General features: G+C 38.1%; 1 long non-coding RNA gene across 5 annotated transcripts; it reads right to left on the bottom strand.

The window, feature by feature from the left end:
* Nucleotides 1-7,997: 7,997 nt before the first annotated feature.
* On the bottom strand, nt 7,998-56,510 carry LOC102147441 (uncharacterized). Of its 5 annotated transcripts, XR_011427412.1 has the most exons (5): nt 56,436-56,510; nt 55,541-55,595; nt 52,311-52,412; nt 48,101-48,184; nt 27,899-28,933 (listed from the first exon to the last, which is right to left on the bottom strand). It is a non-coding gene; the product is annotated as an uncharacterized lncRNA (long non-coding RNA). The 5 variants fall into 5 exon arrangements; XR_288606.4 differs by lacking the exons at nt 27,899-28,933; nt 56,436-56,510 and adding an exon at nt 7,998-8,287 and having other exon boundaries at nt 55,541-55,778; XR_288607.4 differs by lacking the exon at nt 56,436-56,510 and having other exon boundaries at nt 55,541-55,681.
* Between the last annotated feature and the right edge of the window lie 61,577 nt (nt 56,511-118,087).

Raw genomic sequence — 118,087 nt, 5'->3', positions numbered from 1 at the left:
ATAAATGGTAAGATTTCATCATCTTTTTACGGCTGAGTAGTATTCCATTGTGTATATACACCACATATTCTTTACCCATTCATCTGTTGATGGGTACTTAGGTTGCTTCCAAGACTTGGCTATTCTGAATAGTGCTGCAATGAACATAGGGGTGCATACATCTTTTCAAATTAGTGTTTTCATATTCTTTGGATACATACTCAGAAGTGGAATAGCTGGATCATATAGTAGTTCTATTTTTAGTTTTTGGGGGTATCTCCATATTGTTTTCCATAGTGGCTGCACCAGTTTGCATTCCCACCAGGAATGTGTGAGTGTTGAACATCTTTTGACGATGTTAAATTTAGCTCTATCTCATTGTGTTTAATGGCTTCACGCCTACTCTGTTAAATGGGTCTATGACAGTTTTTGCCCCTACCGATAGAAATTTGCGTTCTTAGCTATCAGAGCAAAGCAGAAGTGAATATTCTTGTCATCATACTTTGGCATTTATTTCTGGAGGATAACTATCTAGAAGTGAAAATGCTGTGTCAAGGATATGATCATTTGAGATTTAATAAATATTTCCAAAATATTCTTGAATTAACATTTCACTGAATATGACCAAAGCATTAGAAACCTCCTTTCACTGTTCCTTAGGAATTTTTATTTTATTTACTTTAGTTGAATAAATTGATGCAAGGCTATATAATATTAAGGCTTCCCATCCAAGGACATGATATCTCTCACCATTTTTTCAAGTTGTATTTTATGTTCTTTTAGCAAGTTTTATGTATAGAAATAGAGCACATACATTTGCATAATCCTATACAATTTACATTCAGAGAATACTGTCATTAACTGCTAGACTCTCATGTTTTGATTTATATTTTGTGTTCCAAGCTTTATTTGCATAATATTTTGCTTATCAGATGAGCTCTTTTTGTATATTAATACATTAATATTAATGAAGACCTCTGTGAAAGTCTTTCACGTTTACCTTTGTGATCTAAGCACAAAATATAATGTTTGGCACATATTAGGTCCTCAATAAATTTGTATTGAATAGATTAATGAAAATTATTTACCCTGATTTATGAATAAAGAAAACAAGGAGAAACTAAATGTCTTATGGAGAGGTTGAAGCCAGGTTTCTGGCTGCCCCCACCCACACTGTGCTTATTTACGCAAACTCTATCCCAAAGGAATTATACAGTGGGCTTTATTTTGGGCTGTGGACAGAGAGGCATCTAGCCCATCGAAGGGCCATGTCTCTGCATGCACCTTTCTCTTTCCTCCCCAATCCTCTCTCCCTCTGTCTGTGTACAAGTACTACTAAAAAGTTGAAAATGTGAAGTCGTGCAAAGATTTGTTTAAAAAGCTAAACATTTCAGTGAAAGGTTTTCCTGAAATAAGAAACTAAGTACAGTTTGCACGAACCACCAAGGATCTGATAACATTATTCATGCTTGTAATTTGAAAGTGAAGCAGGAAGAAAATCAGACTCACTCTGTCACTGCACACATCACCCCCATGGGAGCGAGGGAGGCGCTCAGAGAACTGGAGATTCGTGACTCTCCCTGCCTGACAGTTCAGTCTAGAGTGAGCTGCATTCATGATTTTCCAATAACAGCCTCTCACGAAGCCAAGATAAATTTCAATTCAAAAACAATGCTTTTATTGTAGTCAAAATGGTTTGTTTTCCGTAAGACACAGTTTATTAAACTGATGAAATTTGTCACTGAAAACGGCTTTTTATGCAGATATGACTTGATTAGCAGGATCTTGCTATTGGGAACTGACAGAATTATAATGTGGAGCCCATAACTGATTCTAACGGAAGAAGGAAAGTATTGAACTAAGTCCTCTGGCAGGAAAACAGCAGCTTTTAATCGAAGAAACCAAATACAAGATGCCCCTAGAGGCATCTCTACCCTCTAACTGTTTCTTTCCTGCCCTGTGGGTTTTAGAATGGAAGAGTTTGGAAAAATAAACTAGGATCAATTAGCTTAGACGTAATCGATGACGATCAACGGGCTTCCTAGGATTGAGTTACCGGCTGCTGCAGGAGGTGCACGCTGGGACGCTTGCACGTTCTGCTGCAGCGCAGCTTCTCACCTGGGAGTGGCTCCTCCTCCCAAACCCCATCCCAGTATATTTGGCGATCTCTGGAGAAATTTTAGGTTGTCATAACTGGTGTGTGTGTTGGGGAGCAGTTGCTACCAGCATCTACTGGGTTGTTAAACATCTTACAACGCACCGGACAGCCCCTACAATAGATAATTACCCAGCCTCAAATGTCAGCAGTACTGCTATTGTGAAACCCCGTGCTAGAAGAATCGACAAAATACCAGCTACGTCTTTGTATTATGACTTACGATTCAGAGTGAGATGATTAAAGAAAAGACAAAAATGATTTGAGATAAATATTAACTTGCACGTACAAGTTATGCCTTTAAATTGCTTTAAATAACATTTGCAGTGAGCGGTAGATTGATGTTGATTAATGTTGTTAAAGTAAATAATTAAATATATTTTTATGAATGTAGGGTAACAAGTCAGCATTATTAATTTGCAGAGTTTTGAGCAAACTTTAGCATCTGTCTCTCACAAATTATGTATCTCTTTAATTATCATTTCAGATGTTTTTACTTTTTCTACTTATCTTGAGCACCATTCCCCACTGTTTTCCTTTTAGACGTATATCTATATTAACAAAATGTTGTACAATATTCATCTCTTTTTCTTTTTTTCTCTTTGGTACTTCACCTCTGCTATGCAGTGAAATGACATTTTTGGAAATAAGAATTATGTAGTGTCATTTGCTGCCATGAAAAGCATATGCATTTAAACAGATCCTTGAGGGAAAAAACAATTTAAAGAGTAGTATTACTTCATGGGCTTAGGGAATTTTAATGACAGAATAGCACATTTGTATTAATTCCTTATGTGATGTTAATTGTGTTCCTATTAAAATATCGTTTTGGTAATCTTTAAATTTGTTATTCAGAAAAACATGTTTTTGACTTTGATTTGGCACCATAGTACCAAAACTAGCTGAATTTCAAGTAACTATAAGTGAAATATCAAAGTAGTTTTTATTCATTTATCTAGAAAATAAAGTTACATGTTTTAACTATAATGATTCAAATGGGTTCGGTCTTCTGTTAATACTGTATCTGCACAGACCTCATATTTTTGTATTTACTTCAAATTTAGAGTACTTTTAATTTCAATCAGGCTTAGAAAACATACCACATTTAGGACATCCACATAATTTGGTTTCTTAATTTAATCTTTTTAGTACAACTTTCCATGGCATGGAACATGAGAAGAAAGTGCCGTGATTCTCAAAAGTTCTATGGGAAAGAAAGCTCTGCTTTTAATGAAGGAGTAAAATGGATTAAGGATTAGGTAGTAAATGAATTCATGTGGCAGCTGAGTCTCTGAGTCTATGCTTATCCTAAAGCTGGGAGAGTGAACTTGGACGTCCAACTGCCGAGCCTCCTCAGACCCTGGGACCTGGAAGCTTTGGCACGAACTCTAAGGGGTATCTCCTAGGTGATGTTTTGGAAAGAAAGATAATCACAGAAAAAGTCCGAGGTGGTAAAAATACCATTAAATATGCAAAGATTAAGGAGCACAACTGGTAAAATAAAATTAGGACTCCACTTTCTCTCACTTCACTTTGTTTTCCTAACAATTCCTTTGATTTTTTTTCTCTTTTACTCACCTTCTCCACTTTAGGTTGTAAGATCTTTACGTGGATCTTTCCAAAAAGTCCCCTCTTTTAGTCACGTTCAGATATCTCCATTTAGAAGTTGGACATGCAGATGAAAGATTTGTGGATTAATTTTAATTTGTTTAAAGGAGGAGCTTGCGTGTGTCCAGGCACTGTTAAAGTATCTGCATACTCATTTGATCAAACATTAATAATTAATCTTTGAGTTCATGTCTGATATATGCCAGGCCTGATGCTAAATGCTGTGTGCACCATGGAAAATATGACAGAGATGATTTGTGCACTCCTAGAGTTATGGTCTCTTGAGAGACTTCTATTAAATATCTACAGAGGTACATATATCAATTACAAAAGAGACTCTTCCATCAGAAATGAAATAATTCAGGGAATGTTGTTTTGATGAAGTGTCTTTCAGCTGAGAGCTAAAGATGAGCAGGAGTTGACTGGGCCAAGAATGTGGAGGTGAGCCGGTCAGGCAAAGACAAAGGCTCAGAGAAAGAAAGAAGAGCTGGGCTGAGGATCTAAACGGCCAGGAGCTGCGGGGGAGTGAGCAGGGAGGGAGACTCCCTGGTGTTGAGGCTGGAGGAAGCCGGACTCAGACCATGAAGAAGCTTGAAGGGCAGGGTAAGGATTTTACACCATGTCCTGAGTTCAACAGGAGCCCACTGGCTTGTTAAGAGTTTGAGTAGAATGATAAGAACCACATTTGAGAAAACTCAGTTTGGCCTCTGTGTGAAAAATAGGTTAGAATGACAGGAGTAGAAGAAAAGAGTAGGTTAGGGGTTTGTTGCAATCATCCAAGTGAGAGTCCAAACTGACATATCCTTACAGGGGCAGGCCTCCCATCCCCGTCCTAACACATAGTAAGTGTTTGATAAAATATGTGGAAATAGTGGATTAATGAACTAACAAAGAAAGAAGTTGTTCTGGCCTGAAATTCTATTGAGCCATTTTCATGAATTCATTATGAATGTTAAAGTTTCATAACCACGTGTCTTTAATGTAGATTAGCAACTTAGCTCATCCGCATATCCACCTGCAGCAGCCCTATGGATGACCAAAGAAATTTACCACCATAAATCTTAAACAGCAAGAGTTCATAAAAATGTTCTTTGTGAAAAAGTTTTCACTATGTAGCAACTTTCTTTTCTTTCCAGCTCTCTTTATTTTATATTCTTCAATTTAGACCTAAGTTTTATCTTGAATTAAAAGAAAAAAAAGAATAAACATAATCACCTAATATCCTAGAGAAGTGATTCTTTAACCTTCTTGTTTTATTCCCCATGATCATTTGACCAAATATGCTGAATCCCATAGAAACTAAAAGCTGGATTTTGTAAACACACAAATTATACAGTTGCAAACGTTTGACTATTTTATTCATCGCTTATGATAAATTTAAAAAGTATAGAAATTAATGTTTCAGTGAAGGAACAATTTTATTGTTCTATCTTTAAAGCACTAATTAAAATAATGCCTGCAGTGTTTTAAAATAGTGATAACAGTGTAGGAGAATAGTGGTGTTTACCGCTCTAGTGATGGTAAAAGCACACGTGCTTTTCCTAAAATTATTTTCGTCTCTATACACAGCGTAGATGATGTGGGAAAGGGAAGGAGCATGGAGGGCAGTCCTGGATAGGCAGAGCCATCGGGAAGCGCCGTATCAGAAGCGCTGACTTGTGGGAATGAAAAGGACGCCATGTGCAGGGCTGTACAGAAAGATGGCCGATGGTAAACCCTGGCAGGCGGGATCAGCTACAAACAGTGCTTATGACTTTCAGGTAGGTGCCTTGGGGATTGAGAGACAACATTTTTAATTTTTTCAAAATTTTATTGAAATATTGAGGAAAGAGGTCTCCCTAAACTATGAGTCTTTCTCCTACTGGCCATCTAAATTCCATTGGTTGAAAACCAGAGTCCTATCCGGCAATCATGCTCCTTGGTATTTACCCAAAAAAGTTGAAAACTTATGTCCACACAAAATCTACATAGAGGTGTTTATAGTAGCTCTATTCATATTGCCAAAACTTGGAAGCAATTAAGATGTCCTTCCGTAGGTGAATGGATGAATAACCTGTGGTCAATGCAGACAATGGAATATGCTCAGTGCCAAACAGAGATGTGCTATCAAGATATGAAAAGGTATGAATTAAACTTAAATGCATATTACTAAGTGAGGGCTACATTCTGTGTGATTCCAACTATACAACATTCTGGAAAAAGGAAAACTACAGATACAGTAAAAAGATCAGTGATTGTCAGTGATTGGGGGTAGGGAGGGATGAAGAGCAGAGCACAGAGGCTCTTCAAGGCAGTGAAACTACTCTGCATGATACTATAATGGCGAGTTCATATCACTGAATGTTTGTCCAAACCCATAGAATGTACAACACAAGAGTGAACTTCAGGTAAACTTTTGACTTTAGATGATAACGATTTGTCAAGGTAGGTTCATCAATTTTAACACATGTACCACTCTGATGAGAGACGTTCATAACGGAGGAGGCTTGCACGTGTGGAGCAGAAGGTATATGGGAAATCTCTGTACCTTCTGCTCAAGTTTGCTATGGACCTAAAAACTGTTCTAGAAAATAAAGGCTATTAAAAACTAACCAGAATCTGACCATACCCTATGCTTGTGGTCCTTCTTTCCTTTAATACTCTTTTTTCTGCAATGCAGAGGCTAAATGTCTTCAAGCAAGAACTAGATGCAATTTCCCTTGTAGGTAGGCTACATACACCCATAAATTATTAGGTTCAGTTTTGAAGTATTTGTTCCTTTGAGGTATCATTAGCTGTTCCTTCTGTTATGTTTATATTTGAGAACAAATGGAGTATGGTTAATTATAATGTTTTGAGCAATAATAAATGGTTGTTGAAACCAGTTCCTCTTCTGTTTGTTATTCTAACACAAAGTACTGCATTTTCTGGCAAAAGGATGGTAAGCCATTAATAAAACAAAAGTAGGTAGTCTAAGAATACGTTCAAGTGGTCTGGTGAGCAACTGGAACCAGTGTTGATCCTGAAACAGTCTCTGAATTTTAAAATCCTAGTTCTTGAGGAAAATTAAATATCTGACATGAGTCATTTTGCTTCTTATTGTTTAAAATACAGATTATCAAGATCAGTATTTTTGGGGGATGGGATATAGAATTTTTAGTTAGCAAGTTTTCATTCCATTTTGTCTCCTCTGAGCCTCATGATACAGAAGTACACAAATTTGCTCATATCTAGGTAAGAATTATTTTGAGCATGGAGTACACATAGGAAGTAAATATCATTCCCTTGAAAATTAGAGCAAGGTGGGCATGCAATCCTAGAAATGGGAGAAATTAAAACAAATCAATAAAATTTATGTTAGCAATGAAAAGGACATCAGTATTAGTGTAATTAATTAATCATAACAGCTTAATTAATATGAACTAAATAGACCAAAAAATGATCCTTCAAATATTGATTTTGACTCATTCTAGTCAAATCTCTGACAGCATTAGGACAAGAATATCTGGTCTACTGCTAACGGATGTGAGACTCTGGGAAGGTTATCAAGTCTTGGATTGTGAGTGACTTCATCTGTAAATTAGAGATGACGTTGAAGTTTTTGCTGTGAAAATTCATATTCTAGGTGCTTTTTATTAGTGAATTGCAGACAGGTATATACGTAAGTGAGAGCAAACGTCAGGAGAAGTATTGCATGGAGAGATGATGCAGCAGGGTGCTGTCAGACTTACCATCTTATGAAGAGTATAAAGGAGAATGGAAAAAAATGCATTAAACTTGAAAATCACAATGGCAGAATTATAGTCAGCATTTCCTGGTTTCCCAAAATAGGTCAATCAAGATCCTTCTAGAGGGAAAGAATTGACTCAATAACTTAAGATTCTACCATTACCAACTGATGGGTGCCAACCTGTTTCTTCCAACCTGCCATTACACTTCTAGTTGTTCCTGGCTCAAAGTCGAGGGTCAGCATACATTGATTGAATAAATAACCAAATATACCTTCTTCCCTACAGCTTATTGGCACTTGGATTTTCTTTGAAGGTGCCAAATAGATAATTTTTTTAAACGTTGTGAAATATGATAAAATATACTACGGTTTTTTTTTAACAGATTAAGCAGCATAGAGGCATGTGATGTCTGCTTCCGGGAATTGACAGAGAAAGAGCGCATGACATCGCAGTGATAGGATAGCTGGTGCCGCGGAGGGTAGGGGTAGAGGAGCAGGCACAAAAATGTGAAAGCTATTAGTGTCCACAATAAAATTTTCTCCCAGTTAGCTTTGAAAATGAATTTATTTAAAAAAATGAAAAGGCACAGAGATAAATAACTGCCACGTATGTTTGTCCATCCAGATCATGATGATTACTCATCAGGGTGCTGACTAATCAAAACAGATGCTGACTACTCTCCCATACTAGTGTGTACCCGCCAAAGAACAACCCTCTATCTGGGATGATCCTTGATAGAATTCTGGTCAATAGAGAGATTTTTCATACAAAACTCATTTCCGTCTTCTACTGGTCGTGGATGAAAAGGTCATCTTCTTCCCCAGAGCTCTTTATCCTGCCAGATGAATAAGAAATAGATGTCATGAATAATCAAGAATGAAAGCAGTCAGGAATATCTGTATATTATTAGTCACTCATTCATTATGTATGAACTAAAAATACATTTTCAAAATAATACAAATGAAAATAACTGAGCCCAAGAATGGGGAATTAGAGTATGAGATTGAAGTGTCATTTATCAAATGTTTGATGGCAAAATCAATCTAATGGAACGATTTATTTTGGTAGCCCATCATGACATCCTGAAAAGATGTATTTTTTGTTCTTTTAAAGTAAAATTTATAAATTTTCCAAGTGTAGCCTGCTACCCTGCTTTTGGTGGGACAAATGTGAAGATGTCGTTCCCTCTGTTCCCTGAAGCATGTTTACTACATGAATTGATATGTGCATTAAGACCTTTGGTAGGTTGAAGTCACCACTAATCTTTCCATAGGACTGCTCATTCAGACAGCTGTCACCAAACCCAAGGAGCCTGCCAGGCAAGTGCTCTCACAGCAGCCTAAGTCCTCTGTGCGCTTCTGCTCAGATCCCACAGAGCATTGATGCTAACTCTTATTGAGAGGGATAGGGAAGAAAGCAATTAAATGAGAAAAACAAGACGTAACCACACATTGGGCTTTGTTCTCTTAAATTCTATGACCATTTATTATAGTTTGTTTCTCCAAATTTAGTTTGCTTAATTGGGAATGACCTGCTTGCCAACATTATTCGCTATTCTCCAAAGGCTTGCATTTAAATTTGCTCTCAAATACATGATGCCTGGGGTTGGAAGCCTAAGTGAAGAACAGACGCTTTTGTCTTGACTTGGTATTGGACTTACTGCTTTATGCAGGCGATCTGATGCCCACAGTTAAGCCTTAGCCAACTTTCACTTTAGCACATGTTAATCCTCCCCTTGAACTCAAACGTAGAGCTGAAAGCTCAGCCAATGAAATTACCACTTTGGCAGTCCTGTATGTGTGAGTGTTTTTGTGTTTGAGAATGTTTGTCTTAGGCTGGTTTTTACAGGCATTATAAATCATCACCGTGGTTGTAAATTAACAAAAATAATTTAGTAGTTAGAGGACAGAATTTGTACACTATGTACCACGTTTATGCGGAATTTTTAAAAAACCCACAAGGTTCATTTAGTTGACCATTTTGGGTGCCAACTGAGACTATGTCCCCCTCTGCCTTATGTGGTTTCATTTGTAATGCTGGTTTCCAACCAAAATCAATCTTTCCTTTTTCTTTTTTCCTACAGGCACTTTCTTGTACCTCTGGCATTTATAACCTGATTTGTAATATCGTTATTTGATCATGTGTCATTCTCAGCCCTACAGAGTAAACCACCTGGCTGTGGCGCCAGTGCCATAGGTCACACAGGGAGGACTCAATGCCGAATTTTGAGTTGAATAATTTTTAGAAGACATTCCATTGAAAAATAGATTGCTCACAATTTAAAAATTTGCATACCAACAAGGAGCCCACTTAAAATCCGTAGTCGATAACAAAAATATTCCTATTTTTCATTCATGAATGTTCATAAATATTCTTTCTATACACCAGACCCTCTGTGAGATTCTAAAGAAGAGAGAAAGATATAAGATGCATTAGATTGTCTGAATGCTAATACAGAAAACAAATAACAAACTCTAGAAACACTAAGAGATGCTGAGAGTATTGTACTGAGATAAATTCAGGTAGGGAAAATTAATATTTCCTTGGTGATGTGAAGTGTCAAGGCAGGCTTCCCAGAGAGGATGAGATGTGAATGGAGTCCTGAGGTAAATCCGGAAGGAGGAGAAAGAGTTTGCCAAATAAACAAAAGAATAAGGCAACTTCAGGGGGCAGCCCCATGGCCGAGTGGTTAAGTTTGTGCGTTCCTCTTCGGCAGCCCAGGGTTTTGCCGGTTTGGATCCTGGGTGCAGACATGGCACCGCTCATCAGGCCACACTGGGGTGGCGTTCCACATGCCACAACTGGAGGGACCCACAACTAAAGGAAAGAAGTGTACAACTATATACTGGGGGGATTTGGGGAGGAAAAAAAGCAGAAAAAAAAAAAAGAAGATTGGCAACAGTTGTTAGCTCAGGTGCCAATCTTTAAAAAAAGATAAGGCAACTTCAGAGTTAGAAATTGATGTATTCAAAAGCCCAGGAGATTGAGTAAATAATACAGTTTATGAGATTGGATAAGTGATGCCTATGGACAGTGGTGGGATTCTCTAGATGAAGAGGAGCCAAACATAAGGCTGGGCCACTTGTATTTTATTCTGCAGGTTGTGATGATTTTTAGGCAGAGAAGTGACACGGCTTAGCTTGCTCATCTAGTATGGGCAAAGACTGGAGAAGCAAATGATAAAGTCGCAGAGACCAGAGAGGGGGCAGTTGATGAGACGTTGTGAGAAGACAGTGGCAATGGGATTGGGAAATGTGGAGCCATGAGACAGTTCAGTGTTAGAACTGACAGGCCAGAAAGTGTTTGAATCTACAGGGTTAGGATGGAATCAAAGACAATTTCCACTTTGAACATCTGGGCAGGATTATCCCCTTACGGGAGGGATCCGGAGATTACTCTCTCACTCTCTGTTTCAGGAGGTGGGGCTGGGTTGGTGGATACTAGCGAGTTTGGCACATGAGTTTACTGTGCCTGTGAGGCATTGTAATGGAAACCTATGAGTTATTCTAGCCAAGCAAATCTTACGTCTTCACTCATCTCCTGTTCTTAAGACATGTCTCTTCTCACTTCACATGGTTTTGAAGAAGATATCATTTGTACAAAGGACACTTCCTTGTGGCCACAGTGGACTGGTTAGGGGTAATATCTTTCTAGGATGAGCCACTAAGAGTCCTTGCTTCAGAGTATTAAATTGGAACAGAGAAACCAAAGTAGTTCTCTCTCTGGATGTCGGAAACTGAGGATGTATAAACTCGGCAACCATTAGTTGTCACATTCCAGCGTGTGGGCTAAAGAGTACAAAAAGTTACTTGCCAGTGTGAGAGAAGGCATCAACAGATACTCAGAGATCCCATAACAGTTATATTAGACACCCATAGGTACAGGTGAGAGATGGAGAAAGAGTATTTCCTGAGTTCCTCTCAGGCCTTTGGTCTCTTGTGGCGGCCATAGATTCTATCCTTTGGCTCCCTGGAATTTTTCAGTAATCAAGCCAGTAAGTTTCCCTTTCTTCCTTTATTTTAGCTGCAGTTAGCCAGAGCCCGTTTCTGTTGTTGTTGCTGTTTGTTTTTAAGCTAAAGTGGTCTGATACTGTGTCTGAATAGAGATGTTCAATATGCAAAGAGAAATATTCAGAAAATAATGCTAATATTTGCATATAGATTTAGATATCATCAACACAAATTTGGGAGCTGACACCCTAGGAATGGATGAAAATGTCCAGAAAGAGCAAGTAGAGAGAAAAGAGAATAGGTCTGAAGGCAAAGCCTATGCAACTGCCAAACTTAATGGTAAACACAGAGAGGGAGAGATTTTGTGGATAGGAAGAGGAAAAAGGCGACATAGGTGGACAAAAGTTAAAGGAATTTCAAACGTGAGGGTGGATAACTCTGCTAAATATTGCAAACAGCTCAAACCGGATGAGGGTTAATAAGAAGCTATTGAATTAGGCAAACAAATGATTATTGTTCACTTTTGTTAGATGTAAACCGTCTCAACAGAATGAGAAGGATGTTGCCTAAAAGCAGAAATAAATAATGAATGAGGGAAGACCGCTGTGGCAAGATGTGTGAAGGTACAGAAAAGAAAGAGGCAGTAGTTAGAAGAGGCAACTGCATTCAATTCGACAAATGTTTAGTTCCTAGTATGTGCTAGGTAGTAAACTAAGCTAAATGCTAAGATAGATATAGTTTCTGCCTGCAGCAATTTATAGTCTACCAGGGGAAACTCATCATCTAAAGTGGTGAGAGAGACGGGGCTAGAGAAGAGTGCTTTTAACTCCTCAACAGTTACGTGGTCATGTTGTGCTTGATGTCTAAAAGACACGTTAATTTTGTATGCCTGTGCAATTGCCTGCATGCACACATGTATGAGCACACATGTACACACATACAAAACACATAGAATTTAAGTTTGTTTAAAAGCAAACAACATCAGAACTACTTGTTTGGATGTGTAAGCCAACCACCAGGACCAGTCCTAATCCACTATATATATATAACATACAACAATCTGTCTGGGAACACAGTTCACCTATCTATTGTTCAGAGTGAGTTCTTTCTCTTGCATGACAATTGAACCATAGAAGGAAAGAGCAGGTTTAAATATCTTCCTCTTAGACAAAACGTGGCAATCGTGTTTGTAGAAAGAGAAAGCAACACTCAGTTCAATCACACCAGTGTTAGTTTTTGTTTGTTTTGCTTTGTTTATTTTTTAAACATCAATGAGAACTATCTATACATACTTTTCCTTCACTTAAGGGTAATTATTTCCAAATAATGTTACTAAATTTTCCACAAACGGAAGATTTTAGTATTTTTAAGGACGCACCCCTAAGTATCTAATTTTTCCAACAAAAGGATGCCAAGAACAAAATTCTTAAGACGGGAGGCTCCTGTTTATGAGTTACCCATATTCTATTCACAGATATTGAAAAACAGCTCTTCCCTGTCTAAACCATTTTATTACCTGGCCAGGGCTCCTGACCTTAGAAACTTCAAACGCTCCTTCCTAAGAGTGTACCAGATCTGCCAAAGGCTTGTGTGTTAGTTAATCATCCTTGACGCATTCTTACCTATATGTTTTCTAAGATTATAGTTCATCATATACATTTATTCTTCGTTCTACCACTTTGAGTAGAGAAAGGAAGTCCAGTTGATGAAAACTGGAGCACGCAAAACATAACAATACTGGAATAACAATACCGCTTTGAATTAACTTGGTCTACTCATCAAGTCCCTATATTTTAGAAAGGAAAACTGGAACCAGAAGAGTAGTGTATCTGGAAAATTTCATCTGGTCTTCAAATAATTATTACATAGAAAGTATATTTTCTTCTTTTTGCATGGACTGGACTGTGATCAGATCGATCCACTTGCCTTACCGCAGGGCTTCCAAGTCTGTTTACCTGGTTGTTTTCATTAGGATTTATAAGCAGAATTGCCAAAAATATCTCAAACTTAACTCTTGATTACGCCTACCTCAAATCTCTTCCTTTTCTGTAACTTTTTCCCAATTTGGTTACTTCCCTCCCAATCTGTTCAGTTATTCCAGCCACATATCTAGATGTAATCCTTAATTCATTTCCTCGTCTTAAACCTAGTCAGGAAATATGTCACATTCCTGTAATTCCTATCTCCAAAATATACTCCAAACACATCTCCTTTGCTCCAGCTCTGCAGCAGCTGCCCCGACTCAGGCCACCCTTTCCACTCCCAGCCCCTCCAAACCCGTCTCTGGCCTGCACTCCTGCCTTAGTTCTCTAAATTGCTGTGCATATTTTGCCAAAGTCCACAAACAATTCTTCACCCTGCAATGGCTTATAAAATGTGAATCAGAGCGCATGACTCTCCTGCTTAAAACCTTCTAGAGTTCTTAGAATAAAATCCAGCTTCCCATCATGGCCTGTGTGGCTCTGCGTATAAGAGGTCTCTGACACACCCTTACCACTTTTCTTCTTTCTCTACACTCCAGCCACACTTGCCTGTTTTCGGTGTCTCAAAACCTTCAGACCGGTTTCTATCTCAGGGTGTTTTCACTTGCAGTTCACTCTGCTCAGAATATTGTCACTCAAGATTATTGCAAAATTTGATCATGGCCAGGAAAAAGAATTTAGGTCAACTTAAAGAAAATACCTTTGAGTATATGTTATACAAGCCCAAAACTCAAACATTGAAAACGTGTTAACAATATGCAGATTGATTCGTCTTGAGTTATTAAAGGGAAATTAGGATTTAAGGGACGATATATTGTTTCAGTTGCTACAGCTGCATAATAAACAATCCTGAATTTAGTGGCATAAAACAAAAACTTTATTATGCTCGTGGTTTCTGTGGGTCAGGAATTTTAAAAACGTTCAGTGGGAATGACTTGCCTTTGCTCCACATCTGAGTTCTCAGCTAGGAAAGCTCAAAGGCTGGGATGGGCTTCAGAGGGGTAGATTGGAATCATCTGAAGACTCATTTACTCACGTAATTGGTGTGTGGATGCTGGCTGTCAGCTGAAACCTCAGCTGGACCTCTCAGTGTGGCTGCGTAATATGGTAACTGCGTTCCAAGAGTCAGCATCCCAAAAGAAATGGGCAAAACGTGTATGGCCTTTAAAAAAATCTAGCCTCAGAAGTCACATAGCATCGCTTCCACTGTATTCACAAGCCTGCTCAGATTCAAGGGAAATAAACACGGACCTTACCTATTAATGGGTAGACTGGCAAAGCCACGTGGTAAGAAGAGCATATGTTATGGAAGATACTGTTGCCATCATCTTCCACATATGTCTTACCTTTAATTATGTGTCATGGACAGCAACACAGCAATTGGCTGCGAAACAGCTACAGATATCAATGTCAAAGATGGAATATTGGGTATAATGGATCACTGGTCTCACCCAAAATACAAATATATATGTTGCTAAATATTTTTTATCAGCTAGTTTTAAAGTCACATCACTTAAAAAATTCTTCATTTCAATGGAATAGGGTAACAATACATCAAAGATAATTCTCAACAATGTAATTTAAGGTATAATTTATTTTATTACTTACCAGATAATGCTGTGACACTTACAGTACACAAATAAAAGACTGCAAACCCCCATATAAAAGATCAAAGAAGATATGGGGAATCAAAAGGAAATTCTTTTAGAGCTTTTCAGGCTTGGCAATGCCTCACTTCTCCAGGTTATATTGTACTTGGATTTTTAAAATCACTATAAGACAAAAAATTTTAAGAAATCAAGCCGTAAAGACCAGCCAAAGCATTTTTCATCCACACCATATTCCCTATGAAATAGAATGTACAAATGTGTACAGGTATTTCTCCCATTGCTTTCAAACATCTGCCTAAATATAGCGAACTTCAAGTATGCATTCCTTCAAACTGGCCTAACTAGCCTTGGTTGACGATTAGAAGCTGAAAATAGAGGTGAATATTTTACAGGTTAGGAATTATATCCTTAAAGAGACGTATATATTACATTTTATTTATTAAATCAATTATTGGTAAAATGCTAATTGAAAAATAAAGTATTATATTGATATTGAACATTCTTTTGGGAAAAATGGAAGATTATATTTGTTGGCAAACTTGGATAGAATGAATGCAAACGTATATACACACTACAGGCACAAACACTACCAAAAGGCACAACTGAAGAATTATTTTATTAACAGAATTTGAGTTTGCAAAGTGTGGAACTCTACCACTGTAGATAATTTTTTGAAGTGAGAAATTCAGGTTTGTACATGTATGTGCATCTTTTGAACATATTTTCTTTGACAGTTAGTTGGGTACTTACGATTCAATCTTGAAAATGTTAATAATTCAGCTTTTACAAATCAAAATTTAAAAACTCAATGTGAAATATGTAATCCAGAATTCATGACTTTGCAATAGTTTTCTCTGTAAAGGATTCTCTTTATTTTATTGGCTGCTTAGCAAAAGCCTATTCATCCCTCAAGATCTAGCTCAAATGTTTTCTGTCCTATGATTCCGTAACACTAAGCTCTGTTAAAACACTCATCAGATTGTACTGTATTTACTGTATAACCTGAGTTTCCTCATGCCTCACTAGCCCTAAGTACAAATGCGGCCATATGAGCGATAATGACCAAAACTGCTTTAGGTTTTTTCCCAAACTGCTCAAGTAGTAACTCAGTACCCTGGGAACTGCCTGTCCAACATTCCTAGTAGTACCCGAGATTGCTTCACATGAACTTACAAGCTGGTTCTACAAGTGATGTTCACCGTCTCTCACCAGGCTGACACCAGGCACTGCTGTGTCCACTACAAATGTCCGTCTCCTGTGGAGCACCATGGTCTCTGCTGCTGCTCTGATGCAGCTACTCTAGACGATACCCAGATGTACCAGACTGAGGCTTCATGGCGCCAAAGACATGGATGTGCTGTGCAGAAGGGGAAAGAATTCGCATCTCTCCCATCCTGTTTTATGCTTTGTCACTGGAGATAAACAGCTCTGCTTGTGTTCCCATATCTCAACGGTTTTTCATGAAAATAACTCTGCTAGTCCCTCCCCACGTTGGGATCAGATTCCATTCCATGGGAGTTATCTTCATTTTCTGGTCTTCCCAGACCCAGCAGACTACAATCTCCAATCTCTTCCTTTCTGTCAAACAATAAGGCAAACATCTGCCTTCATACAGTTGCTCTTTACTGTCACCTTCCAACCCATTCAGCTCACCAACTAGGTCATAGCCTTGGTACAGATGATTGAATCTCACCGGGACTGAAGGTACAGTGCCTGCAACACTTCTTTACATATTGTCAACCTCAGAAGATGGTAAGCCCTTGAGGGCATGAATCAGAACTAAACAATAAATTTAAACCAATTCATAGACCAAGCCGTTAATTTCAAAGATAAGCGAATTATACGATCTTGCGAACTGTGAAGATTTAACTCTGCTTGCACACTACCAGGTTAACCTGCTACAGTCTTATGGAAACTGGCAGAGATCACAAGACTGCTGGGTCAGAGAGAAAACAATTCTTTACTCACAATACAGAAAGAAGCATGGGCTTCTCCTTCACATCAAACTCCTTGTTCCACAGGGGCAACGTGTTGTGTCACAGCCAAGAAGCCCCAAGCTTAGAGAATCCTACTATTTTATAATGGGTTGCAGAGCAATCTGCCCAACTTTCACCCGGAGGAAAACATTATCTTTATGATACTGGAAAGTAAACAAACTTGCCCTCTGCCCCAGGAGAAGGCTCTACCTCCCACTTCCAAGGCTGTTTGCTACACACAGGTCCTTGGAAAGATAATCTTTTCAGGCTCAACAAAAGCCATCAGTGCTCCACGCACAAGACATGCAGATACTCAGGAGACCCACGAGAATTGTCTCCCAACAGTATTATGAATTAAAGTGACCTTCTCATGTTCCCAGAGTTAGTAAATATCAAGGCCATAACTCAGGTCATTTGGCAAATGATCCAGCAATTTCTTCAAGTGAAACAGCAACAGAAAAGGAATAGTATGATATTGCCTCAGTTTCATCAATTAACATAGCTAAGGACAAGTAAGGTCTTTCCAAACTTTTTTATAAGTTCTAATATCACCATGATTATCCACATTCTGTAATGAGTATTATAATATTAATTGTATAAATTCCAACCCCTTTTCAAACTTCTACAAGAGTTGATGTATTGACAAAATTTAAAACAAACAAACAAAAATCCAAGCAGTTAACAGCAAAATTAAGTATTGCCTTACTCTCACTTGTGTAGCGAGAACATACACAAGATCCGCCTTTAAGTCAGCAAATCAGCATCTACTAGAATTTACAGACTTTAATCAGGGATTTTCACATCTGAACAATGATATTTTCAAGCCCTGGGGCCTGAGAGCATCAGCTCTATTTTTCTGCAGCCATATTTTAGAAAAAAATTGTCAGAACAAAACACAAACTCATTAATCGAGGAGGTCATATTTTATGAAATAATGTCTGGAAAAAAAATGAACCAAAGTTAAACAGCTAATATTACTGTGAACAACGCACTGTTTTGAGGGGTGTTATCCAGACCTTGATTGGGTGTAGTCTCAGGATTTTATTGTATGATGAAAAATCATTGACATGGTCACTAAGAGTTCTTCACTGTTAACTCATTACGTCCCAATGTAAGGAGCTGTCTTACAATGGCTCAGCCTACAGTTCTGTCCTCTCCCTTAAATTACATTCTTCCAGATACTTTCTGGGGTCATTCTATGTATGAAATCCAAACAATGAATAAGAAAATAAGTACAAGTTAATGGGTGTCTGCAGGTGTATTCAAAAGAAGTTTGGACTGAGAATAAAGAATTTTGAGATCAATTCCCAAGTCCCAAAACATGATCATAAAAAGATAAATAAAAGCACAAAAAGAAGAATTTATCCACTTTTCCTATAGAAATTGTACCTAATTTTAACCAAAGAGTTGACAAACGTAAAAGGTTAAGAGTTGTTGAGAACACTAAATGACACCAGAGGATGCAATCAACAAAATCTGGAGTGTAGGATGCTCTACAGAATGTGGATAACTTGCTTTTATCAACAAATAATTTCCAGGGAAAGAGAGAGAGAGAGAAAAGAGATTAAAAGAGGGATTAGAAGAGAAATATGACATTAACTCATTGCATTGTATGATCCTTATTTTGATCTCAAAAAATTAAACTAAAAATCAAAAATTTTATGAGTCAATTGTTAAGTTGGATAGAGTTAACAAATTATTGTCCTTTTTAAGGTATAATTATGGAATTGTGGTTGGGTCTAAAAGAATTCTTATTTTTTAGAGACACAGACTAAAGTGTTTACAGATAAAATAGTGTGTTATCTGGGATTTGCTTCAAAATAATACACTTACCATCAACTGCCCAGTTAATTACAAATGTCTTGGACTCCCTTCTGCATGTTGTATCCATTGATTCTGGGAGACAGTGAAGGAGGGAACCTAAGTCATTTTATACCCGTGGAAAATTACCCATGGCTTCCCTCCAGGCATTGTACTTTCTCCAGCATTCACTGATAATTAGCTTAGAAAGCTTTACAATACAGGTGGAACAAAACTCAGTATTAATAGAAACACAGGAAACTCTATATCAAGTGTCTGTGAACGAAGATGTTTCCGTATTGTATAGAAAATTATCAGCAATGCATGGATATTAAAATAAACCAAATAGGGCAATTTTGCTACTGAAATGCAGTATTATGAAATTTACTGAGTGGCCAAGGGTTCCCACTACCCTAGATTTTTGTTGACTTAAATGAATATCTTCAAGAGCATAACTAAAACATCACTTCCTTTTCTGATGATTGTGTCCGGCTCATGCTAACATAACCCACCTATATCCTATGAAACAGAGCAACCAAGAGTCTACGAGGGAGAAGTAACACATCTCCACCTCTGTAGAATCCCGCAGAGTCAGAGCAAAATGCAGAGGCGATGCAAATTTTACTCTTGGCGACACTAGTTTGGCGTCGTTTGAGTTGCTATTTCTAACATTTGGTGGTCTTCCTCCACCTAATTGTTGATCCTTAAGGAACGTAGTGAGTTAGAGGAACACAAGGGAATTAGTACCATGGGAAAAAAATAGTCAGCATGAAAGAAGTATTAAAATGTGTTGAATTTTTAAACCAAAAAAGCAGGTGATCACTCTTCTAAAACCAACTTAAAATTACTCTTTTTTCATAGCAATTATAAAGAAGGTCATTGGGAGATCCACGTTAGGCTTAAATAGAGGGTAGAATAACCATTTTTTTCCCTTTGAGTTAGAAAAGAGTTATTCTCCGGGATAGTATGAGCTCCTCCACGACAGAAGACAGAGCGTCCGCAGGCTGTGCTCGTGTTTCTCTGCGCTCCGTGTGTCAGGGCTTCTCTTCAGACCAGTGCTGAACTGCAGCACGGCAATGCTTGTCATTACTGGCTTCCATCACCCTGGAGACATCAGAGAGGACTGTTCACCTCGAGTGGAGGATTTCTTCCCATCAATGAGCCCGGAGAAAACGCTCACTCACTTCGATTGCTTTAGTCGGTGATGTGAACATGGAAAACCCTCTATCTGGAGTGAATGATACAGAGATAAAAGATTCATACTTTCCATGAGTTCTCCGTGTCCCCAGTATTGGATTTAAATTAATTTGGGGTCTGATTATAAGAGCAGCAAATAAGGGCTCTGGTGTTGAGGGTACACAAAAACCACTTACTGAAAATCGTACGTCGGGGGACACATAACACACTGTCCAAACTGGGCCGCTTCAGAGAACAAAACGGGGCTATTCGTAATCACGCTGTGACTGTCCCAGCAACGCTGGTAGATGGTCACCTTTATATATGCAATCATGTAAGTGCAGCTACCAAACGTTGAAAAGAATATATTGTGCTCGATTTTACCCATCTTAGGTATATCTTTTGGAAAATAAGATGTAAATAAAATGGACTCAAAGTCAATATCTTATCCCACTTGATTTGACTGAAGTGTATTTTTTATGCTGAGTGTTATAATTTAAGGAACAACAAAATTAGATTTTTTGATGTATCTTATCTAGTAAAATCTCATTAATAGAAGTGATTATCAGAGGGAGTAACAGATTGGTCAGATGGGCTAAAAAATGAGGTTAACTGCCAAAAATAATTTTACTCTTTAGATTGATTTCTTTCTTCTGTAATTGCTTTTGCATCCATTGCCAGCATGGTACAATTTAACACTAGTTATCAAATCCAGCTTGCTCATTTTGCAGACGGAGAAGTCGCCTGGCCTTCTCAGGATTGTAGGATGCAGCCTGGGTTGGATGCCGGGGATGTTGCCTGTCTCACAGCACTCTATCATCAGATGCCAGAGACTTCTGCTCGCCGTGCTCTAACCGTACCTGCAGAGTGGGGCTTTCTGTGCCCAGGCTGTGCCCCACGACACGCAGAGCTCAGCACCTTTTCACTCCCCTTTAAGGAAAGAGAAGATCTATATCTTATTGAGGACTCCTAGGGGAGACAATGAGAGTTTAACAACGGACACCTCCAGCACACAGTAGGACTCCTCCATTACACAGGTCTTGTAGTAGATGCTTTTGGAACTCACTAACTTCAGGTTTTCCTCTCATTCTGGATGTATGGAAATCCTGACTTCCCAGCCTCCTTGCATTCGTTCAGATTGTGTGACTAGTTCCTGCCAAGCAGCTGTGACAGAAGTGATGTGTTCACTGCAGCTTTGAGACCCTCTACGCTTTCTTCCCCAACTACAGCAGTCATGAGAAGGTCTTCGGTTTTGAGGGCAGAAGCAAAAGACGGAATTGGGCTGGATTGCTCAGTAGCCGCTTAAAAGGCAGTGGACCTGGACAGCTGCTCAGATCCATGGGGTGATTTGTGGAAAAAGAAAGCTTCGTGTGTTAAGGCACCTAAGGCACCGAGCTGTGAGGCTTGTGTGCTGTGTCAGCCTCTCTTAGTTCATCCTGCCGGGGCCTGGCTCTGCTGCTGTCCTCCCTCAGAAGCCCGTGCTCTGGGGTTCTGTTTTCTCTGTTCTTTCCTCACTAAGGCCAATAGCCTCAGAGGCTCAAGATTCTTCCTTCCAGGCATCTCCCCTCGCAAATCACATTTCTTTTTCCTTTATTGGCCAGGGCAATTCATCTCCAACCCAGCTAATATCTGCACACACAAAACCATCTCCATGCTTGTCTAAACAAAAGGGACCTCCACTCTCCTCCTTTGAGTGGAATCGTAAAGCAATACAGCATTCTGTAATTGTTCTGTTGGTAATTTTGTGATTATCGTTTACTGAATCAGATTGCAAGTCTCTTGGGAATGAGAGGTTCTTAAGTGGGGGTCCGCAGATGAGCTTCAAGCTCTACGAATCTCTTGAAATGACAGCCTTTTTTCTTTTTTTAAGGAAGATTAGCCCTAAGCTAACATCTGCTGCCAATCCTCTTCTTTTTGCTGAGGAAGGCTGGCCCTGAGCTAACATCTGTGCCCATCTTCCTCCATGTTTTTTATATGTGAGATACCTGCCACAGCATGGCTTGACAAGTGGTGCCATGTCCACACCCGGGATCCAAACTGGTGAACCCTGGGCCACCAAAGCAGAACATGCGCACTTAACCACTGCGCCACTGGGCCAGCCCCAGAAATGATAGCCATTTTTTCATGTCTACACATATGTGCACTTTTCATTAGATTTTCGAAGGCATCCTTGAGTTAAAAAAAAAAAAATTAAGAACCACTGGTATAGGAGCAGTGAAAAGAAGAGAGAACTTTTTGAAAAGAAGGAAGAACTTGCAATGGTACTGATTCCAGCCCTTGCTAGTTGTGATAAAGGTTCTTATCACGGTCCCAGATTGAGCATGGCCAGAAGAACTGGTTACTCACCCTAATTCACAAGAGTCTGAGGCATATTAACCAGAACACAATTAATTAATTTAATTAGAACTATATGTATTAGTTACCTAAGATAATTGCAGGACAAGGCATTGTCCTACTTGCTTATTCTCTCCATTTTAGCAAATTACAAAAGACAGATTACTATCTCATTTTTTGCAGACTAAGGAATCAGTCTTCACAAGAGATACTGCTGTCGGGTGGACTACAGTTCAGGTAGCCTGGAAGATATCCTCTCCCTTGGACCATGTGGACTGGGAGAGCCAGCAGGTCCCTCCCTGACCTTCCTTTCTTCTCTTCCCTTCTTCTTAGCTCTTAGCCTTCTCTTTCTTCTCTACTTGCCAGGCTGGTCAACACTTATTCTGGGGACTTAGTGTAGAGTGTACAGTCAGGCCTTAAAAGGCCTGAATGCCATTTTATTATTTTAAGATAATCTCTGCTCATATCTCATAAGTTGATTTACAATTTATGATTTAATGCTCAGGCATTTATAAGGCTACATGTTGTGGGTGAAGTGAGAGAAACGGGACACAGAAGAAGTCACGCTTGAGAAGGCAGCCAAATACCTTGGCACCAAGGAAATCTGCTTGGTTTCTTTTGTGCAACATATCCAACTTGGCTTCCTCCCAATTTTATTTGGAATTCATCTTCTTTGGTATTGACTTTTGACAGCATATGACCTTGGACATACATGAGTAGCTGAATCTATTGCTACTTCTAAATAATAATCACCTAACTTTGGTAAATGCACTGAAAAGCTCATATCTTTTTATTGAGATCGTATAAATACCATGGATATCTTTAATATGAGCCAATATGAAGATGCTTTTAATTATTGTCATAATTCAAGAGATTCTGCTTTTCATTGAACCTTGAGCAAGAACACTACTTCTAAGCCTCATGCTCCTCATCTGTAAAATGGGGCTAATAATAACAATAATCTCCCAACTTGAGGATGACTTTAGCTGGTTGGCTTTAGAACGTCTTCCATCCTCTCGTTGCAAATCTTTGGGAAAGAGGAGATTGGAGCAACTGTTAGAGTAGACTAGACAGATTTGAGCAATTGGTTTACTTCTCAATTTTTATTACTGAAATTCTTAATCAGCTGAATAAAGCATTTGTACTTGGCATAATGCTAATCTTCATTTATCAGTGTTTATACCTATTAATTCAGTGTATATTACTGAAAAGTAAAAACTTCTCCCTTAATTTATATTTAAATGTCTAGATTTTTAATTCTTTATGACTTGATTATTTGCTATGATAATGGGAGAAAGTGAAGATTATTGAGACCTCATCTACATAGTTTTAAGAGCCAATTTACCAAATATTGCTTTACCGAGTAGATATTTTTTGAAAGAGCTATAAGTTAAAAACTATCTCTGGATTAAAAGAAACCCTGAATAAAGTACTTTGTAGAGTCAGGGCCTGTTTGTAAATTTATCGTTCAACTCTGTGTTGGGCAGCGAGGTCTTCTGTGATCCACAACCTCCTGCCCCCAAAACTGAGTTAAGCAGGCAGTAGGCACAGTTCAGAATTAGTTTCAGGAGCCAGACTGCTGACTTCAAGCTGGACTCCGTGACCTCTTTGCTTTGGGAACTTGGGCAAGTAATTGACCCCGTCTGTGCACCCGTTTCTTCATTTAGAAAATAAGAATAATAACGCCTGCCTCAAAGAGTTGTTACGGTAATCCAGTGAGTTAACAGACATCGAGTCCCGGAGTGCGGTGACTGGCGCCTCACACGGTTAGCTGCTGCCATTATTATTACTATTCCTAGTATTATTATGCTCTATACGCTTATGTGGTATGAGACTATGACTGAGAAAATTTTAGTCCTGTCATTTTATTGGCTTGCCATTTCAGTCATGCCAATTTTAGCTCTGCTGTTTAATTCTCTGTGATGAGGGAAAGTCATGATTTCTCCAGGTTTCAGTCTCAATTTATCAGATGAGGGGAAATCACCTGCTGTAATAACATCTTCACTGGCCTGTTAGGAGGCTCTAGCTAATTGCTCTGCAAATGTGAGGCGTTAGCCGGTGAGGGCTGCGAGACACAGAACCGCCCAGACGTGGGGTGTCTATTTCTGCCTTTTTGACTTCTTTTTGCCTCAGTGAATTAGTCTTCCTAGTGACGATGAGTCATTAAAATTGAAGTTGATCGTCATAGTTAGCATTCCTTGGGTTTTTACTTTGTCTCTGTGTCAAACTTCCTTTTTGCATTTGATAATTTTATAGCTGCCCACTTGCCTAATCTCTCTATTTTTCCCAGTGTGGCAATTAATGTGTGTGTCAACTTGACTGGATCACAGGAGGCCCAGATACCTGGTTGAACATTGTTTCTGGGTGTGTCTGTGAGGGTGTTTGAGGAAGAGTGCAGCATTTGAGTTGGTAGACTGAGGAAAGCAGGTCGACCTCCCCAGTGTCGGAGACTCGAGCAGAACAAAAAGGTAGAAGGGAGGATAGGCTCTCTCTCTGTCTCTGCGTCTCTGTCTCTTCGTGCCTGTCTCTCCTTCTGCCTGATGGCTGAGCCGGGACATCAATCTTCTGCCCTTGGCACTCCTGGTTCTCAGGCCTTCAGACTCGGACTGGAGTCTACACCATCGGCTCTCCTGCTTTCCAACCTTCGAAATATCCCACCAGCTTCCCTGCGTCTCCAGCTTGCAGAAGGCAGACTATGGGACTTCCTACCCTCCAAAATCGTGTGAGCCAATACCTTTTAATATTGCTTCTGTTTCTCTGGAGCACCCTGACTAATATACCAGTTTTTCTCCCTGCAAATTATAGCATAAATTGTAATTCCCAGATATCACATTTGTCATTTTTATAATTTCTCTCCTTAATCTCTAGGACATTGCTTCTCATATTTTAATGTGCATATGAACCATCTGGGAACTCTGTTAAAGTGAAGATTCTCAGTCAGTGGCTCTGCATTTGTAACAAGTTTCCTTTTTTTTAATGAGGCTAATAGGAAATTTAAGATTTTGTGACTCAAATTACATTTCTGTTGGACAACACTTGGGTAGAACTTCCACTACAGGTAGCTGCTCATAGCCCGTCTCCACAATTTAGCTCAATGGTAAGACTCACAGCTCCTTTTTCATCAGGAAACAGGACATGTCTCAAGCTTGGGGAATGTGGCTGGTCATGGGTGGGCCCTGCGGGCAACCAGCTGGCTAACGGCGGCTAACAATGTCTGCCTTCCTAAGGCCTGAACATTCGTCCTTGTGACAGGGCTTATCTTAAGTTTTTTTGAATTCTTTATTACTAAACAAATGACTATGAGTTAGTGTGTCTGATTTTAACATGAAAAATCCTTGATTTAGGCCACAGGATGAAACTGTGCATTCTTTCCGGACGTTAATTTCCTACCTAAAAAAATGAGGGAGGGGCACTTTAAGATTCCTTCAAGATTTAAAATGGTATATTCATTTGCTGTTCAGTGCAGGAAGGTTAAAAATCTAGAATAGGTGATGTTTTAAGTTCCATGGAGGCAGGGCGGGGGGAAAACCATCGAGCCCCCAAATATAGGAAAAAGCAGAACAAGGCAAACATTCTCGACTGGTTAAACTCAGGAGCTGTAAATCTTTGGTAACCAGACGTTTAGCTTTCTTTGTCTGCACTAATGAGAGCATGTTCAGAGAGCCTTATAGTACCCCGTGTCCCCTTTTTATTGCTAAAGTTATAAAACCACACCAAAAGATAACACGAGGATTTGTTTTAGGCCTTAAGTGAGTCAGCAAAACCAATCAAATGGGTCATAAATCAAGGGCTCTGAGTTAGTTGCACTTTTCTCGCGAATTCTGAGCCACACCCAGAGGAGAATAGCAGAATTGAGGCTTGTTTTTCCTATTCCAAGTTCAAAGGCAGTCCTGTTTACTTTAAAAATTCCCATCTCAGAATTAGAAATGTTTGCTTTTCAAGAGAGAAATCATGTAGACACAAGATTTTTAAAAATTGTCTAATATAAAATAATTAAGATATAAGTAACAATTCCAGAGTACAATGAGTGAGAATAATTCTTACGCAATTTTTGGAGAATAGCTTTGCTCAATGTAATTACTGACCTAAAAGCTTTATGTTGCTCTGACCAGATATGTCAACACACTTTTCATCTCTTTGGGGTTTAGGAAAATATTAACCTCTTCCGATAAATTTTTCTCTTGGTTTTGAAAATTATTTGTCATAATACAACCTAACGTCTTTGGAGTAATTTGTTCAGTTATAGCCATGTCCTCTGGCAGAAGAGTTGCTAATAAAACCTCGGAAAAATAAATGTCCTGGAAGCCCATCTTCCTTGAATCCCCATTAATTTCGGCCTTTATTTCTATGCTCATTCACACATATGTTTGTAATTGTTAAGCCCTTACCTTAATAGGCACAGGTCATTTTAATATCAGCTCATTAAACAGAGAATGAGAAAAGCAAAGGCAATTAAGTTTTTGGATAACTTTTAAAACCTTGAACTTATTTTAAATATCAACCTGACATTTTATACTTTAGGGTTTGGCCTCGAACGCAGTGTAGACCAGATGGCGAAAGGGTCCAATAGACGATGACGAATTCTTAGTGAGTCTTAGCGGAGCACCCAACTGTGACAGGATAGTTACTTAACCCGTTTATCGAATATTCAAGTTCTCTTCTGTGGTCATTTAATAAAGACCTTTGTTAGTTTCAAAAAATTTTATATGATAATTTATCTGTTAAATTTGTTGAAAGAAAGAAATTTGTCTCAAATGTTAAAACACGTATTTAATAATATCAAATTATTACATAGTTTGGAAATAGGCTTAACCTGTCTGTAGAAGGAGCTTAATTTCAGTAGACTAATTATTCACGTTCATAGCATCATTCTCTCTCCTTTATTTTAGATAAACCACTCTGGCATGCATTTCTTTGCCTACTTAAAAGTATAGGACCAGTCCACTTCTACAGTATTTTTCTTTTTGTTTGTTTTCCTCATAAGAAGGAGCAAACTTTCCTCTTAGGGAGGATCCACTGCCAAATGGAAAAGATCTAGTCTAAGAATAAATGTAAACCTTTTAGGAAGAATAATCATGACACCAAAGTTATTACAGTAACAGTTTATTCAGAAAAGTGCATTTGTGTTTGAAGATGGTTACAAATGGCAATGGAAATACTGAGAGAAAAGGACAACACATGTTTTGAGGAAGAATTGCCATTTCCTTTGCTAAGGACTTGGCCGTGCTATAGGCATTATTTCTTTAAAAGGTTAAGTTAAATTTCTTTATGTGTGGTGGTATGCCCTCTCCTGGGCCAGAGTAATATACAAAAGATCCATTTGACTTGCAAAAAGAAACTCAGCTCCAAAAGAATAAAGTGTCTTTTAAGTTAACCCAGTAATAAAATCTTAATATGTATTCATGAATGTGATAACTTCCCACAGGTTGTAGTCCTTTTTCAAATATTTGAGGAGTTCTTAGGTGTGGTGGTTCCATTAATTTCCTTCTTACCTCCTTTACCCCTCTCTATTGCAAAATAAACACAGCTTGCCACTTGACATTTTCCTTGACCTCTCTTTTTAAAATATTTTAGAATTAACTCATAGGCAATGAACAGAATTCTCCTCTTTGCACATATTTTTCCACTAGAATTTTCTTTATTAGGCACATAATATGAATTTGTTAAAGAAGAAAAATAGAGAATATAAATAAACAAACTATTAAATATTACTTGTAATCCCATTACAATGATATAATCGCTATTAATATTTGTGAGACTCATTCTCCAGACATTTTTGATGCATATATATATATATATATATATATATATATATATATATAGTCATATACTAACCTAAAAGAGTATTTATCTGAATACAGTAGGGTATAGAATACATACTTTTGGAAGCTTTTTTTAACTGAATACATGAAGAAAATATTTGTGTTTAGCATTTTAAAAGCTTTTTATTGCTGTTTAATCATTGTAATGCTCTGTGTCACTTTTGCTCAGTTAGACAGTAACCTCTTTCGGGACAATGGCTGTGCTGAATTAATTTGGAATTTCTATTGTTAAAATATATGTACAAAAACATATACTCAATAGTTTGGAACAATATATTTTGACAACGAGTTGTGTCTTTGCAAAGTATGTCCTAAAGGAGAAAAGGAAAACAACTAAACTCGATCCTCTCAATGTGTGATTAAGTGTGAACTCAGCAAAATGAATCTAAGCCATGGATAATATCAAGATTTCAGCTATAACCATGATTAGAGTAAGGGACGTTGGCGTACAAAGTCATTGTATAGATATGGAAAAATAAGTATTTGAGATTAAATAGGTAGATTCAAGGAAATTTTATGATTGTTACTTCTTTCTAGTTCTGTGATTCCTGTCTCTCTCTGCACAGCGTTGGAGTGTATAGAAATCTTCCGGGATGATTTCTCAACTCATGAGCCCTCTCTTTGGTATGAGTTAAGAGAGATCCATTACTGGTATGAAAGTTAGGTCCAAAATGTATTACTCAAAAATACTGAAAGTGTATTTCTTCCGAGTAACAGTAATGAGTAGTTTGGGAAAGCAGCTCTACTCCACCTAGTTGCTTCGAAATCCAGGCTGCAGAATTCTGCCAACTTAAAAATATGGCTTCCAAGGTCATCCTATTCCAGTCAGCCCTAAAAGGGGGGCAACAAGAATGAATTTTATTAGGGCCTGTTCCTGGAATTGGCACACATCATCCTCAGTCACATTCTATGATGGAAACAGTCACTTTGCTCTACGTAACTGTACGACTGACTGAGACACGTAGTCCAGCGGAGTTCCCAGAGGAGAATGCAGGTTTGGGTGCACTCCTGGCAATCTGTGCTGTAGCTCTTTTCTGAGAATTGCCCTGCCTTTCCAGGGAGGAGATGCCCCTTTGTATTATGTTAGCAACATACAGCCCTCCTCCCCACCCCTTCTCATTTATCAGTGTTGAATACTTGACTTGTCACAAGCTGAGCCAATCAGATTCAGACACATTCCAGGGAATTAGAAAGCAGAATTCAGGGATAATTTCCACATGTAGCTGAAACTATAGCCATTAAACCCATGAGGTTCCAGGAAAGAGAGGGGTAGGGTGTGGGATGGGAATGAAGAAAAAGAATGCAAAAAGGACATGAGACAGAGACTGGATTTCTGCTGACTTCCAGTTACTGATCTTAGTCCCTTCCAAAAGTCTGACTAGTTAATCTGTTTCATGAGATGAACTGGTATCCTGTTCATTAATTCTCATATTTCAATTAAGTTGACTCAAGTTTATTTCTGTTACTTTAAACTAGATTTTTAACTAACAGAGAGTATGTTGGTGAAAAAGCTTCTACTGAATGGGAAAGAGTTAGACAAGACCATTATCAATCCTGCTCTCATGTGTGTTAAGTGTCTGCCTTTCAGAAAGTGATACCTGCCGGAGCTTCCCCCATCTGCAAAATGCGAACGATAAGACACAACTTGTAGCGTCCTCACGGGTTTTTAACAAAGAAAGCACAGAGTGCAGTGCCAGACGTGCAGTGTATGCTCAGTAACTGACAGTTCTGATGATGATAATGAGGATGACGATGACGTTTACAGATAACAAACGGCACTTATTTTCTGCGATATTTCTTTCAGTGGAACCAGTGGTCCACAGCTGTCCATGAGGTTGTATTTTCTCAGATTTCCAGGTAAGACCGAAACCAAGTGAAATGCGATACGTCTAATTAAGGAAGCTGAACCTTTGTGCTAACTTCTGTAAGCTGTCTATAGCTAAAGGTCACGTAAAGACAAGAAAAAATTTTAGAAAAACTCATCTTAAATCAAATAGTGCCAATTATGTGAGGGGAAAAGTATTTTATCATTTTCCCAGATTTTTTTTGGCTAACAATGTTTTAAATCCACTTGCCAGAATATAATTATATCCATAAATCCACATTGCTACAATCTGCCTTAAAAAAAAAAAAAAACCAAACTAAAAATCAGAAAACTAAAAGATTTGAAAATATGCCTGTCACTCCTCGGAAAGGTAAAAATGTCAGATACAATTTCAACTGTCTTAATCTAACTCCACCTAATCAACTCACTGAATTAACCATCACTCTCCATGGCAGATGCAATTGAAGTGTACTTAATTTAATTCCACTTAACCAAGTCACTGAATTAACCATCATTCTTCATTCCCACTATAGTGCACATTGATAGATGCCTACCTAATCTTGCATGATCATAGCTAGAGGGTACTTTCTAACACATGCATAAAATAAATGCTTTTAAATGAAGAATAATAAATGATTGGAATGATGGTGAAAATTCTAGAAGAGTGTTTTAAACACACACACACACACAGACACACACACACTTTAAAATAGACCAAAAATGGCAATGTCAATGGTGCTGTAATGAGTGTGGTATCTGCAATAAGATGACTGAATTTTAATCAGCAAAGTGAGGTTCAAACAAAGCCCTTGGTGATGAGTCAAAATGTTGTTCAATGACTGTACATTAATGTATTAAAAGATATATCTTTTAAAATGATAACCCCCTTTAACTTTTTTAATTAGCTAATTGCCTATTCCAATCATGTTGAATGAGAGGGGAATTACTGTCCTGTTACTTGATGCTTTTTGTACCAGATTCTTTTTCAGTTCATAGAATATTTACTGATAACACCTAGACTCTTGAGGAAATTGTGGTCATTCTTTCCTTCCAACTTAGACAAGCCATGCCATTGGAAGGACTACCAATTGCTCCAAGAATGCTATAGTGTGTCTAAATACCAGAAAAATAGAGTGCAGTTGCAAGAGAGACTCTAAAATTACACATGGTAGTTGGCAAAAGCAGATGCATAGGAGATATGGGAAGTAGCCATAGATATCTTGAACCTGTGTACTTATAGTTTCTAGGGAGGTAGCAAAGGTAACAATGAATTTGATAAAAAAGTAAATAATGATAAAAGTGCCAATTCATAATACCCCAAGTTAGAAGACTTTCCCAGTGTTGATATACAAAACCCAGAGGCAAAATTCTTATTTTATTAAAATAGTTCTTTATGACAAAAAAAGCAAAGTCAAAAAGACCAAAAGCAGAAAAATAATGTTGCCAACTCATCACAATGACCTAAAATGAAAATCAATTTGAAAATGACACCAATCCAACAGAAAATGAACAAAGAGTACAAATATAGATGTGAACATAAAATTTACAGAAAAAGAGTTATGAATGGTCCTTATACATACATGAAATTTACAGAGAAAGAGTTATGAATGGTCCTTATACATACATGAAATTGACAGAGAAAGAGTTACGAGTGGTCCTTGTACATACATGAAGTCTTCACCTTCACTTAGAGTATGAGAATTGCAAATTAAACCAAAACTGCTATGCTGTGGTTTATCTCTGTAAGACTGGCAGAGATCAAAAGTTTGACAGCAGATACTCTTGTGAGGGTGAAGAGGAACAGGCAGTGTCATGCATTGCTGGGGGGAAGGTAATGTAGCACAACCTCTAAGGAGAACAATTTGGCGGTATCTGTCACAGTGCCAAAGTCTGGAACCCTTTGTCTCTGTGACTCCAAAACGTTTTACTAATACATTCCTCTTCTGTCGTATGACTGGTATAGCATTGTTTATAGACGATGGAAACAAAAGCTATATGGCTACATAGATGATGTTATGTACATAGAATTGAATATCATGGGGCCATATATAAAGCAACTTTCGTTTCCCTCAATATGGTACACCAGGGAGCCAGGAAAATCCTTTCATTGTAAAGCAACTAAACATAATGCATTAATATTAAAAAATTTCAGATACTTGGCTAAGTTTGCCAGAAAGTAAGGAAACTCCGTAGAAGCCAAAATGAAGCTAAAGCACATATCAGAGGTTAGCAGGTACGGAAATGAGTGGTTGCCTAAAGAACTCGCTGTTCCTCAATGACATGGAACCTCACTGTTAAGAACTACGTAAGACAGGAGCAAAGGCCAGACTTGTGCATTGTGGGGAGTTGAATCAGAGACTCCCTCATAAAAATGGGACCCCGAGGGGCTTGCCCGGTGGTGCAGCTGTTAAGTTCGCACGTTCCAATTCTCGGCTGCCCGGGGTTCGCCGGTTCGGATCTTGGGTGCAGACATGGCACTGCTTGGCACGCCATGCTGTGGTAGGCGTCCCACATATAAAGTAGAGGAAGATGGGCACAATGTTAGCTCAGGCCAGTCTTCCTCAGCAAAATGAGGAGGACTGGCAGTAGTTAGCTCAGGGCTAATCTTCCTCAAAAAAAAAAAAAAAGGACCCCAAAAGGTCACAGCCTTAATAAAAAGGTTACTGGGTTGGGTGAGCTGTGGGGGAGATTGTGCAAACCTAGACAATATGTCTATATTGTCCATGGTTGTGAATCACAGAATAAAGCATCCTCTTAGAAAATGGAATCACAAGTTAGCTCTCACTCAGGTGGGTGACCCAAATTCAAACTAGCCATGAGATCTGAAATACCTCAAGCAAAGTATTTATTTTAATGTAGCTGTGAGTTGATATTGTACCTTGGCGATGGGAAGAGAAAAACACAGGAGGAGTCTCCTCTTGAGGGTAACTTATGAGCAAGTTAGATATATCCCAGGAATAAAAAGTTGGTTAAAATCACTCCATTAATGCATTAAAGAAGAAAAACAATGCGATCATCTAACCAATTACCTCAATGCAGAAAAACATTCAATGACATTTAAAATCAATTCTTGTTAAAAATTTATAGGAAACTAAAAATAAAAGAAGATTTTAAAAATCTGATTTGAGGTACCTAATCAAATCCATAGCAACCTCAAATTTGATGGTAAAACCTTAAAAGCATTCCCTCTGACATCAGGAAAAAGGAAAGAATGCCCACTCTATCACTTATATTCAACATACACCTTAGTGCCCAAGCCAGTAAAATAAGATAAACGAAAGGACACATTATTTAGAAAGGAAGAAAAAAACCTAACATTTTTTTTAGACAATGTACTGCCAACAAAGAAAATCTATATAATCGTCTAATGTCATTTGAATTACTGAGAGAAGTTAAAGAGGTTACATTAGAAGGTATCAGAATGCAAATGTCAATTGCCTTTCTGAACACCAAGTGTTCAATTTTAAAAAGAATAGAACTTAAAATAGTAAAAAAAAAAAAAAAAACAACCCACAAAAAACAAACTCACAGAATCCAGAAATAAATAAAACAAAAATATGAGAAATTTTATGGAGAAAATCATCAATTTTTTACTAAAAACTGTTGAAGGAAATTAAACCTAAATAAATAAATAGATAGATCATGTTTGTGTATGGGTTACTTAATCTTGTAAAAGTATCAATTAAATTATGGAAGTGAAGAAGGCCAAAGATAGCCATAACACACTGTGAGAAGAATAAAGTGGGAGGCTTTTCTTTAATAGATGTCAGCATAATTTTTATTAAGCAATAAAAACTAAGACATGCAAGGAATAGATAAACCACTGGAGGAGAAAAGAAAGCCCCCAAACGGACTTACACAATTACGGACGCTTGATATATGGCAGAAGCACATGGCAAATCACTGGGGATGGGATGAACTTTTTAATAAATAGCACTCACACAATTAGGGATCCAAATAGAAAAGAATGAAATTTGATCCCTACCTCAAACCATAAACAAAAATCAATTCCAGATGGAATGTGAAAGGCAATTTTAAATGCCAGTATAGGACAGTTAATTTAAAACCTCAAGGTAAGCAAGGATTTTCAAAAATGAAATACAAAACAAGAACTAAATATAAGCAAAAAGACTGACAAATTCTTCTACATTGAAATAAAAAACTTCTATATATAAAAAGAGGTCACAATGAAAATGAAAAGGTAAGCTACTGAGTGGGAGAAGATATTTATGACACATAAATGCAAAGAATTCGTATCTACACTATTCACACAATTCCTAAATTCCTTAGTAAAAAGATATCTCAATAAAAAAGGCATCTCACAAAAGAGGAAATACAAATAATGAATAAAAATGTGAAGTACTGATAAAAAGAGACATAAAAATGGAAACTACAATGATGTGTCATTACATGCCCACCAGATTGGTTGGAAAAAAGAAAGAAAGACAAGAAGTGGTAGAGATTTGGAGCAATGGGAACTGTGATAGACTGCAGGTGGAGGTATAATTTTAATGCAACCATTTTGGAAAACAATTGGCCATTATCTAAATGAAATGAATGATGCATACGGTATGATTCCATTTTTATAACATTTATAAGAGACACAACTAAGCTCTACTGATTAGAAATACATATTTGAGTGAGAAAACAACAAGCAGTAGAAAGAAAATTATTAAAAGTCAGGACAATGGTTACCTCTTGGAGGATAAATGATGAAAGACTGGGAGTGGACATGAGGGAGCTTCTGGAATGCTGAGAATGTTTTGAATTTTACCTGAATTGTAGTTACACAAGAGTCTGCTTTATAATTATTCTTTAAATTGTGCCTACATGTTTTATACTCTCTTCTGTGGCTATATTGCGTGAACACATATTTCCAGGAAGAGGAAAAAAACAATGGCCAACAAACCTCTGAAAGATTCCCAGCCTAATTTGAAATAATAGGAAAGAAAATTAAATGAGATGCAGTTTCACACTCACAGATTTGCAGAAACTAAAAAGTATTGCGAGAATGTAGAAAAGTGGTGGTGGCAGCGTAAATCGACATATGCATTTTGGAAAACAATTCGGTATCATCCAGTAAAGTTGGTGGTGCTCATATCCCATGACTCAACAATTCCACTATTAGATACATTTTGTAGAGAGACTACCTCATGTGCAGGAGACATATATCAGAGAGTTAATGGCACTGTTATTTATAGCAGGAAAAAACTGGAAACAATTCATGTCTTACAATAGGAGCGTGGATAATCCTATGTGATGATGAAACTCAGGGAACTATTATTAGGTACATTAGCATAGATGAATCACACACTTGACGTAAAAAGTCTGTTATAGAGAAATACATGTAGTATGATTTCTCTTTTCATTATTGCTCAAACACATATAACAGGAAAATAAGTAATCATATAAATACATCTGTGATAAAAACATTCAAGAAAGGTAATAGAATGTTAAATATAAAACTTAATTTAAAAATAATTCTGGATGATGAAAAAGAGGAAATTTGATTAGAGAGTGATGCACATGGGTTTTAAGTTTATTGGTAATGTTCTATGTCATCCGTAAGGTAGTATATAAGTGGTCATTTTATTATTATTCTGTGTACCTTTCATAAACTATACGGATGCGTATGCTATATGTGTACACACATGTATGCGCCACTTATGTACATGTGACACAATCCCCAGTTTAAAAGAGTTAATAGGAAAGGAAAAAATAGAGAGTGGGGTAACCACTTATATATTTAAATGGAATAACCTTCAAGATAAATTAAGTGGATATATGTATAGGATGGTATGACTAGTGTGAACAAAAGGGTAAAATGAGAATAAATAAACATTTTGCTTATTTGTGTATGGAATATCTGTAGGAAGTTAGACAAGAGACCGATAGCTGGGTCCCCACCCAGAAGAACTAGGTATTTGAATGACACTTACGTGGGAGGGAGAATTTTCATTGAACGCCCTTCTGTAACTTTAGACTCTTGTACCAAGCAAATACGTTAGAATTATTACAGCAGCTACAATTAAAAATTTTTTTAAAAATTTTCTGGTTAAAATTGGTCCTATGATATATTTAAACGGGTGGGACAGAAGGAGAATCTGACTATATTCTACTAACAAAGCACTGAGGCAGTCTCTCCCTGGCCTTCCTGCCTGGAGGGCAGGGCACAAGGGATGGGTATATTCTTTTCTTGCCACCAAGGACGAGGCACAGGGGAAGGCATGCGGTGGTTATTATTTTTACAAATTGCAAATGATAAGCACGAAATAGTAGAGTGGGACAGAATGCAGTTAACGTCAAGCCAGAGAATTACACCAAATGTCAAATTCTCACAGACATTCTCATTAACAACACTTATGCCAGTCACATACATTGGTTTCCACAGAGACCAACCAAGATTTCCAACAGTTACTGGCTTTATAATCTGACTTTCTAACAAAAACCAGCTTATTATATCCACGCAAAGCCCACAGTTGAGCAACACACAATAGCAGCAAAGAATGAATGTTGTGAGCCAAAATCAATCCAATTATTTGTGATGTGACTTAACCACTTTTTAGAGGGTAAAAACTGGAGGGTCATATTTTATAGCCCCACCCATGATCTGGAATGTTCCTTCAATTAACAATTATGCTAAATTTACTAAATATATCATTTAGTTGTCTAAAATTGACAAAGCCTTTGTTTCTATAAAATGATTATTTTGTAATTTAACGTTTAGCTAGTAATTAAAAAAATGCCTTTAGGTGGGGTGAGCCAATTTATTCTTACTTTGCTTGTTCTTCAACTTTCTTTGCTGTCATGGTGGTTGTTGCTTTAAACTTTCTGAGATAGTGTCTAAAATGAGGTGCTCAAGTAACTAATCTTGATATATTATACAAGTTAACAAACATTTGTGTGTCTACCACGTAAAACACTCTAGCAAGAGGTAAAAAAAAATAGTAAATAGATGGTGCTTTCCAGTAGATCTGTCTGTTGACTGGGAGAGCCCAGCTGTGATGTGACGCTTTCGTGAAAGGTGGGCAAAGAAGTAGATAAGTTATCATATGTGGTGATCTGTGTGAGGCGTCTTGGGCTTACAGAGAAATCTAACATTATTTGGAGCGATCTGAATTCCACAAGGCTTAAGGCCAGAAGGAAGACTTTACCTGAATCTTGGAAGATGAGAATGATTTCTATAAGAAGGAGGAGAGCAGCGAAGGGACTTCCAAAAAGGGGGAAGAACATGAAATAAGGTTGTAGGTATGAGATAAATGACATACTCAGAAAACCACGAGTCATGCCTTGGATTAAGTAGCCAGTTGCAAGATCTCAGAGAGATAAAATGAGATCAGAATCGAGGGCCATGAAGATTACACTAAGTCATGTACATTGTTGTGGTGGTGTTAATCTGTTCATGGGGAACCATTAAATGTTTTTGAAAATAGTTACTTAAATTTGAAACATAATTTCTGTAATAGAAGAAATATTTGGGTAGATTGGCAAACACATCTTTAAAAAAAATTCTGGTAAAATATACATAACATAAAATTTAACGTCTTAACCATTTTTAAGTGCACACTTCAGTGGCGTTAGTACTTCCACATTATTGTGCTACCATCACCACCAGCCATCCACAGAACTCTTTGCATCTTGCAAAATGGAGCTCTGTACCCACTAAACAAAAACTCCCCATTCTCCCCTCCCCAGATCTTTTTTTTCTCTAAATATAAATAAAATAACAGGTATATAAGAAACAAAATTTTCGCGTGAGTAGTGAGAAATATACAGGCTTTAACGAGTGGGTATCCTGCACCACAGTCACATGTTTCTTTCTTGTCATCTCTCTCTATACATAGATAGATAAATAGATAGATAATATGTAGGCTCACACAGATACACAACATATATATGTACCGCACACACACACACATATATTTTTTTCTGTAGATCTAAGAAAGTGAAGAGGCTTAGGAAAGAATATGACTGAAATGACCAAGTAGAGAATAGATTTCATTAGGAAGATGCCCTAGGGCTTAGCCATCAAGGACTTTGACCAGTAATACTGACCACTGAACATAAAATATAATGGTCTTGGACACAAAAGTATCATGTAGGTAGAACACAAAAGGGTTATATTGGATAACACAGTAAGAGAGAATAGAACCACTTTTATGGCTCACCTGGCTGGTGTGTTGACGCTGCCAGAATTTAGGGGCAAAGGACTTAGTATTCAGTTATGGTCCCACACACAACCTCCTGGCCAGGAGCTCTCTCACTGTGCCATTGCCTGAGAGAGGCCCCAGATGGTCAAGGAACTCATGAATGTATCCAGCTACTTTGTTTTAACAAGCTTCTGTGGCAACAGGAGCAGTCCAGGAAATTTCAAATGAGCCAGTCGTCTTTACTGAGCACACATAACATTTTCAGCCAGCTTCTGGGTTTTACAGATTACAATTAAGTTTTTACAGTGATGTATAGTAAGGAAGGACCAAGTTTTACATCTTACAGGAACGTGTGGTTATTTCTAACCACAATATTATGATATTTGCATATCTTATGGTATTGCCATGGGAAAACACAAATTTGTTTTCATGAGTTTACTGCAAAATCAGCTGTCATATATGCCTTAATTTAAAGATAATTAGCTTTTTTATAATTAGAAACATGAGGAAAAACATTGTAAAATACCCCAAAGTAAACAAAGCCAGTTGGCGAAGTAAATTACTTTTGATTTACATGAAATTTTATATGCTTAGAGATTTTTGTTTGAAAGACTGAACTTTTTGAATCCTAAAACAACTTTAATTCATTTTATTTCTTGTTTGCCTAATATTGACTTTCTTGCTCTTTATTGCTATCACCACCTCCCCAATACTTTAAAAAATTGCATTTTCATCTCTCTTATGGTCATTAGGCTTTCCAAAAGAAGAATTCAGTTCTACTTTGTGGAAGATGTGTTAGTGATCTGTAAGTTATATTGCAATAAGTTCCCTATGTGACAAGTGTAATAATGAAAATCATTCTCATTTGGATTAGAAAGTTGTGGTTCTTACCGGCCATTGTGTGTTCCTGAACCTGAGGATGACGTTCCAGTGTGATCTCGTAATCCCTAAACTGGGACTTGAATTACAAAGTCTTGCATCAACCAGTTAAGAGAATAAATTTAGCGGAGTAAGGGCTGGGCAGGGTGTGGGAAACGCTATCTGCCCAAAAATTGGGGATTGTTGCTTCTGATATCACGGGAGCCAGAGGAAAAGAACTCTGAGCTCCCTTTGCTTGTCTATCGAATTGAGATGTCCAAGTCCAGTCTTTTGCAATAATTTTATATTTTAGTTACATTTCGGTTATTTTATTTATCAAAAGCAGGGGCAACTTTATGCTGGCAGCCCCAACATTTTCAATTAGAATCCGGCACCGCTCCTCATTAAAGAGCGTCCGTAGCTGATCACTGCCTCTTTCTACACTTGTTGTTGTTGTTTGACAGTATTGGTGGGAGATTAAGGTCCCTTTCAAAAATGATGAACAAGACAGGCACTTTTCCCAGATAATTCCACATATGTGCATACATTCACAATCATGAACAATTTCAAGTAGTCCATACACCTCCAAAACTCTATCCATGTACCCCTAATTTAGAGCCTGCAGCTTGAGGCACCAAATCCTTACTTTCAAGCTCGTCCTCTAGGACTGGAGCATCTCCTATCTATCTTAATCTCTTCTCCCACTATTCATAAAATTAACTGTTTGCTCAAGTCACTATGATTTCCTTACAGTCTCCAAAACAAGTCATAGTGACATCTCCCTAAACTCTACTGCCACCATCCTCACCTGGATCCTGGATAACCTTTGTATGTTTTTCTCCATATATCCTTGGTTCTAGAAAATCAAAGTTTAAGCTGTCTTTCTAAGAAACAAAAATTCATGGTACCAGCCCACAGTGGATTCTCCCTTTTTTGCAATTTTAATTTGTGATGCATTGCATGTTGACGAAGATACTACAGTACCTCTTAAAGTAATAATGTTTTCTTGGGTGTGTGGTGGATACCCTCAAGAAGATTGTGAACTCCAATAGCATAGGGTTATACTTCACACTTAGATTCTTTCAGTTAGAAACTCTCCAATGAAGCAAGATGCTGTTGGGGATGCTGTTGAGTTTACTGTGAAGCGTCCTCTTAAGGAGGACCAGCTGGGGCATAGTCTAGCCATGTGTCACTCTAGCAATTGACTTGTTTTACCTTATGGTTATTTGAACCTCATAGCTAATTTCCCTCTCCTCTTTGTTTGCTAGAAAGCTTAGAGCGAAATTTGTGGAATTTTGGCATCAGTGTAGGGCTTCATGACATGTTTTCATCCTGTTTTATCATCTTTCATTTTTCTTTTATGCAAATTTCCTCACTGTGTTTATCTTCTGATAATATTGAAACCATCTACATGTCCTTCTTGGAAAAAGTTAGAAAAGCACACGATAAATAAAATATATTATTTGCCTCCTCCACTGTGTTATGGCAATGCTTGAAGAGGAAGAATGATTATGAAAGACCAGGTGAGGAAGGAAGGAAAGAAGGAAGACAGGCATAATTTGGAATATTACTTTCACTAATTTCAAAAGGAGTAATTTTTCTGGGTGGGTTAGACTAGTTCGGGTTAAAATAGCAATTCCCCATCTCAGGCACTCTCCTTTCCCATTCCTGTATTATTGGTCTCTATAGGACTTATACCTGGCATATCTCATTTGTTCCATTTTCGTTGTCTGTATCCTCCTACTGGAACGTCAGCTCCATGAAGAATTTGTTTGTTCCTTACATATCCCCACAACTTGTCACAGGGCCTGGCCCCAATTAGATACTCCATAAATATTGAATGAGTGAATAACAAAGAAATCACAACAATAGCATATGGATACAGGGTAGAAATAGTCTCGCTAAACTGGAAATATATCTTTTAGTTCTGTGTATTCCAATACCAGTTTGTGGATTTGGTTCAGTTATAATAATTTCCAACTTTATTTCCCTCCTTTATTTCCTTCATGATGATTTTGGGTTAAATGAACTACAGATGTAATGCCAAGTCCTTTTCTCAAATTCTATTAACAAAGATTTTTAAAAACTGTTTATTAACCAATTAGAATTCATGGGAAGAAGGGTTATTTCTGAAAATTTCTCCTATTCTCTCTTGTAACCGTTCTGAAAGGGCCTTTATTTCTGGATCAAGAATATGTTTCTTTTCACTTTTTAAAGATTATAAAATCTTCTCTAGACAGACCTGCAAACTTAAACAGATAAGACAGACCTTAATGGCTTTATTCTGTGACAATTTTGAATGAGTAACTGTTCTCGAATTGAAAGGTATTAGTGCTGGCTCTAAGTGTAACGAAAGTCCCTCAGGTTAGAGGTCAAGTGAAGTAGACATGGATCAAATATGTGATGATTTTATGAATGAGGACAGCTGTGTGCTAAAAACAGATGCAAACAACTCATATTTGCCATTCCTTTTCACTACTGGCAGACTTTCACCATTTACCTACATGACCTTGCCATTTCTTTAGTTTATGTTCCCTGCAGCTTCATATAATAGCAGTTTGATTCAGTTCTCTTTTGTACCTGTACTTCAAAAATTTCGTCTTTTTGAGCTCATTTTCATAGCAGGAAGTAAACGAACTCTTTTCAGGACAATCAAAGACATATGAGGTAGGTCATATTTACCCTCTAAAGATCCTGCATTTTGCCCATTTATGTCAATATTCTTCCTATTTTACTATGTGCTAGGCTCTAGGGGGGCTCCAAAGGGGAACAAGCCCTTAAGGAGCTCAGTCCAGTGGGAAAAACAGACACACACGTATCAACACTTTACAGCTGAAGCTCTGAGGTGGCGTGAGTCCACTGTGGAGCACGGAGGAAAGAGTGACAGATGTCCGCATGTGCTGACATTAGGGAACCTGGCAGGAAAAGGAGAGCTTGCAATGTCACAAAGGAGCTTTGGAGCATGAGAGGTGACCCTGTGCTGGGGAAAAAATGTGGCTAGAAATGCATCGTAGCAGAAGGTCGAGGGCCTGGTGGCCATGTTCAGTTCTGTGTAATTTTCCTTCTGGGTCCAGAGAGTGCTCAGTGCTCCTCTAGTAAAGAAATGTCAAGAAATCGGTCCCACCCACAGTCTGCTGGTCAGCAACGCTGGAGACCACGTGCTTATTTGAGAATGCTTAAGGTAGTGAAACGGTCTTAGGTATCAGAGGAAAAAGAATGATGTATTTTAAACATTTTTCATATAAAAATTCATAAAAGGAAGCAACTGACATACAAAATTCATTTAGTCACTCAACAAATTCATTGTACACAAGAGAATACAATGAAGATTGAGCTTCCCTCCTACTCAGACTCCAATCCTTCTCCTCAGAGATTGCTATTAGCAAATTTTTATGGTTTCTTTCCCCAAATTTAAAATATATAAAATCATATGCAGCTTCCAGGATCGGACCATGAAGAACTCCATAGCCCAGAAAACAAGCAACGCTGGCTAAGCTATAAAAAAGAGAAAGCCCCTGAAAAAGTCTCTAAGTTCATACAGCAAACGAAGAAACATTTACTCCAGAAAATGTACTAAAATTAGACGAAAACAGAGAATCTGTGGCATTTGAGGCACAATCCTTTCCTTCCTTCTTGCCCATCTCAACTCAGCATGAGTACATTTCCCCCTGGCATGTCCTGCCCAAGGACATGGAGTTTGCTCACCTCAGCTCCCAATCAAAGGTTACTGAGATTGAGGCCGCTGGCCTTTCCCATCCCCTCCAACTCTAGAGGGGAGAGGCTAAAGTCATGGTGAGTGTGGCCAAGAGCTGAGGGGCTCCCTCTTTCGTCCCAGTCCTTACCAGTAGGAAGAAGCTATTCCCCAGGTAGAGCTGGCTGAGGATACTGGGAACCCAACCGCCCTCACCCAAGTGCCCTCATGGTGCAGAGGCTCCAAGCTGGGAGAGGCAAGCCAGGAAGACCAGAGGCTGCCTCCCGGCCCAAAGCACAGCATAGTGGCTCAACTTTAGCCCATGGGGAGAAGTGCATAAGAAAAGAGAGCGCAGAGCTCTCCCCAAAGGACCAGACTTTATTTGAATAAAATGTTCAATTTCAATTACATCTGAAAATCAATTAATGTAATATCTCTTATCAATAGAACAAAATATCTCACATGACCATCCCAATAGATGCAGAAAAAGTATTAACAAAATTCAACACTGATTCATGATAAAAACAGTCAACAAACTAGGAACGGAAGGGAATTTCCTCAATCTGATAAAGGGCATCTATGAAAACCCACAGCTAACATCATATTTAATGATAAAAAATTGAATGCTTTCCCCTTAAGATCAGGCACAAGACAAGATTCTTTGCTCTCTTAAGATTGTACTAGAGATAGTGTACACGCAGTAAAATTTTGCTGGATATTGCTGACATAGCATCCAAAAATGAACTGTTTAATTGTAATTGAGGTTGAACACTTCTCATATGTTGTTATTTTCAATAGTATTTTTGCATGCTGCCTGTTTATGTCTCGACCTGTTTTTATTTGCTCTTGGTTTTTGTATTGATTTATGAAAACTTTTTATATATTAAGAACCCTGTCTATATATTTTATGTATAAATGTTTTGCAAACTTTTTTCAGTTTGTCATTTGATACTTACTACTGATATTTTTTACCGTCTTAAATATTAAGTTAATTGCATTTGTTTTATGTTTTACATCTTTGTTAGAAAGGGTTTCCTGCTTTCAAGATTTAAAAAATAAATCCCTGGCTTGGTTGTTATAATATTTAAATTTTGGTCCATCCAGAATTATGATATAAAGATGACTATAGGAATCCAGCTTGTTCTCTCTAATAGTTGACCAATTGCTCCCTCACCATTAAAAAGAAAATCCGTCTTCTTCTTATCATATTGCAATGCCATTTTATCATTTATTAAATTACTATCTGGGTTTTTAAAAAATGTGTATTTGGGTTATTTATCATATTCCATTTCCATTGTTCCACGTAGGGAGAGGCAGTCCAACATGAGTCCTGACCATGCCTGAATAATCTTGCAGAGTGTGCAAGGCTCACATACTTCCTGATACCGAGCAGTCTCCGCATCTAGTTACACAGGTCAACACTACCCTAGAACTGTTCGCTTCCCGGGACAGGAGCTGGGGGAGACGGGCTTGTTCATTACTTGCTACAATGTTTACTGTTTGCTCAAAAAATGCTAGGCCCTTTGCCCTGGATTCCTCCCCTTAAATAAAACCCTCTGCACATGCAGGTGTCATCTGGGCTCATGGCGCAATCCCAGCGGAATTTGTGGGCAAAGGTAAGCACTGCAGATATGCTGATGGTCATGCTGCTTGTTGTATTGTGCATAAAGAAGTCTTTCCTCTGACGAGGGAGCTTCACATCTCCTGTCAGCATCCTTGAAACAGTCACAGGCTAGCTGATTAGCTTGTACATACAGTAAAATCTCAAACTCTTCAAAGTTTTTGGCAATCTGAATGTTTATTCATGTTAAACTGTTTTAATTATTATAATTTTAAATATACATTTTAATAAATGGTAGGATTATGCCCTCCAATATTTTCTCTTCATTAAGTTTCCTGATCGTTTGATGTCCTTGTTTAACCTGAAAATAAAACCTGGCAGTAATTTTGTTGGGTTCACTTTGAATAAAAATAAATTGATTTAAGGAGAATGAACATCTCCAAAATATTTCTAAGAACTAGATATGTGTTACTATTTATTCATGTATTTTGGTATGATGCTCAATGGCAGTTTTTTAAACTTAGGCCCTGCATACTTTGCTAGTTATATTATTTTGTAGTTTATAGTTTGTTTTATTCTTAAAGATTGAATTTTTAGATGACTTTTTTATATTGGTCAAGGTGGCTAGATTATGTTGTGAAAACAAAAATGCCAAAATTTCAGTAGCTTAAAACAGTTTTTTTTCTTACATACACTAGCTACGCTTCTAACACGGGTTGTTGGGAGGGGAGCTCTGGGTCGAGCACGGATCTCCAGCTGAGATATCTGTTATCACTCAGCACCTAACTGCTGAGTCAATGCCAAATACTTGAGGATTTTGATTCAGGAGCATCCACTTTCAGTAGCAGTTTTTGTGTTAGATAACTCCAGCTCTCATAGCAGTGAAACACTCAAAAGTCAATGACTTAACACATAAAAATTTTATTTCTTGCACACATAATAATTCAGTTTATGTTTTTCAGTTAGCCAGAATGACAAAGGCTCATTCTATTACGTGGCCCCATCATCTTCAACACAGGGTTCCTAGGTGTCTCTGAAGGTTGTCTTTATTCTATTTGTAGGAGGAGGAGAGACACCTCTAACTGCAAGAGAGAATGTGAAAATAGTCCAACTGTGGGTCCGGGAAGAAACTAAAATGTACGAAAAGCTGATCGAGAGCACAAAATTTGCTAAGCTTGTCATTTGCAATATCTTGGAGACTGAGCGTGTGTCAACTGAGGCCGTAGCTACAGGAAAAGTAGTTGGAAGAGCCTCAGTGGCCTCTAGCCTGCTGTGGCAAGAAAGATACGAGCTTAAGCAATAACTGCCAGGTTTTTCAACAGAACTTGGAAGAATTGGAACAGATTCGAGAAATCAATGGCCTTATAGGATTAGAAAATGAAAGTGATTCTGAGCCTCCAACAGTAAGAGGTGATTGAAAAAGGCTCCAAGCGTGTATTAGTCTGCCCAGGCTGTCATTACCAATACCAAGCCTAGGGAGCTTCAACAACAGGGATTTATCTTCTCACAGTTCTGGAGGCTGGAAGTTCAAGATTAAGATGCTGTCAGGATTGATTTCTGGTGAGACCTCTCTTCCTGGCTTCTCCCTGTGTCTTCAAGTAGGCTTTCCACCGTGTGTGTGCTGAGAGAGAGCTCTCTGGCGTCTCCTCCTCTTCTTACAAGGACACCAGACCTTCCAGATTATGAACTCACTCTGAAAACCTCATTGAAGCTTAATTAGCTCCCCAGGGGCTGCATCTCCAAATACAGTCACATTGGGAGTTACGGCTTCAACATATGGACTTTTAGGGACACAGAAGGGCGAACAGAGTCAAGTTTTGCTGGCCTGTAAGCCATTTTGTCTCTTTGATATGATTTTTCAAATCTGTTTTAGACTTTGCTGTATAGTTGTCTTTTCTACCTAATTCCCAAGTTCTGAGAGAAACCTCACTTTTGATCCACATACTGGCTAGATTCAGTTGTCTGGAAATTACTTCTCTTCTGCCCATATTCAATTCCCCCTGAAGCAAAGAGTGCAAATTTCACAGGTCATCTTCTGTAAAATTGGTTCAAGTTGCTACCTGGCGCTGGTGGAGTTATTCTTGGTTTGCTGACTCATCATCTTTCTCATTATCCAAGATTAAGGTGTGCATCCTGAATGATGGTGACTTCATCAAGGCAAGTGTGATCTTTTGGTCCTTATTAAGGTGGTCAGTCTCTTTTTCCCAAGCTGTACTTATTTATTTTACTATATATACTTAAAATAGTTTAAGATTAGTTTAAAATTCCAGAACCAGGCAGACTTTATCTCAGGCTACTACAATAATTCTCAGATATATTATCAACACTATTGTAATAAAACCTTACAATACAGTCTTTATAATATAATGGAATATGGGAAGTTTTCAGAATATTATTGATTAGTAATGCCCTGATTTTCCAAAAGAGTATTCTGGAAGCTGACCTGAGATGATTTTAATACATAAGTCCAGCAAAATTCCAGATAGGATTTTAGAAATAATTGTCTTCTATCATCTCAAAACACTCATCAAAACAAAATTTATCTGATGCAGGAATAAACAAATTAAGTGCTAAAATGGGGTATAACAAGAGCAGAATCGCCAGGAAAGCAATGCAATGACTAGAGAGTTACCTCATCAATCAGGAATAGCAAAGAATAAAATAAAATAATCAGGAGGAAGAAATTGATAGATATTGCCTATTAAGATATTAAGGAAGTGGTCCATGAATTGTCCATCTTAATTCCAAAAGGATATGAAAGAAGTTGAGATTCAGGGCATCTGCTGATGGGGTATTGAGTGAGAACTACTATTATTATAACTGTAAGCCTATTAAATGCATTAAATGCAACGCTGGAATCGTCTCAGAAACTTAGGTTATATCAAAAAGTTCTTAACAGGTCAAATAGATCATATTCAAGAGAGAAAGAAAGAAAAAGCCCTGGGTTTGTATATATAAGAAAACTTTATAATGGCAAAAGAAGGAGGCATGGATTTACAACTCTAGAAAAGGAGGGGGGGAGGAGCAGGAGCAGGTCATCTTGGGGGAAACTGTCCGACTTCAAGATCTCTGTGAACCAATACTGTCTCTCAGATACTCAGAGCTGCCACGCTGGCATCAACATCGCCCCCAAAAGCCATTGGAAGTGAAGACAGTATTCACAGAATTATAGAATTTGAGTCTAGAGTTGTAATTATCCCACACTCTTTGGGCAAGAACTCAGCTGGAAGGATTATGTGAGATTCTGAGTGCCATGTTTTCAAAGGACACCGAGCTGCTCTATGTGTAGAAGGGCTGAGCAAACCCGGTGGTGAAAAATTTGGGACTATTTTACAGGATAAATAGTGAATAGACCCAATAATATTTCATCTTGGAATGAGATAGCTTTGAGTTAAATATGATGGTTGATTTATTGAATTAAAAATATTTGAAGGGTTAATATGTGGACATTGGATTAGAATTCTGTACCTATACATTATGCTCATCTAGGAATCCACCTGCTTTCTGGAGACTCCTCCAAGACTAATATTTTATAATTCTAAAAGTTAAAGATTTCAATTAATCTGTGCAAAATCGTTCAGAATAACAAGGACTAAGCTTCGGAAATATGGTAGCTTTGAACCAATGTAAAAACTTCCTTAATAGAATCACAATGTAGACAGGTTAGGAGTACAAACTCTTGAGATAGACCATCAGGTTCAAATCTCATCTCCACCACTTACTGTGTGACAAATGGCAAATTACCCTTTCTGTGCCTTAGTCTGCCCACCCATAATAGTAGCACCTAAATCATAAGTCTATATTGAAGAGTTAAAATATGACTTAAAATGCTACCAGGCATATCGTAAATTCTACATAAATGTTAGCCATTATTATTCTTAAAGTTGTTGGGCAACAGAACAGGCTGTCTTACGAGCAATCACGCTGGTGGGGCCATGTTGGTCAATCTTGCTCAATGATTCCTTGATTTCTTTGTCTCTTCGTCATAGAGATGAACCTAGTTGGAAAGATATGAATAGGAAATAGTCATGCCTAAGAGAGTTCGGTGTCTTCCTGCCTCTATCCTACAAGAGGAGCAAGGGAGAGTGGTGAAGGTGCTGGTTTTCCCACAGGAGAACCATTGATTTTTGTAAATAAATATAAAGTTAAAATAAAGTATAAGTACTGCCATCCAGAAAACTTTACAGAGTAAACAGTTGAATGTAAGCCACTGGATTAGTGTCATTTCTATTGTGCAGGGGAGTGAGAGTGAGGCAAGATGACTTCTAGTCCTAGACGCAGATGCAGCATCTGGATTAGCACACAGGCAATGGATCTTCCATCGCTGATTTCGAATGCCATCAACTCGCAGCACACCAGTGGAACGAAATCACCTCCTCATACAAAGTAAATCACTAGAGCTAAAGTTATTGGACTATCACAAGATGAATTAAAATTTATCTGCTTTCTGAATGAAGCATTTGAAATGCAAAAGCAAGGCTGATGTTTCCGTCTCCCTCTCAGAGGTCTGGCCTGGGCCTCTCCTACAGCAATTATCACCATCTCCCAGTTGATCTCTTGGCTCTGAAAGCACGTGATGTCGTATCATTTTCACATAGCCAAATGTTTTATCAAAGCACCTTGCCCAAGAAGTGAACTCAAACATTTTTGAATACATGCATGAAGTTACTTGTAAAAGCTGAAAGTATTGGATAGTGTTAGATGAACAAGAGTTTTCGTTAATACCTGTTTGTGCCCTCATTGAAGCTTGATATTGGGACATTTATAAAAAAGTTAAACAATTAAGCTCAGACTCTGAGCTTATTGAAAACATGAATGATTTCTAATTCACATCTGCATTCCAAGTTTCTCCTATGGTTCCAGGCACATATATAACAGTAGGTGCACAAAAATGTTATCAAATTCAGGCCCAATCTGATCAATTATTGAAGATTATCTGATACAACTACTACTAATAACAACAACAATCAGGAAAATAGCTTTTGATATTTCTTAAGATCTTTTTATAATTCACCAGGGCAAATACTTAAAATGCATTATTTTATTTAATCCTCACGGCAAATCTATGACATATGTATTGTTAAACACTGTATGAATCTAACATAAGGACACATCACTGGATTTAGGGCCCGTCCAGATAATCCACTCAAGATCCTTAAGTTATTTATATCCACAAAGACCCTTTTTCCAAATTAAGTCATATTCACAGGTTCTGGGGGTTAGGATATGGACACATCTTTTTGGGGGCCATCATTCAACTCACTACACTGTTATAACAAAAGACCATACGCCTAGTGGCTTAAACAATACAAATGTATGGCCTTACAGCTCTAGATGTCAGAAGTCTGCTACTAGGCTCACCAGGTTAAAATCAAGATGTTGGCAGGACTATGGTCCTTTCTGGAGACTCTAGGATTGAGTCTGGTTCCTTGCCATTTTCAGCTTCTAGAATGCACCCACATTACTTGGCTCATGGTCTCCTTCCTTTATCTAAAACAAACCACACTGCATGTGATGCTTCTGTCATCACATCTGTCTCTGACCACAGGTAGGGAAGGTTTTCTACTTAACTTGACCACGTCTGCAAAATCCCTTTTGCCATGTACAGTAACATATCCAGAGGTTCCAGAGATTAGGACATGGACATCATGAGGGGGCTATTATTCTGCCTACTGCACAATGTCTAACACCTGGTGTTACTTCAGAACCATGTTTGAAGACAGATTTAAAGATCGGTGATGCTACTACCCTCACAGGAGCTGAAGATAGTGTCCTTATCAATGGAAGCCCGCAGACACATCCCAGACAACCAGAAACGTGTCTTATCAGGGCTACAGTCCCTGTTCTGCTAGTCTTCTTCGGCTCACTGCTATTTCCAACATAAGCTCCAGATCGTCCCTGATGAAACCTAAACCATCTGAAGAGATGTGATCGTTATGAAACTCCTATTCAGACCAGGCCATGGTGGCTCCTCAAGGTGCCACGATGGTGGACAGCTCTCGCATAGGATCATCGTCACCCACAATAAATTTGCTCTGCTCCACCAGTGCTATAGTTCTTTAAATACGTTAACGTGAATATTTACCTAAGGGGCAAGATGGTCACTGGGATGGCTGCATTGAGACAGACTCCTGCTGTCCCTTGACTCATGGACCCTAAACTGCCAATCCCCCTTCAACTGTGGTCTGTTGTCAGGGAAAAACAAGTCTTGCTTTTGTCTACAGAAGTGACATTCCCTGGCCAGGGCCTTTGGTGAAGGTCATCCTGGTCTAACTGAACAGGTTTTATTTTATTTTTTTTAAAGATTTTATTTTTTTCCTTTTCTCCCCAAAGCCCCCCGGTACATAGTTGTGTATTCTTCGTTGTGGGTCCTTCTAGTTGTGGCATGTGGGACGCTGCCTCAGCGTGGTCTGATGAGCAGTGCCATGTCCGCGCCCAGGATTCGAACCAACAAAACACTGGGCCGCCTGCAGCGGAGCGCGCGAACTTAACCACTCGGCCACGGGGCCAGCCCCTAACTGAACAGGTTTTAAACACTGGACTTATCAGAGATTGTATGAAGCCAATTTTCTTTCCAAAATTTATTTTAATAATTTTGCCACAATTAGTTTCTGTTGGATGAAATTTAGAAAGCTGACTGATACAGAAACTTTCTCAGTCTGTTCAATATGCTAGATTTCATTCTAGAGAAAGGCTTAGTCTTTCAATGTGATGTTAATTCTCTCAGACACTTCCGTTTTGCCTCTATATGTTGAAATATTTTAATTATAATATTGCTGCTTTCCATCAAATTGCAATGACCTAATATGTCATTTCTCTTTGATGTCTAGTTAGTATCTGGCCTAAAGAACCAAAAAAAAAAAAAAGCAGAAAAATTCAGTCTAAAGAATGACAAAAATAAAATAGATTGTCTACAGCAGGTCATAAGAGAGACACCACAGTCTATTACAATGACCTTCTGCAATTTCATTAACATCTCTGGGTATCAGTTTCTAAATTTTTTATTGTGACAAACAAGGGATATGAAACCCAATATTATATGTAGAAATGTTATTATGCCTCTCATTTAGTAGGTACTTGATAAATGATTGTTGACACAACATACATCTTGATAAAATTATTATTTTATATGATTATTTATGATTTTCAATAACAATTTTGAAAAAGATTGAAATCTTGTAGAAGAACTAACATCTGGTTCAGAATGATTACTGTATGTAGTTGGGATGTTATGAAGGACAGCATAAATCCACAGCATTCTAAGATCCAAGTCTTACAATAGATCCCTACTGGTTAAATATGTAAAAATGACTCTTTTACTCTTTAAAAAATTTTCTGCTTTGGAAAAAAAGAACTATGAGCTAATGGGCTGCCTAGTGAAACAAAAGAGCTCAGTGCTTAATTTATTACCTGACTGTTTCTCTTGATCCCTAAAGATCACCTCCTGCATTGACCTGGAATGCACTGACCATGAGCCAAGCCCATGATGTGGGTCTTAAGCATTTATAATTATTAATTCCAGATTTGGGCTTTGAGACTTGTATCACTCAAGGTCCAAACAGGAAAATAGAAAACTCTCTAAGAATTTAAAACAGAGGGGATTTGGTTGCACAAGTGAAGAGATGGCTGAGAAGTCAAATAGAGTATATAAAGGCAACCCAGAGGCTAGCAATAGCAGGAAGCTACCATCAACCTAGGCTGCAGAGTCAAAGGGAGAATGTGCTGTGAAATTCTAGGGGCTGAAGTCACTAGAGGAAGCTAGAAACACATTAGCCCTGTCTGGTGTGAACTAGAGCCATAAGGAAACAGATCTATGGCTGGAGACACCACCCAAGGTGAGAAAGAGAAAGTCATCACCCAAGGCAGAGACAGAGGGAAAGAGAAAGAGAAAGACAGAGAAAAAGAGAAAGAGACAAAAAGAAAGAGAAAGAGAGAGAGAAAGAGAAAGAGAGAAACAGAGAGAAAGAGAAAGAGAGATACCAGACAAAGACAGAAAGAAAGAGAAAGAGAGAGGAAGAGAGAGAGAAAGAGAAAGAGCGAGGGGGAGGAAGAGAAAGAGAAAGAGAGAGAGGGAGGAAGAGAAAGGGAAAGACAGAGAGAAAGAGAAAGAGACACCAAATTACCTTGGCATCTTTCTCCCATCCTTCAGTCTCCTGCAAGTGCCTTATATTGGCTGAACACAACCAAAAGTCAGCTGGGTAAATGCAGTCTGCAGGGATTAGCTGCTGTGAAAAAGAGCAGAAACGGACCGAAAATATGGATCTGAATGCTAATAGGTCCAGAACTGGCTCTCTGCCTAGAGGAGTATTATTTGCTCCCAGAATGGATCCAGTTCTTACAAAACATTCAATAGAGTGGGAACCAAAGTAAAGGCATCGTGGGTCTTCCTAAAGTTCATTCCTCAAGTTCAGTAAGGTCTAACTTTATCAACTCCATCAAGAAATCCAGTGATCTTACTTTATTCTCCACTGTCGCCTTTCCAAATCTTTCTCTTGAATTATTGCAGTAGCTACCTCAGTAGGCTCACCATCTTTTATACTGTGGAAAGTCTGATGGCGCTCATCAGACGAGAATTCTTTTCCAATTACAAAGTGGATTACATGGCTCTTCACTCATCACTTCCCTCCTCAGTGCCTTCCTTTGCTCCTGGAATAAAGATCCCCATCTATGACTTGACTGTGAGGCCCTCTGTGGCTGGCCTTCCAGGTGCATTTTCTCATACTTTGTTTCAACCGTTCTGGCATTTTTATAGCTAAAAAACATGTACCATTTTACCTTTCATTAGAGGCTCATCACATGGGATAGTCCCTCTACTTGGAATGCCATTTACCCAATTAACTTTAACTCTTTTTTTCGGTCAGCACTCTCTGACCGTGGTTATGTGTCTTTAAAACACTGTGCACCTTTCCTCATAATTAGTTACTACATATTGTAATTACATGCTTGAAATGGGGGTGTTTCATGATGGCTAGTCTACCTGAGAGAGTCCTAGGTTCTTTCTCTTTCCCAAAACCAACGTCCTTCTCTGCTCCCTTCTTGTGTGAGCCTTTGTCAAAGTCCCCCTCATGGAAATCACGTTGGGGGCTTCCCGCTCCCTCCTGCCAGGATTCTGCCTGGCACACACTCTTCTGGTTTCACAGGGCAGTAAAGCAGTTTCTTTCTGTTTTGACATGGGCACAAAGTCCCAGAGTGTGAATCAAGGGAAGAGATGGAAGGGAACAGATATATCCATGCATGTAGCACGTGCAGTCAGTTGACTTTGGACAAAAGTGCCTAAGCAATTCAATGGAGGACAGTCTCTTCAAATAAAAGTGCTGAAAAGTTAAACAGCCAGAGATGAAAAAAAAAAGCACAAATCAAAGTATACCTTTATTTCATACTATGTGCAAAAAATTCACTTGAAATAGATCATACATCTAAATGTAAAAGCTAAAGCTACAAAACTTCTAGAGGAAAATATAGGAAAAATCTTTGTCATCTCGGGTTTGACAAAGATTTCTTAAACATGACACAAAATACATGAATGGAAATACATGAAAGGAAAGTTAACAAATTAGACTTTATCAAAATTATACTCCTTAGCTCTTCAAAATATACTCTTGAGAAAACGATTATGCACACCATAAACTGAGAGAAAATATTTGCAAAACTATTATCTGAAAAGCACTCATATCTAGAATCCGTACCTCTTAGCACTCCACAATAAGTCGACGTGCAGCAGCACTGAAAAGTGGGCTAAAAACTTGACACACTTCTCCCAGGAAACACACAGATAGCAAAAAATCACATAAAAATAGGTTCGGCATAATTAATCATTAGGGAAACGCTAATGAATTTCATAATAACAGTCCACCATCCTCACAATAAAATGGCTAAAATTTGAAAGTCTGACCACTCTCCATCTTGGAGAACATGTGAAGCCCCTTAAACTCTCATCCACGGCCGGTGGGAACGCAAAATGGTGCCGCCACTCTGGAGATAGTTTCACAACTTCAAAAGTCTTAAACATACATTTACCCGATCACTCAAACATTGTTCCAGGTATTCACCCAAGACAACAAAAGCTTTGCACTCAACGATCACAATGGCTTCATTTGTAATACCCAAATCTAGGAAGAAGTCAAATGTCCATCAAAATACGAATGAGTAAAAAAATTGCGGTTTATCATACAACAGAATACTATTCAGCAATAAAAAGGACAACTATTAATACAGACAGCAGTGTGTCTAAATCACAAAATAAACATACTGAATGGAAGAAGAAAGACCAAAAAGACAATATACTATTAGATTTTACATATATCAAATTCTATGAAATGCAAACTCATCTATAGTGGCAGAAAACAGATCAGTGACAAAACCCAGAATGGGGTGAAGGAGGGTTAAGAAAGGGAGGAAGGGATTACCAAAGAGTGCAAGGAAATTTTAGGAGGTGACAGATACGTTCTTTAACTGGATTGAGATGATGGTTTCATCTGCGCATATATTTACCAAAATCCATCAAATTTTAACCTGAAATATGTACAGTTCATTGAAAATCAATTATATCTCAATAAAGCTGAAAAAGAAAGAAAGGAAAAGAAAAAGAAGAAAGAAAGAAAGAAAAAGAGAGAAACAAAGAAAGAAAGAAAGAAAAAGAGAGAAACAAAGAAAGAAAGAAAGAAAAAGAGAGAAACAAAGAAAGAAAGAAAGAGAGAAAAAAAAAGAAAGAAAGAAAGAAAAAGAGAGAAAGAAACAAAGAAAGAAAGAAAAAGAAAGAGGGAAAGAAAGAGTCTTCCTGCCCAGTGCTGTACACTTAAAAAAAAATGAACTTAGTTTGGAGATCATTTTATTCCAATACATAGAAACAAGCTTCTTCCCCCTTAAACCATTGTTTTGTAATCCACTGGACGGATATATCATAATTTATTTAAATTTCCCACTGATATATATTGGACGTGTTTCCAATCTTTTAGTGTAAATAACACTCAGGTGATGAACAGACTAGTATATAAATTATTTAACATGTGTTCAACAATATCATAGGAGAAATCCACAGAAGTGGGTTTATGAGATCAAAGGTTTTATATATATTATATATTGTATATTACACATATATATTTTGCTGTTATTTGCCAAATTGACCTCCATAAGATTTGAACCAATTTACTCTCGCACAGCTTTATTTCTCCATTATTCACATTATACATCAATTTCCCTCTTTCGTATCTGAAGCCCTCCCCACACTTCTGAAAATACCTCCCAGTCATCAGTGTCTTCTTAATTCCGTGATTAAAATAGCTCTCAAATTCCACTGGCCTTGCTTTAGTTAAGACTTTTATTAAGACACTGAGACTCTTGAATAGACACTTACTTGGTCACTCCGACATCTCTGTTTCCTGTTTATCCGTCTTGCACACAATCACCACCTGTCTCGAATCATAGAACAGTCACATCACTGTTCTGGCGAACTCCGTCCAAGCTTCGCCACTAACCGCAGAACCCGGATATAAACACGTCCAGCTTTCCCGGATCTGCAGTCAGCTAGCCTTGAACATTTCTTCCTCCAAGAAGATTCTCACCACCTGCACGTTTTGCTTTTAACCTGCACTGAAATGGTGTCTGCCAAACACGCTGCTCTGTCACACTGCTCTGTCCTTGAGCCGCATTTGTGTGACCGGGGATGCCTCTCCCTCCCCTTCTCTGACTAGGGAATTTCTACTCTTCCATTAAGACACAATTAACTGTGGCATCAGTGATATGTGACTAGTCTTCTTGATGTTGCCCTTCACACCCTTCCTTCAAATAATCACAAAAAAAAAAAAGAGAGAAAAAGAGGAAGTCATCAATTCTGAAAAAGGAAGCATCTTGGAGGCAATCCTATTCACTGAAAGATTCATGACGCTGAGTTGAGCAATCACAATTCGTGATCAATAAAGTCTTTGCTCAGTGCATTAGCAAAACCACCTCACCCTTCCTAGACAAGGCGATCAGAAAACCACTGGGTCAAAGATAGTGAGGGAAGGCAGGCAGTGGCAACAGGAAGCTTCCTAGCTGACATGCCTGCTGGCGGTTGTGGTTTTGCACTTAATAAGTTTTATTTAAAGCGTCGGAAAACTGAGGATTAAGAGAAAATTTATGTCAGTTTACTTGCAACCTGTGTATACTTATTAAACTCTGGAAATTGGGGCTTTTGTCAAAATGCGATTCTGAGAGGTTGTTTTTATCACCATTTAAGTCAGAGTATTTAGAACTAAGAGGAAACCTACACTGTTTTGGACAAGTACTGGGCCTTCATAGATCTCTGTTCTTTGATCGGTAAGCAGAAAAAGATTAACAATATTCTTATTAAGGAAAAAAAACTACAGAGCAAAGAAAACAAAAATCATAGTTGACAGAAGAAAAAGGTACCCCTCAGACTTATTTACTATAGATATCAGAATGTATTTTTAAAAAGTTACTTTATATTAGTCTTATTAGGCTTCAAATGTTTTAAAAGAAAAAAAAAGACTATTTCAAGATAAAAAACCGCATTGAACTTTTTCAAGGAAACTAAAACTTTGCAGTAGAATTAAAATCCATGTTGTTGGCAGTGGAGAAATCTAAGTGCCGCAACAAATTATGGTAATTAGGAAAGTTATGGCTAGACAAATCCTAGCAAACATTTGAAGTGCAGAGATAGAAAGAAAAAAAGAATAAGGACAAAGCATTGAGAGAGAAGGACTGAGACATGCCCAAATTTTGTATCTAGTTACATGTTCATTCATGTGCAATGAAACAATTTTGATTATCAGGTAACCCATAACTGAAAAATAAAATTAATAAAAAATATAATTCTAATTTCATTATTACTTACATTATTCTAAGTATCTTGGCTGACTCAATAAAAACAAAGGATTTTTTTCCCCTGAAGAAGGAGTTATCATTATTAGAAAGGAGTAGAATTATTTTTGAATACATTTTATCTATATAACCATTAAGTTAATTGCATTAAAAAAATTCTTAGAATTAAAAATATTCTGTGAAGTTGGTAACTCAAAAAATATTTAAAAATTTATTTTCCTATATATGTCTACCTAATTTATGCCTCACATTTTCTATATCACAACAAAAAATAAAAACTAAGAATTATTCTACAAAAATGGTTTCTAACTATATGAAATGAAAGAGCCCTAACAAATTAATAGGGGAACCATTAGCACTCTACCAATAAAAGGAGTAGAGAACAGACGAACAAAATATTCACAGGAGAAAAACTACTGGCCAATTAAAGAATAAGAGAAAATGTTCTACCTATCTAGTTGTTACAGTTGTTGCTCTCTTGTGTAATATCCTCTTGTGTATATACACTAGTATAACCATCTCTTAAGATTATTTGACAACATATCAAGGTCCTGAAAAATTCATACCCTATGACCTATTAATTCTAGCTTTAAGACAATTTGCTATGGAAATAACCCAGAATTGACACATGCTCCAGCAGCTGAGAAGGCAGGAGGAGAATGAAATTAGAATATTTATTTCTAAAACCTCTCCTTGCAGCAGCGCCACCAGTTGGCTGTTTCCATCCACTTAAGGCCGCCGTTTTTACTGGGCTAACTTCTCCAGATTCTGGTTACAGCGCTCCCTAGGCTTGCTGACTGCCTCCTGAGGCCCACTCAGTCCTAAGGCTCCCTGCTTTGCTTGCCGGTTTCCCTTAACCCTGCCTCTACCTTTGTAAATAGCCTCTTCATTAAGCTTTCCTCAATAATACCGCTTGAATATGATGTCTCTTTCCTGGTACACCCATAAAATGTCATATATCCCATATCATTGAAAAATCAGAAGACCTTGCAACAAAGGATACTTATTTTCACAGCGCAGCTGCTGAGTGGCTCCTAATTAGTGGGGCTCCGAATCCTCCTACGGTTTTACTTCTCTTTTTGCTATATTATTACTACCGAGCCCACTGCAGGCAAAACAGGGAGGGGCTCTCATCTATTTCACCAACCTGTGTGCAGGAGGAGGCATACTCAATACGGCTTTTCGATACATTGTCTGTAAGTTAAGAGCAGCTGTGCAGGCCTGAGGTAGAACTGCAGGGTGGAACTCTGGTTACACTGATTCCCTGGTGTTTGTGTAGCTGAGCTGAAGAGCAGAAAGGAACTCATTGTGTCTTTCACTCATGTTCTAAGTAACCATTTCCTCTGCTTCTGACTGTCAGCCTCGTTGAGTATTCATAGGTTTTGTTCATAATCTTCATAATTTATGTTTTAATTTTAAGTTAACTAGTAGTGATATATAGTTTTTGTCCTCAAATCCTCAGCAAAAGGAATTTCCTAAGTATTAGCTAACTCTGGGCATATTTTATCAAGATTCATTTGCCCAGTACACCTAACCTATAACTCAGTAATTCAACTCCTAGTTATCTGCTGAAGATAAATGAGTGCATCTGTCTGCTAGAAAACAAGTACAAACATGTTCATAGTCGCTTTGTTCTAATAGCCAAACACTATAATCAACTTAAGCGATCATCAAGAGCAGAATAGTAGGTAAATTGCAGTAAATTCTTATAATGGACAACTACACAGTGACTAGAAAGAGAACATACTATTGATTTCCACAATAGCACAGACGAACCAAGTTATGTTGCATAAAGAAAACCAGACACAAAAGAGCACCTGCTGAATGATTCCATGTGTAAGAGTTCAAGAGCAGGAAAAACTAACGTGGTGATAAACGTCAGAATAATTGTTGTCTCTGATGGTGGTATTGAAAGCGGAGGACGTGCAGTGTTGGAAATGTTCATTGATTGATCTGGGTGGTAGTTACACAGGTGGGCAGATACGTAAAAATTCATTTAGCTGTATACTCATGATTTTTTCATTTAATTCACCTTAGTTTATGATTTTTACCTCAAGTTTAAAAGGTTTTTTTTTATAAGGAGAGTTTTAGTTGTACAGCATATCAGGTAAGTAACACCTTTATGAACTTTTTTCCTTAAACAAGGCTTATTTTTATGAACATTGTTCCATATAGTATTACTTACAGATCTATTTCTTCATTAAATCTTTATAAAACCCATGAAAAGTTCAAAGAAACTACATAAGTTTCCCAAAGAACTAAATAAATGGCTTCAATAGTAAATGGTGGGGCCAGGCTTTGAATGCCTCATATTATTATTATCTTAGATTGAATTCCTGGAAACATACTTTAAGATAAAGATTAGTTTGTCGGGGGTTTATTGGGAAGTGCTCTTGGAAACAACATCCATAGGGGTGTGCGAGGAGCAAGACTGGGGAGAGAGAGGTTCAATTTTGATGCCGTTGCAACAGAGGCCTCAGCTAATTCCATCGGGGACTCTGGAGATGGGATGGCCATTTCCACTTAAGAAGGGACTAGGCATTGACAGGCCATTGGATGTGGTCTGAACCAGGGAAATAATCTTGAGTAGGACAATTCCTTCTGGCTGAAGGCAATTCTGTGGGCCGTTAGTAGCCAACACCCTTAGAAGTTGGAAGAATAAGTGCCTGAGCCCTGAAGGGAGCACTGAGGTGGGAGACTGGCACATCCTCTGCAGATACGGACAGAGCTCTGCTCATTACTGGGGACACGGAAATCTAATCCAAAAGAATGTTGTAACGACCAATACGAGGGTGATGAGAACGCAAATTACAGATTTCCTGCCCAATGGTATTTTTTATATATTGCTTCCAGGCTATCATTGACTTTTTTCTTATGTCACAAATATTAAGTATTAAAGACAATTATTAAAATGTCTAAGGTCTCTTCTTGCTCAAAATTAAGATAATAATGAGAAATTTTTAACAGTGGTTAATGGTTCCACATTCTATCTTTAAAAGTGGGTATTTATAATTATCGACCAACCATAATTTGTGTGTTAATTTGATTCGTGGAATAACTCGTACTCTATTGTAAATCATGGCTTTGTAAGAATTTCTGTAAGTGATATTATTCATATATAATAGATACCTGTCATTTAGTAAAACACCAGGACTTAAAAGATACTCAGATTTTATCTAATTTGTGACTAGAATGATTAGCTTCAATGAAAATTCAGATATAAATGTATTTGTATATAATAAAAATATAAAGTAATATACATTGAAACAGAAGATTTGACAAAGAACTTAAAGTGTTTTAGAGAAATTTAACAATCTCCAAAAGGACGATGGTATAGATTTTTTTTTAATTAGAGAAAGTATATCTCAGTTGTGGGAATCAGAGACTTTTTTCCTTTTCTGGTAATATGTTAGTATTTTCCAAAATAAGAGGTATTTCTTTGAGACCCAGAAATATCATTTCAAAACAAAATTTAAAAAGGTGTGGTAGTGATGGCTGGAATGAAGGATCATGTGAGGACTTCCAGAGATGACAATTATGAAAATTGAATAAAATATTATAAAACAACCATTTAAAGAAGCTTGAAAGAATCCAAAAGCAGAAAGAGGCCACATGAGAGTCCACACTTGAAAATCTGCAATTGGAAGGTGCAAGAATTATGGGAATGTAGGATTCTGGCCTGAGGACGCTCCCCAGTATCCAGGGCAACAGCAGCAGAATCTGGCAGGAGAAAACCTCATCCTTATCAGTTCCAGACACTGGAGGTAAAAATTCAGGGCTGAAAAAACAGCCATGAATTTAAAGGGATAATTTTGGCAGCAAGAGAACTGCGGGGGTAATGATATCCAAAATCTGAGATTAACTCTGCCAAAACAATATCTGAAAGTTGAACTATATGTTCACAGGGAATACTCCAGAGCACCTAACGAGAAAAGAGAGAGGATATGACTGCACTGGGGCCAAATCTGTGAGTTTGTAACTGTTTTTTAGCTGAGTGCATTCCCCCAAGAGTGCACAGATTGAGTGCGTAGCAGAACACTGAAGCCTTTTAGGCTTGGGCAGAGCGTGATATCAACGGCTGCATGCCATGAAGAAGACAAATTTCACCGTTCGAACTCAGGTTAGTTACCTGCCCACTAGAATGTTAAACCAAAATCATCATAAGAACATAACACAATCCAGTTGCTACAATATTCAATTTTCAACCAAAAATTTCTAGACATGTTAAGAAACAGGAAAGTGTGACTCATTCTCAGCATAAAAGAATGTCGTAAGAATATGATTTTCACAAGACCCAGATGTTGGATTTAAAAAGATATAGCAGCTAATATACATGTTTTCAAAGAACTAAAATATTTTCAAAGAATTAAAGGAAGATATGGTTCCCTATGAATGAACCATGGGAAATTTCAACAATTTGAAAACTATAAAAAAGAAAAATGCTGAGCTGAAATGTGAAGTTAACTGTAGAGTTGGGCTTCTTTGCATCTGCCTTGCATATTCATAGTTCATTCTTAGTTCAGGGCCAAGCCAGAAATTGGGGCAGAGTTTAGGCACAGAATTTAAGCTTCTCCCTCAGTGAATTCCTCCTCTCTGAAAATTTTCTCCCTCACATTCATGTTGACCTATTCACATAGAAGTCAATCATCTCGTTCTTTTCTTTTTGCTGAGGAAGATTAGCCCTGAGCTAACATCCATGCCAATCTTCCTCTACTTTTTGTTATGTGAGCCACCAGCACAGCATGGCCTCTAATAGAGCAGTGTGGGTCCACACCTGGGAACCAAACCCCAGCTGCCAAAGCAGAGCGCACTGAACATAACCACTAGGCCACTGGGGCTGGCCCAATCATCTTATTCTTTATGCAAGCAAGAATGAAAATTCCTATTAAAGTTCTAGTTAATCCTAAGGCATAGACTAGACCCTGCTCTCAAGTTGTGTTTTTTGTTTTTTTGTTTGCTTTTTGGTGGGCATGTCTGTAGCCTATAGTTGTTATCTGCAAGAGGATTGATATAACAGGAGCTACTTGGCCATCATGGAATCAGAACTCTTTGCTCCATTTTTGACATATGTTTATTCATTCAATTATTCAAAAAATATTTTTAAATATTTGTTAGCACTGTGTGTCAAGCTTGTTCAAAGCTCTGGAGATAAGAGGGTGAGCCAGAGAAAGAACTTCCCTTATATTAATGAAAGAGACAAAAAATACAGAAGAACACAAACTAACGCATTACTCATACATGAAAATAAGTTCTATAGAGAAAGTAAAAGGGGGTGGAGGCATTTTCACTAGGTAAGAACGGAAGTCCTGTATGAGAAGATGAAATTTGAACTGAAGCATGAACAAAGAGAAGAGGAAGCACGTGATCAAGTGCAGAATTATTTCTTACAGAGAAAGAACAAGGACTGATGCCTTCGGGGGCCTTGAGAAAGGCGGCCAGTTTAAGTGAATGGTTTAAGTTTAGAATTGCCAGACTCAGTAAATAAAAATACAGTATGCCCAGTTAAATTTGAAGATGCTATCATAAGACATATTCAGTTTATTTTAACTGCAACAGAAAGCGCTGGAAGATTTTAAGCAAGACAGACATAATCTGCTTTTTTAAAAATTAAATTTAAAAAACACGTAGAATAACATGGAATGATAGAATTCAGAGAAAGGTTAAATTGGATAAGCTAGAAGCTGGATCCCTCATGGCAGTAATTGGTTTTTAATTCGTTTGTGAGAGAAGTGGAAAGGCAGGGATGTACCTGGCAGGTCTGGACAATAGGAAGTCAGCCTGGTCGAGTCAAGGGTTTAGAGCAAACAGAATATAGAGGTGGGTTTAAAGTCACCTTAGAAGGCCTGGAATGACAATGAAGAGCTACTTGATTTTGGTAGGCACTGGGGAGATGAGGCAACAGTGGTGTAGCAGATGAGCTCTGGACCAGGTCTGTGGAAGCGGCCATAAACGCATCGAGACATCAGTTCTCACAACACGGCAGGCTGGAAATTCGGAAATAAGATGGAGAGTGGGATAAAGGTAATTTTGATCTGTTGCATTTCCGGTGCTGATAGAAGATTGAAGTGAATTGACTTGTGAGGAGCTGGGATGAAGGTCTGGAGCTCAGAAGACGTCTGGTTGAATACGGAGATTTAGTTATTAAACCTACAAAAGTGGGTTTTATCGCCAAGAGATTGTAGAGGCAAAGAACATCAAGCTGACCGCTACCCCGCATCTATAATACAGAATAAGGGGTAGCAAAACCAACACATGAGGAAAGGTGGAAAACACACAATTTCAGTCGAGGGTCTTTAAAAGAAGGCACTGAACGCACATTTGTCGCTCACTCTAGGTGTCTTGCATTTGGCTGTGCTGACTTGGTATTTGTTGAATAGTTCATAGAAGCTGTTGATTAGACCCTCCTGTGTTGTAAATTATTCACAGAATAAAAATTACCACAATTTTTAACTTGATGTAGTTAGAAATTTTATTAAAAATTTAAAAAGAGAGTTTTCAAATTATCGACAATTTTTATTTAAAACCCAATCAAAATCAGGTCATATTTTATAGCATTTGTTTTACCTACGAAGAACTTTCAAAGGTTCTCATATTAAAGTATAAACCTCTCACTTAGATCTTATATTTTATAGGTCATAAGACACAGAAGGGAAGTACGGAACAGCAGTAGAATGATGTTTTGTAAATTAATAAGGTTCACAATATTAACATAACAGCCTCAGCTGAATTTGCCCATTTAAGAATAATGCCTGGAAATCAAGACCTAAAGTGTAACAATTAGGGAATTGTGACTTGCTGAAAGACAATTACTTTCATCAATAATGTTCTTGTGTCACTTTGATTTCTAGAACGCATGTGAAACAATCCTAGCCTCGCTTTAAGGTCATGCTCTCTCTCTCAGACTTGGTCTTACAGGTTGTATCAGTAGTTCTCAGCGGGGATGATTCCCCCATCGGACATTTGGCTCTGTCTGGAAATATTTTTGTTTGTCACATTTGCGGGCGCAGGGGAGACAGTGCTAGTGGCATCTAGTAATAGAGGCCAGGGATAGTGCTAAACATCCTACGGCACTCGGGACAATACTCATCGTAAAGACCATGGTTTCTGTGTTTCCAAAAAGCTAAAAAAAAACGTTTAAAAACATCCCTCGCCACATCCCTCTTGTGAGGTGCAGTTGTTCCTATTTGTGGCCTTTTATTCGTGTGCTTTACTTCCCTTCTTCCACCAAGCAACAGGCATTCAACCAGCTTAGGAGTAGCAAGCGTCCAACTCAGGCTGAGAATTTGTTACTATCGTTTTCTATCTTTGCATCAGTTTTAAATATACAATACCTGTAATTTCCTTCATCAGCATCAACACATTTTCCCTTGTTCACTCTTCTATAAAAAGGCAATAATTTTCAAACTCCTTTTGCTAGCAACCCCCCTATTTTTTTTACAAATAAAATCTTACCTGAAGTTCCATATGTAAAGAAAAGACTTAGTGCCAAGTCATCTTACTCCCTACTTCCATCATTCTCTTCCTTTGCCCCACCTTCCTAAATAAGCAACACTGCAAAACCTCTGGAGCTAGAAGAAACAATGTTGGGAAGACATTGCAATAATGTATTAAAATAATTGCATAAGCATGGTCCTACTCTACTGACAAAGACCTCAATGCAGCTAAAACTGAATTTTTAGCAGGCATGTATCAGTTTCAAATGTTCCTTCGTGAGCAGATGTACAGAAATCCAAGTCTGGCATACAAGAGTCCCTTTGGGGGTATCAATTTATAACATATAACAGCATGGGTTGATCATAGCTTGATTGACTGTATTAATGGAAATATCCACTCTTTGCCTCAACTAACCTTTGTTGAACTTACCTTTTGCTATTGTCCAATGAATTCTCCTGAATTTGCTCGTTGCCTTTGCCAACCCACCCTGCTTCTGAAAAGGATGCAGCCAGACTCCTCCTCCCCAGTGAGACTCCTGTTAATAATGTCCCTTGTCACTCATACCCTGCATGACACTTAGGAAGAATAGACATTGAGATCACTTGATTAAAGGTAAGGTCCTAAGTCTCATGGTGATACACAGAAAATCATTTTTGAAAAAAATATTTGGCTTTTATTTTTGCTTATCAAAAGCCTCTTTCAAAGTAAAAATTTTAAAACAAAGGTTAAGTAATAATTTAACCAAAAGAATGCATAAAAATTTAAAAAATTACCAAGGAAAGGAGAGTTAAATTCAACTTTCATTTTCGTATCAAAAATTATTTTCAGATAAGGGATTTCCAAGGAGCACATCCATCCCAGAACTTTGTTTTCCTCGTTGTGCTGCCTGCCTTTCTCTGCACATGTTGAAAAGTCTTGCTTCTTGCGCGAAAGGGTAGAGAATAGTCAAGATTGAAACATCTAGCACCAAGACATGTGTTTCTTTTAAAATTCACTTGCTAAATATGTCATGAACGTTTATTAGGGACATCACACACGGTAGGCAAAATGGGGCAGATAAACTGGAAGACTCCTCCATCCAACCGGTGAAGGGCAGTGCTTCACTGGACCAGGGGCTGCTCTGGGCATCAGGGGCACAGAGCCAGCCAATCGGACAGCATCCTGCCCTCGTGGATTCTAGCGCAGGGTCTGAGATGATTCCTGTCAACAAGGGGATTTCAAGAGAGCTCAGGGGAAATAGGTATGCAAAGACAACCAGAAATAAGAAGCTGTGCCCCTCCCAGATGCCCCCTACCTGTATGAGGAGCTACGATGACTTAGCCAATTGTAATCACCCGTTTATTTTTCATTTAATTCATCAAAACAGTAATTTTCAGACTTAAAAAAAATTAGCAGAAACTTGTATATTTATGCACACAAGTTCTTCATAGAAAACGAATAAAAGTAAAACCGATTAAACTGGAAAGACAAGGCCTTTTGTCACCACCATCCTGGTCAACTAAAATGATCCCTCAGTCCCCTCAAGGACTCTGTGAGGCATAGATTAAAAACTACGACTGACAGTGGTGTGGGCAGAGGATATGGCTTACTGTAGGCAGCAACTCAAAAGCTTGTTGAATGAGTAAGTTACAGCGATGAGAAAAAGAGCTTATTAAGTGTTGGAGTAGTCCAGAAGATTTCCTAAGACATGAGGCTCAGGCTGTCATTTAGGATACAAGTAGGCTTTAGTTCGATGCAAAGAAGCAAAGCAGGTTTGTCTTGAGAAACAGAATCAGTTGAGAAACGGGAGAGAAGGACAAAGGGGATGGCGGCAGAAGCACTGTGCTTGGGCAGGGGAGGAGGACACGTGATGGAAAATACTATGTTGATACCCTCTCGGTAATGGGCCATGACGAACAGGTACTAGAAAGGAGGACAGGGAATTGCCCAGAGATTAAACAACTCCCCTAAGGCTGGTCTCCACATCTGTGCTTTCCCAGCATAACTATGTGAATGCATTTTGTAAGCTATAAAGCACTGTGCATACTTTTCTTATGAATCTTAAGTCATTTTACAATTCTGTGTAGTTTACAGTCAGACCATCTCAGCTGAGAAGCACTGAGCTTTGGGCCAAGGTCTCTTCTAACTCGAAGATTTATGATTTTTAAGCTTAGAGACGGGTAATCGTTGTTGTGCATATATTTATTCCTCGTTAAATTAAAAATAAAGGTTCATGCAATTGTTCCTTTTGTGACTGGTCACATTCAAATAATCAAACTTAATTTATCTTTTAAAAATAGAATTGCATTAACAACGTTCGATTGCACTTCCACTCTATTTGAGAAGTCATAACTCACGCGGAAAATGGACTTCGAGAAGCACTTAGGAGGGACTGGTACAGCCATATAAATCGTGTACATGTCCTCCTAGGAAAGCAGTTACGCTTAAAACTCTTACAAATCATGGTTTATAGTGGTTGTTTTAGAACGAGAAATGAGTATATTACTGTACATATATTTTTATGGCTTCATAAAGTTAAGCACTGCTTGAATGTATAAAGGGGTCGTTCTGTCAGCTAAATGACTTTTCTTCCCCTACAGTAGGTTTTAAATATCTGAGCTTAGCAAACAATCACTAGCATATCCCTGTCCTGAATTTAGAGAGACAATTCTGAAAGAGATATTTCACAGTGTTTGATCAATAATAATTAGAAGAAAAATAAAACATCCCCTCTGTTTTCTTTTGAGCACCAGTAATTTGAATTTCAGATCATTTTAAAAATAAAAACTTCATAGTTACTGACCTGAGAAATTCTCCAAGCAGGAGTGAGGAATTGCTCACCTGTTAATGAATTCGATTGATCTGTTTCTACTAATTGCTCTACTCTTAAAGTTTTCTATAACACAAGTAAAAGATATAATCTGCCAAGTAAGTAACTAAATAATCCTTATCTAGGATGGCCCATATTGACTCGCCTTCCAAATAACTCGGGAGATCACCTAGAGCTTCCGAGCTCTAATTCAGCTCCAGTGAACTCAACAGATATTTGCTAAATCAGCTACTACATGCTAGGCATTGTTCTAGCTGTAGAGATGACAAAAATGAGTTATGTATTAGTTCATTTCCTCAAAGTTTCCAGTCAAGACAGGAAGCAAGAAGTGTATAAATAGCTAGCCAGAATCCGGGCCAGAGGAGAGGTGTAAACAACTTCTCTGGAGAAGCCAAAGGAAAAAATTACTTTCCACTGTGGAGAAGGCAATTGGGCAAGGATTCATGCAGGTGGCTGCATTGATTAGAGGATGCGTGCAGGTGGCTGCGTTTCTGTTCATTGGGTCTCAATAGGGAGCAAGGGCTGAAGAAGAGACATCACAGACTGAGAGAAGGGTAAGAGCAAAAGTCCTGAGATATGCTGCTTCAGATTCTTCCTCAGTGCTGCCTAATCCGTGGACTTCCCCCATTATTAGGGTGACTTACAATGGGGGAGGCTTTCCTCTCTCGCCCTGAGGCCGGTGGCGAGCTGTGTGTAGTGGTAGCAAGACTACAGCTTTGGAGTCAGACAGACTTAGGCTCGCATTCCCGCTCTGCTGCTTACTAGAAGTTAAGGATTTGTGCTTATAAAAGGACAACCCGAGGATCCTTGTGATGAACTCTTCAGTATCTGGAGTGTGGTGGTTGATACGTGAACATACACATGGGATAAAATTGTGTAGAACTTCAGACACACAAGTAAAACTAAAACAGGTAAATCTGGATGACACCTGTGGATGGTCCCCACGTCAACAACCTCCTCATGACCATGGACTCCAGTTCTACAAGATGTTTCCATCAGGGGAAGCAGGATGAAGGATACACAACTGCATGCAAATCTACATTATCTCAAAGGAAAAAGTTTAATTAAAATTAAAAAAAAACTCCATAGACCTTGTATTAATTTGCTAGGGCTGCCATAATAGAATACCACAGACTGGTTGGCATAAACAACCAAAATTTATTTTCTCACAGTTCTGGAAGGTGGAAGTCCAAGATCCAGTTGTGACAGTTTCATTTCTTCTGAGGCCTCTCTTCTTGGCTTGCAGATGGCACCTTCTTGCTGTGTCCTCACAGTCTTTCTTTCCTCGGTGTGTGCTCTTGTCTGTGCTCAAGTTTCCCCTTATAAGGACATTTTCTACATTGCTGGTGAAAGAATAACTTGATACAACTTCTTTGCAAAACAACTTGGCATTGTCTCTAAAGTTCAAATTTTGCATACCCCATGATTCAGCCATTCTACTTACAGGCATTTGGATCCTGTATAAGAATATTGATGGCAGTTCTCTCTGCCACAGGAAAATAGCCAGTCTGGAAATAGCCCAGATGCTCTTGATGCCAGAATGCATAAATGAATTGTGCTGTATTCGCAGAGTGGAATATTATACAGCAGTGAAAACTTAAACTATAGCTAAATGCAACAATGTGTAAATCTTAGTACACTAAGTTTGAGTGAAAAAAAATCAATCCTAGGAGATTAAAAACAGTATACATAAAAGCACAATGTGTTCTTAGGCACATATACGTATGAATTATAGCTTGATTTTATAAAGCAAGAAAATAGAAAACACAAAACTCTCAAGAAAGTGCTTAGCTCTGACAAGAGAATGGATAAGTAAGGATGGATCTAAGTTAGGACAGGAATACAAAGATGAATTTATAAGTTATTGGCAATATTGTAGTCCCTGGGCTGAATGTTTATAAATTTCATTTTTCTAACTGTGAATAAATAAATATATATATATACACACACATACATGAGTGGGCTGTCAATGGACTACTTATATTAGTCCTTTTATGATTAATTCAACTTTGTACACCTGATTTCCAGAAGGAAAATAAATATATAATCTCACTTTTGCATTGTGATGGCCCCAATGTCTCCCCAGAAGCCATGAGCAGAACAGGAGTCAGCTGACTTGCAGGTAGTTCTGGGACCCTGTGCTCAGAGGGACTTTCTGCTCTGCTTCTGCCACACAGAAAGCCAGGAGGTGTTGGGAATCCCCAGTGTAGTTCTGGCATCGCTAACCTTCCTTGATCTGTATGGAAATAGAAAGAATTCCTATAAATGGCGCAGCAAGGCCTTCCTGAGTGTCAATGGGGATATTTTAAATGCCTCCAAAGTTCCTTCTTTTTTAGGAAACCTCACTTTTACAGCTATCACTCTGCATTGGAACCTGTCAATCACCAGATCTAACTTTTCCATTTTTCAGATGACAAAGATCAAACCGTGGAAGTGAAATTGCCTGCGGTGACGATCGAGTCATAAAAGTGGAGGTCAGTGAAAATGAGTCCCTTCCGATCTTTGGCCACACCGAAATCTCTGACTTTCTCCCGCCAGGTTAGCACTCTAGTGATCTGAAACAGCAGCAGTAGCTGAAAAGCAAACTGAACTGCGGTTTTCCTGAGTCACCGATGCTAATCTCAACTGGTTTCCAGTCGAACTCTAGTGGCATCTTTGGCCGCATTGCAATGCATTAAAATTTTCCTTTTTCTGACAGCCTGTATGCTCGCCTTCCAGTACACTCGCTTCCCACTGGGCACTTTCCAACCTCAGTGGGTTAGCATTTTAATAGCTACCTTCCTCAGCCAGGAAGCAGCTTAAGCTATAATTCATTCAGATTAGTAAAAATAGGTCTTTCTGGGGACTCCAATCTCCAAGTCAATTGAGGAAAACAACTGAGCAGCAGAAGGATGAAGAGGAAACAACAGCTGAAGAAGAAAAGCAAAGCATCTTAACTGATTGGGAGATGATTTGCAGTCTAACTTCGCAGTGTCTCTGATAACTTTAAAAGAGAAGTAAAAAGCCAACTTTTAACTTCATTTTAAAGTTATGACCATTGTGGTCTCCTGCTCAAACCCCAGGAGTGTTATTTAAAAAGCTAAAAAGGGGCAGCCAGGTGGTGCAGCGGTTAAGCTCGTACCTTCTGCTTTGGTGGCCTGGGGTTCACCAGTTCAGATCCCGGGTTTGGACCTATCCACCAGTGGTCAAGCCAGGCTGTGGCAGGCGTCCGCATATAAAGTAGAGGAAGATGGGTGCAAATGTGAGCTCAGGGCCAGTCTTCCTCAGCAAAAAGGGGAAGATTGACAGCAGATGTTAGTTCAGGGCTAATCTTCCTCAAAAATAAATAAATAAATAAATAAAGATAAATAAAAAACTAAAACAACAGCAAAAAACTAGTGCAATGGAGACCAGATGAGATGGTACTGCATCAGAACATTCAGTTTGATGAGGGAGACGGTCATTCTGCATTCATTCATTCATCCACCCCTTCATTGCTTACCACATGTCTTCTATGTAGAAGGCACTGGGTGTTGATTCAAATCAATTTGCAGCACAGTCCCTTTCTTTAAGGAGTTTGTATCTAATAGGATTTATTCCCCCATGGTAAAGCTAAATCAAGATTTTAGTCTGTCACTAAACCACAAAATTTTTTTCTAATATTTTTCAACATATTATTGAAGTTTGACTATTGAGCTATTATGAGAAATAAATTTAGACATTCCTTTTTCTTTAGGACTTTTGCCATTTGCTAAAAAATTTGTATCTATAAATCAAACTGCCTTACACTTCAGAAGATTACTAAAGAAATGAAGTCTAGAATATCTTTGTAAATCAACATTGCTCAAATATGTTTTGTGTGTGCGTGAGGAAGATGGTCCCTGTGCTAACATCCGTGCCAATCTTCCTCTACCTTGTATATGGGACGCTGCCACAGCATGGCTTGATGAGCAGTGTGTAAGTCCGCACCCAGAACTGAGCCTGTGAACCCCAAGCCACTGAAGCAGAGTGCACGAACTCAACCACTACACCACGGGGCCAGCCCCTGAAATATGTTTTTAATATTTCTCTTTTATCCCACAACATTTTGTGATGTGAATTACCCTTCAGGCCATGAAAACCATTCAGATTGAAAGGATGCTTTGGGGGGAGGGAAGGACTCAAGTAGAGCTCACTGTCAGTGTGATTCCAATTTTATTCTCAAAGAAGACCACATCTGTGGAAGTGACCATGGAGCCCATGTAGACCAAACAGTGACTCTTCATTGTGAAGACAGTCCTATTTGTCATCTGCTTGTTATTATTCTGTATTTTTACCTTCCAAATTCCTTGAAAGCCTGTGAACACCTCATCGCTGCTGAGGAATGTGTGTGTATAGTGCCCTAAAACAAAGGAAGAGCGAAAACATCCATGCAGGTCAGAAGGTCTGGGACTCTGATTTCTCACTACAGGTTTGGCTTCTTGTTGTGATTAATTTAAGAAATTTTGCAGAACATTTTTTATTTAAAAAGAGATAGCTAAAACTCCATTAATAGATACACTGAGAGAAGATCACGAGACCACAGACCAGATGATCTCAGCAGTGAGAGATAATTTTGTTACAACTTTTTAAAAATATTAAATAGAAAGAACGAAATGTGTAGATCAAGAAGTTTAAGGAATAAGGAGGGCTTTAACAATACCTATCGGGCTTCTCATTTTGGCTTCTTTATATTTATTCTAATATATTGTACTCAGATTTTGAGTTCTCCATGAATTTTATGTGATAAAAGAAATGAAGGAGAGTATAAAAACAAAACAAACACCAACAGAAAAAAAAGAAAACCCCAAGAGGAAACCAAATACATATAGAAAATCATTGATTTATTGAATATGCATTTATTGAGTGTGCTGTGTTCAAGATACCATATTTACTGCTATGTGGAGATATAACCATGATGAACTGAGTCTCAACCTTCCCCAGTTATAATTCTGTTGAAAGAGAAGAGCCAGGAACAAGGAGACATAAAACCCCAAGGACAGTGAGTTCCTTGTAATGTCTCCTAAAAGTCAAGGAAAATTAGGCCTCCAGTATACTTTCTCAAACAACTTCATAAATTGTTTTCCCCTTGTATAATAACATTAAATAACATTTAGGGGGAAAAAAATCAGTGAGAGAAAATTTTACATAAAAGGTTATCTCCAAAATGTAAAAATAGATGCCTAAAAGGAGGAAATATGTAAAATGTTTCCTGAAGGTTTTCTTTGGCGAATTATGAATTAATTTCATTCTCTTCTTTTACTTCTTTTCTATATTTATAAAATTTTCCACTTCAGATAATGAATTACAAAAAGTTATGGTTAAATGCTGTTGACAATAGGTCCATCACAGAGTTTTGGGGAGGTTTTAATGAGATTGTAAATGGATTAAAGGAGATTATGGCTAAAGAGACTACAATCAGTATGTGAACTCTCCTATCTGGGGGAAATGCATAAGGTTAGGCCTGACTCCAGATGGTGCAGGACCTTCAATATTAGGGGTTAAGACTATTTTTTAAAAGTTGATTTTTAAATAGTCTTAATAAACTACATATTTAGTCAGTTTATTTAGTAAATTTTAACCCTTAAGGAAAATTAGACTTAATTCACAGACCATTTGATTTCGATTTATTTAATAGCCAAGTTTGAATTTTATTTAACACCTAATGTAATCATTCTAAATAGTAGTAAAAGTTCAAATAACAGAACTACTGTTCTTATATTCTTATATCCACTGTCCTTGTTTTCCTGAGAGATACTGAGAGTTTATTTTCGTTATAAACTTGCCATAAGTAAGCAGAAAAATAGTCTGTGCATTCAAATCTAGGAAATTTAGTAAGACTTACTGGGAATAAACTGCCAAGAACAACTGGCTAGTGCTCTCCTTTCCCCCATCATTACATTATGAAAAGTTTCAAACATGCCAGAAAGTTGAAATTACTTTACAGTGAACACCTATATACCTACATTTATATTTGCCATTAACATTTTATTTTATTTATCGCATATCTATGTATCCATTCTTCTAAAATTCATCAATCTAACAAATCTTATTTTTGGATGCAGTTCAAAGCAAACGGCACCCACCCCTCTCTGTGTGTCTGCATACCTTCTTAACCAGGATTGAATATTTGTGTTTTCCTTTTATGTAAAACTTGCATACAATAAAATGGGCCAATCCTAGGTGTATATTTTTTCAGTTATGACAATGAATCCACCTGTGTAACCCATATCCCTATTAAATTCTAGAATATTACTGTCACTTCTCATGTCCCTGCCCAGTCGATCTTCATCTCCAGTCCCTGAGGGGAGCCTTGTTCTGATCTCTTTATACTATGGATTAGTTTTGCCTGTTCTAGAATTTTAATAAATGGAATGATGTGGTGTGTATTCTTTGGAGTAAGGCTTTCTTCTCTCAGCATAATGGTTTTGAGATTCATCCATACTTTTTTGTATCAGCAATATATTCTTTTTGATCACTGAGTAGTACTCCATTGCATAAATATACCACAGTTTGTTGATCCCATCTCCTGGTGTTGGATCCCGGAGTGTTTCTAGTTTATAGCTATTATGAATAAAGTTGGCGTCAGGGTTGGTTCACTGGAGTTGCTGTGATGATGACTTTTAATAACAGAGTGGACTCCAGCAATTTTGTGTGCAAACATGAGACATGAGGCAAGAGCACTAAAGAATGGATAAGAGGAGAAACTGCGTGGAAAGGCACAGCCCGCATGGGAAGCTTCTTTGTCTGATGTGTTCAGAAGAGAGACTCATAGGTTAGGAAACAGTTTTCTGAACCTATGAGCACAAATCCTTCCAGCCTCCACTTATTGTTCCCTGGGAGGATTTTGTCAGAAAGAACAAAAACAAACAGAGAATAATTTAAAAGGAGATGTTGGTGAATGTTTGAGATTGCAGAGCAGCGATCTTTGGGACCCACAGCATCAACTTTAGAGGTGCTGCTGTTGAGTGGCAGGTCCTGTAAGAAGGTGCCCTAAGGCACGGTGCTTCCTATCCATGCGAAACTCACAGCTCCTGCCTTCGGACAGACCTTTTATCAACGAATTACCAGAAAACCCCAAAGAGGCTTGGCCACAAGTGTTGGGGAGCTTCGGGGCCCTTTGATGTCTGCTCTTGGCATGCCAAAGGGTAATTCACACAAAGATAAAAGCATTCACTGCACTAAAAGGCTATTCTTCATAGATTAAAGCTTCATAGCGGGTTCAATGACAAAGGTCTTTCAATATACATTTTCTCTCTCCTCTAGAGTAAATACGCAATCATCTTGTGTAAATAATAGGAGAACATTACACCAGTAGAAAGGAAACTACAGAGCTTTATGATTTGAAGGCAAATGAAACAGAACGAGGCAAAATGAAATGCCCAAGATGGTAGGAAGAGAATAGATGTTTTGCTAGAACAAATTTAATTTCCTATCCCCAATATCTCTCATAAAAATTTTAAAATACTGATGACTGTCCCATAGGCTCTTGTTTTGCAGGTTGTCTAGGTGCTCTTCCCTCCTGAGAACACTCTCCTCGTGCCTTGACTTCCTTCTATTGGCTATAGGCAGGGTGATCACCAAAAGGAAATTTCAATGTCTCATCTTGCAAGGTCAATGTGAGTCCGCAGTGGAAGGTGTCACTAGGGATCCAAGAGAGGTCTGAAGCGTAGTCACAAACTGTAAGGAATTTACGGTGTCCTGGAGACTAAATTATTATAGGTGGGCCCCCGAGGAGTGTGAAGAAGGCTGAATAAGAGAAAGTGAAAGCTGATGAGGGGCAACCTTAAATAAGATCAGAGGGAAGTCAGACCGGGGACTGATGAGGCTTAGAATAGCCTTAGCGAGCGGGCAGGGTCTGATCTGACTAGGGGGAGATAGGGCTGGGGGGCAGGGAGAGAGACAGAGACACAGGGAGAGGGAGAGAGAGAGGGGTACAAGGAGAGAGAGATAGAGAGACAGAGGGACAGAGACAGAGAGAAAAAGCCCTGGTAGAGGCTGCGTAGGTGGGAGAGCAGATACGAGGATAAGAACCTTGGACTTTAGCACTTCCTGCTGCTCCACGTCCTCTGGAGACTGATGGTTAAAACAGGTGCAAAATCTCGTTTGTAGAGATCCTCAGGTAGTTCATTAACTTGAGGTTCACTTTGCTCTTTGCACTATACCCCTTGAGAAGAATTTTGCAGCTTTAAAATAATTAAGCAATGTTTATTTCTGAAAGACATCAGCACCTCTGTGGATATTGCAAGAAGAATTACTTGCTAAATCAACGTCCAAAATGCTTGGCTCTCACCCTTGAGTTTGTGGAGGGTGACTCCACCCTTGACACAGGCACTTTTCCCCCTTAGAGGTTTCCCATGAAGGAATCACAAAGATAGGCTTATGTCTGCTTTTACCTGAAATGGCTGCATGGATATCTTGAAAGTTGTCTTCTGAGCTTCCTGACCCTATTTTGACCTGAAATAGCTTTCCTTAATACATTATTAAACAGGGAAAGGTGCGCAAGTGGAGAGGGAAGAAGGAGAAAAAGTAAACAACTCTTTGAGGAGGAGTCTGAGTCCTTTCTTTAAATTTGTCATCATTGTTGAACACACTCCAGTAAATCAGTCATTAAATATAATCAAATATGCATCTTTACCAGGTAATTAAACATTTTACCATCCCTGTGGATTTTATATCTCTGGTTTCTTTTATTTAGGCAGTTGTCAAGAACTTAAGAAAAGAAGCTTACTATCCTTCAAAAGTTCATTTTCAATTTTTGACAATATGAGTGTATGAGCAGGAAAGAATATATGAAGCACTATATTGAAAAGGAATACCAGTTAGGATAAGGAATCTAATGTGCAGACTAAATCTATTACTCTCTTTCCTTTCCCTGCTAAGTCCAAGTTCTGCCTCTAAATCCTCATGTTTACTCCAGGAACTTAGGTAGCCAAACTGGATCGAGTTTTTTAAACCGAAAAATGAGATTTTTTTTTGGTACATGATCTGTGTGTTTCCTTTTAGTGTTAATATTTTATTTCACTTTTCTGAAGAAGACTGGCCCTGAGCTAACATCTCTTGCCAATCTTCCTCTTTTTGCTTGAGGAGGATTGTCATTGAGCTAACATCTGTGCCAATCTTCCTCTACTTTATGTGGGATGCCTCGACAGAATAGCTTGGTAAGCGTAGCTTGATAAGCTAGGTCCATGCCCAGGATCAGAACCCACTAACCCCGGGTGGCCTGAGCAGAGCATGCGAACTTAACCACTACACCACCGGGCAGGACCCTTAATATTTTATTTTTTAATAATCACCTAAATAATTATAGAATCTGACTATAAAGTCAGAGGCTTAAATACCATGAGGTTGTGGAGCAATAATTACAGAGCTACTTGATGCAGGTGTGAAAAATACAAAGGAATTGGTACAATATTTTAATTTTTGTTCAAATTTTTGCTCTACTTATAAAAATGAGAGACCAAAACTATATTGTTAATCTATTTCAATTTTTATATCAATTTTTAGATATGTTAACATAGCAAATAAAATAAGACCTTATTATATTACTTAAATAGAATGAATTCCCCTCTAAGTTTCCCTGATGTCAATTGATCTTTGCTTATTTGAGAAAAACAAGACATCACTGGTTGAGCATCTTCTCATGGCTATTTTTTCCAAAACAAAAATTATTCTATATTTTTAGTCTAAATGTCTCTTATTCTTTTTTTTTTAATTACAGTAACTGGATTATAACATTATATAACTTTCAGGTGTATATCGTAATAGATTTCAAATTCTGTGTAGATTACATCATGTTCACCACCCAAAGACTAATTATAATCCATCACCACACATGTGTATCTAAATACCCCTTTCTCCTCACCCCACCTTCTCCTCTGGTAACCACCAATCCAATCTCTGTTGCTATGTGTTTGTTTGTCATTGTTTTTATCTTCTACTTATGAGTGAGATCATATGGTATTTGAATTTCTCCCTCTGACTTATTTCACTTAGCATAATACCCTCAAGGACCATCCATGTCGTCACAAATGGCCAGATTTCATCATTTCTTAGGGCTGAGTAGTGTTCCATTGTGTACATATACCACATCTTCTTTATCCATTTGTCCCTTAATGGGCACCTAGGTTGCTTACAAGTCTTGGCTGTTGTGAATAATGCTGCAATGAACATAGAGGTGCATGTATCTTTATGCATTTGTGTTTTCAAGTTCTTTGGATAAATACCCAGCTATAATTAACAAGACAGGAAACAACAAGTGTTGGAGAGGATGTGGGCAGAAGGGAACCCTCATATACTGCTGGTGGGAGTGCAAACTGGGAGCATGTATCTTTATGTATCTGTTTTCATGTTCTTTGGATGAATACTCAGTAGTTGAATAGCTGGGTCATATGATAGATCTATTCTTAATTTTTTGGGGAATGTCCATACTGTTTTCCATAGTGGCTGCACCAGTTTGCACTCCCACCAGCAGTATATGAGGGTTCCCTTTCCTCCACATGCTCTCCAACAATTATTATTTCCTGTCTTATTAATTACAGCCATTCTGACAGGAGTGTGGTTATATCTCATTGCAGTTCAATTTGCATTTCCCTGATAGTTAATGAGGTTGAACATCTTTTCATGTGCTTGTTGGCCATCTGTATATCTTCTTTGGAGAAATGTCTGTTCAGATCTTTTGCCCATTTCTCAATTGGGTTGTTAGATTTTTTTGTTGTTGAGATGTATGAGTTCTTTGTGTAGTTTGGATATTAGCCCTTTATCAGATATATGGTTTGCAAATATCTTCTCCCTTCCTTTGCTGTGCAGAAGCTTTTTAGTTTCATATAGTTCCATTTGTTTATTTTTTCTATTGTTTTTCTTGCCTGGTCAGACATAGTACTTGAAAATATGCTGCTAAGACTAATGTTTAAGAGTGTACTGCCTATGTTTTCTTCTAGAAGTTTAATGGTTCCAGGTCTTACATTCAAGTCTTTAATCCATTTTGAGTTAATTTCCGTGTATAGTGTAAGATAATGGCCTACTTTTATTCTTTTGCATGTGGCTGTCCAGTTTTCCCAACAGCATTTATTGAAGAGACTTTCTTTTCTCTATAGTATGTTCTAGGCTCCCTTGTCAAAAATTAGATGTCCATAGATACGTAGGTGAATGTCTCTTACTCTTAACTCCCCATAGAGACAAAGATTCACAGGACTCCGTGTTCCTCACTTACAGGAAGGAATAAAAATGACACGAAGAGTCTTGTTAAAGTCTTCTTCTTCTAGATTTATACAATGTCTTGTTGCTAGGACTAGGAAATGCTGTATAACCTATTCCCAAATGTCAACAGCCCAGGATCAGCATGGAAGGACCATGAACCTAACTCAATATTCCACTACATTTTATTGTGGTTTTGTGGTGCACACTGGGCTGTGTTCCATTAAAATTTCTCTTCAAGAATGAATCTCGTAGTCCCCTAAGACCTGAGAGTGCTACTAGAAGATGGCCTCTGTCGTCCACCCTCACTGGGAATTTCCTTAGCCAAAGACAACTCCCTCATCTGAGGCAGCACCTCCTTCCAGGGAAACCTGCTTACAAGGCTCACCAATGCAGAGGTATTAATGCTTACTCCAGCTCAGGACAGCTCTCCAGGGCCATCCTGGCTCACCAAGCGGTCATTTGAAGCCTTGATGGGACCTCACTGGAGTTCACTTTCTCCCTCTGCCCAGTCCTTCTTTCACCTCTCCCTTACACAGGTGGTGATCCTGAGTACTCCTTAATTAATGTGCTACGTTAATAATTACTAATATTTTTCTCATTATCTGCTTCTGGAAAACTCAACCTTTGACAGGTGATGGCCCACATTAAGATAACACAAAAAAGCCAGTGCTATTATGGGATTTTGGACTTGGGTCACCCACAGCCTAGCTGGCATCAGGCACTCTGTGATTGTTCATTCAAGGAGTGCAGATACCCCAGGGACCAGGTAGCAGTGCACTTGTTCACCAGTGGTGAGCTAGGATGCTCTATCAATGGAGGAGAATACATTAGTTGGTGTGATATATGAGGTGTTTGGCAGATATAGAGAAAGTAGTAACTATGAGGACAATGGAGTTAAATGACTATTGCTAAACTCAGTTGATGTTATGGGAAAAGATAACGAAAAGCTGAGAGTAATTAACCAGTAATTAAAATCTAAGTGTGAAAGCCAGAGGGTCCTCTTGGTGGCATGTAAAGAGGTTCACATATGCTGTACAGAGAAAGTAGAAAATGCTGAGACTCAGGCCTTAATTCTCAGAGTCACCGAGCTCTGAGAAGGGTTAACGTTACAGCCAAGGCAGGTGTGCTGTGCCCTGTTCAGAGTCCTGTTTGGGAAAGAATGGAACCCTATACATGACATGGGCGCATCTGTGTGGATGCACATGAAAATCCTGAATCCCTAGATTCCTGACTCACTGAGTCTGCAGAAGTGGCTCACTTCTCCCTAATATGGGCTGTCACCCTGCCTTGAAGTTGTTTCAGGGGCCTTTCCCTTGAAAGACAACATTTCACTCCTCTCTCCCTACCCTGCCTCAGCATCTTCCTCAACATCCCTTCCTGGCTGTTAGACTAACAACTGATTTCATGTCCCAGTATAACCTGGCTACAAATGTTTAGGGTCAGCTAAGGAAGGAAATGATGAAAGAACTTCAGAACTAGTCACTACGCATCAGCAGGACCTGGGAGATTACTCATGGGTCTGAATTATGAAGCTAGTGCACTAAATTGGGGCAGAACACACACTCTTCTGGAATACAGAATTTAACTGCCTAGAAAGAACCCTGGGAGATAGTACACACATCCAGATGGCTTTTAGAAGCATGGAAAAGTGGTGATTCTCATTAAGTAAGATGATAATTCCAGAATTGCCATGATAGATGATGGAAGAAGGGATTTAGAGGACTAGAAAGGTAGACGTTTTAGAGTGGATATACTTTGTGTGGCTGTAAACCCTCCCAGAGGACTCTGTTCCACATACCGACCCAGAGAACTGTGCTCATGGGTTGGCCTCAGCTCACTAAGTTCAATGGAGTCTCCCCTTTCTGGGCCGAGGCTGACGGCAGGGAATCTTTCACAGAACTGGGCTCATCAATTGCAGTGGGGATAACAGTTGGAAACAATAGAGGCCAGGTGGCAAGGTGTGACTCTCAGATTACAGGTGACTGTAGCCCTCACAGTGAACAGCAAGGAGAGCCCTGGGGTTTGCAAGAGTTTGAGAAGACGGTTAAAAGCACGTGTTGAGAGTCCCTCTTCGAGCCCAACAGTGTGAGGAGCTTCGTGGACCCACTCCCAGCTCCTGGCGCAAGGTGGGCAAGAAGAGGAGTCAGCCTCTCGCCAGGGGTAACTGAGCCTGGTCACAGGTGGGGGCAAAGCTGCTGTTATAGTGGGACTGGGGAGGAATGTTTCTGACGCCTGCATGACCCATTTGGAGCTCCATGGTACCCCTTTCCCAGTTAATAGACAAGTTCAGCAGGAAAGCCCTGAGAAGGGTACAGTGGCAATGGGCTCACTCACTTCACGGATGAGGGTGTAGAACCTAGAAAGGAAATTTAATCAAAAAATTGATACAACTGCCTAGGAGAAGATCGTAGCAGATGCATAAACACTACCCACCCCTGAAAAGGTTAAATCCACACATCCCACGAATCCAGTTCAACAAAGACTAGTGGAGGAAGGGGGAGTCTTGGCTTATTCCTGGAGGCTGTCTTCTTTCTTGTCCCTCACCACCGAGTTTTCGTCCCTGCACTTTGTCCCCAGACAACTGTCTTACTTAAGGCCAGATGCTATGCTGTTCCAAATGCATGGAAAAAGATTTGCTTCCAGAATGGACATCTAAAATCTTCTGGATTTTAAGAGAGCATTGGAAAAATTGTTGTAAGTATGTTGCTTTCTTATATTGTTTTAAACTCCTGTTCCTGCTCACACAGCTAAGAAAAAGCACAACACAAAACAAGGTGATTCTTCACAACACTACAAATATCGTAAATACTGCCATGTCTATTTTCTACTTCACCTTTTATTTTTATAACAGGATGTGGTGTTTCGCAGTTTAGTGACTTGTTGGGATTGAGCATGTCCTTGTCTCCACGGGCAGTTCTGATTGGGTCAAACAGCCTGTGTCTTTGATACCAGAACTTGATTCAAGGATGCATGACAGGAGTCAGATCACTGAGGGTTACTCATTACTCTTACCTCCTACCTCAGAGAATAGGAAGCTTAGAATCATCCTCAAGAGCATGGGTCTCATGTTACTTAGACTCCGGATTGATTCCTGGCTCCAATATTTATTATTTGTGTGATATTTTATAGGTTACTCAATTTCTTAAAGTCACTTTCCTCCTATGTATGATAAAGTTAGTAATAATAAGTACCACATGAGACTGTTGGCAAATTTGAAGGGAGAGTACGTTAAAGGTTGTTAACAAAATGCTTGGCACATTCAAAATGCTTAATAACTGTTAGCTTTTAACTACAGTGCAAAAAAATTTCTAACAGAGACTCCTACATATGCTCTGAGTCAGTCCTACTGACTAGGGCTGCCGTCAGTCATGAACAAGTAGGGTGCTGCCCTAGACCCCATGCGTCAGGATGCCCCATGCTTCTGAATGCCTTCCTCAAATACTTTTTGAGTCTCCCTCTACTGTGCTTGGGACCAGCTGGGGTTGGCAGTGCTGTCTGGGCGGGATTGCCTGAGCACATGAGTCTGGTTGTCAGATGTACCTGACTTGAAGTTTTCTAAGCCCCGCTCCGGGGGCTTGGACCATGTAGGGCCTGCAGTGCAGTCTGGGTTAGGTGCTCAAAGCCTGGACCAGCCTCCTATTTCTCCCTTTTGGGACATTCCCTGGCCCTCTACCTCAGATATGGGATTGACTAGACACCCCAAGGAGCTCTGTGAATCATACCTATAGGGCAGGAGAATGTCCTGATGAGCAAATCCCTCTCGTTGGCTGGTGCGGTATTTCTTTCATGGGATCAGGTGAGATTGGTGCTTACATGCTGATTTGGGGTGACTCTCACTTATGTTGGATGTTGGATTTGTTCACACCACTGGACTACCAATGGCCCACTTCTGACCTTCAAGCTTGAGCTGTGTGTGTGGATCTATCAGTGGGTTCTCACCCTTTAATGTTCCTACTGCAGTGCTGCCTCCGGTCTACAGCATCAGAGGAGTAGTGGCTGGAACCCTTTACAATGTGTACCCCTCATCACTGGGACCCAGGATGGCCATCCGACCCCCTCCACAGGCTCTGTGCCATGTGTCAGACAATCCTCTAAGGAAGAAGCACCTGTCTTTTCCAAGGGCTTTGGGGACCAGTACTCTTCAATGCCAATGGGCCCTCCTCCTTATTGATGTCCTCGCTTGTCTCTGACTAATGTGATAACATTGTATTCTTCTGGGTCACTCTTAAGCTATAGTACATGAAGGATGGACATTTCTTGTGGAAATGAGACTGCTTTTCTCACTCCACTCATGGGCCCCTCACCTATCTTCTTTGCTCCTGGTGGGGTATGAAAGGCAAGGGTGTAGTCAATAACAAAAGAAATAACATTCTAGGAATGCAAAGATTACAGCCTAAAGAGCTCAAGAGAAGACACAGCTGGAGGATGTGTTGTTCTCTATCTATACTATAAACTTCTGAATGATGAATTTAATATGATCAGAAAATGAATGATAATTCACATTTCCACATGACCTAGGTAAGACTTACATTTGTGGTTATCATCAAAGAAGCAAAGTTACAATTTTTGAAATAAAGAGCCAATATTCACAGGGGGCACAATGGTTGATTTAGCACCATGAGTAAAATGCAACCAGCATTTAAAAAATTGTACTGGGGAACTGAAGAGGTAAGAAAATCATTATTGCTCCAATACAAAAAGGTTGGAAAGAACCATGGTGTTATGAATAATGACAGCAATGCCCTTTTTCTCATGATAGGAGATACAAAATTAGCCAGAAACAGCACATTTGATAATAATGAATCAATTTAATAATAAAGAGATGGTGGATCTGAACATGAAGAGGTGGTGGCTGGGCACCATGAAGAATCTGTAAGTGCACTGATTAGACAATAACTATATATGTAAGTACCTCTTCCCTACACTTTATTCAAATTCTTTGTTGATAAATCATTGTACTCTGGCACGGGCACTTAAATTTTATAATAGATTTCTAATCAAGTTGTGTTTATGGACAGGGGCCCCTCAAAATTTTGCTCCAGCTTCAACACATCTTATGAAGCTGCCCTACTCTTGATTGCATCTAGCCATGCAGGTTGTACACATGCCATTACAGGGGGCCCCAATCTCATAGACTTTTAGGAGAATGGCACCAAACTGTACAATGGAGACTGACCTTACCTTTTTTTTTTTTTGGATGAGGAATACTTGCCCTCAGCTAACATCTGTTGCCAGTCTTCCTGTTTTTGCTAAGAAGATTAGCCCTGAGCTAACAACTGCTCCGATCTTGCTCTATGTGTGGGTCACCACCACAGCATGTCTTTCAAGTGGTGTAGGTCCACAACAGAGATCTGAACCCATGAACCTGCGCCGCTGAAGCAGAGCACACCAAACTTAACCACTGAGCCCTGGAGCCGGCCCCTGACTTTATCTTTTAATGTCTTTGCTAGCCCCCTCTTCTGCAAATATTTCCTTTCAGCCTTAGATTTTTCTTCACCATTAAAACACTTTTTCCTTAACTCTTACCCTTTCTCCGTAGAAAGCCTTTCCTCACATTGTATGCACAGTGAGTTCTGCTCACTTTGTGAGATGCAGCTGAAAAAGGTATTTTTCTGGGAAGTTTTACCAGGCTCTTCTGGGCAGGTTTAGCAGCTCTCTCCCCATGCCCCCCGCTATTATGCATCTATCACATTCCATGTGGAATGACCTGCTTGTGTTACTGTTGTTGCGCTAGAGCGTGAGCTCATTGAAACTGAGACTCTGTTTTATTTATAGCTGTATTTGTGATGCATGAGGAACTGGAGCCCATTAAATATATATTAATGAATGAATAAATCCCCATGGTTCTCACATGCGTTTTCCTTAATCCCTCTTTTTGCAGAAATGTTTTCTAACGAAGTTTACAGCACACTTGTAAGTAAATGTACTGTAACTCATTATTTTCAAAGGTACTCATCAAAAAATTATTAATGTACAATTAACAAAAGATGTAAGTGAAGACAAGTTGAAAGAGACAAAATGACTAAATATTTTATAAAATTGTTTAAATCAAATACTTTTTAATTATGGCTACTCCTGAAAGGCAGTTTCCTGTCACTGAACCTTCTTTACTGGGTCCTGCCCACAATACCAAGTGAGAGAGTTAAGAGGACTGAGGCTAGGAAACGCATAAGTGGAGAAGGAATTTACATTCCAGGCAAAAATACAATTAAAATGCCAGAGTGAAAAGGTATGAAAAATCTATCATAAATCAAGAAAGAAGATAAAGAAGAAACCAGGTCACACATGAATAGTAATGCTTGGAGTAGAAGTGATTTAGAAACCAGAAAGGAGCTGTAAGATCATTTTTAAAAAATGAGAGGGGAGACAAAGTAAGGAAGTTGGACAAAACTCTAACAGATTCTAGCGATCCATAGGAACCAAGACAGCAGGGCCAAGTAGTGAACACTACAGATTTCAGGCTCAGCTATCAAGATGTCTTGCATTAAATCACAACACTCTGACCTCACTGTTTATGCTCTTCTGACTAAGGCAGGGCCAATTCTGAACATACAGGCCAGTGGGCACACTAATCAGAAAGGTAAAATTGTCAAAATGACCCCAAGGTAGCTATAACAAGAGCAAAGGAATCACCTCATTTCTAAAATCTTGAGACTTCACATTGAGGTGGTTCAGAAGGTTCACAATTTGGTAAGTACCCTCAAACAACCCACATCAAACATGTAGTAGAATCGATATATAAATATGGGCAGACAAAATATAACAGCTAGACTATAGATAAAATAAAAATGTATGAGAACTTAAAGAAATAGAAAGGAAAGAAGTGAGCAGGGATGAAGACGGACCTGGCTGAACTTGGGGATGTGAAACAGGTAACACACCTGGGTCAGAAACCCCTGTAGGACTCAATTCACCACAAGAGATGGCACTCTGGAGTTAAGGTCACTGTGACAGGCAGGAGATGGAGGGTGGTGGGGCAAGCTTTCTCATGGTAAAGAAGGAGGAAAAGAAGGTATGTTTGGAGCTCTAGCTTACAGAGAGAGAGCTAGGGACTTGGGGAAGTGACACCACTCTAACTCATCCTTATGACCAGTAAGTGAACAAAGAGTGAGAGATAGCTTCAGTTCAGCCAGGGACAAGGTCCTGAGTCATCATTTCAAGACCTTGTCCTGGATTGAGCCATCACAAATCTGCTAGCCAGGGGTAGGTATGCAGAGGGATGGAGATGGAATATAAAAATAAAAATAAACCCAAAATACCCAAATAATGTTTCACTCAAAATGAGCTTACAAAGTGAGTATTACAAAGCACAACAAGAAATCTAATGATAAGAAAGATAGCATTCAGACCAATTAGGATAGTATGTTATTTTTTAAAAACCAGAAAATAGCAAGTGTTAGTGACAATGTGGAGAGACCAGAATACTTGTGCATTGCTTGTGGGAATGTAAAATGGTGCAACCATTGTGGAAAACAGTATAGCGGTCCCTCAAAAAATTAAACCTAGAATTACCATATGATCCAGAAATTCCACTTCTGGGTATATATGCTGAAAAGAATTGAAAACAGGGATTCAAACATATGTATACACTCATGTTCATAGCAGCATTATTCACAATACCTAAGAGTAGAAGCAACCCAAGTGTTCATCGATGGACGAATGGATAACCAAAATGTGGTATATACGTACAATAGAACATTACTCAGCCTTGAAAGGGAAGGAAATTCTGATACATACTACAACATGGATGAAACTTGAGGACATTATGCTAAGTGAAATAAGCCAGTCACAAAAGGACAAATGCTGTGTGATTTCATTTATATGAGGTATTGGGGTAGTCAAATTTATAGAGATGGAAAGTAGAGTGGTGGTTGCCAGGAGCTTGGGGGAAGGGGAATAGGGAGTTAGTTTTTATGGGTACAGAGTTTCAGTTTGGGAAGAAAAAGTAAGGTTCTGGAGGTGAATGGTCGCAATGATTCCACAACAATGTGAATGTGTTTAATGCCACCGAACTGTACACTTAAAAATGGTTAAAATGTTAAATATAATGATTTGTACATTTGCTATAACAAAGAAAGAAAAAAGTAAACAAAAGAAAATATAGTAATATTAGGTTATTCTAAATAAAATAATATTTATGTGTCTGATAAAGTCTAAAATAAGTATAATGAGGATGCTGACATGAATGTCAGATAGGAACACATTTGGATACTGAATGACGTTGGTAGGACCCAAGGTGGTCTTACAAGATTTCTGTAACATCATGCTTGATTGATATATATATATTTACATATTTTCCCCTCTCATATATATATATATATTTTTTCCTCCTCTCATATATATCACCTCATGGCCACAAAGTGGCTGCTGCTTTTCTAAAATCATTCCTACACTGAATGCAAGGAGAAGGCAGGAAGAGGTAACAGGCTTTCCTCATGAGATCTTTCATTTTAATCAGAACAGAAAGGTCTCCTTAAATATTATCCTGATATGCTTCTCTTACCACGACCAATGCAAATACCCAGTTTTAGACTAATTGCCAGCCAAAGGGAATGCAATTATCTCAACTGGCTTAGATCCATCATCACTTGTAATATGGAGATGGAAACGGGCCGAGCCTCCTCCCTCTGCCCCCCCCTCACTTTCCGGGCAAATTAAGGTTATGTTAACATCTAAGGAAAAGGGAAATGGCTCTTGGGTATGTAATAAAGAGACTCTGACGCATTCAGCCAGAAGAAAAATGAACCCAAAAGAAAGTTGTGGGATACGAGGAAAAGCAGTGAGCAAAGACATTGAGAGATTATAGTAATAAACCTGATTTGTTGTTAAAAAATCTACTTTGCAGTGTTTGTTTACAAAAGTGAATGAATAAATGGCTAATTGCTTTATAGTAGAATAAAAAGGGGCTTATTAATTGGTAGTTAACAAATGATAGAGTCCTTTTGATGTTCAGGAGAAAGACTGAAATATTGAATTAAAAGATTGGGGTCAGGAAAGTTTGCAGTTAATATGTTTTCCAAGAATTTAAGAATGGAATTTACTGCTTCCAAATGACCAAAGGAAAATCAGACAAGGCTGTCTTTAGAAAACGTTGTCACTCCAAAGAAGCCCTAACAGCAAAAAAAACAAAAAACAAAAAACAAAAAAAAAACCCAAAAAAGAGTAAAAAGGAAAAAAACTAAAAAATTTACCTATTAAAAGGCAGAGATATCAGTTTCGATAACTGTAAAACTCCTGTTACAGTCGTCTGTAAGGAACAAAAAGTTGAAAAGAATGAAGTCACACTTGTTTTCCACCCTCAAGCCGAGAGTGTTAAATGTTATTGACAGAGTTGACACCCTTTTATGGAATTTGCTCCAAGAGCATGCTCCTGGCAGTCCCTCCCTCTCCTGAAATATTCATTCAACCTCTCTCGCTGTTTCCGTGGATGCATCCCTGAACAATGTGTTGATCATTTCATCTGTAGATGGTATATGAATGGGAACACAGTATCCAGTCTTCTGCAGCATCTTGCTTCAACATTAGCTTTGTAAAATTTACCCATGTGGGTTTTTTCATTGTTGCTGATGAATAGTATTCTGTGGTCTGAATAAACCAAACCGTTTTTCATGTTGGATATTTAGGGTTCTTTCCCCAGGTTTTTGTAATTACAGACAATGCTGCTATAAATTTTCTTGTGCAAATCTTCTTGCCCACGTATGTAAGAAGTCTTCTGGGATATATACCAAAGAGTGAAATTGCTGGTTTATGAGACCTGTTTATATATTCAGCTTTACTAGATTTTATCAAATTGTGCTCCAATGTAGATGTCCCAGGTTACTTTTCCACCACCAGTAATGAGAATCCCCATTCAGCTGCAGTACCCTCATTAATCTGGGATTGCAAGACTGCTTAATTTTTCCTAATATTATTGGTGTGACAGTTTCTAATTGTGATTTTAATTTGCATTTTCCTGTATTTCAATGAGTTGGAGCATCTTTTATGTTTATTGGCCTTTTGGGTTTCTTATTTCTTGAATTTTCTTTTCATGCCCTTTGTCCATTTCCCCTTTGGTTTGTATTTTTTTTTTCTTCCTGATTAGTAAGAGTTCACTGTGTAGTCTGCATAGCAATTCTTTGTGGAATATATGAATGTCAAATAACTTCTCCCTGTTATCGTTTCACTTCCTTTGTGAGGTCTTTTGAGGAACAAAATTTCTAACATTAGCATCGTCTAGTTTATCAATCTTTTCTCGAATAGGTATTCCATCAGAGTCTTAAAAAAAATTCTTCCCCAGATCAAGAACATGAAAATATTTTGCCATATTTTCTTCAAAAAAGTCCGAGGTTCGGAGTTTTACATTTTGTTTTTTCAGTACACCTAGAGCAACGGCCAGCGCTGAGCCCTGACTGCGGCGGATTTGAGTGCAGAAGCAAAGCCTTCGGCAGCAGTTGTTTTTGCGAATGGGTTCCTCTAGCCTCTTACTGATGCTGCAGCCCTTAGCAACCTGCCCTCTCCTTTCTCACCCGAGTCTGTTTCCCAGGGCAAGCGTGCTTCGGAGCTCTTGGTCATGGTTCAAGTTTTCACTCCCGCACAGACCCATATGCCCTCTCTCCCTTAGTCTCTGGTAATTGAACACTCTTAGGATGGGACCCTCTTTTCCTCAGGGCAACCGTTGTACGATCGTTCTAAGAAAGATTTTACTCAACGATTTCCAGGACTTTTTCTGATCTTGCTTATAATGTAGGCTCTTCGGCAGTTTCATCCACCAAAGAGAGAGGAAAATAAAAACTAGTTAACCTCCAAGTTGGAGGGATGTGCTTTGCCCCACAACCATGGGCGCTTCGGCCAGCCAGTAAATAAATACTACTGCACTCAATCAATCCAAATTTTAACAGCTCTTGTTTTCTTACTTTAGCTATCAAATCCGTAAATATTAACATAGAAAAAAATTTCTGTGAAAATGTTGAGTTCCATCTTTCTAACTCAATGTGGCTGTAGATAGTAAACAATAAAAGCTGCCAAACTGAGCTCCACCCAAAACGATGTCTTTTCCTTTTCTCTTCAACTCAGTAGTTCAGTCCTAGGGTTCCCTCCGCTCCGCGACGTAACTCCATCACCGTCTGGGGAGTCCTCCTGTGTCAAGGCTTTGTGCAATGAACACAGAGCTTGGTATGGCTGTGGATGCCCCTGCTTGGGCCCTGTCTGGCTCTATTATCTTATGTAATAAGTTTATATGAGATTATAGCGCTAGCAAGGGCAGCATGGAAAAGAGACTGAATCCTTCACCTCCTGTCCTCAGAAAGTCTTTGCCAGAGAGAAGAAGGGAAGGAGAGTTACGAGTAGGGAAGGTGAGTCCCAACTGTTCAAACAGGAAATCCTGCCGGTGGTGCTCGGTAAAGCCTGGAGGTGACAGAGGAGTCTCGCATGCAATTTACTGATGCGCTTCCTTGTGCAAGGCAAGGCAACTTTGTTCAGGGTCAACAGCTAACTGGAAATGCTGGGACTTGAATCCTTTTACCAAGTTAAGTCAGGTCAGCTTAACTAATGCTGTCTACAATCAATCAAGTTTGTGTACCAGGAGCAGAGGGTGAAAGGGGACTTGACATGATAATGCTGATTAGGAAGTGGGGGCTCTTGAAGGACAGGGTAGGAGGCCTGGGGAAAGGGAGTTGAAAAAGTCCTCCACTCTTTTCCCTCAAAGGAGGAAGCTATCAAAAGCTATAGAGAGGGTGAGGAGTCGCAGACTTGAATCTTTGGGAAAGTGCAGCAAGCTGATTGTCAGTGCACTCTAGGTTGTTTTTTTACAAATCAGAGAGTGAGGAAAAATTATACAATTTAGGGATTTCTGCTCTGAGGGAAACACATTTTGGGTTCACTTTATAGTCTCCCTGTGCTTTGCATCTCTTACAATTCAATGTTACTAATTAAATTCCGGAAAGCAGAAAAGAAACAAAAGTTATGAGGAGACGCTTGGAGGCAATTTCACAAGGGATTCAGAAGGAATCGCGTAGGAAGCAACACTGTTCCAGAAGAGGCAGGATGGAAAGTGAAGCTGTTTTCTTAATTGACCTGAAGAGTTCTCTTAGGACCTAGCCCAAGCTCCCGGAAGTACAGATGAAGACATTCGGCTCTGTTACTGCTTCCGTGAGGATATATTTGATGAGGTGATAATAGTTATAGGGGGAAAGCAGACGTCTTTTATGTAAAATAAACAAAAATAAGGCTGATTGGCAAACTCACTCTCAGGATGTAAATGCTTAGTCATATAGAAAACAATTCCTGTTGGAAGAAAATTGATAAAAATCCACATGTCTGAATCTTCAGATGAGTTTGGATTAGAAAATAATGCAATGAATTAACATCTTGGGGAATAAAGGATAATTTGCAATCTCTTGATGGAGCTAAATTTTCAGTGAAGAAAATGAGTCGGATGAAAAGAGAAAAAAGAGAGTTGTTTGGTGGTTTGGGTAGCATATCACAAATGTATATAAGTTAAATGGAGAAAATATAAAAGGAAACAGATCAAAAGAGTGATAATTACATATGTTAATTACTTTAAATGTACAGTTTATAATATCCATTAAAATACACGGTTAAGATGTGGTAATTCTCTATAACTTGGAGTTAAAAAATCTCTTTACAGCATACACACAATATATGCTATGAAAGAAATACACATTTGCTTAAATGCTTCTGCTTCTGTTAGGTAGAAACAAGGCCCCCCTCTCAGACAGGACTAACTGGGATGCAGCGGCAGCTGATTCAGGAAACGCTGGGAAAGCGCGTTCTCCGATAGGCAGATGGGAGGAGTTTTCTAGTGTGGGTGTTCCACCAGGACAAGGGAGACACTGCAAAGATTATCAAATCTTTTTCTCATTTTATTGTTTGAAAAAACAAAAGATTAGAAACCTGTTAGATGAGGCTTTGGTTCAATTTGTGCTTAAACTAGTCCACAAGATATTTTCCAGAGATCAAATTATTGAAAGCGGAGAAACAGACGGCAAGTGAGTGACACTTTTTCTATTAAAAAAAAATCTTTCAAATATCTGTGTCATGTTCTCTACTCTCAAAGCAAATATGTTGTGCTTTATAGATGTATGTTCCATTAAACTTGAATTTAAATTGTTTACATACACAAACTCTATTTTCTGATTTTTATGATGAAAATTAAGCATTTTACCATGAACGTATTATCCTAATAGATGAAATTTGATTCTTTTAGACAAAGAAGAAATCTGGGAAGTAAGTAGGCAATTATGTATCAGCTGTTCACAGTGATGCTGAAATGATGGCAGCAACTAGAAAAGTTGATCACTTCCCCTACATTCTCCTCAATCTTTCACAAGCACTTAATATTTTTTTGGTGAAACCAGTGAACTCACAGTCATTAACTAGATCTTAGTGCCTTTCTTTTTCCTTCCATACATTTCTGTTTTGGATAAGTGATATAGTTAAATAAAGGAAAGATTTTAACTGTCGTCAAGTCAAACTGTAATGCTTTTGACCAAAACCTTCTGTGAGTTTAAAGTCACCTTTCGTAGTAAGTTTAAAAAATGACGTTACTAAATCACTAACCTCTGAGGATTTTGCTACCTATTATTTATTATATGCATTTAAAATGTTAAATCTCTAGGGTTTGTGAGTGCCTTCTCTTTATTAGCTTACTCTCAAATTTCCGTATTTAGCTTAAAGTAGTAAAAAATAAGCTAGAAGGTCTAATGACTATATAGTAAGAAAAGACAATGATATGCTACAAATAATTGCCATTAATGAGCTCAGAATAACCTAATAAGTTATTCAATATGCCAATAAGCATAGTTCAGAATTTGCAATTGTCAATATACTATAACTTTTATGGTACATAAGCTAAAATGTATCACTGAATTGTAAGTTTTTCTATCATCAAAAAAAGGACTGAAATCTTAACTTCATTAGCTTTTTTCAAATTAAGCCTTCAATAAATTAATCAGCTTTCAATATCTGTGTAGCTTTTGTATCTTCTGATTGTGAAATGTTAAGATATTGTTATATTTATAATATGTTAGGACATAATATTTACATTTAATTATAATATTTAATAGAATAGTTTATATCACACTTATATATATTTGTGAGATATATATTGATATATGTTTATGATATATAATATATGTGTATAAGTTGAGAAATTATTCACTTTAATCATTACTTTATGTTTTGGTTTGTTACATATATATGCTCAAATCATTACAAATTATATTTTATATGATAGCTTACAATTCTAGATTTTCAGACATCCTCAGAGTTAACTGCCTTCAAATAATCAAAATTAGGAGATTTTTAATGAGTAGGATGAACAAAATATAAGTGAAATGTTGCTTTATAAAGAAGGAGTGCCAATCTGTTGAAAACTGTAACAAACTATTCATAAGCATGGAGTATGTTTAAATGGATTGGAGTTTTCTGAATATTTTAAGTCAGAAACTCACTCTTCAGTCTTTCTTGCATTACTGAGAAATAGTTTTCCATTAATAACCAGAAATTTAAAATGGAGAGAGCATATAATAAAAACTAAAATAGGTTACAAATAAATTTAAGAAAATGGAGTTTAAAAAACACATTTTTCTATTAATAACAATTTTATAGCTCAAAGAATAGCTTTACAGAGCTACGAAAAATTAACAATTTCTATTTTAAGAAGTATCAGGTACCCCAGAAACATCAACTGGAGATGTTCTAGACTCTTCTGCAATTCTACAAATAATCAAAACTTTTAATTTGGGAAGCAATAACTCAACCTATACCCTCTCTAGCTACTAATTGGAGCATAGGATATACTTCTTGATGGAATGAATACCTATACAACAAGATAAGCAAGTTTTTTTCTTTCAAACTTTCTTTTTGATATCTAATATCAAGTTTAAAGATATTTATATGACAAATGACTTTATACTTTCTCATTCAACAGTCGGTGGAAGGTAGTATCTGACATCGTGTGGTTGTAACAGAATTTTTGCATGTGTGCTTTCTGTTTTCATTTGTAACAGCCTTTATTTTATAGAGCAGTTTTAGGTTCATCACGAAATTGAGTGGGAGGTATAGAGAGTTTGCACATACCTCCAGCCCCGACACAAGCATAGCCTCCCCGATTAAGAACATCCCCCAGCAAAGTGGCACGTTTATTAGAATTGATGAACCTACATTGACACATCAGTATCACACAAAGTCCATAGTTCATATTTTGGTTCACTCTTTGTGTTTTGTATTTTATATTCTATGTGTTTGGACAAATGTATAATGACATGTATCCACCATTACAGTATTATACAAGCAGTTTCACTGCCTAAAAATCCTCTGTGCTCCACCTATTCAACTCTCCCCTCTCAACCTCTAGCAGCCACTGATCTTTTTACTGTCTCCATAGTTTTGCCTTTTCCAGAATTTCATATAATTGGAATCATACAGTACGTAGCATTTTCAGATTGGCTTCTTTCTCTTAGTAATATGTGTTTCAGTTTCCACCATGTCTTCTCATGGCTTCATAGCTCATTTCTTTTTAGTGCTGAATAATATTACATTGTCTGGATGTACCACAGTTTATTTACTCGTTCACCTTCTGAAGGACATCTTGGTTGCTTCCGAGTTTTGGCAATTATGAATAAAGCTGCTGTAAACATCCATGTGCAGGTTTTTGTGTGGACGTAAGTTTTCCTCTCCTTTTGGTAAAAACCAGGGAATGTGACTGATGGATCATATTGTAAGAGTATGCTTACTTTTATAAGTTGTACCAGTTTTAAAATAATAGAATTCTGAGTTAGATGCTAGGATAAAATTTGTATACTAGGAGTAAAAAAAAGTAAACTGAGCGATAATGTCAAAATTCCTTGGTGTAAGTAGGCAAGAAAACAAAATATATTTACAAGTTTATCTTTTGTGAAAAAACGCAAAAAAGTTCTTTATCACTTAGAATAAAAAAAATTAGATTCACAAATATAACCAACTGAATAATTATTCTAGAAATACAAAAAAATTATTATGAAAACAAATACATAGAAATTCTCATTTCCAACTATATGGTGAGTTAGTTTCTCAGATAGACTCTTTCAATGAAAACAACTAAAATATCAGGTAAAATAAAAAAATCTTAAATATGGACATGTATTTACAGGAAAGTCAAAATCCTGGAAACCAAAGTACTGGGGAGAGGAAGGAGAGGGAGGAGCTCAAAAATATGACCCAATAAAGTCACTGAGGAACTTCAGGACTTGTCCTTAACTTGAATATGCATCGATCTGATCCAAATTAATATCTCAAAGATTCTCGGAACTAACCTCACAGATAGATCAGGTCTGAGACTAACCACTCTGGGGCAAACACCCAGGAGAGAACAAACATAACAAAGATTTTGAAAACTGAACCAACACTGAAACCATAGCTCACAGGACGTGGGTTAAAACTTGTGGCCCAAACCTACTACAACAAAAATGTCAACGTTCTGCACAAATTTGAACAACACTTAAAGTCTCTTAAGGTAATGAAAATGGCTTGGCACAGAAAGAACCACAAACATTTCAAATCACATGGGAAAAGACAATCAACAGACATCAATCTTGAGATGACACAAATGTTGGAATTATCTGACAAGAACTTTAAAGCAGCTACTATACAAATGCTTCAAGAAGCAATCGTAAACACTCTTGCAACAAATGTTAAAATAAAAAATTTCAGGGCTCAGCCCGGTGGCATGGCGGTTAAGTTTGCACGGTCTGCTTCAGCAGCCTGGAGTTCACAGGTTCAGATCCAAGGTGCGGACCTATGCACCACTCATCAAGTGATGCTGTGGCTGGTGTCCCACATACAAAGTAGAGGCAGATGGGCACGGATGTTAGCTCAGGGCCAGGCTTCCTCAAAAAAAAAAAAAAAAAGTTTCAGCAAAGAAATAGAGGATATAAAGAACTAAATTGAAACTTTAGCATGGAAAATATAGCCCAGAGCCCTGCCAAGTCTCACTGAATGGGCTCAGTAGCAGACTGAACATGAGAGAGAAAAGAGTCAGTGAACTTGACGATTGATTACTACAAATCATCCAGTCTGAACAATGGAGAGAAAAAGATTGAAAAAATGGATGGAATCTCAGGGACCAGTGGGGAATGCCAGATGGCCTAATTAGAGTCCCAGAAAGAGAGGAGAAGTATAGTAGTGACAAAAAAAAAAAAAAAAAATTGAAGAAATAATGGCTGAAAAAACTTCCCCAGTTTGGCAAAAAAGCCATACACCTAGAGATTGAAGAAGCTAAGGAAACCCCAACAGGACAAACTCAAGGAAATCTATACCCAGATACACCATAATCAAATTTCTGAAAACGAAAGATGAAGAAAAAGCATTGAAAACAGTCAAAAAAAAAATGACCCATTAACTAAAGGGGAACAATCATTCGTATGATAGAATTTCTCATCAGAAACCATGGAAAACAAGAGGAAATGGCACATTTGTAAAGTGTTGAAAGAAAAAACTAACCCAGAATTTTATATCCAAATAAATACCCTTCAATAGTGAAAGTGAATTAAAGATATCCTCAGATGAAAGAAAAGTAGGAGGATTTATAGCCATCAAATGTGCTGTAAAGAATTTCTAAGGACAGATGGGAAACGATTCCACAAAAAACCTTGGAACATCAGAAAGGAAATGTAACAGAAAGAGTAAATATGTGGGATATGCAATTTAGTTGTCTTCTTATCTTGAGTTCTTTAACTGAAAAGGAATCTGGAAATGGGAACCAGAATAATGTAAAATAAAGGGAAAAAACAGAAAACAAAACGTAAAACAAGTCCTAAATCTCAACCTATAAATAACTACATTAAATGTAAATAATCCGGAGGCACCAATTAAAAGACAAAGATAGTCAGAATGGATTTAAAAAATTAATTATATGCCGCCTTAAAAAAAGTCTCTTAAAATAATGATATAGATAGATTAAAAGTAAAATGATGACAAGTGATACACTACACAAACACTAATCAAAAGAAAGCTAAAGTGACTATGCTAATATTACAAAGCAGGCTTCAGAGCAAGGAAATTACCAAGAATAAAGATGGACATTACATAATGAAAAAAAGATTCAATTTACCAAAAAGACAATAGTTTTCAATGTATATGAACCAAAAAAACAGATCTTCAAAACACATAAAGCAAAAATCTACAGCACTGAAAGGAAAAGTAGGCACATTCAAAATTATCATTGGACACTTGAACATTCCTTTCTCGGTAATACATAGAAGTAGTTGACAGAGAGTCAGCAAGGATACAAGAACAAAACAATATCATCAAACCAACTTGATTGACTTGATATTTGTAGAAATCCACCCAACAGCAGCAAAATATGCATTCTTTCCTACAGCACATAGAATATTCACCAAGATAAATAATATTCCAGATCATAATACACGCATTAACCAATATATAACAATGGAAATCATACAAAGTATGCTCTGTGACCGTAATGGAATTAGATCAGAAATAAATAACGAAAGGATAATAAGAAAATCTCCTAACATCTGGAAATCAAAGTTCATGACTCAAAATAATCTAGTGTCAAAGAGACTCTCAAGGGAAATTAGAAAATATTCTGAACTGAATGAAAATGAAAATGCAACACCATAACTCTGTGGAATTCACTCAAAGTGGTGCTCACAGGGTATCTACAATATTAAATGCTTATAAAAGGAGGAAAGTCTCAATAATCCAAGTTTCCAGTTTAAGAAACTACAATTACAAGAGTAAAATAAACCCAAAGTTAGCAGAGGGGAATAAAGATAAGAACCAAAAAAAATAGAGAAAATTCAAGAAAAAAATTCTCAGTTCTTTGATAATATCAATAAAATTGATAAACTTCTAGAAAGACTAACAAAGGGAAAAAAGAGCTGACCTAAATGACCAATATCAAGAATGAAAGAGGGAAATTTTGTTACAAAATCTACAGACATTAAAAGGAAAATAAGAAGTTATCCGAGATAAATAGGCAACCTGACTAGTCCTATGTCTATTAAAGAAATTGGATTTATATTTAAAAGCCTTTCATGAAAGGAATCTCCAGAACAAAATGGCAAGAGAGATTAAAATATTTAACAACTCAAAAAAGACAAAACTCTCAATATTCAAAATCGAGTTATAACGTTATTTCTCTGCTATTCCTCATACAAAATTTCCTGAAATAGTTGCTTATACACAGTCTCAAATTCCTGTCTTCTCATTCTCGCATAAACTAACTCTGATAAAGCTTTCATCCTTATTTATTCCATCAAGTTGCTCTTATCAATTTCTACAATTAACTCCCCATTGTAAACTCCAAAGGTCAATTACACGTCTGCATGCTTCTTGAATTTCTAGTAGCATTTGAAATTTACTCCCTCCTTCTAAACAGTTCTCATCTGGCTTCCAGGATCCCTCACTTGCCTGGTTTTCCTCCCACCTCTGACTGTCCCTTCTCCATTCTTCTTTGCTGGTTCCCTTTCATCTCCCCAACTTCTTTACATTGGACATCCTCCAGACTCAGTCTTGAACCTCTTCTCCTCTCCATCTATATTCACTCTCTTAATGGTCTCATCCAATCCCATGGCTTTAAATATCCAGATAGGAATTATTTCCAAGTTTATATCTCTAGCCTAGACTTATTTTCAGAAATCTAGATTCATATATCCAACTGCATCCTGATCTCCTTCACTTGCATGTCAAATAAAGATCTAAAATTTTACATTTAATACTAATGTTTAAAACTCAACTCCTAAGCACCCCCACCCTTGCCTATAACTATGTCACCTGATACTTCTCCATCTCAGATAGTGGCAACTTTATTCTTCTAGTTAGTCAAGCTAAAAAATTTGAAGACATTGGTGATCCTTTTTTTAGTTAAACTTTGTATCTAAACCATTAGTATATCCTTGTTGATCTGCTCTCATTACAGGTTTAGAATCTGATCACTCTTTACTACAAACAGCACTACTCTGGAATAAGCCACGATCCCAAATCACGAGGATTATTGCAGTTGCTTCCTTCCTGGCCTCCCTGCCTCCGTTCTTGAGAGCTTAAGTCCATTCTTACACAGCAGCTAGAGTGATCCTTTAGATAATAGATGGTCACATTATGTCTTTCATTTGTCCAGTGGTATCTCATTTCATTAGAGTAAAACCTTGTCTTTAAAGTTTTCTATAACAGCCTACACAATCTCTCTGTTCTATTGCTTCTCTGACTCCAATTTTTATTAGTTCCCTCATACCCTAGACTTTTTTGCTGTTTTTCAAGCATGACAAGCATTTTCCCACCTCAAGCCTTCTGCACTTGCTGTTCCTTTTGCTTAAATGCTCTTTGCCAAAATAGCTACATGACCTACTCTATTACCAACTTCAAGTATTCGCCCAGATATAAGACCTTAATGAGTCCTTCCTTCACCACCTTATTTCAAATTCTAAACTCCCCCTACCCCCCACACAACAACTGTAACACTCTCTATCTTCCTTCTCTGTTTTATTATTTTTTCAGTCCTCATTATCTTCTAATGTATTAAGAAATATATTCACTTTTTTGCTTATTTTGTTTATAGCTGTATCAACAGCACCTGTAATAATGCCCATGGTGCATACAGGCAATCATTTTATATCTGCCCAATGAATGAATGATATGCTCCAATGTAAGAAAGAGCCTACAGATGAATTACAAAAGCTTAGCATGGTTTAGCAAGTTTACTGGGTTCAATATCAGTTTGTGAAAACCAATTTGATTTCGCTACTCTAAGAATGAACGCTATTAGAAATTCAACTTTAAAAATACATTTACATATAGATTCAACGCAATTCCAATTAAAATCCCAGCAAGTTATTTCATGGATATCGACAAACTGATTCTAGCATATACTTGGAGAGGCAAAAGACAACAGAATGGCCAAAACACAATTGAAGGAGGAGAACAAGGTTGGAAGACAGACACTACCTGACGTTAAGACTTACTGTGAAGCTACAGTAATCTAGAGAGTGTGGTCTTGGCAAAAGAATAAACAAATAGATCAATGGAACAGAATAGAGAGCCCAGAAATATTCCACATAAATATAGTCAACTGATCTTTGCCAAAGGAGCAAAGGCAATACAGAAGAACAGAGATATTCTTTTCAAAAGTGGTGCTGGAACAACTGGAAATCTACATGCCAAAAAATGAATCAGGACACAAATTTTACACCCGTCACAAAACTTAACTCAAAACAGATGGAAGACCTAAATGGAAAATGGAAAACTGTAAAACTCAGAAGACACCGTTAGCAGAGCACCTGGCTGACCTTGAACGCAGTGAAGCCTTGTTAGACATGACAACAAAGGCACAATATGTGAAAAGGAATCATTGATAATATGGGCTTCATTAAAATTAAAAACTTCTACTCTGTGAAAGAAAATGGCAAGAGAATGAGAAGACAAGCCACAGAGTGGGAGAAAATATTTGCAAAAGACACTTCTGAAAAAGGACTGTATCCAAAATATACAAAGAACTCTTACAACTCAGGAATAAGAAAACAACCAACCTGATTTTAAAAAGTGGGCCACAGACCTTAACAGGTACCTCACCAATGAAGATACACAGATGGCAAACAAGCATATGAAAAGATGCTCCGCATCACGTGTCATCAAGAAAATGAAAATTAAAACAACAATAAGATACCACCACATACCTATCAGAGAGGCCAAAGTCTGGAGCACTGACAACAGCAAATGCTGGTGAGGATGTGGAGCAGCAGGAAATTTCTTCCATTGCTGGTGGGAATGAAGAATGGCACAGTCACTTTGGAAGACTGTTTGGTGGTTTCTTACAAAACCAAACATACTCTTAGCATATGATCTAGCAAATGTGCTCCTTGGTATTTACCCAAAGGAGCTGAAGACTTATATCTACGCAAAAATCTGCATACAGATGTTTATAGCAGCTTTATTCATAGCTTCCAAAACTTGGAAGGAATTAAGATGTCCTTCCGTAGGTGAATGACTAAATCAACTGTGGTACATCCAGACACTGGAATCTTATTCAGTACTAAACAGAGATACACTATCAAGACACTAAAAAGCATAGAGGAACCTTAAATGCATAGCAGTAAGTGAAGGAAGCCAATCTGAAAAGGCTACAAACTGTGTGATTCCAACTACATGACATTCTGGAAAAGGCAAAACTATGGGGACAGAAAAAAGATCAGTGGTTACGAGGAGTTAGGAAGGGAGAGATAAATAGAGCACAGAGGATTTTTAGGGCAGTCAAACCACTCTGTATGATGATATAATGTTGAATACATGTCATTATACATTTTTCCAAACCCACAGAATGTACAACACCAAGAGTGAACCCTAATATAAGCTATGGTCTTTGGGTGATTATAATGTGTCAACATAGATTCATCAGTTGTAACAAATGTACCACGCTGCTGAGTGATGTTGATAATGGGGGACGCTGTGCATGTGACGGGGGAAGGAGTATATGGAATATCTCTCTACCTTCCACTCAATTTTGTTGTGAATCTAAAATTGCTCTAAAATTATTTACTGAAAAAAAAAGAAAACATTTACAATGACATCAAAATATGAAATACCTAGGAATGAGTCTAACAAAAGATGTGCCAGAACTTTGTGAGCAGCATTATTAAACCTCAGTGAAACAACTTAAAAGAGATCTAAACAAATATAGATATATATCATGTTCAAGGACTAGAAGATTTCATATGGCAAAGATGTCAATGCTCCTCAAATTAATCAACAAATTCCAGTTATATTGCCAAATTTTTCTCTATTGTATTTGACATGCAGTCAGAAAATTTTATTTGGTAGTCTAAGAGCCAAGAATAACCAAGAAAATTTTGAAGAAAAAGACAGAATTGAGAGGGTTTTCCTAGCAGATATTAATACTAATTATACCCTGACAGTGTGGTATGGGCATGGGATAAACCAACAGACAAAGGAGACCAAATAAATGTCCAGAAACAGACCCTGGCATTTATGGACACTGGGCATACTACAGGGATCACCCGTAGTTCTGTGCAGAAAGAATTGATGTTCCAATAAGTGGTGCTGGAATGATTGCTTATCCTATCAGAAAAGGAAAAAAAGAAAAAAGAAATGGAATTCTGGGCTCACTCTGTACGTTAATCATCTTCAAGTATACTAAAGAACTAAATGTGAAAGGCCAAAGTATAAATTCTTTTAGAGGAAAATTCTTAGCTACATCTTAAAGATTTTGAGTTAAAGTATTTCAAATAAGGTTTTACAGATTTAAACAGGACACAAAATGTACAAGTGCCACAGGAAAAGGTGGTATACCCATCTACATTAAAATTTAAAACTTATCTTCATCAAGACACCATGAAGAAAGCAAAAAAAAAAAACCATAATTTTTACTCTCTATAACCACCAAAACCCTGGTATCCAGATTATACAGATTTAAGAAAATGACAACCAACCAGTAGAAAATTAGACAAAAGCCCTAAACAGCATATACCAAAAAGTAAATGCAAATTAACCAATAAACATAAAAAGATGCTCAACTTCATTAGTAATAAAGAATAAAGCAAGTTAAAACCACAAGAGTTACTATGTTTCACCCAAACTTTAAGTAAAAAAGTTAAAAATCTGACACTATCACAAATTGGCACGTATGTGGAAAGACAGGACCTTCTGTACGTTGGCGGTGTGATGCACCCAAACGCTTTCAAAAACAGACTGACATTCCACAGAAGGGTAAACGTGCACTTACTGTATGATCCGGGGACTGCGGAGCAAATATATAAGTAAATTATATATTTACCTGGAGTAAATATATAAGATTATTAATAACAAATTACAGGACAGCCAAAATGTCCATCAATAGTAGAATGGAAAATATATTGCAAAATGCTCATAAAATGGAATCCCCTTCAGCAGGGACACTGAATGAAGGACAGTAACACGCAATACGGATGAATCTCCCTCAAAGCAGCTATTGATTGAACGGAACAAGCTTGACTCGGGAGACGGTGCAGAGTAGGAGTTTATGCTCATTCAGTTTACGAATAGGAGAGTATATTCATTAGTGGTAAAATTATTTGAAATTCAGAGAAAATGAGACGATCATTGTAAGTCAGAAGGATGAAAGGCTCCCGGCGGAGGGTGAGAAGGTGACCCAGTCGAGGGGGGGCGCTCAGGGGACCTCCAAAGAACTGGTGGTGGCCGCACAGGTGCAACATTTATTAAAATTCTTTAAGCCGACATATACATCAGTACCCTTTTCTGGATGATCTACTTTTAATAAAACAAATGGAAAATTGTACATTAGAACATGAGTTTAAGTGGCGACATTTGTAGGAACCAATTATAGCTCCACTTGTTTATTTTCCACCACATTGTCTTTTGTAGACTAACCCACTATGTTTACACACCTCAGCATTTCGTCTTTCTCGTGATCCAAAAGACTTTATTCTATCCTTTAAAACTGGAAATCAGATTTAAGTCTTCCTCCCTAGATAAGTAGGTAAAGTTCGTACACATTTCTGTGTAGATTACAGATCAAATGCAGACTTTAGAAGATTTGCTTGTCTTGCGACATCTGGTAAAACATTTCTCTTGCTAGTTTTTATCTACTTATGAATGGGCACATTTATCTTAAGATTTAAATTAATCGCTATTTTTTATAACATGATGGAAAACGGACTTTTACTTTGATCCTGGCTAGGGCTAGCAAGTTCCAGCCCCTTTTTGTGTAAGTTGTGAATATATTTAAAGACTATTTTGCAGTCAAGATATAAGTAGCAGTGTTTTGCCCAAGTCACACAATAGTTACCGTGTTCTGAAAAGTCATGCTCTGTACGTTTAATTCAACTTGGCAGAAACCACCGTTTCTTCCATGGAGGTTACTAACTCCACATATAGAAATTTACCTGAAAATGTGCTCAGAGACTTCTTGAAGCTACAGTTTAAAACATGTAACCTAAACTGAATCAAGTTCTCGGCAAGCATTCTGCGGGAACTAAAAATATTTAGAGCTAAGATTTAACAATTGTTAAACTGACACCCATGTACTGTGAATGTGTACGTATTTATTTGTTTTCCTTTCTTCCTAATCAATCACCTTGAAAAATCAATTGAGATGAAGTCAGTGTGATTCTGAGAGAAACGCAGCTTTCGTTGGCCACAGGTAATACATGAAGGTAGGTCTGAAAAACCCAAACATTAAAATCTCCAAAACTTACTTTAGCAAATTCTAAGCCATGATAATTCAAATCAAATGTCTTTGTTGTTTGTTTGGGGCAAATTATATTGAAGTACTAGATATATATACTCTCCATATGTACTATATACATATAGTGCATATATATATAAGAAAGTGCACAGATCATTGGTATATAGCTTAATGAATTTTCACAAAACAAAGGCAGCTGTGCAACCAGGACTTATATCTAGAAACAGAATATTACTGTATTCTGGAAGTCTCACTCATATTCCCTTCTGGTCACTACTCTGTCCCCAAAGGAAGCCGCTATCTGACTTTTAATGCCATAGATTAATTTTGCCTGTCTTTGAACTTTATATAAGTGGAACCATATTGCATGTGCTCATTTGTGTCTTTTTAGTCTATTTGACTTTATGTTGTAGGATTTATCCGTGCTGTTTTATATATTTATATTTTTCTAATTCATAGTACCGTTTAGCATAAAACAATGTTTTTTAAGGCATCATCTGTCATGACTATATACACTGTGTTAAAGACGTTGTATTTAGTAAAATATTACTTTGAGGGTCACTGGCTCAAATCTAGTGTACAACAGGGTGTAAAATCTAGAGTCAAAGGAGCTGGAGGAAAATTAGAAGCAGAAACTCTTTTTAATTCTTCCACCCTATATTGGAAAGGCTGAGCTTACTCCTCAGTTCATATAGGAAACCTCCATTATTAGGCAATTGGAATTTACCTTATTTCTAATTTAGCAGACCCTGTTGGTTGGCTAACCCCAGAGCCATTAAAACGGTTGCTTTTTCCTCTTTCCTTTACAAGGCTGAAAGGGCCAGATGTATATTTTTCCCAACCTCTCTTACTACTGGAAGTAACCATGTGATACAGCACCAACCAATGAAATTTAAGATGGGATTTCTTGGAGATTTCTGGGAAAGGTTTTGCCCGTTTTTTTTTTTTTTAAAGAGCTAAGCATGGAGAGGCAAAAGCGCCAGAGCAGCCAATATTGAAGCCAATATCAAAGGAGAAGAACAAAGTTGGAACACTGATACTACCCAACTTCGAGACTTAGGCTACAGTAATCAAGACAGTGTGGCATTGGCAAAAGAACAGACGTGTAGATTAATGGAACAAAATAGCCCAGAAATAGACCCATATAAATATAGTCAACTGATCTTTGACAAAGGAACAAAAGAAAAAACATTTGTCATCTCTTCAACAAATGGTGCTGGAACTGGACATTCACACGCAAAAAAAAGAATTCAGACACAGACCTTACACTCTTCACAAAAATTAACTCAAAATGACTCACAGACCTAAATGAAAAACACAAAAATACAAAAATCCTGGGGACTGGCCCGGTGGCACAGCGGTTAAGTTCGCATGTTCTGCTTCGGTGGCTCAGGGTTCACTGGTTCAGATCCCGGGTGCGGACATAACACTACTTGGCAAGCCATGCTGTGGTAGGCATCCCACATATAAAGTGGAGGAAGATGGGCACGGATGTTAGCACAGGGCCTGTCTTCCTCAGCAAAAAGAAGGGGATTGGGGGCAGATGTTAACTCAGGGCTAACCTTCCTCAAAAAAAAAAAAAAAATCCTAGCAAATAACAGCAGAAAATCTAGATGACTTTGGACATGTTGATGCCTTTGTAGATACAACACTAAAGTCGTGGTCCATGAAAAGAACTAATTGATAAGCTGGACTTGATAAAATTAAAAACTTCTCCTCTGCAAAAGACTATGGTAAGAGAACGAGAAGAGAAGCCACAGACTACGAAGAAATATTTGCAAAAGACACTTCTGATAAAGGACTATATTAAAATATACAAAGAACTCTTAAAACTTAACAATAAAAAAACAACCTGATTGAAAAATGGGCTAAAGACCTTAATAGACACCTCACCAAAGAAGATATACAGATGATAAACAAGCAAATGAAAAGATGCTCCATACCATATTCCATCAGGGAAATGCAAATTAAAAAAACCAATAAGATACAATTATACACATATTAGAATGCCCAAAATCTGGAACACTGACAACAACAAATGCTGGTGAGGATGTGGAGTAGCAGCAACTCTCACCCATTGCTGCTGGGTGTGCAAAATGGTTCAGCCACTTTGGAAGACAATTTGGTAGTTTCTGACAAAAATTAACCTACTCTTACCATGGGATCCAGCAAATGTGCTTTTGGTATTTATCCCAAGGAGTTGAAAACTTATGTCCACACAAAATTCTGCTCATAGATGTTTATAGCAGCTTTATTCATAATTGCCCAAACTTGGAAGGAATTAAGATGTCCTTCAGTAGGTGAATGACTAAATCAACTGTGGTCCATCCAGACATTGGAATATCATTCGGCACTAAAAACAAATGAACTTTGAAGCCATGAAAAGGCACAGAAGAACCTTAAATGTATGTTACTAAGTGAAAGAAGCCAATCTGAAAAGGCTACACACTGTATGATTGCAACTGCATGACATTCTGGAAAAGGCAAAAACTATGGAGACAGTAAAAAGATCAGTGTTCACCAGGGGTTGGGGTGAGGGAGGGTTAAATACGTGGAGCACAGAGGATTTTTTTTTAACTTTTTACTAAGATTATGATAGTTTACAACCTTGTGAAATTTCAGTTGCACATTATTGTTAGTCATGTTGTAGGTGCACCACTTCACCCTGTGTGCCCTCCCCCCACCCCCCCTTCCCCTGGTAACCACCAATCAGTTCTCTTTGTCTATATGTTCAACTTCCACCTATGAGTGGAGTCATGCAGAGTTCGTCTCTCTCTATGAGCACAGAGGGGTTTTTGTGCAGTGAAACTACTAGGTATGATATTATAATGATGGATATCTGTCATTATACATTTGTCAAAACCCATAAAACGCACAACACCAAGAGTGAACCCTAAGGTAAACTACAGACTTTGAGTGATTATGATGTGTCAATGTGGATTCATCAGTTGTAACAAATGTACCACTCTGTGGGGGATGTTGATAACAGGGCAAGCTGTGCATGTGTTGGGAAAAGGGGTATACAGGATATCTCTGTACCTCCTGTTCAGTTTTGTGCTGAACCTAAAACTGCTCTAAAAAATAAAGTCTGTGAAATAAATAAATAAAACAACAAAAAAAAAGAGGCAAAAAAAGAGAGATAAGTGCAAGAGGAGAGATGATCAATGTCATTGTTTACCTCATCTTCTTGTCTTGCTTCTGAATATGATTCCTGGAGCTTCAGTGGCCCTTTGGGGACCATGAAATAACAAACATGAAAATGAAAAGGTAACACACTAAAGTGGTCAAGCCAAAATACTATAATCAGAAACTTTGATTACACCATTGTGGTGCTGAAGCAATTTTAGATTCATTGTTCGGTAAAGCAAATAATTTCCTTGTGACTTAACTCTGTGTTACTTGAGCTTTCCATCATTGCAGCTAAAAGCATATCTGATACACCATTTATCCAGATAATCAAGATAGAAACATTCATTGAAGTACACTGCTTGGAGATATGCTGCATTTTACTTTGGTTTCTTGGAAAACAACAACATCCTGATTAAAAACTGGGTGTCCATCTTCTGGATGAATTATGCCTAGTTATCAAACACCTGAAATACTTTCAGATGCTTTGTTTCTTTAAAACAACGTTGTGAATTTCTTGCTATTGTAGCGTAACTTGAGCAAACATTCAAATATCTTACTATTTAGACTCCTCCTGGTCCACTGGGTAATTGTAGTGTAGACTGTAAGATAAACACCTAGCAGAAACCGCCAGAGGTCAACAGACTTCAGACAAGATTATTATTCCAGCAGTAACAGAAAATATCTCTTTATATCTTCCTTTAAACAGGTTGACCACTGTAATCATAGTCCTGCAATGGTTTATTGTCTCATCAAGTTAACAGTCTCCCACAGACTCGGACAGCGGGGGAGGGAAATGGGGATGGTGGTGCAAAAGCATTTATAGGTCCCTTTCTCCTCCTACGGAGAACTAATTACTCTTCTGTTTGCACCTATTTGTTCTCATTTGTAGCAAACATCCCTTTCTCTCTCTTTTGCTGTCTTTCTATCACTACATGTAAGTGAGAATAAATTCAACTTTAGGCTAAGTTTTCTCTTGATTTAAAGTAAATCTGATATCTTAAACTACAGCTGGCTGTATTCCAATGGGTATTGCATGATTGTTCGAGTCTATCTTATAACATGGCATCTTATGAACAACTTATATGGCTTATGTCTGCGATGAGACCATACACTATGTTGAGTTGGGTTAAACAATGCGGTCAGGAAAGCTGTCCTCAAATTGCATTGCTAGTAATATTTTAGTAGAGAAGGTGAAGAATTATAAGAAAACTATACGTTAATATTCCTGCTTTGCCTCCCTGGAGCAGCACAGTTTTTATACAATAAAGGCTCCAATTAATGAATTTTTCTATTCTTTTTACACATTATAGAAGGAAAATTAAGGAGCTTGGGGGTTTAAAGAACAATCGCATGGCGTTTGTGAAGCTGAAGAACTCTGCGCAGACTCAGATGCCCTGCCTTTGATGAGTCTAGACTACTTTAATGGACCTCATTCACTTAAACTAAAAATCACACTGTGGCATGGAAATGCTGACAAATATTTCCCAGAAAAGCCAAAAATGAGTATTTATGAATATTTATTCTTCTTATGAACCACTGGTTATAAACAGAAGGAAAGCATCAAAGAGCTCCAATAGGGAGATAAAGAGTAAAATCAAATCCCATTTGAAAAGAAGTAAATACAAATATGCACATTTTCCAAATGAAGAATAATAATATAGCTAAGGCAGTATTATTTATCAGACTATATCCAAGATGGTATAAGAAGAAAAGTACCCATGTAGCATGTAAACCAGCCTTTGACCGGCTTTGGCACCTAAACAGGAATCATATTTTTGGAGGCACAAATATCTTCTGCACAGATAGGGTTTTATTTAACACCAGGGGCATGTCTTTTTCTACTTACATTTCCTGGAAAATAAATACATATTTTGTAACCAGTCTATGAATAATGAAATACCTTCTCATGAATAGTGGACTTGAGAAGGCTCCGGATTTCAATCTGGGTAAACAAGTATGTATTTGTATGTCTGTCTAGGTTTATTCCATAAACCATCTCACAAAAAGCTTTCTGAACCCCTCTTCTGACTCCCACATTTCATGAAGGCGTGTATGTGTGGAGAGGAGCGGCTCTTCATAGAAGGATTCTAGTCAAGCGTTTCTGTCTTGAGACCAAACACAGGTAATGAACGGTGTAAGGAGTATAGACAACAACATTGTACCATAATTATGTAATGTGATAAATATCATTACAATGGTAATCATATTACTATATAAATGTATCAAAGTAACCCGCTGTGCACCTTAAATTTACACAATGTTCCATGTCAGATTTATTTAAGAAAGAAAAAGTAATAAAATAAAAAGAAAGTAGAGCTTGCCTTCTCTCAAGATACTCCAAATCACTCACGTTCTATTGGAAGATGAAAGAGAGTAAGTGGTCTTAGTTTATCAGAGAGATTCTAGAGCTTGTCTGTGGAAAGAGTTAAAGAAAACTTTGACGATCATAAATTAGGACAAGAAAGAAGCCTTCTATGTTCTAATGAAGGAGGAATTATGGGTGGAAGCCATTTGTGTGTGTATGATGTGTGGTGTGTCAGGGTAGGGGTCTGACATCTAGATGTCTACGCCTCTTGTTTCCTTCAGGATCTAATTTTTTGATTCCTTCAGTTATATGAAATGCAGTTTGGTGAAAATATTCAAAGTACCCTTCACTGCTCCCACCCATACACACACATACACAACGCAGATGGCTAAAGAGAAGATCCCTTGGGTTTCCTTTCTTGGAGACAGAAGGTACAGCAGGTCTGCCGATGGCCAGTGAGATGAACCTGGCATCTTTCAATCATAGACTCAATGAGTTTCTTTGGCTTCTCAGACACCACGATGATCTGAAGAACTAAGGACTCAATAAACATTTAAATTCTACTTTTTGTTTAAAGGAAAATTATACGAAAGTAATCACAATTCATAAGTTGCTAGATATCTAGAAATTTAGATAAACATCTGTAACATTTACTATCCATTTTTGTTTTGATTTGCCAAGTAGATTTTGGGCTTTATTTTTCTCTCAGGTAATTCACCTACAATTTGATATCAGTTAATAGATGGCTATGGTGCCTAAAGAAGGCATCTTTGTTGGAATAGAGTGTAAAATATGCAAATAAAAATCCTAAGTCACAGATAAGACATTACTTTCTATTCAAACATACAATTGTTAAAAAGGAAATAGATTATTTTTCCTGAAAAAGTAGAGTGTGGTTGCCTTTTGACTTGTATGAATTTTCATTACTTCAAAATAATTTAAAAGTCTGTATTTAGTCACCATTTTTAAAGTGATATTAACCTCTGCACTCCCGAACAATATTTTGAAAATGGTAGTGAATTGTAAATTGTGTTTGTACTAATGGTGGCAGCACTGTAGGTGTTAAACAGAAATAACAGCCCTCTTTGCTGGAACGTCTTGAATTTGACAAGTATTTTTTATGCAAGAGTTTCAGAGATGCATCCATTGCATAAAATGTGACCACTTGTAATTACATGATCCTTGTGAAATATTCAGACAATCAAAATACAGAAAGAAGGAAGTAAAAATACTGAAAAATACAATTATGGTCTTTAAAAATAAGAAAACGTATAACTGCTAAAATGGTTAAGCAAAATATTAATTTGCATTTTCCTTGTAACATAGAATTAGAGCAGGGTTGGAGGAAGCACTGACGTCAGCTAGGTGCTCCAGCGCCTGCACACTGACGCTGATAGCTGACGTCAGCTAGGTGCTCCAGCGCCTGCACACTAACGCTGATAGCTGCTGGTTCTTTGGACTTAGCTCCATTCCCCAAGTAGTGGTCCTCCCCTAACCCTTCAGGCTCCTAAATACCAAGTCCCTTTAACTCTATTCCAAAATACGCCTCGAGTTGCCCCCGTTCCTCCCCTCGCTGCCATGCCCTGCCTAATCCGCCATCATCTTGTTCCTGGGCTAAAAGCCTCCTGACAGGTCTCCCGGCTTCCACTTCTGCCTCTTTATATTGCCTCTCCATTCAACAGCCAGAAAGGGTGTTAATAAACCATTGGGTTGATTCATTGGGTCATTCACAGCCTAGAACCTACTTTGATCCCAGCACTTTTCTAGGCCCTGGAGATGCATCCGTGAACAAGACAAAGTTCCTCTTCTCAAGCAACACTTCCCAGGTTCTGCAATTCCCAGGTTTTCTCTGGCCTCCATGTACTTGTTCAGGCCATTCATTCTGCCTTTTTCCTCATGTCTTAACTTGGCTTCCTGGCACCAGTTCTTTAGGATTCAGTAAAATGGACACCTCTTTGCGGAAGACTTCTGTGGCCCCCACCCCACTGCACCCCACTCTACCAGGATGGGTCAAATGTACACATTTCTGTTTTCAGGATTTCCTGTTCCTTCCTCTCTCTCAGCATTTACCTACACTGTGTTATCATAGTTAATTACCTTTCTGTCTTCCTGCAGTAGGTGTGAAGTCCTCCCAAGAAGGGACTCAGTGTTTCCACTTTTGTTTACTAGGTTATATCATGACCCCCATGACCTAATTATCAGTTATTGGAATATGGTTGAAAAAAAAGGGCCAGAGAATTTAATTTCAGCATCATACAGATAGGAATCAGCAAATACAAAATCTAATGAAGAATCCCAGGTTCAGAAATCCATTCTGGGCTTTTCCTTTTATTTTATTTATTTCTTTGGTGAGGAAGATTGGCCCTGACCTAACATCTGTTGCTAATCTTTCTCTTTTTGCTTGAGGAATCTTGTTGCTGAGCTAACATTTGTGGCAATCTTCCTCTGTTTTGTACGTGGGATGCCACCACAGTGTGGCTTGATGAGGAAGCAGTGTGTAGGTTTGCGCCCAGGATCCAAACCTGCAACCCTGGACCACCGAAGCAGAGTGCCCAGGTTGACCACTACACCACCGGGCCAGCTCCTGGGCTTTTCCTTTTATATCTCCCACACAGGTTTAGAATCTGGTTGGTTGGGAATGACCCTAATTAAGGTAAGGATCCCATAAGAGGGAGCGGGCTTATGGAGACTGAAAGCAAAGCTGATACCAAATTCATTTTTAACCTTCCAGCTGGGTGGTGCTCTGCAAATCACATGAATAAGAGACTCAGTTTTTTCATTTCTATCCCAATAATTGATATCTAGGTCATGAAATATCTAGTTGGTTTTCCTCCCCGCAGATGAAAACGTGTGTGATGCTGACGGTGAGTTACATCCATGCACTGTGAGTTTTTATTTATTTCAATCATTTTCTGACTCTTCTTGAAGTTTGGACTGATCCTTCAGGCCTGTCCATCTCTGTCCCTCTTATTTTTCCAGGCACAGGAATGTGGTAGGGTGTGTTAGACAGTGGTTTAAAGTCAAACATAATTGCTCGGGTCTCTCAGAGAATATGTTTTTCTGAGATTCTGTCTGCGGAAAGAACATTGAATCCACATGTGTTGTTTTCTCTTGTTGCCATTGACATCCAGCAGTCAACATCTGGTCTGTTTTTAGCTTTTTAAAATCTTTTCTTTCTTTTTGTTTTAATGTGGCTTTCCTATTTTTCTAAACTTACCCCAGATGCCAAGATTGTCTACACTCTAATCGTCTCCCCAGGGCTTTATTTTGTGTGGATAATGGGTCAGTGAATGATTATTATCACTTTCCTCTGTAAAACGAAGGATAATAATCCTTATGTATGTTCTCTTAGGCTTTTCTGAAGATGAATTGGCTGTTTAAAACAAAATGTTTTCAAGTTGAATTTTATGCTTTTCTAATTAAAGGGGTATTTTTAAAATAATTGAAAAAAGCTGGTTTATATATCAGAACAATAATATATTCTTCATCTTGGTTCAGGATGAATTGGCTTGATTTTGCAAAGGCCAAAGGACTCATTTTGTCAGTGCTGAGTTCATTCACCTTCTTGATTTTGGTTTACAATATATTGTATTGTGTGGAGAATGGATATTAGGGAACAAGGGCCACCCCTTTGAGTTTTAATAGGAAGAAGTAAAGAGATATTAAGGCTTCCCTTGGAGAGACTCATAGATTCAATAGTGATCACTCTCCAAAATAAAACAGCCCTATGTTTGGGGGGGGGGGTGGTGGGTGGTACAGAAAGAAAGACTAGAGCCTCTGATCAGCCTGAGTTTCAATTCTAAAAGAACTAAAATTTTCTGTTTAACCTTAACACATCTGAACTTTTTTAATCTCAGCCAGTTTTACTTTACAACTGGAAAGTACCAGGAACACCCTGAAAAAACAGACGACAATTTTGTCGGAAAAAAAATTCATTAAATAAATATTGATTTCTCAGGAGAAAGGCTCAAGCCACAGACATCCACACCCAATAATTAGCTAATCTATCCTAAATGCCAGAGATGAGTAAAAAAAAAAACAGAAAAAGAAACGACAGCTTTTATCCACAATTTGACAGGTAAATGAAATCCCATAACTAAATTTTCGTTGCCTAGAGCTTAGATTGCAAATACTTCTTCGGTTTAAATATTTGATGAATTTTTAATTAAAATGTTTGAATATAAAGTTCTGTTTAAATAATTCTCTTCTATTTTTATTCCCCTTTCCTGTGACTAATGATTGGGAAAGCATAGTCATTTTTGCTCAAAAATTATTTGAAGCCATTTAGCTTCTTTACCTCAAAAACTCCCGTGAATATTGCTGACCATTCACACTTCTTTCCACTCTCTTCCACTAAGAGCATTTAACCTGAAAAGGTCCAAAAGAGAATTAAGATGGTCCACAGAGATGTGTAAGTTTTTCAAATGTTTTAATGTTGATATGTCTATAAATCATTCTCTGCATACATTTTCTAATTTATGCCACCATATCCCAAGATTTTCTTCTCTGAAGCTGATTTGTGTATGCAGTATTATGAAACTGATTATTAATACATTAACACATGATGATCTTCGACACATGATCATAAGAGTGGGTGTATTGACTCCTCCAATTTGAAAATTTCACATTTGGAGAAAATAGGCTCAGAGTGAAATGTGCTTTGATGATAAGGCAAATTAAAAGTGGAACACTGTGCAAAGATTGTTTAAAAAACACATCATGGTCAGGAGACAGCTCGGTAAATACAATAGAGATGTGAAGATTATTCCTCTTGCTCCCTAATAGTGGAGAACCCCTCAGTAACTTCAAGGTTGGTTATCTATCCACAGGACCGAGTGTTAAGCATTGTGATCAAAGGCTGGCCTCATTTTTCTCACTTTGCTTTACCTACAGCAAGTTGCCTTTTAAAGCAAACTCTATTCAGGATTTCAGGATTTGAGACAGAGATCAAATTAGAGTCCATTCTTCCAAATGATATTCTTTCTATAAAAATAAAGAGTCACAGGATTCCTGGCCCCACATTCTCATGAGAGTCACAGGATTCCTATAGTAAACAATGAAAGATGAACAGAAAAAACATCTGAGAAAGATAAAAAAGACCCCTTTCGATAGTATGTCACAATCAGGCATTCTGTTATATATTATTAATCAATCTGAAAGTAACTGCTGGATATTTAATTCTTTTTCAACAAGTTTTTATTTTTTATCATCTTCAGAGCCTCTTGGGATTAAAAAAAGAGCTTCAGATTATAGGAAGTAGCTGGCAAGTTAGGAATTAGAAATGGAAGCCTTCCAGACGATGCCAACAATATCAATGAAAATGACAACCGTGATTATCTTGATGCAGAAACAAATACAGTCCTGGTCCACCAAGCTCTCTTGTGTCCATTTTGCTTTATCAGAACCAATTCTCACCAACAAATCCACATCAGCTACTCCAATTGCCTTTGTAGCATATGACTTCCTGTTTTCCAGCTAGTGACAGAAATATTTTACTCCTTGAGAAGAATTTTTAAAAATCTTTTCCTTTTCTGGATCAGAGTGTGAATGATGATTTTTTAAAAAAAAAAATAATAATTTAGCCTGGATTTCTTTTGTGTCTGTCTGCACAAACCTGCTTTCAACCTCACTGATTCTCTCTCAGTTGGGATCCAGTTTACCAGGCCACAGCGCTAAGCCCCCACTCTCCTTTGATATGCTCATGTTTGAGTTACAGGCTATCACAGCAAGAAGAGACCTTAAGATCACTTCGTCCAACTCCCTCATTTGTAAGATGTTGAAACAGGATCAGTGCTGGGAAGGAACCTGTTCAAGGTAATGCAACTAGCTGATAGTGGCTTGGTTGAGAGTTCGGAGGGAAGGATGCTATTGTACATCCATTGGGTTATGCAGTTCTTTTCTTAATCATTTTAACTGCTTATTATGTAGATGTTGAAAATGGCCAATTTTCCCTTCTAACTGAACAATATAAACACGGTCTGCTCTGGATATCTGTCAGGCTGATATCATGGGTGGGGTTGGCTGCCTGCATGTACACATCCTTCCTTCTTGGGCAAGGAATGGGGTAAGGAATTATTCATTACTCTTGATGTCCACGAAAGTAAGAAGTGGCAGGTGCCTCATCTGCGGCTTTTGTGGAGCTAGGATAAAGGCGAACAACCTTGATGTTGCCAGTCAGACACTGTCAGCCAGTAAATCCACTCTGGAGCAAGTGATGCAAAGATGCAGGGACAAAGGAGATTTTGTCCTAGTGCAGGTAGCAGGGACCACAGTTCCAGAGTCAGCATTGACCACAGCGCCAGTAGCAGGCAATGTCCCAGATTGGCAAGGGCAGCATCTGGCCTCCTGCAGCTGTGGCCACCATGTCCATCCCATTGTTTCCTGAGGACTAAATTTATTTGTGTTCCTGGTGCTCAGTCCTTCTTGGTTCTTGCCTGTTTTCTGAGCCTCAGTCCAGCTTTTCTGGAAATTCTGTGAGTATCTGATAATCTTTTTGAGAAATTCCTTTTGGATGTAACTCATCTGGAATTAGTTTTAGTTACTTCCAATGAAGACCCCTGGTAGTTACACGGTTTGGATAAAGTAGGTTTTGTTTTCTGGGTCTAGAAATATCCAGTGAATATGCTTGCTTTGGTGTATATTTCACTAGCAGGGAGCTGTACTGAGGGTCAGCTTAATTTCTCAACTACCAGTGTGTCCTGGCTGTCCATTCTAGCCTCTCCAAAATATTCCCGACCCTATCAGCAAAATATTACAAGTAAAACATGTTTCCATCTCTCTCTCTCATTTTTCTTTTTTTTCACATGGTGGGCTCAGTTCTTCACCATTTATGAAAGCTTTCCAAAAGCTTTACTATAAAACTTTATGAACACATAATGATCTAAAGAAATTTACTAAATTTTCCTTATATTCATAAAAGTCTCCGTCCCATCGTTTTTCTTTCTAAGTGACAAGAGCACCAGACCAGAAGGCTGGAGAACATAGATCCTAGTCTCTTTTCCCCGTGGATTTGTCACTATCATAAATGACTTCATATTTCTGGGCATCAGTTTCCAACATGTGAAAAGTGGGAAAGGAAACCTACAAAAGGTGGCCTGTATTGCTTCTTCTTGTACGACTTCTCGTTTCAAAGAATCTGATTCTATAAGAAAATGTTGGGACCTGGGAAAATTTGCCCTGTTCTCGTCTCCCCATCTCCCCCAGATAAGCATCATTATCCATCCTTCAATAAACTATAAGGACAAAAATAAGGCAGTAAAAGCAAAAATGAACAAAAAAACAAAACTTGTTTTCTTTTGATAGAAGGTCATTAAATATAGCAATTCCGTTTCAATTTTCTGGAGCTTTGCACAATCAATTAACCTTAATTATTGCCTAGAGAAACCAAACGTGCACAAGTCCAAGTTTTTAAAGAATTCCATTCATTAAAATAAAGGAACCAGGCATAGGTAGAGAGATATTTTTATGAAGCACTAGGCTTGTAATTTTCCAACATCTGTAGGGAGTTAAGAAACAATCATTACGATCATGTCGGTTACTCTGAAGCCGGCAACACATGAGTAATCCTTAGGCGTTTTATGGGTCCTTCCAAATCATCAAACAGATTTCAAAAGTGTTTGGAGTGAGAACCACACCTCTTTTTTTTCTGGCCATGGAAAAACCATGTAAAATAGACTCTCAATGAAGCCAGCATTGTAAGTAACAGACACAGAGTTTATTTTTAGAGACTGGGTTGCCGTTAGTACATAGCTGGACACTTTTTAGTCTGACTTAAACACAGAAGAAACACCTTCCTGATCATTTATAGAGCAAGGTCTTGTCTCCACCCTACACAGAGCATAAAACATAAAGGTTCTAATAATAGGGACACTCAATAAATGCATTGACGGCTGCTTTCTCTTTCTACACAATTAATTTGCCCTAAGCAGTATCTAGTTAATGAGGTCTTAAATTGTCAGGATAAATAGGTGTGCTCTGCCCTAACTTCAACATGAGGCAATGGCAGACACTGCTCTTTTCAGCTACTTAGGTTTGTTTTGGAAGCTTTTCCTATCTAGTCAACATCCCCTTAGTGAGAACGGTTTGCGGACTTCCAGCTGACTCTCTCCTCCATACAAGGCCGGCTACCCTGTGCTGCCTGAGTCCTCCCTTTTTTGGAAGCTGACACTGTATGAACAGAGAACCACTGGCCAACAGCTGTCATTAGAAGATGCAAGCTTGGGAGTAGGAGGAAAAGGCAGCATGGTTCTGTTACCCTCGAGCATTTGTAGAAGGCGTGAGGTACTTTTTGCTTCTAATTAAAACCAGAGGAAACACTGAAAGAAGGCCAGCCTTACACATAATGAAGAAGGTGTGTATTTGGACAGGCTCTTTCTCTGGTATTTACTTTATTTATATCCTGATTTTCAAATTTCTTTAGTAAGGGAAAGCCACTTTCATTCAACATTTCAAACTAAGGAGTAAAATGGCCATGTCCCCAGGAGAGGTGGTACAATGATTTAAATTCATATTAAGGGACACATGACTGACATTAGATTATTTTCTGAAGGCTGGTTGGGATACAAAGAAAAGAACATTGAGACACCAAGAGTCTAAAAATAAAGAAAATCTTGGAAGTTGGGCAGGAGGCATAATTCATCCCCGAAGAAACATGGGCTAGGAGGTCCTAGAGAGGGAGCTGAGCCGGCTTGACGCTTACCCACCAGGCCTGCAGAGAGGCTGGGAGGCAACTTCTGTCTTAATGGGGGCTCCGTGGTGAGGGTGGCCTTATGTCTGCAGAGCACATCAGGTAGATGTTGGCAATAGAAATCCCAGTAGATTTTCTGTTTATTTCCTATCTTCACCTCTGTTGTGGGAACTCCTTGGGTGGAAGAGCATGACTGTTTTATTCACCACTAGCCCCCCAGCATCTGAAAAGTACCTGGTACATGATAAAGACTCAACAAGCATTTGCTGTAGGAAGGAGGGAACAAGCGGAGGCCCACTGAGACCACCTAGTGGAAGGAATGTG

This window comes from Equus caballus, chromosome 16, assembly GCF_041296265.1.
Source record: "Equus caballus isolate H_3958 breed thoroughbred chromosome 16, TB-T2T, whole genome shotgun sequence".
Classification (NCBI taxonomy): domain Eukaryota; kingdom Metazoa; phylum Chordata; class Mammalia; order Perissodactyla; family Equidae; genus Equus; species Equus caballus.
Note: the sequence above shows the minus strand (reverse complement) of the source record. Positions and strands in the feature narration are given on the sequence as shown.